Below are 134,428 nucleotides of genomic sequence, written 5' to 3'. Positions count from 1 at the left end.
TGACTAATTGTAGTGAGGTCAATATCCAAAATAAATAGACATAGTGACTTGGCTAGATAAAATGAGAAAGGCACTTTTGACTACTAAGGTCATGTGGAAGTGTAAAAGGTATATAAGAAGAAATCCAAAGTGTCACCCTTTTGATTTAAGTTGTTACAGAAGTCTTTCATTTGGGACAAATGCATACTTTTTTTTTAAATGAAAAGATTGAATGGAAAATTAAGGTGTAATTACCACTCAGTTGCTTCAAAAAATGTTTTGGATATGAACTGTGAACAAAAAAGAAAACCTTCTGATTTATGGTTCAGCACTGGCTGCAGTGGCTGGTTTTCCTCTTACACTGCGGAAAGACAGGTCTGTTCATTAGCAGACAACACAGGCTTTAATTTTCCAGTTCTCCCCTGAAGACACACATGTATACTGGGGAATATGATTCTGTATAGTTTAGTGACAGTCAGGATAGCTTGAATGATCTTATTGGGTACAGTAGCAGTTTTATTTTTAAAGCACTTACATGCAAAGCACCTTCATGTGCTTATTTTGATACTGACATCCCGGTGAAATACACATTTATTTCTTGTTGGAAGTAAAGCCCTAAAGGAATAGAATGAGGGAGTAACAGTGCAGCACAATCCAGACTTTGTCCAGCCTGGAGCGTTCTCCAGGGCGTTTGTATTTTCACTGAACGCTTAAGGATGCAATGCAGCCTTATTAATTTTTCTCAGATCTACACTCTGAAAACACAGCTATGAGTAGCTTCACTTTTTTACTTTAAAGTAACAAAGTCATGTTATTGAAGCACAAAAGGAAGGAATCATAAAAAAAATGTTGGAGAAGAGATAATTACTGGGACAGTCTTGGAAACTGGGAGTGCCATGGGATGCTGTGGGTCCCCTGTACCAGCTCCACCACTCAGCCGGGAACTCGGCTCTAACCTCACGCCCCGGGTCAGGATGATTACCTTAAAGCAAGTGCCAAAGCTTGCCTGAAGTTTAAAAGCAACCCCTGTATTTGGGTGTTGTCCTGAATTGGGCTGCAGTGATGTAAAATTCATCCCCAGTATGACAATCCTGGGAATCCAACCGTGGATGGCGCTGCAGCAGCTGCCAAAGCGATGTACGGCTGACTGCAATGGTCTCCATCCTCCCCACGTCGGCTGGAGCTGAGAGGTCTCCCAGCACCCCTCAAAGTCTGTCCCACCACTAGCAAGAGGCATCCAGAACAGATCAGAGGCAGCACACAAGGCACTCTCTTTCCAAGCCATTTTACAATCTCAACTGCAACCCACCCATGCTGCTGCTGTGTTTCACGCAGATCTCACTATTCCCAGAGCAGGCGAGTTTGCTTTTCTCAAAAGGCAAAAAAAAAAAAAACCCAGTGCAAACTTAAAAAAACCCTAAAATCTTGATTTCTCATCTCAGAGAACTGAAACAAGATCCAACAATAAAACAAATGAAGCAGCAAATGTTTGCAATCCCTCCCGGTGCCTCCGAAGGGAACAGATCGAGCTTTCAGTCTGCAACAAAGCCACACCAGCACCTTTCCTCAAGCCCCAAAACTTACTCTTCAGAGGAAAAATGCACCTTCAGATGTAATAGCCACAAATCAGGTTCGCATACTGATGCTTCTACATCACAGTGATCTTATTGGTGTCAACCAAGGTCAGCTGCTCAAGGCAATCTTCTTGTATAGGAGTCTGTAGCTTAATTTATTTTTGACAATACGTCAGTACATAAAAGCTATGAGGAAGGAGTGCAGGTGTTCCTTGAAGTTAAGCTAGTCTGAGTAGTAATTGCTAGAATTTGTATCTTTATATAGCATACCCAGGGTAGGAAATGATACATTTTTTCCCGTTCAGCACTGCTAAGTCACAAAATGATTAAAATCATTATTTTCCCTCCAGCCAAGGCGACTAACGCTTCCATGTTAACTTCGTACTCAGTTGTTCCACGAGCAGCGTGGCAGCAGCTCCGCTCGTCAGCGGTCCCGGGGGGCTCGTCAGCGGTCCCGGGGGGCTCGTCAGCCAGTCTGGCCACCACAGCAGAAATTTTACAGGCGTGAGAAAGCAGCCGCTTGGGAATGCCCAGGCTCCCACCTCCAGAGCCAGGCAGCACACCTTCACATCGCCACGCGTATTTTACCCTCAACAAGGTAAGTGTAAAACCAAAGCAAAGCAGAGGAAAAGTAACCACTTGAGTGCCGTCGCCAGGGTTTTCCACTCGCACCGCAAGCGGGCTGTGGTCTCTAACGAGGACAAGAGCTCAGCAGCACTAAGGAAAGGGTTAAGGCGTTTATAGAAGAGGCGAGCTGCTAGTTGCAGTGTTAGAAATATCACTGATGGGCGACTACCGAGCCTCCTCAGAAGAGGACCACTGACTCAGAGGGGTTCCCAAATAATTTCTCTGAACACCTCTTCATTGCTTAAGCGCTGCTCAGGGGCGGGGGTGCCGCTGCTGTTCTGCTGAGCAACGAAACCGGGCAGTAGCACAGCAACACATGACATTACCCTACCGCTTTCGTCCCAGAGAAACTACCGATTATTCTGAACTCTTCCGCAGCCACAGGGAAGGGCAGGAAGGATGAGAGCGGGTCCCATCGGTGTCACCTTTGCTTCTCGCCCCGCTGGAGCCCTTCCCTGGCAGCCTGCCCCTGCGACTCCCAGCCTGAAAGCGCCCACCCCGCTGCAGGCAGCGATGAAGTTACTGCCCGCAAACCCCGCGCACTCCGAGCGGTCGCCAACAGCAAGCAAGCGCCCCTTACCCGCGCCGCGGGGGACGAGGATCAACCCCGGGCTGATGCAGCCCCCGGGCTGGCGAGCACACCCGAAGCAGGCACCTACCTCGGGGAGGGGAAGGGAGGGAGGGGGCCGCGGGCGGGACCGAGCGGCCGCCTGGAGCGGGCAGCGGCAGCCTGCGGCGGGGAGGAGAGGAGCGGGGCCGGGCGGAGCCGGAGCAGCCCGGGAGGAGCCCGGGAGGAGCCCGGGAGGAGCCGGAGCAGCCCGGGAGGAGCCGGCCGCCCCGCGGGGTCCCGGCCAGCGCCCCCGCCCCGGGCGGGAGGAGCCTGCGGCAGCGCGGGAGAAGGCCCACGCGTGGGGCCGCTGCCCGACCACGCTGCCACGCCCCCGGGGGCCGCGGGGCGGTGAGGACGGGCCCCCCCGGTCCCGGCCCCGGCCCCGGCCCCGGCCCCGCGGCCGCGGTTCGCGCCGGTGCAGCTGGCAGCGGCTCCCGGCTGCAGAAGCGGCAGCGGCGCGGGGGCCTGGGAAGCGCTGCTCCGAGCGGCACCGCAGCTTCGCCGTGACAGTCCTGCGGCCAGGGGAGGGGCGGGCGTCTCTGATCAGCCTGCCGCGGCGGAAAACCCCCTGCCATTTCGAGCCGTGCTCCCGGACTGTTCCCTTTGCCCGGTCTGGGGCTTATTCCTTCTTTTTAACTCATGTGATGCCGCAGATTTTTATTCCTTCTGATAAGGGAAGGGTCAGGTGCTGAAACTCCCCCCCACCTACCCAGGTGCACCCTGTCTGAGGGCAAGGAGTTACCCTCGTTGGGAAGGGGCCAGCCCCACGGGGTGCTGAGCACCCTGCCTCCAGCCCAGCCCAGCCCCGCACTCCCTCGCTCTCATCACCGCCAGCCTGCCCACTTCGGGGGCACAGCTCACACCCTGGGGTAAAGCAAGGTCCCAGCTGAGCACGGCCCGAGTTATTTTGCTCTTAGCCTGAGGTATTTTGCTCTTTGTAAGGCCGAGTCCCAGTGGGCACGCTGCCTCCTCTGTCCAGACACATTCCTATTTGAAAGGATCCCGTAAAAAGGCAGACACCGCATTTCCCATCCCATTGTCCATATTCTTTGGACACTGGCTTTTCCTCTCTCATTCTTGAGTGTTTGGAGCAGGCTCCAAGCCTCCTGGGGCTCCTGGGGCTCCTAGGAAGAGCAGTCCTTGCCCCAGCACAGCTAGAAGTCAAAGTAATTACCCAATTTTAGCCCTATTCATGTATTACTTGGAGAAGAACCAACAAGCTGAAACACAGCTTGGGTTCCCCTAAAACTCCCTGAATTTTAGTCAAATGCACCAAATCAAATCGTCTGAAAAATAAACACGTGGGCTGCAGAAGAAGAAAGAGGCTGGATTCACTGCAGAGCTGGACCAGGGGACGCCCGTCCTCACCACCCAGCCTGGAGGTAAGAAGACTTAGCAGGGCTCTGGAGACGGGTCAGCTCTCCATCAGGAGCACCCCAGCTCCCGTCCCTGGGAGATGACCTGCACACCCCTACAACGAGGATGGGGATCCAGCAGTTATCACACAGAAAGAAAATAACAAAGTGGTTGAAATAAAAGCATCTCTGGTGGGTAGGATAACAAGTTCATGCTGCAGGGAATGTTTAGTGATTAATCTACAGCTCCAGCAATGGGAGAGGCCTGAGATTCCCTTCCCTGCCCAAGGTCAGACTTTACCTTTCAGAGCATCCACCTGCAGCCTTTTGCATGGTCAAATCAGCTTTTCCTGAACAGACTAAAATTTGCTGGATTCAGGATCCTTTCTATTTCGTCTTTCACACTGGCGACTCAAATGAAATTTGAAAACTTTTACCTTAAGTCATTAGAATTCTTTTCTAAACATTATTCTTAAGATTTTATTTTCAACAAAAGCTAGAACCTGGGACAAAACCAGTACAGTTAGTGGCATCAGAAGTGAAAATGTTACAAAAGTATTAATTCAGAGTTGTTCTCTGCAGAGCGGGTCATCTGGAGAGTTTCGGTATCTCTGTATGTTGACAGAAATAAAATATTAAAGCTGAATTCCAGAGCGGGCCAAGGAAACAGCAAATGAGAGCACAGACAGCAGCTCTCCTGCAACAGCTTCTGAGGAGCAGCCAGCCTCTGCCCCCAGCCCGGCAGCGGCGCGGGCTCCAGCCCAGCTGCGCCTGCCCGGCCACCGCTGGGAAACGGGGGAACGCCGCTCGGCTCGGTGCCGACTGACGGCTGGCGTGGGATTCATTCTCCATGGCAAACAGAGAGTCTCATCTCCTTCAGCTGGGGCTTTGTTTCATCTGCAATAAAAAGAGGGCACACTTGAAAAAAAAAAATAGTAAAACTTTTCTCCCAGTTTCCTTAAGAAAACTGGAGCTTTCCTACTCTGTCAACTCAGAAATAGGAGGCATGTCCCAAGTAGAGGAATTTTTTCACTGGGAATAGAAAAAGGGACTTTGTTCCAAAAGCAGACACCCATTCACTGAACTAATTCACTCACCTATGTAACGTGCTACCAATCTACTGCACAAAATAGGGGCATTGTGTACAGACGGATTAGGGAATAATGAACTGCAGTTCTCTTTTCTGCTACCCACGTACTTGCAGCCTTCCTTCACTTCTGCTGACACCCATTTGTCCAACTTCAAAATTTAGGGAAAGTGCTGAAAATTTCCTCTTATATGCAATACATGGCATCCAGAACTGTCGCAGGTGAATCCAGAGAACTATCTGCCTGAAAGGAAAATGAAGCTACTGCCTGCCCTATGTGTACCTATGAGCTACGTGTCCAAAATAGGCTTTAAAGCTTATATCAGAGCCATTTGCATAGATTTTCCTCAGGTTTCTTACGGCAAAACCAACACTTCCTAGCAGGTAGACCCAAGAGCAGCAAGACCAAGAGGAGATCAGGATTGAGGCACGCAGCAGCAGCAGATATATCCTGTCCCACCGCAGACTGCCACTGCACAGGACATCTCTGGGCAACAGATGAAGATGTGCTCCTGGTGCTGCACCAGAGCTGGGAAGAAGTGAAATTCCTAGATGTTCACTGCGGAGAAGAAGCAGCGGTGGGGCGTGCCTGCACCGAAACATGCCAAGCAGGAACTCGGGGAAGAGGAGTGGGCTCACCAAGGCACCCGTCATACGGAACGGCCACCTCCAGCTTCCCCGGTTGGTGACATGGGAACATCACTGCTGCCCAACGGTAGATCTCTGGTGCCTTCTAATGGAGAAGAGGCAAGGCTGATCCCTCTCCTCCGAGAGGCTCCTGCGACAAATCAAACCTCTGCACCTCCACTGGCATAGAAACCCTTCCCTCCCACCCCAGCCTCTGCGCGCAGGGCAAAGCCCCCAGGCTCTGCTGAGGTCTGAGGGAGCGAAGCACCAAATTGCTGCCACTGAATTAGTTTAAAAAAAAAGTTTTATTCTCTTTTACTCTTTTACGATTTTAACTATTCAGCCAACTATATTTTAGTTTCAAGTACCAAACTAATTTTTAGCAATGGCTTGCTTACAAAAATAGAGAAGTTTAGCTGTATTTACAGTACCTATTTCCCAGAACCTTAAGCCCTAAAAGAAGTGAAATTATACTGAGCAGCCATATCTCAGCTGTACCTTCTGGTGAACTTTAACATTATGGTTTGTCTTCTATGTGTCAGATTTTAATATCCATTGTGGCATCTCTTGTGGTTAAAGTGGGCTCACTTTCACTACTGAATTAGAGGTATTTCGTATGTTTTGCAGGTGGATGCTTGTTCAAAAGTATAGGTATCAATCTACATATTTAATCGAGCTTAAAACTGGTATGTTGAATATTTTAATCATCTACATCATTTAGTTTCCCCAGTGCTTTCAGCCCACAAAAACCTCCTGCAGGTGCCTGTACCCACTCAGTGCTGGAAGGGCGAGGTCTCCACCCAGAGAGAGCAATTCTGCCATGAGCCACAGAGGGTCACGGCGGACTGACGCTCTCCTTTCTAGGGCTAACACGGAGAGCAACAGCTTCTTGGTTCAGATACCTACACCCAGAGTCATCACTGGAAGGTGAAGTCCGCTTGTGGGGAATCACGAGTGGGCAGCCGATGGCTCACGCTTCCTAAATCCCCAGCGGCGGCAGCTCCTGGCGCCTGTTCCCTTCGCTGCTCACAGCGCTACGGGGAGGTGCGGACCACCCAGGGCTGCCCTCCAGCAGCGCTGTCTCTCCCACAAGCAGGGAATGAGGTTTCTCTGGATGGGCAAATCTGTCCCTGGTGTCAGTTGACCCACCTAACCCATCTGGAAGCAAGGACTCGTTTATTCCAGCTGAGGATCAAACCTCTGTTTATTAATAAACAGACTGCAAACCCTCCCGGGGGGCAGGGAGGAATGATATTATTGCTCTGAAGGGCCCTTAAAAGTCATGAGAGATGAGATTTGCTTAAGAAAAATCACGAGAGGAGACTCATTCTCCAAGGACACAGCTTCAAGTGTGACAGTGCACAAAAAAATTGTTGTCTTCAGCAGATCACGTGAAACAGTGCCAATATAATACATTAGCTTGAATAAAAGGCTTTGGAAAGCTCTAGGAAGAGATGGATAAGCTAAACAATCAAAAGCCCTGTTAGGGTTTGGAGGATTTTTTTAGTTTATATTTGACAGATATAATTGCTACCTTTATCCTCAAGAATCAAAATGGTCCATGCCTGGGAGGTACAAAGTCCAAATTCCTCCCTCAGCCAGGAGGACTTGGGTATGGGTATTTCCCGCCTATTCCGGGTCTCAGCTTTAACCAGAAAAGAAGCAAATATTAAACAATTTGGGAGATGGGGGAGTCAATGTAGCAGAAGTTTTGCTGCTGGCATCATGGTACCTAGGGTGTCAGCTGCATCCCCTGGGACTTCTCGTGTCTCTGGCCCTGGGTCAGGAATATGTCATTCAACCTCTATTCTTGTACCAGGACTGTGTTGCAAAGTGCTCCTTTACCTCGCTGGTGTGCCAGAGGAATCCAGAGCCCACGAAGGAAGGGACTTCCACACCGCCAGTTGCTACTGCCAAAAGTGGAAACCATTTGGCTTCTGTTCACCATGTGCACAGCTCACTGACAGCTCTTCTAAACCCTGTGCAAACGTCTCTTTCGGGCTTTTGGAGAGACAGCACAAAACAAGAAAGGAGACACTCAAGCATTCCCTCTGCCGTGGGAGGAACTGAACCAGCCCCTACTGACTGCAACACAGAGCTGGGGATACTGGTTAGACAGTATTCTGTGTACTTCTAATTTTCAGACAAATGTTTCCTTTAGGGTGAGAAAGCTGCACTTTCAAGGCAAGCAATGTGCAGCAGGGTCTTCCCTGGAAGAGTGCGGGGCCCATACACATGCTAGTCAGCTGTTCTCATTCACCTTCACAAAAGAAAACAATCTGTTCTTGTTAATTTTTTTTCATAGTCACTTTACAGTACAGCTTGATCTTTTTCATTCTTTCTGCAACCCCTTGTTCAGCTTCCTGACTTCATACACATGCAATGTAATTATTCCCCAGAATTTTTAGCAGGAAAGGCTCCTCACTGGTTTTTAGGAGCTGTACTTTGAAGCAGCACTAACATGTCTCCACTACCAGCTCCTCATGCACTATACACAACAGGGATTCTTCAAAAATGCTGTTAGAATAACGCTGTGGGACCACGTGGCATTTCATCAGTGCCTGCTGAAGAACCACTAAGACGTGCTTGGGCTTTTCTGCACGCAACACTTTACGCTGCACGTGTTCATATTGGAGTTCAGCTGAGTCAAATACCAAATAGCTGTTATGTACCAGAACAAAGCATACTTCTGGGAAAGCTCCTTAAACAGGCACAAGGCTTTATCCTCAGTGATACCCTCCATCTTGTAGCTGGTTTCTGTAATAACGGTCCAAGTAAACGGAGCTTGCTTTTTGACAGGCATCATACTGTGTCAGCCTCAAGCTGGTTTGCTCTGGATGGCTTCAGTCATCCTCTACCATTTCAGGGTAGGACTGACCCTCCTCCACTGTGCAGTACGCTTACAGCATGCTCAGACTGAAATACATTTAACCGATAGCAGAATTTGGCTGACAAGTACCAGGTTCTGTCCCTGGGCTGACTGCTTAACTGCAGGCCTGAAAGGCAAAGCAGGGCATTGTTGGGGTTAAACTGATCTCCTCCTGCGCAGTTTTAGCTTTTGACAGGCTGTTAACAAATGCAGTTAGAGCCCATTTAAAAACCTAAAACATCTGCTAAATCATCAGAGCACAGCCATGTTTTCCCCTTCGAGTTAAACTGCCTTTAAAAAATAAAAAAACAAACCAAAAAGAACCCTAAAAACCCAAGAAAAGCTCTGGCGAACACTTTTGAGCAAAAGACACTTATGCCAGTTAAAAGCTGCCGAAGGTGGAACTTGCACTTCTGTGGACACACAGCCCAAATCACTTCAGCGGTTAGGTCTCATTTACACTCGTTTAAGCAGGAGAGTATAACTGACAGCGGGACCGTTACCTGGTCCTCTGTGTAGGGGTGAAATTTCTCCCTGAAGGAGGACAGCAACTCAGGCATGCTTTTTCAAAACATCACTAAAATTAAAAATCCACTTTTGAAACCTTCTTTCACTGCACACTCAGAGGCACAGGAAAAGCAATCGGAACAGGCTGGATGCTAGCAAGCAGAATTTCAGCATCTCAGGTGTCCAAAATGTCATCACATGGATCAGTCCAACAAGGAAGGAAGCCATGGCTAAGGATTCATCTGGTTTTCCCAACTGACATACATCCCATTACATGTGCATGTTGTCATTTAAGTGCTTTCCTCCTGAGAAGAACGAGAGATTCAGGTCATGCTGGGTTTAATTCGTGGCTCACGTGCCCCCAGTACCAAATGTACAGGTGAGAGGAAACAAGCCACAGGTGGCTGCTGAGCTGGTCTACCCAAGACACCGTATTCCCCCTGTACACCATCCGGCCAGTCCTGCCCGTCGGTGAAGCAGCAGACCAATGAAGAACCAACGTTATCTCCTGCCTCTGAAGTATTTCCAGAGCTCTTCCTCACACCGGCACTCAATAACACCCGAGTTATAACTTTAAGCCACAAGATTTGCCTCTGGCTCACACGGTCAAGAACATCGTCCACCCGGACACAGTACATCTCTGGCCTTTCTCTCCTGAAGACAGCAGAATGAAGGATACAATCTACTCGCTCACAAGAGAATTGCTAGGATGCAGCTGTACACTTTCATGAGGGGATGTAACCTTGTGTCCAACAAATTACATGCCTTGCCTGTAGTTTGCTAAATTGCAACAATTATACCTCTACTAATGAAGTAACTGGCAGAGGAGGGAGAAAAAAGAGCATGGTCAACTCTATCATACTGAAGCATCCGTACACGAAGTCCATCAGTGCAGCGGAAAGCATTCCTGGGTTTCAGCCACTGAACACCACAAAACATCTAAAGCAATGCAGAATTGCTGATACCCTGGCAATATAATGGGTTCATTTTGCTTTAAAAAAGTACTGTAATTTTAAAATTGCCACTATCAAACAGATCCAGCTTAAAAAAAGAAAGGGGGGGACACACACACGACTTACCCAATTCACAGATTCCCGAGACGTTTGGCACAGCACAGACTACGGCACCTGCACCCACTCGTGATACGCGCTGTTAGGTGGCTTGTTCTGAAAACATCTTGGACATCCTTTTCATAATGCAAACCACAGTATCCAGGCGCCCGAATCAGAAGAGAATTTTAAAACACACCAATCCCTGCAAGATTTCTGTTAGAGCTCCAGTTTGGAAAACACGCTGAATAATAGCTTTTCGTGGCTGCAGTATGTGAAGTGCTGGGACTCTTCAGCTAGGGGTCACTAGAATTTAAGGCAGAACAGAGTGTCAGACTTTGAAGTTACTCCAGAGGGAGGACATGCTCTACAGAGAAGACTACTGGATAAAAGCTTTTCTATATTAATGGTAAGATTAACTGAAGCTCCACATTCCTTCTATAATACTGCTCCTGGTAAAGAGATTGCAAAATGGTAACGCCTTGCACAAATCCAGTGGCAATGCAGTGTCCCTGTCCCTGTCTCTCTATAACATATAGTCAAAGCACCAGGCTCTCTACGTTACGCGTTCCTCTTTTGCTAACGTGCCATTAGGGCACGCAGCAAGCTGCATTTTGCTTTGAAAAGGTCAACACTGAATCCCAAATACATATGAATATACCCAGATCTGAAGGACAAAAAATGTTTCATGGAGGGCTTATCAATATGTTATAGTTCAATAAATTAGTGTATGTTACAGGTTAAATTTATAAGGATAAAATGTGCATCTCCTGCTGCATGCGTTATTTCACAACATTAAAGAACGCTGCCAGCAGAAAAACAAAGTTCTAGAAACTCCCTTCCACTATAAGACACAAGAAGACAACCTAAGTAGTTTAAAATACAACCTGATAAATCTATAAACAGGATTATACAAGTGGGATGCACTGAAAGCATCTGGTTTTTGCTGACCCTCACATGACGAGAGCAGTACTTGCCAGGGAGAGAAACATCTGCTTAGTGCTCTTGATGGAGGGCAGCAGCTTGGGGCAGGAAGGACAGAGAGAGGAGCCAGTATCAAACGCATGCACCACACATCTTTGTCGACAGCCAGAACCTCAAAAAGAGCACAGCAACGTGTTTGCTGGTGCTGTCCCCTTCGTGCTCAAGCAACAGTCACGCAGACTCGCACCTCGATTTCTCCTATTTTAATTCACAGAGGAAAGAAAGCAAAAAAGTAACTCATGCGGATACTCGTGAGACATGCCCCGCAGTTCTCTCTCCATCCTTTGCAGAACAACTCGAAACTCCAAGGAGAATGTTTGCTGAACTTGCTTCTCAGCACCCATTTACGCACCGGTGTTATCCAGGTCCCCCCCCTTTCCTGCTCCACACTAACTGAAAGTACAAAGTCAGCACAAAGATTTTAGTCCCCAAGAGCAGATCATCTCTGTGGCTACTGGACACAAATTAGTTTTTCATAGCTGGAATTTATTTCATTAACCCGAGCTTTGCCAGCGGCAGCTTTTGGAGGATTCACTACATGGCAGTGGTCTGTACAAACACACAGTAAAATTCACCATGCTTTTCTGTTTGTCTGCAAGATTAAAAGATGACAACTCTAAAGGTTTCAGTTTTCCCAAAAATTTAACACAAGACTCCCTTTGTTATTTTCACATCTCATTCTTCTCAACCTATTGTCACCAATTCCCACTTCTGGAGTACAGGAATAGAAAGTACACTGAAGAGAAGTCTTGAGATGCAGACCTGAGGTTCCTGACGACCCTTCAGCAAACAGCTCCTCCCTACACAGCAGTCTCTATACTATGCTGGTAACTGCAATTTTAAACTAGTGAGATGAGGTATCAATACTTCTGCAAAGTCAGCTGCAAAATCCATGCAAAGAACAGGGGGCACCAGCTTCTATCAAACTAATTTTCCTTCCAGCTCAGTTATCTCTACATATTATTGCACTCACAGCTACAAATGCACTGAAGACATCTTAACAGCTGTAGATGAAGCAGAGACAGACAGACATGAGGAGCAGACTACAGTGGTTTATGGAGGCTGTTCCCCTCCAGTCCCACGTGAAAAGCTGTACTCTGTTTGGTGCCGGGGATCCTCACCAGCCCCTTCACGCTGCCCTGGCTTGTGCTCCCTGTACCGAGGGGTTTGCCTTAACGTCAGCCTTGCCTTCACATTTGGTTACGCTCCGCACATTCCCCTCCTCCAGCTCTACTTACACCTGGAATAAGGGGAGTCTATCTTCTGACATGGACAGATATGAAAGGAAATCCACCTCATTTCACTTACGTGTTTCTCTTCTTCTGCCACAATGAAGACCACCTAACCTTCATTTTCTTGATTTTTTAAAAACCTTTCCATAATATTTACACCGTGAAAAACAATTAGGGGAAAATCATAGTATGGAAATAAAAGTTTTAAGTAAAGTTTTCGGTAAGTTTCTGCAGAAATTAATGCTTTATGAATAGCTTTGTGCAGAAAAATAGTGAACATGTACTAGCGCTCCTCTGGGGAGCTGGAACGTTAACAATCACTCCAACAACTAATGAGCTCACTTTTACAGCAGTGAGAACAGATGCACATAGAAGTTAACTCTGTTTTATGGTCACACAATGTGTCAATAGGTGGGCTGGGAAGTAAGAAGTATTCCTACTCCCACTCCTTTTAACTAGTACATATAACTTCACGCACCGGGGAAATGTACATCACCCAGTCCCATCAATATTAATAGACTGTCATACGCAACTCAAATGGATGCTCTCCCACTGCTATACAGCATTCATGACTCATTTTCTTTCAGGACTGAATGCAAGGCAGTTAGCAGCAGACATCATAAAACTAATCAATATCCATGTGCAGCCTTTCCCCAGGCATATTTGATTTTTAAAAGAGTTCTTCAAATTCTTAGAATAAAAAGGCATTTAATTTGCATGCAGAGAAGAGAGAGACCAAGCTTGCAGGCAAGCTTTTTTTATACATCAATATCACAAGACATGCACTTTATCAGTGAAATCCTATCCTTATAGCAAGAACTGATGTTGTGAAAGAAACAAGTCCAAGAATTACAGGTGATGTCTACATGGTCCACAGAGAATTTGCAGAAGTGAAGTCAGCAATAAAACTTAAAAAACACAACAGCATTCTTTAAACCAGTCCTCTCCAACATATCAAATGGGGGCTCAGCTACTAAAGGCTTTTTTCCCAACCTAGTGTCTGTAATATTGCAGTTTTCATGCTCTAGGAGTCAGGAGGTAGCAAGGGCCAAGAAATCCTGCCTGCTGCCCTCAGCACTTCCAGTGCAAAGCAGGAATAAAGAGTCCCTGGTGTGAATGTGAGAGCTACAGTAGTGAGGACAGGAACAAATCCTGCCAAAGACTGTTGGGCGAAAAATTGACTGAAGAACATTTACGGCAGTGAAGATCCAAGGCAGAACCCTGCAAACTGCCCAGATGTTGAAGAGACTTGTCGCTCTTATCACAGCCTCAGTCTGACCTCCAACAAGCATCACAGAGCCTCCGGAAAATGTCAGTCTTTCTGTTGCCTGTATGCGGCTATTTCATCCTCACCCTCTCCCTTTCCCCCACAACAGCTTTCCTTTGAATTTATTTCCTTCCATACAAACTCCCCCTCTCTGATCACAGTCAGACATTAACTACAGCGAGCTGCTGACTCCACAGCACCACTCCTGGGCTCACGGGTGCCAGATGGGTGCAACCATTGCTGGCACAGCATCTGGCATGGGACTGAGGACTGCCATGCCCTCATGGGCTACCCAGGCACGACCAGGTCTCAGTGGTACTCTTCAGCAGGACAGAATACGTTTCTTTTTTTTTTTCCCCAAGACACTGCTGTGGATTCCAAGTAGTTCTTGGAAGTGATTAATAAGGCTTTGCTGGTGCATCTTTAACCAGCTCTCATTTCTAGGTCCACAGTGAAATTCCTAGCAAGCTTACACCCAGCCATAAAGGACTGCTTGAATGCAAACTAAGAAGATGCTGATTCTGTTATTTGGGGCACTTTTCATGTATCTGTCTGGACTCAACTATTAGAGAAGACAGGAGGCCATGCCACAGCAGTCAGAGATTAAAAATGGAAACCAGGAGTTCTGGATAATTTTTCTCAATGTCTTGGACATTGTGAGACAGTTACATTTCAGCTGCAAAAACAGTCTGCATAATCATGTGCTCATGATCTTATATATACCTTATATATAACTGGCTTTTCTTTTGTAGGTGCTTAGTCTTTTGAAGAGTTCAGATGTCCAACTTCACATTCCCACTGCCAAAAACACTTCATGAATGTGTTCAGCAGCAGCTGTTCCTGAGAAATGCTTTGAAAACATAGAGAAAATGTCATCAAACACATGGTTGTTTGCGGCTTCTTCAAAACAATCATATAAAATGAGGCAGATGTGTATATAAGCATAGAAATCTTTGCAAAATGCTCGTAACTGAACATCATTAAAAACGTTAGACATCTATCAAACACATAGACATTAAACTGACTTTAATAAAGCTGCAGTGTAAGGCATTTACAGGTTAGCAAATGTAAAAAATGAGGATCAAAGGCTCAAATTAATCTGGTGGTTACTCGGGAGGAGAAGTCAGGGTGAGGCAGCAGACTTAACTGAGAGCTTGGCGATTCCTGGAGCACACAGGCACATCCTCATACCCACTCACGCACAAAACCCTGTACCTTGGGCTGGAGCAACTAGGAACACAGCAAGTCTTCACTCAACAAAACCACGCGTAGTCTTTTAGACAAAGGTTATCAAATAATAACTATCAAAGTAACATGAGGGTCTAACTCTTACAGTGTCCCTGTAATGACAAAACAATAAATAATAAAAATGTTATAAACAAAAAGGAAATTACAACAGCATAAACCTTACCACAATGATTAGAATAAAAAGGTATTTGTTCACTGGTTTGCTTAGGTTAGGGAATCCCAGATCTTATTATTGTCAGGACCATATAAAGAAAATTTTACATATAAAAATATTCTTGTCCCAGATGGGCTTGATTGCCATATTTGCTTTCCAGTTTTTATAATTCACACTTCAAATCTCTAAGGAAAAAAACTGCTATTAACAGCTGTTGATTTGTATGAACTAACTTGCATAAATGTACTCCCTTTTATCCTTCAGGGAAAAGTCTGAGTCAACATGAGCCAGGGAAATCTATTCCCTTAGAAAAAGTCATCTTCTGGCAATCTGAAAAACTCGGTCGTTTGCGAAAGTCAGTCATTTCAGCATTACAGTTTTTTCCCTGATGGGTAAATCTAGTCATGGTGAAACCAGGTACACCACTGGAAAGGACTCCAGTGCTGTACTCTCCCTCTCCCTCAAGGCCACATCCAACATCCAGCTGCCAAAGCACCGCCGTGGCTAAGGAAGGGCCACCGTTCGCCCGGCCGGCTGCCGAGCACCGCGGCTCTCCGACTTCCCTTTCTCATGGACAACCCGGCCAGGATCAGCAACTCCCTTTGCCTATGCTAGCGCTCAGCTGTGCACAACACCTTCCAGTTAAGACCACAGCTAGCTGAAAGACCTATTTTTTGGCCAAAAAACCCTCTGCAGTTCTTAAATTGATTTTTCTTTCATGTTTCAATAAATGTGGAAACATCTGGCAGACCTACCTTCTGATTGAAAAAGCAGCATTTCTCCTGGGAAATGAGTCCACCCTCAAACTCCAGAATTTCTCTGTTGAGAATTTAAAAATTAATTACATATAAAATTTAAAAAAACCCAAACTTTACACTGGATGTTACCCAGCAAGAGAGTTAAACTCGTTGCATTAGCAACGCTTGAGAGTCTTGAATCTTTCCCTCGTTTCTATTACAGCACTTTTCCCTACTGGCAACATATTGGTGTTTACTTAGCTCTAACCTAGGCAGCGAGAATCCTGCCTGCCTGAAAGTGTGAGGAGTTGACCCTGAAGTACTCCCAATGTAATTCCTACCGTATAAATAGTGGCTAAAGACCAGAATTTTAATGGGTGCCTAGTGAAGCAGACAGGAACCCAAATGTTTTTGCCGATCTGTTCTTCCCTATGAAAAGCTCTGAGTGACTGAGCTAGCAGACCCTTATGCTCAGCATGACGGTATTATGCAGTACTTTTAATAAGAGTTGCATATCCGTGTATTAAACTTCAGGAATTTTTCTGACAACTGATAACAGTAGCCTACTGGTTTGGGATGAAAACTAGAAAGCCTAAAGGAAAGCACAAAGCACTGAGTTACCTCTGTCAGCCCTGTGCTCAGCCCCTGCTAGTGAGTCTCACGTGAGAGTTACAGAAATGCTTAATTACAGAGAGCGAATTATTAGTGACGGCTCTCAAACACAGATGCAGACCATCTTCCATAGTAACTCTCATGGAGCAAAACCACATTGAGGAGCCCAGCAGCAGGGCCTCCAGCAGCTGGATCCCACCTTGCACAGTAATGTTTTAAAGAAGAATGGGCTGCCATCATTTACAAATGCTTGAGTAGTTATTTTTGAGACTCCAGACAGACAGAACTGTTAACAGGGAGGTCAAAGGGAACAGCTTTCATCCAGAACATACGCATACAAAAGGTTAAGCGCTGTAGAGCACACCACGATCGGAGCAGGGACAAACTCCTCCTGAACAGCCCGCCTGGCAGGGGCTGGCAGCAGGGACTCTGGCACCAGGGTCCCCTGTTCTGGTAACACAGGGAAAAGCAGAGCTCAGTGAGGTACCTATACAGGCACTACTCTGCGTGTACACTATAGCCTGCGTACAAGGAGCTCACAGGCATGCGAGAGCTCGCAGCAGCCGTCCCCTCTCTTGCTTTGCTTCTTCGTGTCAGTTGGCACAACTCAGCGTCGCCTCGGAGCACACGGTGGGTACTCAGTGCTCTCACCCGCTCATCTGGCACTTAAGAGAAGAAACCTGGACTCTCCTTCAGGGCAATGCTGGCCAGCTGGGTGCCCGCTGCCAGCCGCCCCATGGCTCCATTGTCTTAACACAGTGTTGTGGTTTAACCCCAGCTGGCAGCTAAGCCCCACCCAGCCGCTCGCTCACTCCCCCCCGGTGGGATGGGGGAGAGAATTGGAAGAGTAAAAGTGAGAAAACTCCTGGGTTGAGATAAAGACAGTTTAATAGGTAAAGCAAAAGCCACGCACACAAGCAAAGCAAAACAAGGAATTCATTCGCTCCTTCCCATGGGCAGGCAGGTGTTCAGCCCTCCCCAGGAAAGCAGGGCTCCATCACGCGTAACGGTTACTTGGGAAGACAAACGCCATCACTCTGAACGTCCCCCCTTTCCTCCTTCTTCCCCCAGTTTATATACTGGGCATGACGCCATACAGTGTGGCATAGCCCTTTGGCCAGTCTGGGTCAGCCGTCCTGGCTGTGCCCCCTCCCAGCTTCTTGTGCACCGGGCAGAGCAGGGGAAGCTGAAAAGTCCTTGACTGGTGTAAGCACTGCTCAGCAGCAACCAAAACATCAGCGTGTTATCACCATTATTCTCATCCTAAATCCAAAGCACAGCACTATACCAGCTCCTAAGAAGAAAATTAACTCTATCCCTGCTGAAACCAGGACACACAGGAAAGATGAGACCAGCCCTCTGGGAGCACTCCGAAACACACCAGTGACACAGACTATTCAGGGGCTGTTACGAGCCCACCCTGGCGGCACGTAACTGGGGCAAGAAACACCGGAGCTGAACACGTGCTGTATTAACATTCGTGCCCCCACACCGCCGGGATGTCCCCAGAGAGCGCACATCTTCGTACTACACATTGTCCAGAGCCAGACACACACACCGCCACTCGTTCAGAACGGCTGAAGAGCCTGAGAAGAAATACGACAGCGCGGAGCAGCTGGCCCGGCCACCAGCTGCCCTGGGCAGCGGCCGCGGGAGGTGGTGGTGCCGCTGCAGCCGGAGCAGGGCCGTGCCGGGGCAGGAGCCGCCGGGCAGGCGAAGGGGAGCGGCGGGGCTGCGGGGCAGACCCCTCCTGCCAGCGTGGGGCCTGCCGGGCCCTGGGTCGGAGCCTGGTGGCGAGAGGAGGGTGGCAGGAGAGGAGCAGGCCCTGGGGAGCGCCCCATGAGGGTTTCACAGAGAGCCCAGAGCTGGGTTTCAGCAGGAAGCCATTCTCAGTGAAAAATGGGGGTTTTATGGGTTTTTTTGTTTTTTTCAAAAATCCTTCCCACCTGGAAATGCTGACATTTTCTTGAAAAACTGAAACACCTGATCCCTCATCTGGAGGGAAAGGCTGCCATGGCTGCCGCCGAGGGCAGCTGACCCAGGCCCGGGCCCGTGGGCTGGCTGGGGGTGAGGGCGGGGGCCGAGAGTCCTCCTCGATAACCCCCCTTCAGCGCACACTCCGACCTCTCACCCTCCCTCTCACTAGAAGAGGTGCAGGGTCCTCAGGGGCTGTAAATAGTCAGACGCATTTTTATCAGTAGAAATCTATTAAAATAAGGCTTACTAAACCCAAGCAGGACCATGTTTGTTAGATACTGCCTTTGTTTGTCATCTGAATTAAAACTGTGCCTGAAGAGTTCGTATTAGCAGCTGCTTCACAGCACAGCCCGGTGGGTTGACAGAAGGCCATTGATCTCACAGCAGCCCAGCCGTTCACCACAGCAAATACAATGTCAAAGGTGTCGCTTTCCAGGGCTCTTGAGATAGTTGAGAGTTACAAATCATTCCTCTAAAACCTCATTTTTACCTTTCAGGAAAAAAAGAAACCCTGCGCTGATACCGAGAAGCTTTTCTTAAACAAGAGCTGCAAACAACGCTGAATGGAGCTGGGCAAGCGGCCAGTAAGGAAACCACTGCAGGGGGTGTCCTGCTGTCTGTCCCTCCTTCTGTCCACATCTGCTCCTGTGAGCAGACAAGGTACTGGAAAACACACAAATCCCTGTTTTCAGAAGCTTGTTAGGTGTCATCAGACTCCCAGACTAGGAAGAAGAATTTTAAGTCACAAATCCTTTTTCCTTTGAGGAGTTTATCTGAGGGGAATTAGATAATAACACAGAAGAGCTGTGGGCATCATGATACTGCTCCTCTCAACCACCATGTTGTCTCCTTGCTTTTAAAATATTCTAGCAGAATTTATGAGACATTCAAGTTTACGCAATAATGTTACGACCTGTTTTTGTAGATGTCATTTTTTTTTGCATCTTCCTGTCATATTTTGTAGCTGTTCCCATTGTTCGGACATCTCAAGTTATGAATTTCACTAGACTTGATATTCTTTCATAATCTTATAAAACTGTCTCATACCCTCAGATTCCAGCTCTTTTCACACTCTTGGAACTACAATTTTCCCCTGTATTTGGTTTGACTCATCCAATAAAGCTCATTCTGGACTTTGTATCTATTACGTATTGAAGATTATTATATTACTTTTAATATATATGATGTATATTGACCTATATTAATATACAAAAACTTATCATGATAGAAATAAAACCAGACAGGAATCTCACAAAGACATTTGGGTAGGCCATGAGACAGTCCCGTTAACTCAGTTATACCTCCAGCTGCACATTCTCTCCCAATCCCATATTTTCCTTTTCTTTTGCAGGGAAGTAACAAGTCTGAGTCTCCCACAGCATGACTCTGTGTCTGAGTCCGGTATCACACTTGCTGACTGCGAAACACATTTTCTGTGCCACGTTTCACTGGTGTGTAAAAGAGGTAAGACGATATCTCCTGTCCTCATGGCTGCATTGTGCTGCTGTCTTCATGTTTGGAAATTGCTTTGAGATAAAATTTGGGCTAGGATAAAAGGAAGCAAGTTGTCCTTTGAGGCAGTGGATTTTTTGTGCTACAGTGAAAACTGCATTACAGAAAGGGAAATTCTGCTGAGCTGTCAAGAAAATGAGGAGCGGCAGTAGATAAAATCCCAATTTCTCTCAGAGTGGCTTAACAGAGCATTGCTACAGCAGCAAGCACAGTTGAGAGAGCTACAGCTTAATAATATGCCTTATAATAAAAATGCCTGTAGTAGTCTTTTAAAACAACTGCAGTGCACTTCTGATTCCAGGCAAATTTTTATTATAATACTATGATGTGCTGTAAAGCGGCTTCATTCTGCTTGGGTTCATTGCCAAGCAGTTCACAACTACGCTGACCACAAATGGGAAAGAAATTTGTTGTGGTAGTAAGAGTAGTTCTCTTTTCCTCTGTTTCACTCTCTCTTTAACAGTGCTGGAAATGACTGGGGGCATTAGTATTCTGATGAAGAGAGGCTGTGACAAAGACCGTGACTACAGGGCCTCCTGACTCTTCTGTGATGCTGCCAGTGATGTAGAGGGGCCTGACTCCAATTGCACCGTTTCCGAAATAGCCCTACCATGGTACGGAGAAAACAAACAGACGGGCAATTCATAAGGCGGGCATAATGTTTTCAGTTTTGCAGTGTTAGCTTTGCACTTTGCATGGAAGAATGATAACAGGTGAGCAAATATTTATCTTCATGCAGGGATTGCGGATATTTGTGTGCTAATTTGTATGTGCACGTGTGTGTTTGTTTAAAAAAGGACAAGCTATATACAAATGCGATGGTATCTTACCTTCTTTTTGCATGTGTTCCCTGGCAGGATTTGGAAACCTCATGCAGGATGTGCTGTGGTGCTTTAGTCAAGTAAAAGGAACTATAGATATTGGGGTGACAGAAGGTAAGTTTATTTTTCCTTTTGTTGCTGTGATCAAAAAGAACTTGTTTGTCATGTACATCTTGCCTAATCAGTGTGCGGGCGGTTGTTCGCATGTTGTTGGAAACCGCTGGCAAAGAGCTAAGTTACACTCTTTTCGTTTCTGCCTTCATTATGTACTCATGCATTTGAAAGAGATGAGTCTCTAAAATTAGCTATTGATCCAGAAAATTCATTTGAAGGCATTATGGCTTAATCATATCAATAGTCTTTGAAATAGATTTCCTTTTGGTTTTCAGCTGTTATTTACAGAATTTCTCAGGGAATTACGAGACAGCCTCTCCCACTATAACATCCTTCACTGGAATCAGTTGGATTCTGTTTCTGGGTAACCTAAGCATAACTTGGTGCTCATTCTTGTACCTGGAGTTAAAATAAATTGCAGCGCATACACTTCTACAGATGTGTATCTATGTGGGAGGGACTGATGCAGGCGGTTGGGGGATTTAGGAGCACAAGACATCCCCTTTCACACTCAGTAGCTTTCAGGGTGATTTGTGCTCATCAATCACTTAGGCACTTCTCTCTCTGCAAGCACATCTGTTCAGCATTTAGCCAACATGTGGCCTGCAAAAAGCTGAACAACTGGAAAGAAATAAATGCATTCAATTCTCCTTTAAAGTCGAATTTATTCATTCAGTTCTGTTCTTCCTATGATTGTTTCGGCTTAAACTTCTTACTGGGCATTTTCCTACATTTTCTTATTCTCATTTCACACTTTCATCTTCCTTTCTCTTATTGCATTGCTCATTAATCCATTAATTCCTTTCCCTTTCCATTTCACATTTTATTCCCTATATGTTCTTTAGCCCTCAAGGATAACTGAAACCTTAATCATATCCCTCTTCTCTTAACCCTCCCAGTATATGCAATGCTTTCGTGCTGTAGGGAGGCCAAACAAGCGGTGATGAAATCCTCCCTTCCCCTGTGCAGAGCAGGTTGGTTTGTGTTACTACAGTGACCTTTTACATTTGCATGAGAATTTCTGGCATGTTTTGTTTGGAGCACCAGAGGACACGAGCTGGGTTCTCTGGGATCACGCTGCAGATTGCCAGGTGCACGATGGACAGGCCGGTATCTGGAATACGGATTGTGAGGGTGCTGCCCATCAAGACTTAGTTGCACTGGCACAACTGTGCCAATGTTTTCTGCCTGAAACCAGTGCGTAGACCCTACCAGTAGCATTTCATCCCTCCAACTGAATGGTTTTGACATGAGAATAATGCTGGGGAAAGAGCTTGCTAGCAAGTGCAGCAATGCCTGGGAAAGTGGTGCTAAAAGTGCAACTGCTCACAGTTCCTTATGTGGATATTAAGATAATAAACGGAGGAACTGAGTTGGCCTATTAGATATATTTCTTCTATTTTGTTGTATTTCCTGAAGTGTGATGCTTTCTTTAAAAGCACAGTCTCAGAAGACTGAGAAGAGGACTGAGTCAGCCCGAGCCTCTGACAGCAGAGCCCTGACTTTTCCTCCTGGTGGGAACGCGATTCTGGCTGGAGTCCTCTCATCTGTTTCGCTTCAGTGGCAGTTCTGTTATGCTGCTTTTGCAGAAGAGGGTTTCACTCAGTCTGCAACCTCTAGTGACTACAGTGGGGCATAAAATTCAGGAGAATACTTAGCAATTTGTTAAATCTCTAGGGAAGAAAAATGCCATTGTGGTTAAAGCCACAACATTTTTTTACTGAGGTGTTTTTTTGCAAAAATGTTTACAAGGGGTTTAAGCTTTTACCGTAGAACCTGAAAATCATTTTAAATGGTCAGGAGTACTTGCTTGCTAATTCAGGATTAATAAAATGATAGGTTGCCTCTTCTTACTCATTAGCCTTTTCTTAATGTAACTGGTTGTCAACGGAAGGCTATAAGCTTTTTTTTTTTTACATTTGAGACTCAATGCTGGGGGAATCCAGAGGCATGATGACAGTAAGGGAGCCCTGCAATTTTTTCTTGGAGTAACCTGAACTCACAGAACAGTAAAGGCCAATCGATAACACTTGAAAGGCTATATTCAGTGAAACCGATAACGAAAAGGTGATCATGTTGGTCTGTTGAATCTGGTCAACCGGTGCAAATGGCCTCCCCGTGACTGAGCAGAAAGCTCGGGAGAGCATTTTAGGTATGGGATTGGGCTTTTGGTTGTTACGCTGGTTTTGTGTTTGCATGTGAATATGGGCGTGTGTGGATACAGATGTATATACACATGAATTACATGTCATAAATGTGTTTATATCACAGAGGCCTCACGTTCCTCAGAAGTTTATCCATAACTTGTTATTTTTATGCTAGTCTTTGTGGCACATTTTTTGACCTTCAGAACTCTTTGTAACATTCGAGCATCCTGAATTTACAAAATATAATTTCATTAGTTATTGGAATGCATGCAGTTGTGTATGGTCAGGTGAAAGGAGATGTTACTATTATGTTTACAATGTTCTGCATCTTTAAAGGTAGAAGAGCCTGCCTCCTTCAGCAGGATGGCTTGTCATTCGGACTTTCAAATGATACTTAAAATGTTGCTGAGAATAATTCTGTATGAATTTTCTGATAATATGCTTGCTCTTTTTCAAGCACATGTAAAGCTGCATAAACAGAGATACGCAAACTTTCTCATTTTGTTCTTTCCTTGTTCATTGCTTTCCTTAACTTGGAATACGGTATTGTAGTGTGTAGGACTTGTCCTGATGAAACCAGTGGTGTAATGGATCCTTTAATGCTAACACAACTGTGCGAATGAATGAGCTCTCTTATGCATAGATGGGAGGCCTGGGACATCTTTCAGCTGCTCAAACAAACACTGATTTCAATGTTAAATATGAAATAAATGACGTTGCTGATTGCCATTGTGGTGCCACAGTGCTTTGGACTATATTTCATTACTACTAACAGGAAACAAGTTTTAGAGATCTCGCCTTATTTTCATATATTGATAATTAGCAGTCTAGCGTAGGAAACAGATTTGTGCAAATTTAAGAGGTGGAATTTCCTCTAGTCTTCTTGAGCCTCAAGATTCACAGTGTAGAACTACCACAGCCGTGGGAAGCTGCCCCAGCGCTTGCTGAGGGCACGTCACAAGGGAGAGACGCAGTGCTGCAGGGGTTAGGAGGGCAAGGGCAGCCTTACAAAATTTGGGGCTGCTGTGCATGTGGGCTGTGTGCTGCAGACTAGGAACCCAGGCATTCAGCATTTAAATTTTGGTCATATTAAATTAATCAATCAGGTGTAAAGCATACATATAATAAAGTTATCAAATGGAGGAATATCACATAAATAATAATGGCTAAATTAAAATGGTCCTAATGAAGTCGGATGTTCTGCCTGGTGTCTGGAATATTTTGCAACTGGAATGTCACCAGATTCTGGCAAGCTCCATGACCAACAGCCATCTCCAGTGGGTCTGAGATTTTTGTCTGCTTGCACACGCCTGTGTTTGCCACATCATCCAAACGTATAACCAGTAACTCCAAATCAGATTTCAGTGTTGAATGATGGTCTGCAGGCTCACCAGGCTGGCTTAGAGCCTGGTTTCTGTTCTTGCATGTCGGTTTCCTTTTTGTGTTGCTTCCTAATTAAGCTCAAATATATATCCTGATTTTTGCATGTAAAGTGAAACTCAGTTTGTTAAAGGAACATAGAAACAGAGTATAAATATTTAAATAGATCCAAGCCACAATAAAGATAATTTGGTGGGCTTTTTTTTTTTTTTTTACATGATTTTAAAGAGGTAGAATTAATCTATTTCTTACGGAATGTTCACATCTATTTTTAAGTGGAAAAAATATTTTTTCTGTCATGTACACTGGAATTTATTACATCGATACACATGGTGGAAGAGAGGCACGGTATTTGCAGATTTCAGGCCTACAAGTAGGTCTCATATATGGCTTCTGTTTCAAGCTGACTCTGAGTTCTGGGTAAACCTGAAGCAAGCCACTGCACAGCTCTGTGTGGATAATATTTATTCCAGAGGCTCACATAACCTCTGACTCTCTGTGATCTATATCTACATCCATAAGGAGGTGATACAGACAGACACAGAAACTACAAGGATGCCATACAGTTAAAAAGGCGTAAATAGGAGGAATTACAGTCCTCCTCCTGAAGCCGTAGTGATGATCTTGTAAGCAGAACTGGGGCAAATCTCTTTCTGGGCTCTTAAGCGCAGGACCAAACAGGGCTGAGTCTGGACAGCTGAGGGACTTGGACCGGTCTTGGAGCAGTCAGTTTTCCTCTCCCTTCCCAGAATAGCACAGGCAGGTCAACACCTCACAGTGCAGTTCATCCCTTCAGTTCCAGTGGTAGAATAAACTTCCAGCTCTCTGCTACAGAGTGAGGTACGCAAGCCCAATGCTGTGATCGTGAGGATCTGGGTTGCAGCGGGATGTCGTTTGGCGTGGAAATCCACGCTGGAGAATGAGCAGGTTGGTCTGTGTGCAGTGGATGACCACGTCCGTGGTGCGGCGGCGTGGCTCTGAAGATGCCATCCTCAGGTAGCACAGCGTGGGCTGCCCTCTTCTCACGATGCGCACCTGCATGTGCAGAGCGTAAGCTGCGTGCCGAGGAAGGAAAGGTCGTAACTAGAGCAGTAATACAGTCTTTATTCCTTTGTAGAGGGGGAATGCTTTCCCCAGAGCTGTTCTCAGCTGGCCTCACTTAGGGGTGGCCCTAGCCTTCTCCAAAGGCATCCTGGCTCCAGAATATTAGTTCAAGTAGCTGCTTGGAAATTCACATTCTTTTCCAGGTTTTGTTGTACGCTCTTATGACAGTAGTAACTGAGCCGCTGTGATCATTAGAGATATGTAATTGCAGTTTTCACGTCTGTGATGTGGTTTAATTATGCATACCGCACCTAGCTTTCCTCTGTAATTTCAACTGGAGATGACATTCATCACTTTCTCAAGTAAACCTGAATGGAGTTTCTGGGTGCAGTTAAACAGCAGTGTTTGCTTCAGAGACAGTCGTTTACATTTCCAGGCTAGTCTATTAAATAATCTCATTGTGTGAGTCATACATGAGCACATAAAGTGACTTTCCATGAAGAGTACGTTACAAAATACTGTCTCTTTATTTCACATCTTATTTCCTGGGATGGACTTGAGATACACAATAGTACTTAATCCTCAGCCTTCACTTCTGCGTGATGCCACCCGAGTGAGCCCTCATCTCTAAGCAGGAAGGCTTTGCATTGCTTGCGGCCCAGACCTGGAGTTTTTATTCCACATTCAGAGAGGGTATTTTGAATAAAGGGAAAGATATTAAAGTGAAAGGGAAAGATATGAAAGTGAAATGAAAAGCTTCTCCCTTCACTGGCACAGGTGCTTTGCATCTCTTTGCTACAAATGCAATCGTGCTGTCATCTGCCAATGACAGCAAAATTAGAAAGACTGCAGCCAGATGATGAAACCAAACAGCAAAATGACCCAGTGCTCCACGGCAGGCAGCAACAGCAGGCAAGAACGGTGAGTGGTTTGGTCCTAAACCAAAAACTTGTCTGTAGAGTAATTAAACAGCAGAAAAACAGGGGGTGTGAGCATCGGCAGCTTATCACGTTATTTCCTTCCAACCTGCCCTCCTGATACTGATATTTTCCATCACGTGCACCTGAGCAGGCCATGGCAGAGAGAGTTTGGAGTGCACGTAGCTGTGAGAGATCTCTGCCTTAAAGAGTGGGTCGCAACTGAAGGAGCGTTAGAAATACTGATCTGTTCCACTTCTTGAATGCTGCAGGTTCAACTGGGTATTGGAGAGTCTGAATTAAGAGCACTGCCTTAGAAGAATCCGTCTTATAGCAAAATGTGTTTTCATTCTCTGGTTTGATTTGCATAGCGTGGTTTGTAGGTGCCTTTCTGGTGTCTTTCGGTTACCTCCTGGTCTGTAAATGCGTTCTGAACGCGCGGAGCCGTGCAGCCGCCCGGGCCCTCAGAGGCGGCACCGCTCCCGGGCAGCCGCGGCGGTGCCTCAGAGATCCCGGCCTGCGGACGCCGTCAGGCCGTGCTTTGGTTTCGCGCTGGGAGAGCGACACAGTTTAAAAACATAAATTACCTCAGGCTCTTACTTCGCCAACCCGGTGGCACCTCCCTCACGGCCGCTTCTGCGGGCAGGGGCAGCGCTGTCAGCGGGGCCGAGAGCGGGCCCGACGGCCGGGGGGCCCAGCCCGCATAAACCCCTGCCCAACGCCGCGGAGCCCGCCCGCCGCCGGGCCGCGGGTCTGCGCCTGCCTGCGAGGACAGGCGGCCGAGGCGAAGCGCTGCTCCGCTCCGCTCCGCTCCGGGGGTGTGTTCGCAGGCAGGACGGGCTTAGTCAGCAATCCCGGCCGCGCCTCAGCCGATGCAGCGGCGGGGCCGGCCGGGCCGGAGCGCTCCGCTCCGCTCCGCCGCCGGGCCGGCAGCATGGGGGCCGGCCGGCCGGCTCCCCCAGCCAGGCAGCCCCCGCAGCCAGCCCCCGCCGCCTCTGCCATGTAGGCTGCCTGGGCACCGGCACATCCTCATGGATTGAGGAGGGGTTGCGTTATTTTCTTCTTTATTTTTTTAGTATTTTTTTTTCAGCTTTGTATGGTTTTATTTCCTTTTTTTTTTTTTTTTTTTAATTACGGGTTTGGAAGATGAAATGCTTCTCGCGCTACCTGCCTTACATCTTCAGACCGCCGAGCGCCATCCTCTCCTGCAGCTGCCACACGGAAGGTACGCGCCGCGGGGGCGGGCGGGCAGAGCCCCTCGGCCGGGAGCCGCGGCCGGCGTTGGGCGGTTGTTTATCGCGGGAGAAGGCAGGAAAAAAGGCTCGGAGGGCGTCCGAAGGCTTGGCAGAAAATGACTTTGTTTATTCCTGTCAGTGCTTCTTGGTTTACTGTTAACTCTGCGCTAATTGTGCAAATGAGCAAGCAGCAGGACCGGCTTAAGGAAGACTTTCTAGTTATGGTGCTGCACAGGTTTATGTAGTTTGTAAATGTGGCCTTTAATTCATCTGTATATTCCCAAGAAAATGAACAAAAATCGTATCTAGCACTGCCTGCATTTGGTTCCCTGTGCCCTTTCTCTCATTCAGTAAAGCCTGTTTTCAGGTCTTGGCAAAACAGCTCTGCAGCTGTTTGGGATAAACGAAACGTTCTCAGCAGTGTTTGAACTTTGTATTTTCTGGGTAGGAATGCAAAGTATCAGGTCTGTGTTCACTGAGACTTCAGTGGGACTTCTCCCATAGGGAGTGCTTGTTCATGCTGATTTATAACCCTGTGTGATACGACTGCGTGCGCGTTTGCTGTGTGTGAACTATCAGACAGTTTTGTGAATCATCTGCAGTCGTCCAAACAGCTCCGTGGGATCAAAATTTCACGCTATTGCTACTCCCGTATGTGGAACCACAGCGATTTTCCTCGTGCGCCCTAAGCAGAGTTAGTTAATGAGGAAAAACACCCTTCCTGTCACCCGCCGTTCTACAGACTCGTTCGTCTAATTTGAGTCTGTCTGCATAGGCTGAATTACCAGCCTTATCTGTGAGCGATGGGAAAATCCAGAAAAACGCTGCAGGGATGTATGCTCACGGCTGTATTGGCTTCAGTCTCTGCCCACTGCGTGTATCTAGTGAAAAAGAAACGCTGTGGGGAGTACCTTGCCGCGGCCCCTGATGCCTTGACCAAGAACGTCGTAAGGCTGAAGATACGGGGTGGAAGGGTCAAGCAGGAAGGACTGGGCGGTGGATGATGACACTCCAGGCTAAATTTTTGTATCTACTTAGGTTGCTGTATTTTAGTCCAAGCAGGCAGTATGGACTTTTTAAAAATTTTCTCTGAAGTTCTAAGCAGATCAAATTATCCCAATAGATAACTCAGACTAACTCTGGAGTTCGTTCTTTGAAATTTCTCTAAAGATTTCTTTTGTTCTCATGTTGACTTTGTCCAAAGGCACAGCTCCTTAAGATATTCTGAATAAGTAACTCTTGGATTGTTCTACTGGAATAAGTAATTCAATGGAGAAGCAGACCTCGCCGTTTTAGGGAAGGTCATATGAGACTACTGAGAGAAAAATATGAATTAAAGAAAGAATGCCACACTGGTGTGCTATCTATTCTTCTCCATCGCAAACAATATATAAAGAATGAAAGTCGTACAGAACTGTTTCTCAGACCAATTATCAGGTGCATGTAATTAACTTGGGGTGAAACTGATGTCTGGAGAGTTTAAATGACTCTGTTCTAGGTTAAATCACTAGCAGAACTGAGAAGAGAACCCAGGTAAGAGCCTGACTCCTGCCTCAGTCCGCTAGGAGTGGCTAAATAGGCCAATGTAGCATACGAGAACCCTCAATATACAACGTACAGCAGGAGCACGATCTAGTGCTCGTACTTCCATGTTTTGGAGTGATGAAGGTGTGATTTGGTATCTGTGGTTCACTCCTGGTGGAGTGCAGACTTGCAAATGGACAGAACTATTCACGGGGTGAAGCTGTGATGCCTCAGGGACCAGATCCAGTCAGATGCTGCCTCTGGTCAGTCTTTCAGGCAGGCTTTACTCCGCAGACAGACAGAAGGCACAGGACAGCTGAGCCTGTCAAAGAGAAAAGGCTCCTCTCCTCCCCCAGCCTGGCAGAGGTGTCCCTCTTAACCAGAGGAGAAACTCCTTCGTGCCCCTGCACCACCCTCTGGACTCGCCCCTTCCTGGCAAGGTGTTCCTCCAAAGACCCTTCTGATCCCGGCGCCGTCCAGACCGAGACCTGAAATCCTGAAGTATTTTGTATTACCTCACTGTAAGAATTCTCTTCTTCATTCATCCCAAATTCCCAGAGTTGTAAACGAGAGATCTAGGCCAGCAGAGAGCCTGGAACAGAGAGCAAAGACTGCGCCGTAATAAACCTGAAATTCAAGTTCACTTCTTTATCTTCTTCTGGCACTGCCTATGAAATGGTTTTAGAAAGTTGCAGCTGAGCTCTCATTTATTTCCTCACAGACCGGTTTGTTGTTTGGCTCTGCTTTGCTGGGAAGTTACAGTCCTTGATTGGCAGTACCCATGGAAGTGATCCAGCGTCGTTATCATTACCGTGGAGGTGTGGGATTATGGTAATGAACGGGAAGGAGAGGGTGCATCTGGAGAGGGCTGGTGCAAGTGAAGTGCCTGAGGTGGTGGACGTGGTGCGGCTGAGCAGGCGACATGCGGGCTTCTCTTGTGTGACCTGCTGTTGCCATCACACTCCTGATGCTCGTTGTCATCCAGAAACACCAGTCCTCCTCATACCGAGGCGTGTGGCTTGGGATGCAGTATAGCACATGTATTTTGAGATCTTTTGAAAATATTAACTACTTGGGCCTTAATCGCACAGCTCAGTGACGGATGTTTGAATTCAGTCCCGCAATGCACACTTGTGTCCCATTGACCTTAAAGGTATGCCCGTAGCTTGGCTGAATAATAGCAGTTTGGCACAATTTGAGCCCACAGTACTATCCTTTGGACCCTGATTGCTACTGCTGAACTGTATTTGAATGAGGAATCTTGCTGTAGAAAAGCATTTCTTCATCTATTCCTTAAGATGCAAAACAGGTATTTGGGTCTGGCTTCTTCTCGCAGTGGTGTGTGCACTGAAAATTGATCTAAATATATCTTTTGATGTGGAATGTGCACTATGAGCTTTTGATCGTTTATTATTTGCTAAAAAAGGGTTAAATGACAGAGGGACTGGTGCCTTAACAGAAGTATGTATGCGTTAGTATCGGGTTTGCTGAGAACTGTGGCTAGGCTGCAGCAGCTGGCAGACTTGGGATGTACGTTTACAAAATAAAACACTTCAGAATGTATACATATATACTGATCAAAATAACTACCTAGTTTTTTAAATGCAAACTTCCTTTTATATCTGCAACATATTCAACTCAAGGATGTCAAAGATCATTTAAATCCTTAGCTAAGTAACCTTCAGAAAAAAAGCCTTTGAATTAAGAAAACAATATCCTTTCCTGCAGATGAGGAAGCGAGCACAAAGATGGGAAATGAGTTCTCTGAGGTCATGCAGTCGCCAAACTTCAAGTCATGCATGTGTTTTTCTTCCAGAATTTAAACAGAAGTGTATTTTTGTGCATGTTTCTGAGCAGGGTTTGAAATGTTGGCTGTTCTGCAGAAGTATTCATTCTTTTGGATACTTTAATTGATGCTCAGACATGTAGTAGTTATTTCCTATCCTTAAAATCTGTTATCATGCTTAGGAGATCTTTAACTGCATTATTAATTTGACAGGCCAACAACTCGAATACATTTTCAGAACCTCCAAATTTTTACCAATTTGGTTGACATTCAGTTAGGCTGAAGGTCTTGAATCATTTTGTATTTCACGCTGATAAGTGTAGCCGTTCATCGCTGCAGTTGTGGGATCCCGGTGCAATAGTGTGTTAGTTTGGTGCCAATACAAAACCGCAAACAATACAAATGTGTCTGCTTTCAGTTCGCTCACTATATATTGCAATTGATAGGGATTATTTAAATATTAATCTCTATTTAATATTAAATACTTTGTCCAGTATCTGAATTTACTGCTAAGGTCTAGATACAATTTTTTAATTGTAACAAAAATAATGATGCACATTTGATACTGCAGTGCTAAAAATCTGGACACTACAATGAAAACACATTTAGGATGTGTGTGTGTATATACACACACACCCCCTATATATATATATACACACACACACACACACACACTGTGTGTATATATATATATATACACACACACTGTGTGTGTATATATATATACACACACAAAATATATATATATATACACACACAAAAATATATATATATATAGTGAAGGACCAAAAGAAAGTGTCCCCTGAGTCTAAGTCACGTTAGGCCAAAGGTTTGGAGTTCAGCCGTTGCCGTGAGCAGCTCAAGCAGTACTGATAAAAGCAATAAATTCACTGTTTGTTCTGCACCAACACGTCTCGATATTTCTTGCTTTGAGGAGTCCACCAGGAGCTTGGTATTACTCCGCAGCTCATTCCCGCGCATTCTTTATTCCTGCAAATAATTTAGAATGACTAAACCAGTAGCTTATAGAAAGTTATGGTGGTAGTGCATTACGAGCAGTAGTAGGCCAAGCCCAAGGTTTGTAATCATGGGTGTGGAATTCTGATGCTGGCTGGTTTTCTTTCTCATGGGGGTAAAAACAGCCTCACATTGTACTGTGGATAGATTTCTGTTTGCTTGGGAAATAGAAAACAAAGAAATAAAAGAAAACTTCCTATGTCCAATGCACCCAAAACTGAGACAGCGCACAAGGGGTACGGCAGGTTTGTGTGTGCGATACGAATGGGGAGGAGCTGCTGCTGGTAACGAAGGGCTTTGAAACCCTGCCATGCTTCATCCTAGCTGCTGTCAGATGCAGATGTGAAAGGAGCAATACTGCTCAAATGTGACTCATGCTGGAGAACAGCAAGTGGTGGTGGGCAGCACGGGAAGGTCTGGAATCACAGCTGCAGAAATGGAAAACAACGGGCTGGTTGTAGAGTTACCACAGGCCGTGATCCGGGTCTGAGTCTTGTCAGTTCACATCTCAACTGTCTTCATCACGGTATCGTTGTGGCTGCACTCGCTGCCCTCCTGGCCATGCATCTGGCGCTTCTACCGGGAACCCAGGCTTTCCTGGGAGATGGTATTGTTGCTGTTTCACCTATTCCGATCTGCGCTCAGTGGGACTGCTGGCACAGCAGCCTGGGATTTCACACGTACCTCCAAAATCAAAGTATTGCGTCAAGGCTGGAAGACAACATGGGTAGATTTCCTGCTTTGGAAGGAATCAAAAAAAATTGCATTGAAAAGGCCCTTGGGAGTCATCTAGCGGGGATTAACTGTACTTATTGGTAGCATTGACACGGTACAGGGATTCTTATAAAAGATCTTCATCCATGCCAGATTTGGTCTGGAATCTTACTCCCATCCAGCTGGTCTCTAGGCTCTTCTAATTTAGCAATAAATTAATTAATAAATCGACTTGAGATTTTTGAATGGGTGGAGATATACAGGAGAAAACCATCATGCCGTATTGCTTCTGCCAAGGTTTAAGTGGCAATATTTAAGTGATTTTTAAATTATAATTATTACAGTTAGCATGGAAACATACAGTCAGAGAAGTGATGAGTGGCTGGAGGGCTGGTAAGAGCTAGGGAGGTCTCGGATCACCTTTCTGTTTGCAGCAGGCTCTAACAAAGCACATACTTAACAGGTTCTTGTCAAACGCCTCTCAGTCCTCAAAGGATGCCAAATTGCTATCTTTGCTGGTAATCAGTTCTAGCGCTGAGCTGTCTTTGCGGTTTCTGTGCATTTATCTCTAACAAAACTATCTGCAAGTTAAAATGATTCTCGGTCTCCACTATGTAGCCTGCAGAAGAATTGCTCAGCATCGGCTTTATCATGATGTTGTATCTGTTGTATCTAGCCTTGTTCAGTTAAATTCCCTGTCTGAGCCTGTCCTTACAAATGAAGCTTTCTGAACCTCTTATTACTCTTGTTGGGCCCTTTTATTTTCCTTAATGTGGGATAGCCAGGAAGGGAACTGGTACTGTAACTAAGAACATCATCCATCCTTACTAGGGAATGCATTTTGTGTATTTACTATATGGCAGCCTGCTGATCTCTTGGCGTCTGTATGACCTTTGGGCCAATGGTGCTGTTAACTTAAATTCAGTTTGTGCTCGTTAGTGCATCCGTGCCCTGCACTGCGATGAGTTTTCTACGCACAGTAGAGGAATTCTGGCTCAAGTCGTGAGTTTCTGTATTGCTGAAGATAGTCGGTCATGGCTGTGTCAGGTAACACCCTAGACCGTGAAAAATGAAGGTTTATTAAGGGTTAAGCTGTCAGCCTTCCTCATCTCCACCCTCCTGAAAACTTTGTTTTAAAGCCAAGCTGTCGTCATTTTCCCTGCTTGCTTTTCCTCTGGGGAGAATCTTCAATCCTCAGTACGCCTTTTAGTGTTACCATGCAGGGTAAGATTAATTAAAAAGCGTGCCCAGGACAAGGAATTCTCTCTGATGTGGCTGGGTTGGCTCCGTGGGTACGTACATCTGCTGCAGTTGCAGGTGGTCGGTGGAGCCCGTCCAGGTTTCCCGCTGGGAGTGGAGCTGAGCCCAGTGGTGCCCGCGCAGGCTGGGCTCCCGGGGACGCGCTCGGGGCTCCCAAAAGGGCTGGGCAGGTGGGAGCCGCGCAGCCTTCGTGCCGAGCCGGCGCGCTGGGACCCTCCTGTGTCGCCAGCAGAGCCGCCGGCAGGGAGGCAGGCTGTCCGCCTTCCAAGGGCCTCCATGGGCGCTCCGCGTGTCGTGCTGTCAGCGCTGCTGACCGTTGGCAGCTGCCCTGAGCTCCCACCTTCCCTGCTTTAGCCTCCCCGCCTGGCCTGGGCGGACAGCTGTTTGTCCTTCTGAACAGCTACCCTGGGGAGCTGTGCTGAGCGCAGAGCAGCCATACTGCTGAGCAGAGGAAAAGCAATGAAAAGGCAGTTTAATAAATAGATTTTAAAAAAATCAATGAGGTAAATATTACGTATTTGAAAATGAATGTTTCTTTCAAGGCCTCTGAAGAATGGCTGGCACCCGTGCCCGCGGGGGCTCTGCTAGAGCTGCAGCTGCAGCAGAGGCACAGGGCAGTGACTGTCTGTGGCGAGGGTGGGCACCAGCCCGCAGCGCAGCCCCGCTCCACCCTGCCGCCGGGTACAGAAAGCCCTTGTCCCTGATCCCTGTCATACCCCGAGAGAGGGCAGAGCCTGCCGGAGTTATCCCGAGGGGACGCCAGGACAACCCATGGCTGTCAGCCCGGTCCCAGCGTGGTGCCTGCTGCTGCTGCACCAGACGTGAATCCGCGGGGAGCTCGGTCAGCAGCAGTGAGCTCTCCTCCCACCAGCAGTTTAGGTCTGTCCTGCAGGGAGTTGAAACAGAAAGTGTATCTACATTTGATCTTCAGAAATTACACGTACTTCCAAATTACAGACTGCGCATGCAGAGAGCAAGGGAGGGCATGGACTAATTCTGATCTCTGCCGCTTGATAAGTCACAGCAACTCCTCTGTCTTCTGTTAAGTCGGTCCTATGTCTCCCTGGCCCCGGAGCATCTCAGATTTGGCTTCATTGCCTCTGTGGGCAGTGGGAGTCATGCAAAAAGCACAACTGCCCGTTACGAGCCTGTTGCTGAATGTGTTAGTGCTGTGATGCTGCTCAAGTCTGCCGGACTTGCCTGGAGGACGTGGCAAGTCCTTGCGTGTCCTCGCAAACCTCCTTGTACTCGCGTGTGCGTGGGCTCTGCTCCTCGTGCAAGTTTGCACAAACACATGCAAATACATTTTACAAATGTGGATCCTGTGCGCTCTATCTGGTATCAGTATTTTGACAACGGCTAAGCTAGCAAAGGTCATAGGGCGTTTGCTTTGGTATAGGAGGTCTGGAGCTAAGTTGGTTCATTTAATGTGATTACTCTAAGAAAGCTAATCTATTGCTTTAGGAATACCTTCACCTTTAGTTTATTGGTACTAAGTGCTCAGGCTGTCCAGTGCCTGATTTATAAATTTCTCAGTGGCAAGGTAAGCCACAAGCACCACTTGGGTAATTGGTGCTGTTAGTCAAATCACTTTTAGCTCAAAATTAAATACTGTTTTAGTGAAAAAATACACTGAATAACCTAACTTTAAGCAGACTGATTTCATTAATTCCTAAATAGCTCAATACTCACAAGATTTGGGATCCTTGAAAGACCATAAATGTGACTTTCCTTTAAAATAAAAGATTTTGAAGTTACAGTAATTCCCAGAGTATTGGTATGAATAGTTCCCTGGCTTAGAAAGGCTACGGAAGAGTGGAGCCATTCCTGTGTTTAAGTAGCCCCGAGGTAACTATCTTTTTGTCTGAAGCCGCCTACAGTTTTTTCCGTTTTTCCGCATTTCTCAGTTTGTGCCCAGGCTTTGCGCTAGCATTTTTGGAGGTGCCAGCGGAGGTGACACGAAGCCCGGGATGTTTAATCACTTATGTTTGAGCTAATTTTAAAGCTTAGCTCAAAGGTACCCTTAAGCTAGAGGGTTAGCTTTTTAGGGGTCTTTAACATGAAAGCTCAGCCAGAGGCACCTTAAAAGTAAGCTTTTTACCTTAGGGGCACCTCTAGGCTGAGCTTTTGCCCTTTGGAGTATTTTTGAGTGATGTAAAAAATAAAAACAATTATTTCCTCATACACTCCAGACAGCGGATTCCTCTATGGGTGACTACAGAAAGTATGTTCAGGTTTTCCCTCTTGTCGTATTTAGATCAGTGGAATAGGCCAATTAACAAAGTGAAGGAAAGTCTGCTTGGGAACTGTTTAAAGTGTGTCTTGAAGCTCCTGATGCCAGGCGTAAACCGCCAGTGGGATGGAGCAGCCGCAGGGACCAGCTGGCTGGCGGCTGACTCGCTCTGCTGGCTGTGCTCCGTCTCTGCACGATGCTTTGCAGAGCAAACCCTGGCTGGATATTGGAGAGCTCTCAGGATGGCAGGGCCCCACAGCCAAAATCCTTGCCCTGGGGTGAACCTAAAATAACCAATTTTCTGTTTGTTCTTTTTGCAAGACTTTAACTTTGTTATTCTGATTACACTTACCATCGGCCTGTCAGTTTTCTCCCCGCTGTGTTGACCACAAGTGGGTTTATTTTTCTGGTGAGTCATTCCTGTGGCTTCGACCCGAGTTAATCAGGCACCAGCAGCTGGGAGCATCACTGAAGTCCTGCATTACCCTGGAGTAAAACCCACATAAATTAAATTTGAAGCAGTGTTAATACTACAGAATGGTATGTGCATTAGAGGTACAGTAAGATTGTGTAAGTATGCAAATATGGTTTGGTGTAACTAATAGTCTATAATTACATGAAGAGAGGCCATTAGTTTAAGGCTGATGGAGGAGAACACCGAGTTAAGACTGAGCTTTCTACAATAATTGTATTTCCTGATTTAGCTGTTCTTTAATTTCTCAGTCTGAATGCCATATCAACCCTTGCTTTTTAGTGAAGAACATCAGACTTGCTCTAATCTCAGTTCTTACATTTATCAGAACTTGCACCGTGTGCAGGAATCCAACCGCCTCTTCTGTTCTTTCCGTAAGAGTAAATGAGGTTAATTTTGTGCAGCCATGAAGAAAAGGATTGTTGCTAGGGGAAGAAGAGGCAAATTCCTTATCCAAAATAGTAGGCATAACGTCAAAATGAAGGATGGTATGTGAAAACTGTTTCTCCTTCCAGTGAGCTTAAGGCCTTGTTTCTGCTACATCCATTTCTCTCTGTTCATTCCTGTGTACTTGGCGGAGGTAAATCCCACAGCCCTGCCCAGCTCCTCCCGTGGTGAGGTGGGAGATGTGCTGCAGCTGGAGAGAAAGGAGAGCCACAGGCCCACCTCTGGACTTCTTTAGTACAAGAAATGATAAACTTTGTCCTGACTGGGTATGATGGGGGAGCTCCGATAGCAGGCGTGCCACTCACGAAATGGCGAGATGCCCAGCTCTACAGCCTGACTCAGTTATTGGTATTGAGGCATTTTGGTGGTGCAGATGGGTCAGTCTTCTCCTTCAGGGATGATTGGTGCACCTGCATTTTTGTTGTGGTAGTTCAGGAGCTGGAAATATCTCTCCTTGCCTGCACTGATTGCATTTCCTTTGCATTTTTTCTTACTCTGTCCATTTCAAGGCCTTTTAGGAAAAAATGTTTTCATTATTCATATATGTATATATACACACACTTACAAGGGTTTATTTTGCTCTCTACTAGCTTCAGGAATTTATAAAAGAGGAAGAAGGCTGTTTCAGCTGTCACAGATACAGAGCTTTCTTCCTGCAATTACACTCTTTCAGTATAATTTTTTGCCACAGAATACAGCAAGATCCCTGTTTTTTGTCTGAATGGTGGTGCTCTCAGAGCACTTTCAGTGGGGAAAAAGTGTACAAGCCACTTTGAAAGATGTTAAGAACTCAGCTTGAAGTCTCTCTCCTTAATGAGATGCTAAATTTTGTCTTTTAAGGGGCAGAGAGTCGAAGATGAGAGGGAAGACTCGCTCTGGATGATTCCTCTGTGCTTTGTTATTTGGTCACACGCTAGAGCTCTTGGTGTCCCCAGGAGGGATGACTCTGGCTCTGGGGATCCGCAGCTCTTTCCCCATAGCAGAGAGGGAAGAAGCAGAGATCCCTCCCCAGCCCTTCTCACTGTCTCACCTGTGCAGTGAGGATTGCCCAGGCAGGAGGGGATCCCCTGGCCGGGGATGCAGACAGATGGATGCCCGCAGGTGATGGATGCCCGCAGGTGATGGATGCCCGACCAGAGGCTGCGGTGGGAGGAGGAGATCAGGAGGAGGAGATCAGGAAGAGGCCAGGAGGAGTGTGGCACCTCACAGCCCAAGGCAGGGGGTCACGCTCTGGCTTTCTAGCACTCGGTGGCAAGGCACTTGGAAAACCAGCGGCTGCTGCTGTCGTTCCTCAGCTTCTCCATGCGCTCTGAGAATCCCAGTTGCGGCGTACTGGTGCAGGGTCAACCTCTGCTGTGGGAGGTGAGCTCTCGGGGCACACTGGGGCTGATCTCGTGTCTTGCATTGCTAAATGGTACCTACCCCACCGTCCAAGGCACGTAGTGCTGTAGGCTCAGGAGACTGTAACAAAAAACAGACGTTGGAGAAAACTAAAAACTGCGTTTTGTGGTCTCAGCCCTGGAAGAGCCCAGAGATGGTCTGTGAGTTGGGGATGCTGCTTTGGCTGTGGCCAGTTTGGGCTGACTCAGAGGCAGCTGGCCAGCGGAGCGATGCCGGTCGTTGGGTTGGCAGCAGGGAGCCTCTTCCAGCCACGCCAGCAGCCCCCAGCCGCACCAGATCACCGTCCTGAGCTGCCCTGCAGCCGGTCCTTCCTTGTTCTTGTCTCAGCTCTGCTGCAGTCGGGATTCCTCCAGGACCCTGCAGATCCTTGCCATATCTTCTGTGTAAACATCTTTCCTGATTTCCCACAGATAATAACTGCACCTTGGCTGGGAGAGATCTTCTGCCCGCTTCCCTCGCGACGCGCTGATGTCGCTGAGCGCTGCCTGGGTTGGAGGAGCAGGTTTGCCGTTCCCTGGTGAGAGCGGTTCCCATCCCTGCGCGTCCACTGGGCTCTGAGCTGGGAGCTAATGGCAGGCCCTGCTGAAAGCCAGTGTAAACGAGGACAGGGGGCTAAGCTGTATGCGATGCTCTTATCAGTTAGGGGTGGAATTTTTCAATTCTAGCCAGTGGCATTTCTAAACCTCTTAATGCAAGATAAAAGTGCTTCGTATCTGTAAATAAGCTCTGATAGTATAAACATTTCTATATTGAGGCCATGATCCTTCACATGATCTTATGCTACTGTAAGTTTACAGCCATAAATGATAGGACTATGTGAAGTAGGTTTTTTTCAAAAAAAAAAAAAAAAAAAAAAAGCCTAGTAGCTCCTAAGCTCAGACAAGGCCCGAGTTGGAGATCAGCTTTTATTATTACAAAAGTATATGTATTTGCACTAATTTCCCAGGCTAAAACATGACCTCATTTGTATTCTCTCAAAGCTATTGGGTAGAGAGTGGGATTGAATTTGGTTTTAAATTCTCCTGGGCATGACATTGAGCTGCTATTTGAAAGGAATTAATCTTCATATCCTACTGGGACCCTTCTGAGCTATCTGAATAAACGCAGTTGAGGAGGTTGTTCAGGTTTTGCCTTTGGTTCCCTTTGGGTGGGCTGCGGGCGGTCCCACGGGACTCGTGTTGAGACCCTGGCTTGTCTTTGATCAGACTCTGGTGATTATCGACGCGAAATAAGGGTGCTGCGTGGTCTGGTGCGTGGGGCCATACATCTTGGGTGAAGTAAACTGGGACCAGTCTGTCCTTTTAAGTTTTGCTTTCTAGCAACCCCCTCCCCATGCGGGAAGGCCAAGGATGGGAAAAATCCCTGACCATGGAGTTCATTGTAGTAAGCAGGAGCGGAGGTTGAGCAGGAGATGATTCTGCTGAGTTCGGAGTTTTTAAAGTTTTAGTTAAAATGCAATTGAAACAGTGGATCTAGATTAGCACTGCCAGGCGAAGTGGTTGCATGCCGTTTACTTAAACAGCTCATTAAGGGTGTTGCATATGCTTTGTTCTGCGGCTTTGTTTCTAGGCTTTGAAGCTGCGTATTTTCTCTTAAAAAAAAAAAAAAAGAGGAGGAAGGAAAAAAAGAGCTATTGCTTGTTTGTTGGAGACAAATTTTTATATTTTTTTTTTCCCCCACATGAGTTGCTATTCCCTCTCTCATCTAAACCTTTCATCTCTGAGCAGTGCTGGTTCTGTTCAGGTTGTATTACCAAATAACAGGGCTGAGGGCTGGAGAAGCTGGGAAGAAGCAGAAGCTGCCCCAGATGCTGGTAAGGGGTAGCACCCCATTGCCCTCCTGGTGTCTCTTTGGACTAATGAAGGATTCTAGGAGAGCACGCAGCTCTCCTGCGAAATCTCTGAAGCACCGACGCATTATAAAGTCCGCTTGTTGTTTTGCAGCACAGGAAAACTTGCTAGGGAGATGTTATTAGCTGCAAATTGAAGAACTGTTCCAAGTCCTCTTCAAAAATGAAGCTGGAAAGACCTCAAGCTTGACGTTCTGCCCAGCAGCTCTGCTGAGTCTGTAGGAAGCCTTTGCTCAGGGAGAGGATGCGCACCTGCACAGAACCAGAAACGCATTTACAAAATCTCAGTAGGGGTGTGGGCTCTGCCGCACATCGGTCGCCCCCCCTGCGGCGAGGACAGGTCGGCTTTTCGGGCTTGCTCTGCTGGTGTCGCCGCTGGGGGTGTTCGCGGGGCGCACCTTCACCGGGAAACGGGGCGAAAGGCTCAGGTTTTGGGAAACCTCCCCCGGGCGCCGGAGAGCTCTGCGTCCCGCTCTGCCCCGGAGAGCCGAGAAGCGGGTGGCCCGCTGGCTACCCCAGATCCCTCCGCGTTTCTTCCTCTGTGCCCCCCGGCCGTGGCCCAGGGCGCGGTGCAGCCGGGCGGCCCCTGGCTGGGGGTGGCCGGTCGGGGGGGCGCAGGGCGGAGGCGCGGCTCCCGCCGCCGCTCCCGGGGCGGCTGCGCTGCCGCCGGCCGCCGGGCGGGGGCGGTGTCGGTGCCGCTATCGCTGCCGGTGCGCGCCCCGGGGCCGCGGGGGGCAGCGGCGGCCTCGCCGGGCGGGGTCCCCCCCCGGGGCAGGGTCCCCCCCTGGGCAGGGCCCCCCCCCGGGCAGGGTCCCCCCGGGGCGGGGGCCGCTCTGCGCCCCAGCGGGGAGCGCTGGGCGGTTCTGCGGGCACCGGCCGCTCCGACTCCTTCCTTTCGCCTCTCCCCCGCCGCACCGGAGTGCGGCTCCCCCCCGCCCCGAAACCGGCATCGGCGAGGGCTCCGAGCCCCCCGCCCTGGGGCCGGGGCCGTGCTGGGGCCCGCGCTCCTGCCTTGCGCCCGGGGGCTCCGGTCACTGCATCACCTCACCCCTGCACGACCGCAGGCAGCTGGAACAGCTTGCTTCTTCAGTAACAAAAAATGTTGCTGAGGGTTTTGTTTTTTTTTTTAATTGTGGACGTTCCATCCTGTCATCAGAGGATTTTGAAAATGATTTTTCTTCTCCCCCAGTTCGTGTTGGGAAATGATTTTTCTTCTCCCCATCCCGCTCTTCTGCTGATCAGCAATCCCAGTGCGACCGTCGGTCTCCAGGCTGCCTAGTGCTAAGGCTTCCTGCAATTTTGCATGTCAAACCAGCTCCAACAAAAGAAAGAGCCGAATTAAGAGCATATTTCCAAGGCTCTAGAGATATTTCCGTTATGTGACTATATTTCACTCACTACAGATGGGTTCAGCTGTAGCTTCCCAGTGTTCCCGTGTCATCTATATTTAGTTAGTGCTTAAATCAGCACAAAGGTACCTTCTGTCATCCCTCCCACTCTGAAGAGACCTGATTGAGGCTGCAGGGTTGCACAGCGAGCAACGCTTCAGAGTGGGAGAGAGGGAGAGCAGCTGGCTGGGAAGCCGAGCTTCAGAGCAGATCTCGCATTCTGCGGCTGGCTTGAAACGGAGTTATTTGAAGCACTTTTGGGGAAGGCAGGATGGTGAGTATGGTCAGGGTGACCTACCTGTAAGAAAAAACAGGGAAATTTGTCTCTATTTATCCTGCCCACCATGGACAGCTTCACCCCTGTGTGGGTGGGATTGCCAAATCCATTCTCCTGCCCGGGGCCCGTGGCGAGGGCACGCGTTGCCCCCAGCACCACGGGCTGCGTTCGGCACAAACCACAGGCACGGCTCAGTGACTCTCGTCAGACCTAGAGGCGTGTTTAGCTGCTGTCCTGGGTTGGCAGACCAGATGGTAAATACCCAGCGATAGCCTGCAGCTTCTCGATTTTTGTATGCTCTCTCCACTGAACCCACCCAGGAATGTCACAAATTACCGTGCTGGCAGAGGGCACGAAGGGCCACAAGTCCACATGTGTTGACTCAATGAAAAGCAATAGTCTGAGGTTTAACCTTTCTCTTCTCTGCAGGCTGCTTTGCTAAAGCAAGGTCACCAAAAAGTCTCAGAAATTCCTTAAACGTTTTGATATTGTGGTGAAGCTGTGCAGGTGTAATTGCTATACACAAGATCCTGTTCTTACTGCGAAAGCCTTATATTACACCAGTGACTATGTGACAGCAACCCAATAAATTGTGTTTGATACTATACTCTAAATGATTTTCTAATGTGGATTATAAAAGAAAAACAGGCTGTCATAGTCTGATCTTACTATATTTGGGAAATAAATGCTCTATCAGCTTTGTAAAGCCATATGGTGGATTTATTCACAATCAGCAGTTCCTTTCAAATGCAAGTTCATGGCATTTAGTAATACGTTTTCCAGTATACAGCTCAGCACTCTTTTTTTTCTTTTTCCTTTTCCAGCATATGATTTGAGAGCGGTCAGCTGGCTGCGGTTGTAGGCCACCCCTTGTCTGGGCAACGCATATTCAGCAATATAATTAATCACTTACATTAGTGAGGTCTTGCAAACTCCTGTGTACTTCATCATCAGTTTTTGTTCCTGCACAGATTCGTTTCCAGTGCTGCTGTCTGCTTTTTTTTTTTTCCTTTCTATGCAGTGTTGCACAACAGTGTGACTTTTTGGCTCAGTTTCCTCTGGAAATGGGGCTTGTAAGACCACGCTTGGAGCATGTGTCTGCATGGCCATCAGACCCGCTCTCCTCCATTACTTCTGGCGCTTGCTCCTACTCCCCCAGATCTGGCTGAGGGCTGGGGGCCTTGGAGGTGCCAGCTCTGTGGGAGCGTGGGCAGAGGGAGATCCTCTTCGTGCCCTTTGGAGGGCGGGTGGTCTCGCCCCGAGGTAGGGGGCTCTGCGTCAAGAGCCGGTGCCAGGGACGCTGGGCGCTGGAGCCCTGGCGCTGCCGAGCGGGTCTGTGCGCAGACAGGGCTGTGCTCAGCACCTGGCCGAGGTGCAGTCAGTTCTCGTCATGGACCTGGTGGGTTTAGGGGAGAGGGTGTGAGCGTGCGTGGCTGCGAGCAGCGGGATGCTGTGCTGGTCAGCGATGGATGGACCTGAGATGTGACTCCTGGGTCTCCTCCTCATCCAGCCTTCTCCCAGTGGAAGTAACTACTGACACCACAGGTGACTTCTGCCATGGGCTGCTCTGGTCTCCACAGGCTGGGTCCTTGTGAGTACCGAGAATCACGATTATCCCTGGGGAACGCCTGCGACCTCACTGGCTGAGCGGGGAGCAGAGGGTGCTCAGCTCCTGTTCCTTACAGGACTCGGTCCTTACCTGTGTGTTCCCTCAGGATCATTGCTGCATATCACAGCTCCGCAGATCCCAGCCGCCTTCTCTCGCTGCATTGTGGCTGATCTCAGCCACAAATCTTTCCCTTGTGCCTATTCCAGCTGCTCTGCCCACCTGTATAATGACGGCACTTAGCACCAAATAGCTTCAAAAAGGCCTTTTAAACATTAACTAATGAATCTGCACAACATCTTTATGAAGGAGCTATGCATTATTTAAGGAACTCGGGGAGAGAACAGAAAAGGGACTGCAAGTGGAGCCGAGTTCAGGACTTGATGCCTCTGATGTAGGTGTGCTTTGTACCTAAATGCTGAGCTGCTCTGTCACCCTATTTATTCCTTTTGTTGTCTTAGTCAGGAATGGAATATTTATTTTCATAATAATGCGTTATAAAACTCCATCTTTCTAAAGCATAAGCAAGGGGCTTATCAGTTCTTAATCTCTGCTCTCGCTAAGCAGAGAAAGCAAGTTCACTCCTTTGATTTGTAACTGGGTGAGACCCTTCCCTGGGCTCAAAAGCTCCTTACTCTGTCCCTTAACACACCTTCTGCCCCGAGGCATAGCACACTGCATTGCCATCGCAGCTGAAACGGGAGGCTGGCAGCGGTTCAGGGACCTGCGTTTTTAGGTATTTCTGTGAAGCGCAGATACCTGAAAACTTCCGTGACTGCTCATGCAAGCAAAACAGATCAGTCCCAGGGCTGTGTACGTGTGTTTACCCTCATGCAATCTTGCACCCTTTCATACGTGCGTTTCCCAGCGCTGGTAAGCTGCTTCTTGGACAGTGAAGCCTCAAGTGGACTTTGGAGCTCTTGACAAGTGTGTTCCCTACAATGGGATCCTGCAACAGCAAAAACGGGATCCCCAAGACCTGCCCAGGCCAACTTGCTGGGTCGTAGCCTCTGCTGTTGCTGGAGCTCGTGCGCCGTGTGTACCCTGCCATCTGGCATCTAGTGCTTGCTTCTGTGTTGGCAACATATGCACGAGCAGGAGGAGAGGGGGAGGAGGCTGAAGATGGCCCTTGCTGTGGAGCCCTCATTCCCTTGGGGAATCCGGTGTGTGACAATTAGCCAGACATCTCTCCGTGCTCTCTCTTGGGCTGGCGCCCCGTGCCCTGGTCTGAGAACTGCCACCCTGCGTGCATCCGAGCTGCTCCCGTGGTGCGTACCAAGGGCGACTCTCGTCCCTTAACCCAGAGTGACATGCAACCGCAGCGTACGGTTTGGGGAAGTTCAGCATGTGCTGGACGGCGTTGCAGCGATTAGTCTGCTGAGCGTAATAGTCACATTATACAGCTGGCTTGGAGCACAGCTGGAGCGATCATTCAGGTGACTGAAAAAGAAGCAGAGTAGATATGACCGAGGCCATCCTTGGCAAAGCATCGCTGTCTAGTGCAGATACTACAGTGGACGTTTTTTGTGCGGTGTCTGCCCATTAGAAACTTGATGAAAACCCACAAAACCCACCTCCCGGGAGTTACTATAAAAGAGCCACAAGATGAAAATAACATCTCATCTCCCACTGTGCTGGACTTGAACTGTTCATCTGGGGGAAGGAAACCTCTATCGCCCGTCCCTCTGCGAGTGTATTGGGACGTGTTCCCTGTGCGCACGAGGATGAAAGATCGGCTGTCTGAGAGAAGTGCGGTAAGGAGCTGGCAAGGGAGTGAAGAAGTGCTGGGCTTTGCGTGCTCCAGGAGAAGGTGTGATGGATGAGGGAATTCCTGTTAGTCAGGCTGTCCGTCCTTTAAGTGTTAAGAGACAGTCTTGGATTTCTGAGGAGTTTCTTGATTTTAAATACTTTTCTTCTTCTTTTGGCAAGTTGCAAATTCTCTCCTGAATTCTTCTAACAATTAATGAAATTGGTCTATTTTCTTCTTTCTTCTGCTTAGGGACCCCACTGCCTCGGTTACCTGGATACCTGGTCTGTAGGTCTGGGCTGCTGTGATTTAGCTGCTGAAGCATCTTACTTTTTGTATATAAGTAGAAACCAGTCAATACCACGATCCTATTAAACCAGTGACTCTCTGAGCAAGGTTTATACCGTAAGGTTTGAACTGCAGTTTGTTTTTATTGGGAGCTATGAGAACTGAAATGACTTTGGGCTGTCATTGAGCACTGATTAATGGCAGCGCACAGCGGCGATGTGAAATGCATCGACCCCAAAGGAGGTTTGGGCGTGCTGAGCACTGAGGATGCACCACAGGCAGTGCGGCTGCGCCGAGGACAGGCAGAGGTTGGGGGTGAGTGCCCACCTTCATGGCTTATGGCCGTGTTTCGTGCCTCCCTGCCCGAGGGGAGACGGCCGCTGTCAGCACCGGCACCGCATCTGCTGGCATCGGTTGTGATCTGGGTCACTGAGCCAGAGCGAGCGGAAAAGCGTGGTGCTCAATTTTGTTGAATGAACAGTACATTTCGTTTTCTCTTTCTGTAACATTTGTGAAGTAATTTAAAATAACGCAGGGTGCTTACGTGGCACTGCAAATGTGTGGGCCCTCCATTGCTTGTGAAGTGTGGTGAGCACAGGGGGACTTGGCCGTCCTGGGACGGTGGATGTTGGAGCTCGTCACAGAGGTGGACTGAGCGCTCTGTTACTGCTCATTTGTGTTCTAGGCATAAAGTCTCTAGATCTAAAAGGTCAAGGAACTTGATGGAGGTTATTTAAAAAAAAAAAAATCCATGGCAGAGTCAGGTATAGGATTTGCATTTCTTGATTTCTTGTCTTTATTAATCTTGTTTCCACTATAACTGGGGGGATATATTTTCTTTTTTGCAGAGAAAGCAATGTAATCATAGCAAGCAAGAAGTTGTGACTTTGGGCAAGTGAGAGACTGGTACTAAAATGCCCCTGGGGACGTGGGTGCTCAGCCCCTGCTCTGTTCGCTCTTCCCCATTAACTCCTATTGTAGGAAAACCTCTAAATTCTGTTTCTCCCTTATGCTTCATACAAATCACCTGGAAATTCCCTTAGTCTTAGCTCCCATGCTGGTAATAGCATGCATGCCTTGAAGTAATACCACACCTTAAAAATGAGCGGTGTCGTCACCCAAATACACAGGGGTCCCCACCATGGGCCTGGGCCGTGCCACATGTTGAACATCGAAGGTGGGGCCTTCGGGGCTGGGATCTCCTCTGGAAGAGGTTTGTAGGGATATTGGTCACCTCGTAGGGCAGCCGCATAAAACAAACCCGAAATAAAACGTTCAGTTCTTGCCTGTAAAACCATCTTTAACAGTCTCTTGCACTTGAGTTCACCTCTTGCTTGGAGACCAACAGGCTGCCGGCTCCTCAGGCTGTGAAATCACGAGGACCTTGGTGCTCCAGCGGCATTAGGAGTCTGGCTTTAAATGCCTGAACTGTCCATTGAAGAAAGATTTATTGCAAAGGGTATTCCTAGGGATTTCATCCCTTAGTCTGGGCTGGATCAGATCACAGCCGGCTCCAAATCTGGGGCCATTTTTGTCACCACCTTCCCCCGGCAGCTGTCAGAGCGCAGATCCCCGGGGCTGGAGCGGTGGCAGTGCCAGGGCAGGCACAGACCACGCGTGGGGCTGGGCAGGGTCTCGCCGCCGCAGCCGCCTGCGCGTGAGCCCCCAGGAGGGTGGCATATGCCCTACCTGTCTGCACGGCAGCGTTCCCCAGGCAGCGGGAAGGAGCAAGTCGAGAAGCACGTTGGTCCGAGAGAGATGTCCGTGTTCGTCGCAGGCAGAGCTCACCTTACAGTTCTCTTTCATTGGATGCTCCTCCTCAGAGCTGTGGGATATCTGTGCACAGGCACATCCACGCAAACAGGCAGACTCACATGTGCGGACCCCATCAATACAAGCTTGCACACTGGTGTTATTTCTCTTTAATCTGGTTTCTTAGTAACCCGCCTGAAGTGGAAATTTCACAACAAAACCAATGCATTCAAAAGCATGAGCTGATGAGAAGGCTTCCCTTTTATTTTTGCCTTGATTCTGCCTTTAAATTCAACATTCCTCAGCTGAAATGAAAGAGTAAGCAACTCACAAGCAGATGGCAACAAACCCGCCATGCTAACCCATGAAGAAAAACCATCAAGGTGCGTTTTTTGACCCGCTGCCACATGGTTAGATGTTACTCTGTTGAAAGAGGCTAATTGACTTGACTGTTTAACCTAATCGCAGCTTAGGCTTCTCTCCATCCACACTGTTAATCTGAAGTCTTAGGCGACAGAATAATTGGAGAAGAAAACAAATAATCCAATTGATTAAAAACAGGAGCAGCCTAAGAGCAAGAAGCAAAAGTGTTTGTCGCTTGGGGAAACAAGAGGCAGTCGTGTACCCTGGTATGGTTCTTGTCCCGACGGACACAGGCAGCACCATGGGCCATTGCTCCCCATGGCCGGGGCAGCCTGTGTCCCCAGGATGGGGCCCTGGAGATGCTCCAGGGGGGGCTCCGAGCCTGAGGGTCTGGAGGCCCTGCAGCTTGCAGGGGGAGAGGGTCAAGAGTCGCCGAGAGATGCTGATTTTCAGGAGAGATGCAGGATCGCCGTGACAATTCCTGGTGCACGAGCAGGTCCAGACCCGAGGATGCCTGGTGCAGAGCAAGGAGCGAGGCTTGGCCCTGCGTGGGGGTGAGCAGGGGCTGCCCGGACCCACCGCATGGCCCCCGGCGGGGTTCCCATGCCTTCCCTATCCTCCTCTTGCCGGGGAGGCAAACAGCTCCCCGTCTTCTTCTGGGGGTGCTGTATCCTGAACGTGAGCGCACACACAACTACATGGCAAACAAATTGCCTGCAGATGAGTCCATTTACAATCCTCCGCTGCTTGGCCTGCCCTCAAATCTTTATCTTCTCCTGTTTGTGCTGACTTTGTAATTTTTCAAGGGTAGTTGTCCTTGAGAGTAAAGGCATTGCAGGTTTGTTGTGCTTGACATCACTCTCCGTGTTGTCTAAACTTAAAAGCCGTAAAATTCACACTGATGAAATTTCCCATGTGTGAGACTGGGAAGACCAGGGAGAACGTTTTTGATAGAATGTCATGGCCATATCTTTCTGACACAGATCATCTGAGGGCAGGAGTGAGGGGAACATTGCTGTTATACCCTTGACATTTTGTTCCCATAAATTTGGAAAAATGGAGCACCAAAGCCTCTTTGCCATAGTCTGTTGGCAGAAGTTACCTATGATGGTGTGTGGGTAGCTCTCAAATAGACTCTGCAGTCAGCAGGAGTATGGATGACTCTCGTTCTGGTCAGATGTGGCAAGCTGGAGTGGAAGGGCTGAGAGAGATGAAGCGTGGGAATTGCTTGGGACAAGCCGGTGGGGACCAAGAGCTGCAGGTGCTCATGTCTGCGGCTCGTCTGGGGAGGAGCTGGGGGTGCAGTCTGTTATCCCAGGACATCCTTCTGCAGCAGTGCGGGTGTGTATTGCTGCAGAGTAGGGGGAGTGAGTTGCTAATACATGTGAACTCAGGATAATCACGTGAAATATACTATTCAAATGACTTTTTTTAATTAGCACAATTACTTGTTTTAGATGACTAATTACGGTAAGACTGCATACAAGTTGGCATCCAGTTTTGCATATATATTGCATGAAGAATGGGGTGTTCAGTGTTTCGTGCCTCTATGCTGAATGTCCAGAGAACATAGTGATGGATTGATGGTGCTCATGCTAATGAATCAATTACTCTCCATGCGCGACTGTTTCTTCCTTTAAATGTTCAGGAATCATTCAAAAACATGACAAGAATGAAATCAGTTTTGTTTATTAAATTGGATTAAAGTAACTGGATTCCCATATGGACAGGGGCAATTGGATTTAATGTTGCTTTGCATATTGTTCCAGTCTCATCTTGGTGGGGATAGTTGTCTGTTTTAGGAAGTAATTTTTTTTAAAGGACAATAAAATCTTAATGATCACATCATCATGTTTCAGTGTAGACTTTTATATATAATGTAATACTGACCTCATTGCTTAAATTGTTATTATATGTAATTCAGGAGAAGGCTTTGGGAAGGGCAGGTACGTGTGTGAGCACATGCACGTTTATGTTTGTGTGTAACCCATGTGCTAGACTGGGCTGCTGCTTGATTCATGATTTGGTCGGGGCTATTAGATTTCCTTCCCTCAGGCATTTTATAATCTGTTTAACATAACACAGTCATTTGTCTTGTTTGCTGACTACTTAACAGATGGATTTGTGGTTTTCGTAATTACTATATGAACGTTAATAAGACGTGATGTCTTTTATTAATTAACAGTTTTCCAGGTTTGTTTTTCCAAATGATATGAGGTAGATTATACGTAAATATTAGTGACATACAAATATTAGTTTTACAATGTTAGTGTTTTGAGAAGTTGTGCAAACTTTTAAGGCTCCCCATGGTGTCTTTTTTTTTTTCCCCCTCCCCTAAGCTATACTTCACAATTATTCTCTAGGAGCACAACTGGTTTTATGTTTTGTTAAAGGTTGGTCTCTTCTTAGTGTAAGGAGAGCATAGACCTGGCCGATGTCCTAAGCCTATTTAGTATTTAAGTATTTGTCCTAAGTATTTATCCTGCCTATGTGGTCTTCTTCCATCTCATTTGTATCCTTGTGCAATACTCGCATCCCATCTTTCCTCCTGGAGATTTCCAAAAGTGGAAATCAGTGTAAATGAGTACGAAGACTGTGTGCCACACAGGAGAGAGAACTCCCACCACTGGGGTGCAGCTGTTTCTGGGAGCTATTGCTGTACAACGGTTGAAGAGAAGAATGGAAAAACGAACTCTGTTGTCCTGGGAAATAGCGAGAGGCTGGCAGGGCACTGCAGGGCACCGCAGGTTCTTTTTCACTGGTGAGACCTCAGTCATGCCCAGCCCTCGTGCTGGGACTCTGAAAACAGGGGCGGGTATTTTTGCTTTGTGATGGAGCAGCCCCCTCTGTTACCCAGGCAGGGGCCAGCCGGGTACCAGGGCACACACAAGGGATGGGGACCCCAGCCAGTCCCAATATCATGTCTCCCCAAGCTGCCGTTTTTATTGGAGGCACCTGGAGGTTCTGTGGAGGAGGAGGCATAGCCCCAGGAGTGATCGGTCAAATTTGAATGCTGAATTTCAGGTGTTCACAGAGAATGAATGAAATGGGAATGACGTGGGAGGGAAGGGCTGTACCGAGGGCACTGCGTGCCCGCAGGGCTGGAGCTGCAGGCGCTCGCTCCATTTGCTGTCATTTGCCGCTCCCTGCTTGTGGCTCCGAGTCATGGAGAAGCAGCATTGCCGACTGAATTTAGGACCATGTGCGCGTAAGAAACGTTGAATGGGAAAAGCATGACACTCCTTGACCCTCCATTAATGCTTAGATGCTTCGAACACAAACGCAATTTAAGCTGAAAGGTTCCCTTCTAAAGGGCTTCGTTCTATAGGATGGTATAGTCATACTGTCATAAAATGAAGTATGCAAACGCAGGCGTGACGTGAGCGCGGTGCAGTGTCACCCCACTGGCGTGCAGCCCCGGGGCGCGCAGCCGCCTGCCTCCGAGCGCTCCCGTTCTGGTCTCTGGACTCACCCGGGTTTCGGCAGGAGGCTCACATGCACCCTCAGTGCCACGGCTGCCATCTCCTGCGGCAGCTCAGGCGTGCTTGTGGGACGTGTGGCCATACAATACCGGAGAGGCAGTGAATCAGAGCATGTTGTGATGACTTCTTGTGATTTTTCCCATGCCAAAATAGTTTTGTGCTTAAAATACGTTCTATGTTAACCAAAGCATGCGTGAGGCTGGGCTGGCTTTCCAGCACTCGGCTGAATTTCAGACTTAATTTATTGCGATGCGCTGCCAACAGACTGTATCCTTCTACCAAGGCAGCTGGGGAGGAAACACGGTTATCAGCGGGCAGGCCCTTCGCCTGCGTTGGTTGTCGCTTTGTGAAGTATTGCTAAAAATGTACAAACTCCTGTGAATGTTGAAACAGTCGGAAAGTCGATCACTACTTACAGGCTCTCTCGGTTGTCCGGCTTTCAGTATTGCAGCCAACAGCTGCTTTATTTTGCCTTACCCGGTTTTGCGTTATCCACCAGCCTGGTTTTGAGACCCCGTCCATCCTTCTGATGGTTGCGAAACTTCAACTAATCCGGATACAGGTCAAGATTGCTGCTCTGCCAGACACGCGGTTTTCTTTTCTTTGGGGAATTAATCCTGTCTGACTGATTAGCCTTTGTGCTTTCCATTTTACAAGGATGGCCAAGCTGCATCTGGGTGCTCTCCTCTCTGCTGCTGCTAGATGACATTTGAGGACAAGCAGAATGATTTTTATAAAGTAATAATCCCAGCGCCAAGTTCGCAGTGCTGTAAAACTTACTGTGCTTGTGTTACAAGATGTGGGCAGCCCTGGTTTAATTTATACCGTGATTTCATTACTTTTTGATGTAGTCCACGTTCAAATTAATTGAAGGCGGTGGAGTAATTGCAGTTTAGGATATACAATTCAAAATGACCTAGATGTGTTGGTGTCTCTTATTGGCATACATCCTTTCAAATAAAATCCACCTTTGGAGACATACAAAATTTTGCCTATTTAATTCTAATTTAACAAACTGATCCCAGTTTCTCCTTTTGTTGCTTCTTCTGATCATGCAGCTGATGGATAAGCAGTTTACAGACAATAGTCGTTTGATAGCTTTCCAGGTTTTTTGGTTTTGGGTTTTTTTTGTGTGTGATTGTCATCTTTGCTCCATGGGATTGATTTTTGCCTTTGGCTTGATGACTGAATATTTTTAAGCAGGAGAGATGAATGAGAAATGGGTTTTGGAAGCCAGTGCACGCACACGTACACGCCAGCGGCAGCCGGTCCCTGGCGCTGCTGTGAAGAGCCCAGCCTGCCTACGTTACGTTTCGTGAACAGCAGACGAAGAGGCGTGCGCACGGCTGAGGTGTGCAGCCAGCTGAAGATACGCAGGTGACCTTCAGTGCAATTTTGCAATATCTGTTCCACTCAAATGCACATGCAAGTTCACGTGTTCCCCTCCTATACGGTGACCTAACCTAATGTAAAACATTTTGGGAGTTGTATCTCTGTATGAAATAGTGGAATTAACACGGTGATTTTCTTCACCAACTGAAAATAAATCAACAGGGAAATCCAAGAAAAATATTGCCTTTATTTTTCCATTCTGTGCTCACTAGATTTAGTTATTCAGCCTTAGACTTCCTATAACGGTTATCCCATGAACAATGTTCCAGTGTCATCTTGCATTCTCTTTATCCCTTGTATCACATTTCGCTGCCGCAGACTGTAAGCACTTTGGGGCAAGGAGCCAGTATTTACGTATTACGCGGTGCCGTGTACATTGTCTGTGTGCTCTTATATGTAGTGCTCTAAGTCCCCAGGAGACCTTCTGCATTGGTGTCTCATGATGGTGTTTCAGACCTGGATACCCAACCAATGCCAGTCAGGTTTTGGCTTTCCACTGTCATGTGCGGTGGAGTTTGTTACTCCAGTTAAAAAGCAAAACCAAAGGAACAAACAAAACCCCAACACCAACACAAGATCTCCTTGGCAGCACTGCTTAGAGGAGCTGCTTTCAAGCAAAAACTTATTCCTTAGCATAGACTGTGCTCAACTGGTTCAGATGCACTGATGCTGTAACATGTGGCCTTAATCTTCAGAAACGGCAAATCCTATTTACTGTGTAAGTATTTAAGCTAATTATCTCTCTGATGTGAGGAACATGTGACAAACAGTTTGCACTGTATCCTTTAAAGGACATTGAAGTCTTGGACCCTCATGAAATATTCTGTGACTCATTCTATTTTTGGGGTATCGTATGTGTTCTGCAGTGTATTTAGCAACAATATAATTTAGTAATAATATAGAGAAAATGAGTATGTTACGGCTAGATTGTCCGTAGAGTAAAGGAAGAAATAATTCATAACAAGTTCTTCCTGGAAGCATCGTGTTTGCATTGCAGTTGCACAGTTACGGTATCTGTTGCATCATGGGAGTGATTTGGTAAACAGAAAGATGTTTTGGCTTTAGAAGAGCTGCATTTGAAATCAAACTCCTGTGCTGATAAATAAGAACAATATTGTTTCTCAGGTGAGACTGCTGTATGAAGGTCTAAACAGGCTTTGCAGTAGCTGCAGAGATGCGGGGAGATGAGAAGGCTCATGTTGATGGAGGAGCCATCAGCAGCCGCAGGGGATCGGCCCGGTGGCAGCAGGGCCCGTTCCCATGGCAGGGAGGGTGGCGTGGGCTGGCGGCAGCCGCAGTTGCACGCTGCCTCCGGCTGCGGTGATGCAGCCTGAGCCAGCCGAGCCGTCAGCGGGGATGCTCTGCCAGCACAGGAGGGAGAAGCCCGGCTGGCTCTTCGCAAGGCATTGATGTGTCCCCCGAGGCTTCCCGGGCGCGGTGGGGGCTTTGTGTGGTGCTGGGCCCTCAGCCTCCCGCACAAAAGGCTGTCCCATCGCCTTGCTTTTCAGCTCTGTTTAGCACTGGGGCAAGGATCCTGCGGTTAAAGTATGACCGCAGAGAGCGGGACACCTGATTCCCACAGACACTTACTTGGCTTCGGGAGCATTTCTTCAGGCTTTCATGGACATAGGTGAAATCAGAGCCAGGCCCCTTACCTCTGTACTGGTTTTGGTCAAAGTCAAAACACTGGTAAGGGGAAGGTTTGTGTACGGGGAACTGGATGGGTGCTGGTACCCCGACTGGCTCTGAGTACAGAACAGTGTCTGCCCGGATGGGCGATCACACTGAAAAAGTCACTTTCTTAGAGGTGGGTTCATCCCTGCCCTCACAAACCCCGGCTGGGGAACAAACGTGGGTACGTGCGTGCTGCTGAGCAGTGGGGTTGTTGAGGCCGCCGGCCGCGCGCTGGACTGGGAGCAGGTCGCTGCGTCTGAGGTGGCCGCGAATCCAGCTGGAGCCCCGAGAAGCCGTGGCGCTGATGGTGGGGTTACTGCGGTGCTTGGTGGCGTGGCCCCGCTCTGGGGAGAATGGCAGGGCGATGAACTGCAGAAAAATAAGTCAACTTGCTGAGGAATAGCCAGTAGATAATCCAGGTCTACTGCTTAAGAGACATAGAAATAAGACTCTTCTCTTTCTAATTTCAGTGTAGTCCATTGTTAGTTCTCCCTCATTTGTCATGTCACCTGTGCAATCCATAAGATAAGTATGTATTTTCTTGTATATATAAAGTACCAATAAACAGTATATCCAAGGTGCACAATGGGATAATACAAAGGAAATACCTGAAAATATGGCTGAGAAAAGTTATTTCTTATCTGCTGCATACATATTGCAGTCTGACCTTGGGGGAAGAGTTCCTACTGATTATTAGCCCTGATAATTGCAATGGTCATCAGTTATCACTGCTCTCAGAAGAACAGAGAACAAATTGTGAAACCTTGATCATTTAGCACAAAAACCTTTCTTCTTCCAAATGGTTCTGCTGCCATGGAAGATGCTAAGATTTGATGGTTGCACTTGATGACATGGAAGTGCCTGGCCCCGTTCGGCCGATTGAGAGCTCGGTGCTGACACAGCCTTTCCGTACCGCACGGGCGGTGTGTGCACAGTCACACACAGACGCACTCACACGTGCAAAATCTGACACTACCTGAGCAAAATCTGTGTAGTTTTGCACTGAAAAGATGTGTCCCGCTAGCTGAGTTGTAGCTCTTTGGGTATGTATGTACGAAGGGAGAGCAAAGTTTTGGCTCAGAAGAAAATGAGCAAGAAGCACTGGCAATGGGCACTGGATGGGGCTGCTCAAAAAAGGGCAAAAGCAGTACATAGGCAAAGGGAGGCTGTTTTCAGACCCTGGCATAAAATGCTTAGTAGGGAAAGAGTAAAAATGAAGAAGGGCGTGCTAAAATGCCATAGAAGCTGGTCAGTCTCATTGAAGATAGGAGAGAAAGCACTTGCAGAGCAGCTATTCCCTGAGCTGGGCTGGGTGTGTGGCACTGCTCGTTACTGGTGCGCTGTTAATCATGTACAGCTTGTACCAGTACCGGTAACAGCGCATAGCAGGGGTGAAGGCCAAGTAGATCAATTTATCATACGACCTTTGGGAGGCAGAAGTCTTCGCCTGCTTTGCATTCGATGAACTGATTCTTCCCTTTTCTGCCCCGAGGTCCTGACCCTTGTTCTCTGTTATTTGTGAAGGAGAGGGCTGCAACTCGCCCTCTGCGTGTGACCCGACTTCCCAATTTTCTTGATCTTGGTTTAATCCAGTAAATTATTGGTCTTCCTGAAGTCATGCTAATTAAAGTTCACATGATTGGGACTTCATCCCAGATATGGGTTACAGCTTCGCCGGCTTTCTTATGTGACTTATAGTGCAAAATGCGAGAAACAAACTGACTTAGTATAGCGAAATGATGATGAATCTAGCCAGTCGCAGGCTAGATGCCCCTGGCAGTCCCACGTTTGCACCTCTGGAGGGAAGCCTGGCTTGCAGCTCAGCTCTGGCTGAGAGGAGGGAGTCAGTAGCACCAGACCCCCGATTTCAGCAGGAGCCGGACCTCTGAACATCTGCTGTGGTCGCTTAGAGGTGCTGCTCCCTGCAGCAGCGGCCAGGGCTTCCCACCAGCCATGGCCATCCCAGGGGCACCTAGCCTGCGGTGCCGGGTGTGTTCAGCACTGGGGATCACGAGAAGCTCCGGGTTGCTGTCATGTGGCTCTTCCAGCTTGTGCAGCACAAGGGTCTCTGCCCTGGGACAGCCCCTTTCCCTTTGGGGTCATCCCGTAAACACGGGCCAGCCAGCCACCAACCCGATCAGCTGACACCAATTACCTGTGGGATAATAGGAGTGTAATTATCCCATTTTTGCTGCTTAATTAGCTTCTCAGATTTGAAGCGCTCTGTCTACTGCAATCTGCGAGCCGAAGGACTTGGAGCACTTTTATAAATGCATGGGGAACTGGACATGACGAGAGAAATTGTACAAGAGCTTTAAGCGCTCTCCCTCTCAGAATATTAATTTTATGACATGACCTTCACCCAGATCAAAAATGAGGTGCTGACTTTGGCGCTCGCTGCAGAGTGGTGTTGTGCTAGCACTGGTTCCCCTTCCCGCACAGAGCTGGGCTTTCGGTTAAGGCATGCTCTCTGAAGGTATGCAGACCTGGTTAGTGCAGATAGTGGTGGCCACCGATTGTGTTGTGTCCTTAGTTTGCTAAGTCTACTAGCACTCCTCGGGAGAAAACTTCTTTCCCTCGTAAGAAAACAACAACACGGAGTCAGCTGTGTTTACAGAGTGACAGTGGCCTTTCAAAAGCCAATACTGGTCTAAGGGATTGCATCACTTTATGAAGTAATGATTGGCACAACAAACATGAATTCTAATTAATTTACATATGCATTAAAGTGCCCTGTCGAGAAAGATGGTATTTCTCTTTCAAACATATGCAATTAAATATTTATCCCCGTCGCGATCCCCTCTAGGCACAGTTAGTGCCTCTTCCAAGCACCCCCGCTCCCACCACGTGCTGGGTTCCTTGGGGAGCGTCTGCAATGCTCCAAAGCGGCGTCAGCTCCGGTGCTCACCAAGAGCGGTGTAGAGAAATAGCCCATCTTGCTGTGCCCTCTGGTGTGTCCGTTTCTATAAAACATAGATCGTGGCATGCGGGGAAGCTGCACGGCAGCTCAGTCTTCCAAGAGCCATCTTCCTCCGCATGGCAACAGTGGTTGAAGATGCTGCAGGGTGGGAGCTCGTCCTTCTCCCCCGTCCCGACCCAGAGCAGGAGGATGTTCCACCCCGTGCGGCTGGGGCAGAGCAGAGGGGCCACAGGGACGGTGGCCCTGTCCCCTGACCTGGGCCAGCAGAGCTGTGTGCACGTGCTGTCACCAGACCTTCTCTGCAGAGGCTGACCTCCCGGCATCGTCCAGCAAGTCAGCGTGTCAGTGGCGGCACTGCGCTAACGATCAGTTAATCAATAGAAATCATTTTTACAAGTTTAAAAGAAATGTTGTTATCTAATTATGTATTTAACAGCTAAAAAAATGAGGCTAGCATTCTAACCCAGACCAATCATTAGGAAAACAGATCTAGCGGTCATGGATGTGAAGGTAAAATAAATGAGGTGAAGGAAGTTTTGTGCTGAGCATAAAATCGGTGGTTTGATTCAATTATTATTAATACACTGCTTAGGTCCCACGGAAACCTGTGCACAGGGGCTCTTAAACCTATTCTAACTGAAGCATAAATCAATGGAGTGGAAAATGTCCTGGCTCTTCAAGAGATGTCAAAGTATATAACATGGTAGAGACCTGGGGGTTTGGAAAACACTGACAGCTACAAGCTGACCTTTGGCGAATTTAATCTGCAAATGGATTCCTGCTTAGGACAGCTAATGCTTTTAGTTATTGTAAAGGCTCGTTCCTGGATTTTAAAAAGCTGAGAATAAATGGATTTCATGATGCAGCTCCTATGCACGTTGCATAACAACCAGGTGGCTTGTGGATGTATTTAAATGATACGGTGTATTGAAAACTTTGCAGGACTTATGAATACATAATTGTAATTCATGCACAATGGGGAGAATAATTTTTCTAGTTAATAAGGGAGAAAGGACTTGGCACTTGTTAAAATGGAAATACACTGAAGATGGAGCCTGCTGAAAAGAAAGGGAAGGAGGTTGCTGATTTGTGTTTATGTTTCTTAAATAATATTCATAAGCATTGCAGGGGCTTGTTATTCATGCCAGCCATTGCCTTTTGATTGAGGCTTGCCATCTGAGATCTGAAGGGAGGATGTGATACGGTAACATTTGCTTATTAAAAATCTGTCTTTATTTTTCTTTTCTGGAGTTGGGATTGTTTAAGCTAGATTGCTCCTGTGTCTTACACGGCGTACACAAGTGCACACCTGCAGGCAAACGCACATGGTAGGCAGAGGTAATCTGATTCCTGGGTGTAGCGTTTTGGTTTGGTTTTAACCTTTCTTTTCCTGTGGGAGGTCCATACCCTTCCATTCCCTTCGGAGACTGCAAGCACGGAGGTGTCGGTTGGCTTGCCCAGAGCCAGCAGCAGTTCTGAGTCCTGCTGTGCCGTGTTCGGGTCCAGTCCCCTGCGCTGTAGCGTGTACAAGGAGCTACCAGCAACACAGAAGTTATTTTTAAAGCATGATGTTGCTGCTGTGACTTTCTGGCCTGCAAGAGAGCGTCGGTAAATACATCTCTGTACTTTGCCATGAAACCATGGCCAGGTCTTGTACCTTGTCGCAATGAGTGAATTCAGACTAACCTGTGGATCTCGCTCACTGCAACTGAGAGCAGCCTCAGCCACAAATACAATGTGTTTGCTTAACATAAACGTGTGCCTGGTGATTATAGCAAGGAACTCACATTCCAGAATAATGCAGTGAAGGCTTTGGGCATGGAGACTCCAGGCTCATGCCTGTCTGATGAATGCTTCTGGCTTGTCACATCAGTAATCCCCGTGTTAATGAATGGCCTGTGATGTGATGAGGTTGACTGACAAATCCTTGAAGTTATATATGCGTATGAGTAACTGCCAGAGTTCGCCAAGGTGCAGTTTTACAATGCCTTACATCAACCTCCACGTGACAGCATGTCAGAAACCGTCCTGGGGAGGCAGGCAGCTGAGAGCCTGGGAATTCACCTTTCCTCACAAGGTCACGACACGGGGCAGAAAGAGCCTTCCCTCTCTCTTGCCTCTCGCCTGAGAGGATCCACACGCTCCTCCAAAAGGCGTGGGGCACTGCTGCGGTGCGGTGGTGGCGTGGAGTGCCTTGTCCACAAGACATGCGTACTGGATGTACTGGAGTCCTTGAGCTTGCTCCGAGATGCTATCTCCCGCGCTTCCCCTGAAATAAGCAGCTCCCATGGAGGCAGTGCAATCTCAGCAGAATAATAATGTAGGCTGTAAAATCTTGCACCTTGCCAATGAGATTTTAATTATGATACTACAGGTAGGAGAGGAAATCGAGCTGCAGCACACCACTGTATTTACAGTGTTATCCAGCATCTTTGTCCATTCCCTCTGCATCCCTTGTTTCCCCTCCAGTCCCAGTAACAATAACGCTCCCTGCTGATGTGGCACTGGGCTGTCAAGACAGCTCCTGTCGAGCTCCACGGTTCCTGTGGCTGACCCCAGCCCTGTGCCGCGCTGGGCTCAGAGGGCACTGGGCTCACTGTGCTGGCAGGTGGGCACGCAGCGCAGAGGGGCCATGGGGCCTGTGCCCGTGTGTGCCCGGCTCCCCTGCTGCACCCAGCCAGCACCCAGCACCGATGACGATCCTGGACAGAGCAAGGGCTCTGCTGCTACCAAGGGTGCTACCGAGGCGGGTCTGGGTGGCGGGGCAGGGGTGCGCTGTGGGGTGCAGGCCCGGGTCGGACCGCGGGCTGTGTCCGTGTGCCTGTTTCCCTTCAGCAGCCATCTGGGCGGAGGAGAGCGGAGGGCAGAGGGGACACTGCGGGTTGGTTGTGGCGCTGGCATGAGAGCATGGAGTCGTGCCTGTCCCCCCACGCTGCTGCCCAGGGCGCACATCGCTGCCTGGCTGGGGACGTCTTGTGTCCTGACACGGTGCTTGGGTTTTACCTTCAACTTCAGGTGCAAGAGCTAACAGAAGAGGAGCTGGGGAAACCTGTCCCCCATGAGTTTCTCCCCTGTGTCTGCCAGTGGCTCAGGCAGTGCCAAGGCTTATTTCTTCCTGGACTGTCTCAAGACACAAAACCCTCCCAAAGAGTAATTGTTTCCCTTTGGTGTGCACCAGATGACACATCGAGAATACAGCCTGTCCTTTCAGAGATGTGCCCTGAAAACGAGAGCCCTCCCTTCCCCCATAGCTCCTGTTCTCGTGCTCTTCCTCAGATGTCACCGATCCCCCCACCCGTGCTGACCTTCACAGCCATAAACCGAGCATCCCTACCCCCTTCCACAGCTGAGACGGGGCAAGCCTGGGCGAGGCACCCATGGGCACACACCTCCTTGTCACTGCTGGCATGGCTACCCCCATGGCCCTCGTAGCATCCCCTGTCCCCGGACAGCCGGCGTTTACATGCTGTGTCTCTTTTTCTGCCTGGTGTCAGACCCCGGCTGTGTTCTTGTGTTTGGGGTGGGCAGGTCAGGAAGCAGCACTCCTTCAGGCGGGAGCTTCCCTGGGGGCAGGTGCATCCCCAGGCGGGAGCATCCCTGGGCAGGGGCATCCCCCGGGGGCAGGAGCATCCCCAGGCAGAGCATCCCCAGGCAGAGCATCCCACGGGGGCAGGTGCGTCCACAGGCAGGAGCATCCTCGGGCATGGCCGTTCCCCGGGGGCAGGAGCATCCCCGGGCAGGACCGTCCCCAGGCAGGAGCGTCCCCGGGGCAGGGGCAGAGGCAGCGCCGCGCTCCGCCTGCCCGGGACGCGCCGTGCCCGACGGGGCGGGCGGAGCGCGGCGCCGTGCCGTGCCGTGCCGAGCCGTGCCTTGCCGTGCCGTGCCGTATGGGAGGAGCCAGCGGGCTCCACCGCCCCTGCGCCCCCCCACCGCCGCCGCATTTCGCGGCCGGCCGCCGCGGAGCAGGGCGCGGGGGGGGATGATGGATCCGCGGCTGCGGCTGCTGACGCCCCGCGCCCGCCAGCCCGCCGTCAATGGAGGAGGACGTTGAGACCCGCAAGATCAGCAGCAGTTTCCTGCGAGACCACAGCTATGCCACGGAAGGTGAGCGACCGCCGCGGGGGCGGTGGCGGCCGCAGCCCCTGCCCGCCCGCAGCAGGTGGGGGCCGCCCCGCGCCGGTCCCCGGCGTCCGCCCGCATCGCCCCGCATCTTCCCCCGCGGCTCCCGCCGCCCCCGGCCGCGCTGGCGGGGCCGCTGCCGGAGCCGGGGCCGCTGCCGGAGCCGGGGCCGGGCACCGCTCCCCGCCGGCCGGGCCGGGCCGGGCAGCCCCGCGGCGGCGCGGGGGTCCTGGAGGGTCGGTGCGGGTTGCGCCGTGCGGCTGACCCGCTCCGGTGACTCAGCAGCGCCGGACCCGCTGAATTCCCACCGCCCTCCCGCCGGGCTGTGCTCCCCCGAGCCGGGCTTGCGGGGGTCCGGTGCCCCGCAGGCTGGAGCCGCCGCGCACAGCCGGGCTGGTCCCTCGGCGGGCGCGGGGCCACCGGCTCGGTACCGGGCTCGTCGCTGCCGCGGCCGCTGCTGAGCCGGAGAACCGAGAGCCGCCGCCAGCAGCGCCCCGGGCGCGCAGCCCGGCCCCCCCGGGGCGCCCGGAGCCCCGCACCTCCCGCCCGGGGAGCCGAAGCGGGTCGGGGCCGAACCCCCCCAGCCCCGCCTGGCCCCTCCGGGGAGCCCCAGCGCCTTCGCCCGTCGCTGGGCTCCTCCGACGCCGGGGGCGGCCGGCGGGAGCGGGGAGAGCCCAGGCCGGTCCACCGCCCCTTCCCCGCCGGAGCGGAGGCAGCGGGATCGCTGCCCTGGCTGGGCCGAGCGCTGCTGGTGGCTGCTGGGCTGACTGGGAGCCGGAGGGATGCGGGCGGCCGCGATTTCAAAATATGCTTCATTAGCTTATGACTGCATTACTGGCTTCCGCAGGTAGCCTGTGACTGTAGCTGTGTTCGTGAGGTTAGGAAATAGTGCAAATACTAGTGCAATTCTTGTTACAGAAATTGAGTAGTTGTCTCAGGGCTATTTTTCCTGCAAGCCTCTGCAGGAAGAAATACGTATTCTGACTTGCGTGTTGCAGAGGCGAGGAGATGCCAAAACTGTTAGACATGCATAATGCCATAGCCCCGGCTAAGCTTATGGGTGCATTTTGAACACGATTTCCCGTAATGGCTCGGGGAGCGGAGGAGATGGTGTGGCCATGTTCAGTTCAGGCATCGGAAAGTGAGCTGCAGCCTGCACATGACGCTGCAGCCTGCCACAAAGAGGCAGGCTCCACCAGCGGAGGTGGTGAAGAAGGGATGGGGACAGAGCAGTGGCTGCCTCTGCTGTCCTTCCTGACAGCCGAAGAGCTGTTGACTTCACATCAGCTCCGTCACAACCTCCTTTTCCTCCCTTATTTCAGGAGGAAAAGGTAGCTGCTGTAAAGCAAAACCAAATCCCCCCCATCTGTCCAGGTAGCACTGACCCCTTGTGTGAAACTTCAGAAAACAGACTCCACACCAGAGAGTCTGAACAGGCTTATTAACAGCTTGATTAGTAGCTGAAGAGGCTTTCCCTTACTGTTTCATTCTCCTAAGTCTCTAGAGGAAGCCAATATAGGACCAGACTTTGGGAATTTTATGACTCCAGCACGTGGCTAAAGGAGGGTTTATCTAGCGGGAAAATCTTCGGCTTAATATAGTAATGGAAAGCTTTGGATACCTGGTGAGCCACAGAAAATGATCATTTGCAAGTTCGTGTTGCTTGTGTGTAGCTGAAACATAAGCGCTCGGCGTTGACAACCCCCAGAGGCAGGGGAGGTGACGCCCCGGTGCATCCCTGGCTCCGCTGCTCTCTTCAGCGTGTCGCATGGCACGCCGTGGGGCTGGGTGGCCGGTGGACACGTGGAGGCCATGCTGGCTTCTTCACAGCCAGTTTGCCAGCACAGGGGTGGAGGGACTCTGCTGGGAGGGATGGCACGAGGTGCTTCCCGGAGGGTGGTGCGGCCAGGGTGGGGCTGAGCTCCCGTACTTCCCAGTCGCCTGGCTGGCATCGCCTTGTGCTGTGGTCCATGGAAGGATGAATTTGCTGTTGCTGCATTGTAAAGGCAGCTGCAGCAGCCAGCAAATAAAAAATGGGAATGTAGCTGCCCTGTCGTGACCTGCTGAGAACTCGGTTTTCCTGGTCGGGAAGGATGGAGGGTTGAGATGAGCCTGCAGTGATTCCAGCCGGTGACACCGGGAGGTCTGGGGATTTTCCAGCCTGAGGTTTCAGTGACAAGATGCAGTCCGTCTCGTAACCTGTGGTGAATCTCCCCAAGCTGTAAGCTGGCTTTTGAGAAGAACCTTGTGTGTCGTACTAGAAAACTATAACAAACCTCTCCATAGAAATGAAATAGCCAGAAGCGTTTGTGCCGTAGGTAACCACTAAGCCAGGGTGATCCCCGTTGCCGCGGCGGGGCTGGAGGAGGTACATGAGTGTTTCATGGCTGCGTATCAGCTGGGAGTTTCTCTTCGCCTCGTGCTGTTTAGGACTTCTGATTCTCCATGCAGTTATTCTTCTAGAGAAAGGCTGAATGTACTTTGAAATGGTAGATTTTACTAGCGTGGAAAAAAATTAAGGAAGATAATTCAGTTTTATTTTTTCTACATGTGAAAGCAGCATATGCCTAAAACGATGTGGTTGGTAACCTGTCTTCGGTTTAAAAAAAAAAAAACCAAAAATCCTTCCAAAGCCTGTTCAGAAGGTGAAGGCTTGCTTTGGAAGTGAAGGTGTCTCTGGTGTGTCAACTGAGGGAAGAAACGGGGTTATGTAATGTGGTTTAGTGAAGTGGTGGTGTCACTTAAATAGGTCTGGTATTTTTATGCAAATGCAGGGTGAGGATGGTGTTTCAAAAGCACACACTTGAATGCCTTGTTCTCGTGTGGTGCTCAGAAGTACTGCTAATGAAGGAAATGCAGCCATTGTGCTAATTCGACTTCAGTTGCCAGGGAATATGAAGTTGCTGAGATGCAGTGCACATCCCCAGGGTGGTGGCGCAGAGTTCGCCCCGGCGCAAGGAGCCGGGTGAGCTGGTTCCAGGGGGATGCCAGCGAGCTTGTTCGCTGGCTCAGAGCTCACCGCGCTGCCCCAGAACGGCAGGTCTCACGTGAAAAATGTTCAGAAAATATGCTTGATTTGTTGTGCTGCATAAATCCATTTTCATTCGCAATTCTGCTGGGTGCTCGGTCAAAAGTAGGGCAAATTGAGACTATCTGAATACAAACAAACCGTTTGAGTAGCTTCCACTTTTAGAAGAGCTCGCTAGAGTTGTTGAAGGGCCCTTCACCCCCCACAAAGTTGGCCCATTTCCAGTAGCTTGCCCCAAAACGCCCATCTCCTGAAGTCTTCGAGCTGTGGGTGTGACCTTTTTTGTGTAGCGTTGCTGTCCACCTGGCAAGTCTCGGAGTCCTCTTGGTGGCTTAGGGTTGGGTAAATACCTCCAAACAAAGGAGGAATGGCGTGAACGTGCCTTTCCACGCTCCCCGCCCTGATGAGTGACAGTCATGACTGTGTCCGTGTGCTCAGCCGTGCACACAGGAGCAGTGGCCGTCATGGCTCAGCCCAGAGGGACAACGCCTAACAAACGAGGGTGTTTCATGTCCGTAGACACCGACTCCACTGCCGGGCAGGGTCTTCAAGAGAGGAGGGGTGCTGAGTGCTGTGTTAGCCCCAGGGAGGTGGGTCCCTCCTGGGGCAGGTGGGTATGGCGGCAGGGCTGGCTTGGGGCCGGGGCCAGGCTGGTGCTGGGCCAGGAGCATGGCTGCTGTGCATGTCCCCCCTTGGCAGGGATGGGTTTCTCCTCTCCAGCTCTGTCCCTATCCCCTTCCGATGCTGCAGGATGTCCAGGGCTCTGCACAGAGAGCCTGCAGAGCTTGGCTCCACAATGGCCATGCTTGGGTGACCGTTTTGCATGGAGACATATCCCTTCCCGCTGGTTTGGTACAACGGACAGGAAAATCTCACGGGGTGTGATGAGTGCCCTGCGCCCCAGGTGCCACAGAGCTGCTCCAGGGAGGGCTGCTCCCGCCCTGCGGCAGGCACCAGGAGGAGTCTCGGGGTGGGGTGTGCATTTTGGGGCGTGGACTTCAGCTGTAAATGTCATAGCACAAATGCCTCCAGGCCCAGCGATGGCTGTAGGTGATACAGGCGTGGGTGCTTCCCTGGCACCTACGGTTCCCACCAAAGCACTTCGAGGTGGAGATCTTGGAGGAGGACCCTTGGGAGGACCCTTGTCCTGCGGCCATGGCATGGGCCCACTGTGGGCCCAGCTGTGTCCCGGGGCCATCCTGGCCCCCCCCAGCAGTGCGTCCCCATCTTCTGCCGGCTCTGCCAAGGGAGCATCTCCCCCATGGGGCGTGGGGCTGGCCCTGCTGGGGCTCTGTGGTCTCGGGGACGCACCGGCTGCTGCTGGGCGGGAAGGCCATGGTGCCCTGCAGCAGCTCCCCGGCCACCACTCGGCTGCTCCCCACGTGCCCCTTTTCCTGGGGCAGTGGCTGATGCCCCATTGAGTCTTTAATCTCCTTGAGGAGCATTTCCCAAATGGAATAGATTTTGCCGATGAGAAATCTATCATTAAGCCTTCATTTCCTTTTCCTAGTTTAATCTGGTTACTTCCAGCTGTAACCCCCGTGCCTCTCTCAGGCATTCCCATCCCACCTTTATCCCTGCCCCACCGTCGTGCTGCAGGAAGGAGCTCTGATGCTGGCTCCCCTCTGCTCCAACACAGGGGACATGGCCATGCGAGTCCGCCCACCGGCACCTCGACAGGGCCTTTGGGTACCTGGGAGCTGTTGGATACGTAAGCAGCCTCCACATACGGCAGAGGACAAGTTGAGGCTCTTTTGTTCTGTTTTGGGGAGAGAGAAGCAATCCGTGTGATTAAAACCTGACCAGTTGGTCGCCAGTTTTCTCGGGTAGCTGGGTGTGTGTCCGCTGCCCGGAGGCTTTCCCATCCCTGCCTCTGCCTGCCCCAGGGGTCGGGGTTGGGCCCCGCGGCCCCGCTGCCCTTCCAGGCCTTCTGCTGGGAGCACGTTCCTGCCTTGTCCTTAACGCGGGCAGAGTTTCAGAAAAAGCCTGGGGCTGTACATAACGCACAGCTTAGGTGGTGCTGTGCTGGGTCCCTAAAAGCTTTTTCACTTTCCGGGTCAGTTTGCTATGAGCTCTCTGTGGCAGCAACAGTGACTTCTTTTAAAATCTATGTATAGTCCCCAGAGAAGCATGAAGTAAGGTGTTTTCCCCCAGCGCTGGGCTCAGGGTGAGAGCTGTTGGGTATTTTTGTTGTTGCGAATGATGTGCGTTGCTGTTTGGGGATCATCTGGATTGGGATTTAATTAATCCGGGAACCTCCTTGAAGTTGTTGTTTTATCACATAAGTACTTCGATTACGAAACACAGTCCCATCCTTTATGCTTTTTATTTATATACATGTACTATGTTTAGACCTCCCTTCTTCTCCCTGAGCCTGTGCTCCAGCTGGGTCGGAAGGACCCACGGACACGTCTCCTCCTGTCTAATCCGAGGATCACTGCGAGGAGAGCAGTGTAACTCAGCCGTTTGTAGTGCACTGCGTCAAAGCCGACTTGGGGATACTTTAATCCAGGGATTAATGAGAGAATAGATGTGCCTGGGGACTCTGTAATCTGGGGATTACTGAGAGGACCGGGAGCAGGTAACGATGCAGCTCCGACCCACCGCAGATGGGCGGTGAGAGCGCCTGCGCACTGGTGATGGCATCCGCGGGGCTCATACCTGTCTGCAGGGGATGGGGCTTGGCATCTCCCTCTCCCTGTCTCCGTGCAAGGACCAGGTCGGGACCTGCTCCTGCTCTGATGCGGGGGAAAGCCGGGTCACTCCCAGCAGGCACCAACAGCAATGTGCAGTGGGCTGGCCTTAAAACCCAGTGTTGCCCCAGTCCCTGTTGCTGTAGGGGTCCGTCTGCTCTGGGGACCAGCTGCAGCAGGTCAAAACCCAACACGAGTCCTTCCCCTTGAGCCCGGGGCCTGCACAGTGAGGCTCAGGGTGCTGGCACAGGACAGTCTGATCCTCAGGTTTCCAAATGGGATTGTGGGACTTGGTGACGTGGTGGTGGAGGCCCCAGGGGTAACACAACGGCTTTCGCCGTGCCCCTCCTGTCCTGTCCCTTCTGAACCTACCTCTTGCTTGCTCCTCAGCCAGGTCCTGCAGTGATGCCTGGTCTCTATAGACCGCTGGTGTCTAATCAGAGGGCTCGTTGGTCACTGGGGGTGATCTTTCTGGGTCAGAGCGACCTTGTTGTGCTTGTGCTGCCAGCTGCAAGGAGGCTGGCAGGTGATGGGAAGTGTTTTGCACTCCCACTCTGTCCTCCAGCCATTGGTGTGTGCGTGGGGCTGCGTGTCGTGGCAGGGATCTTCCTTGGGCCACGCGGGGCAGAGGCACAGGGAGCTCTGGTGGGGAAACTTCTGAAAGTCTGGCGGAGCAGCAGTCATGTGAAGGGGAGCAGACTCGGGAAGCTTTCCCAGGGGATAGTCAGCCCTTGTGATCTTTTAGCATCTGCAAGAAGAGACTGGACAATGTCATGAAAGCTGTCAAGGTTTATTAAAGACAGAGGGACCACCTTTGGCTCAGGAGGCCTCTGAGCTGAATGTTGTTAGAGGGTGGGAAAATATTAGTGGAAACATGTTATGTGGTTGCCCTGTTTGTGTGTGTCTCCTCTTGTCTGCTGGTGACGGGATACCGGGCTGGATGTGCTTTTGATTTGACCCAATATGGCCTTGCTGCTGGGCAAGGTTCTTGTGGTCACTTGTGTGAACAAGAGTCTGCAGGGCTCTGCCAAACCCCTAACGCCTCCTCCCCAAAGAGCTGGCGAGATCCTGTGCCTGGAAAGTCAGTAGGTGGTAGGGCTTAATGGCAAATGCTGTGGCGGACCAGGTAGTCATCAGCTACCCTAAACTCTGGGAGTTAGAGCAGAGGCGTACCCCTGCCACGGGGCTTGGTGGTTGTTGGCTGTGGGAATAAAGATTTGTGGAAGAGATCCTTTTGAGAGCGTAAGTCCCAGCTGCTGGGGTTGCTGGAAATGCCACCGGTGTGGGCTGGTGACTCCTGTAACCGCCGTGAGAGGTGTGTGCTGGCTCGCGCAGAGGTGAGACCCGCAGAGCCGCACACACGTAGCAGAGCTGAGGCGTGTTGACATGGCAGGATGCTGATCAGGCAGGTTAAAAATAGCAGCTGCTTCCTCCCTGCTCCTCCCGATCTCTGCTGTGTGGCTGCGACCGGGAGCTGGAAGCGCTTACGCCGATGTGCTGAGCAGGCACAAAGCTCCAGCTGCAGCCGGTGCAGAGCTCGGGTACCGCAGGCAGTGTGCCGGGCAGTGCCGCGCAGGCGCCCGCTGCCGCGGGGCTGGAGCAGGGATCCGGGGCGCCCAGTGACAGCGGAGCTGCTGCATGGCAGATCTGTCTGGAGGGTAAACACCAAAACACCCCACTGACTTCTTGTCTTGGCATCTCTGCGTAGTGCTGCAGTGGCTCCTGGATACCCGGCAGCCCTGTGCAGTGGCACCTGAGCTCCTCACGGCCCTCCCAAAGTCCCCGTGATTTCGGGGACTGGCAGCTGATGTGCCCTGGAGCTGGGGAGCCAGGGCAGAGCAAACCCAAGACTGGCCCAGGCATGCTGCGCCTGGCCCCAGCGCTCCTGGAAAAGGCGAGGTGCAACCATGGCCATTCTGCCCCAGCGCCTGGGCACCGCAGCCCAGATGTGGAGACACTTGACACGTTGTTCATGCGTTGTCAGAAATGCTGTGCACAGCTTGCATCCCTGCTGCCCTCCCCAATAAAGGCGTAATTGAGCCGTTAGAGTCAATGTCTCCATTCAGAGCAGTTTTTCCAGCACCAGTTGTTATTTTTCTCCTGATGCATTGTGAGGCTGATTTCATGAGGGGAAACATTTGAAGGGTCTTTGATTGAGCGGTTTTGTTCTCCTGTAGCAGCTGCAGTCACGGACGGAGCGGGGAATGGTACTGCACCTCTTGGACCGTGCCGCTGGCCTTTGAATCGCTGCAGAAGGGCAGGCACAAATTAACGGGATCTTGCTCAGTGTGGCAGTGAGCGAGGGGAGTCCTGGGCGCCGTTGTCGTCCGTGACATCCTTGTGTTGTTCCCGATCAGGTTTGCAGTTGCATCCAGCAGTTAATGGAGTTGGGATGATTTTTTGCTTTGCCCTTGACAATCGAATACGGCAGATGGCTCCTGACCTGAACGAGCTGCAGCCCCTCTGCCTGCTAGGCACAGCGTGGGCGAGCAGAGTAAGGTGACAGGCGGGTGAAGCAATCTGAGGTAGCACCCGTCATGATAGCTTTGCCTTTTTGTTGAGGCTTTTCTATAACCTGGGTGTTTTCCATGAGCAATGCAGACTTTATGCTTTCCCTGTGTCAAGTTCAAGCTTGTCTTAAACTCTTTGGTCCTCTGAATCTGTCCGGTGGCACGGTGTTGCCTGGGCAGGACTGGCCCATCTCAGACCCAGGTTGCTGTTGCGAGCGCTCGTGCTGGCTGGCGGAGGAGCGTGCTGCCTGTCACTGCTCGTGCTGGAGGATGCCCCTGGAAGTTGCCTGTGCCTCATCTCGGGGATGGAGGCTCTGCTGAATTCGTGAGAGGAGCCGCTTGGTCCCTGCCCAGAGCCCAGCCAGGCGCGTGTGAAGGAAACCCCAAAGCAGCCACCCCTCCTCGGTGTCATACCTGCTCTGGGTCAGCATGAGACCTCCCGAGAAGTGCTCGGCCCGGGGAGCTGAGCCCTCGAACAGGAATACAGCTGCCTGCTGAGGGGAGGCCCATGATACTTCTGGTGCCTTTTAGTGTGCAGGGAGCAGAGTGACAATTGCCAGGAGGGATGGACGGGGCTGCGACCCCCAGGCTGTTTCTGCATGGGAGATGACACTTGGGAGTGGGAAGCGTAGCCCTCCCTGGCACAGCAGGTCCCAGGACCAGGCAGGTGGCTGTGCGATTTGGGTGGTTTTTCTGTTTTATTTTGTTCTTCAGTCTTTTAACTGCAGCTTCAGCTCACTTTGTCTCAGGGTCAGCTTACAAAGGATGTTGTAGTGCTCTGAGGTGCAATATGTACCTTGGGAAGAAAGAAAAATGCCAAACCGGTTAGGAGCTTTTTATTGCAACCTCGTGGGGGGCTGCAGGAATCACAGGAGTCCAGGCAGCAGGGCTGGGGGAGAGAGCAGAGAGTTGTTTCCAGGCAGCTGGCGTATCCAGAAAGATCCTGCCTCCGTTGCAATGCTGTTTGTCTGCATTGCACAGAATTGTTCTGCAGCCTTTTTGTTTCCTTTTAAAAACTGTTTCCTCGCTTGCTCGTGTGCGGCGAGTCAGCTGTTCAACAGCGCGCGATGGACCGTCTCTCCTAATGCTGTGCTGAAGCAGATCCCGTGAATGGAAAGGTAACCGAAATAGAAACCAGAAACCAAAATAGACAACTAATCTCCCATTTCGATCTTCTCTGTCCTGCATTTCAGTTGATTCCCTAGTGCAGTCATAAAACACGACCATTATCTCAGCTTCCCGAGTATGCAAACAAATTGCTGTGATTTTCCTACCCTTGGATCAGTCCGTATCCATATTCTCTGAATAACAATAAAACGTTAATGGAGATAAAGACTGTTATCTCCCTCATGTCTATTTTGTCATTGGAATAACAACTTTAAATGTTAAGAGTGCTGAGATTTATAGATGCCAAGCCTGCTCAGCAAAAATAAATCATGTTCCATAGTGCACATTACCATTTATTGCTGCTATATTATCTGAAGCCAGAGTGGGTGTTAACCCTGTGATAACATCCTCAAAGGGGATTTTAAATAATTTTGTAGTTTAATTTAAAAATTCTGTTGGCTGCCTGGTTTGATCTGCAACTCATTTTAGTGCAGGGGTATCGGAGTGGAAACTGTCCAAAATGCTGATAACAAGATCCCCAAGAAGTATGGCAACGGGAGAAGCCCCAGATCCTGAAACAGCCACTGTTCAGCTGCGGCTTCAGTGAGCCCTGCCCCACTCATGTGGCTTCCCGAATATGCTCTTTTCCAAGGTTTTGTGGACTTTGGAAGGCCACTGGTTTTTTTTAAGCTTCATCTTGAGTTTTCATTCTTGATATAAAAGTCCTCCGTGACATACGCATTGATAGCAAGATTAACGTATTTCAGTTGTTCTTTAATGCACGACCTGAGCTGGTGTGGCTGCAGTCAGTGCCTCTTTGGGTAAAGCCCTGCCCTTGCCCAGCCCTGGCACTCTCCTCCCTCAGGGACGGAGCGATGCCCCGCCGCAGCAGCGCGCGGTGACAGCCAGCTTCGGACCGGCACTTCGTGCCCAGTGCCGGAGGGTGCTCCAGGGGGCTCTTGGTCAGCCCCCAGCTGCCTTACGGCGTTGGTGCTGCCTGCCTTGCCAGCTCGCAGAGCCGAGGGCCGCGTTCAGGATCCTGCCTGCGTGCTGCTGTGTCACCAGGCAGTCCTGAAATGAGCAGTGCAGCCTTGGTGGTGAGTCATTAGGCATTTCCTTGCCTTCCCTTTGTTAGCTCTGTGAGTAAAGAAAAAGCAATCTGACTCTGATGAAAGCAACCTGTCTGACAAACACAGGCATTTGACCAAACATTGAGTACTACCTATTGACAATTCATTTCTGCCGCCAGTCTCGTAGCAGCTGATGAGCAACATTAGCTGGGATGACAGATTGCTTCACTTGCAGGCTGAGTAAATTTTACCAAGTGAGAAGGGGAGGGAGGTCAGGGGAGTGCAGAGGAGCCAGTCCTTCCACCTTGCGTTGTTTACAGCGCACGCCGATGAATCTGTCTCGCCGCAGAGCTCAAACTGATGGGCGCCAGATGCCGCCCGGCGTCGGGAGGGGGAGGCTGTAGCTTGTTTAACACCTGGCTCCTACCCATTAAACTTGCTCAGATGCACGGTGCAGAACACTAAGTGCTTGTACTCCCGTGTTCATGGTGCAGCTCCCGCAAAAACCTACTGCCAGGAAGAGTGCCCATCTCTAAGCGCGGCATTTCAGGGGCATGGCAGCCCTACGGAAAATGCCTCGAGAGCTGCAGTGTGCAGGTATGGGGCTGTTCAGCCGGCGTGAGACTGCCTGCAAGAAAATGAGCTTTGCTTCCTTGGGGCCCCTGCTCTCTTGCTGCCTGATGTGGTGTCCTGAAAGTCGGGTGCGTGGCGTGACCCTCGGGCCAGGAGGGGAGCACCAGTCACGGCTCTCCCACCATACACCTGCCTCCAGATGGGGCACGTGTCTGCTGCTCCCAGTCTCGTGGGAAACCTCTGTAATGGCTGGTGGGGTACTCGGAGAGCCCAGCTCCCTCTTTACTTGGTTTTATCACCATCTTGCTTTCTGGGTGCTTAGGAGTCTGTTGAGAGGTCATGCTGCTGGTGTCCAGCTTTGGCTATTACTCTGGTTTAAAAGTTGTAATAAAACTGTGACGGAGCAGTGAACGACCCAGATGCCCCTTCAGCCCTTCACGTGTGTCCCCAGCTCCCTTGTGCGGGGCTCGGAGAATTTTTTTCTCTTTAGGCACTTCATTTTAAGGGAAGTGCTTAATGATGTTCTGTTGTAAAATACTGTTGTGGGTCCTAGGTGCAGATACCTGGGCTGTACAGCTCCTATGAGCTCTCCAAATGTCAGGATGAGAGCTCTGCGCTGAGAAAATGAGGCACCCTTGATGGCTCTCGTGACCGTTGTTCGTCTTTGTTCCGCTGAGACAACAGGGTTGTCCAGGGAAGGGGGAAGGTTGTCGCCCAGCCACCTGCAGCAGGAGATGGTCTTAAGCAGAGTGTTTTAGTGGGGTGCATAATTCGCATGAGATGTAACAAAAGGGAGCTAAACATTTCACACTTTTCATCTGAATTTTCTGAACACTTATAGGTAGATACATACAGAATTATTTCCTTTCTGAACCTGTGTGTATCAAGCAATTTCCACCTGTCTGGCAGGTAGAGGAAGCCTCTGTTAGGAGCGGATTATTTCATGACTCCCGACTCAGGACCCTCACACTTGCTGTTTCGGAGCAGGAGATGTGGTCTGCTGCTGGAGGTTAGATGTCAGCAGAGGTTGAAGCTGCTCCGACCTCTGCTGGCAAGCTGTCCGTGGAAACGTGCATCTGTGTGGGATCGGGGGAATGGTAGAGGGAGAATTAGAGAGGTGGTTTTTGAGAGCCGTCCCTCACAATCCCTAAATAAACTTGGCTTTGGTTGCAGTAGGCTGACAGACCCGTAATTATAATAACAGCATGAGCAGTGTTGCTTTGTAACTGGTTCCCCACTGAAAATTTCTGGCTAGCAGGAGTGGTATGCCAGATGTCTGCTTGTGATTGCCTCTGGTTGTGAAGATCAGTTCGGGGGTAACGCTCTCAGCTGGAGGATACAAATAATGCAGGTATCCGGGGGTGGCTTCGTTTGTTTGCCTGATTTCTTGGCAGAAGCCAGAGTCCCATTGCATAGGCCTATCAAAATCTTTGCAAGCATTTCTGCAGCAATTACCTTCTGCAGAAAGTTGTTATGTTAGAAGACGGTGGAGTGAATCTCCAAACAGTGACGTACTGCTGAATTTTGGCTAAATTGTGGAGAAGGTGTCCCTCCACCCTAGCCTTAGTTGTGATGTCTGGGCTTTGGGTTCGTGCAGCCACCAGACCAGCATGATTTCAGTCTACTGAGACGTGGCCCCGTGCGGAGCGTGGCTGGAGTCGTGCAGCAGTGGGGTCCTGACCGCCCCAGCAGTGCCTGTGAGTCCCAGGAATTTTGCTAGGCTGCAAAACGCACTGAACAACGCTCTGAGCCTGTGATTTTTGCATCTGCTGTGCTCTTTGTGTCCAAATAGAAAGCAGCCTGGGGGCTGGGCAGTGGGCGAGAGGCACAGTTGCTGTGAGGAGTCTCCGGACTGTTGCTAGCAAGCGTGTCAGGCTGCGTGTGAGTGAGAAAGCCAGAGGGAAGCCACCTCTCAGCCAGCCTGGCCCAGCGCTGGGTGGGCTGTCACACTGCTGGCACCCTGAAGGTATCTATGGGTTTGTCACATCCAGCAAAGTGCAGCTGGAAACCTGTCTCCCCCAGTACCAGCTAGGTCTGAGTTTCCCTGCAGCCAGAGCGTTTTGGTTATGGATCCTGTTTCATACCATTGTTTGACACCTTGATGTAATATTTTCATTAGAAGTCCCGCAAAATATAGCAGCTTGGTGTTACTGATGAAGCGCCTCCAGCTAATAACAGGTTATTAAGCTTTTTTCCAGCAATGGAAGTAATGAAGAAGCATCCTTTATTAGCCATTGGGCATAAAAATAAAGTCAAAGGTCAATACTTGTAGCACTAACTGGCTTAGTTCGCCCAAGATTGTGTTCACGATGCCACACAGAGATCAGCTTGTAGCCAGGGCTGTCCCCAGTGTCAGTAGAGCCAGATCCATTTCTCCCCACAGGTCTCGAGATGATCAGAGTTCAGTGTTCGCCATCAGTGCAGTGCCCATCGGGTGGCAATACTCCCTGCTGGGAGACCGGTATGGGGATCCAGCCAGGCACTCGGGAATCCGCATCGGGCTGTAACGTCCACGAAAGCCAGCACTCCTTCACTAGTAGGTCTCAGAGCACTTCATAAACAAGATGAGGCTTCTTGCTCATATTTTACAGATGTATTTACTGGTTCTTACCCATTAGTGCACTTCCAGGCTGGACACTGATCTTGGTGATGCTGCTTTGAAGCTAGAGCTGAAGTCTGTGGTGCTACCTTGTCTGTATGGGGCTCTTAGGAGGAGACAATGAAGTCTTGTCATGTTTGGACATTTGATCTAATGTAAGAATTTTCTAATTAGGATGTTTATGAGTTAATCACATGTGACACTTTGTTTGCTCCCTGCTGCAAGCCTGAGATGTGTGTGAGGATGTGGGGAAGTGGATCATCCTTTTTTTGGCTTTGTGTCATGCTAATGCATTATCTCCATGTGGTTGTCTCCTCCCCCCTCGTGTCCCTCAGCTGGAAGTAAGTGTGTACCAGTGGCTATTAATAGCTGAATCCTGCAACAGTCTGCTCTTGCAGATGGGATTCTCAGCTTCTGAAGCTTAAAACTCATTACAAATAAAGCAATATGTTGTGTGGTCCTTAATACAATTAGGCTTGCTATAAGTTAGGTTCCTGGGGCTAAACGCCACCCTCAGCTCCTGTGTGAAGGTTGCCCATTAGTGTCCCGGCCCGCAGATCCCGACCAGCACATCCCCTCGTCTCTCCCGTAGCTGACAACACGGATGCAGCCACAGTGCTTTGTCACCAGCACTGTCTGTTAAATACAGATGCGAGATTCTGGTCCCAACACCTCTGGCTGTGCAGTCCTGATGTCCCCTGTGGTTTATGGCACTGGGACGGGAGAATTGTTGCTCTACAGCTTGTCTGTGTTGTTCGAGGATGCTGGCTGTTGAAGGCTTTGACTTGTTGCCTTTCCTACCATCTCCTTGAACAGCTAAAACCAGTCAAAGTGCAAGTTGCCCTCTTTGCACGAGGGTTTTCTGTATGGCACGTAGAAGCCACCTCTTTCTGATAGAGGTATTTTACCTGTGGGAGGAAGCAGAAGGGCAGAGGAATATTCACAAGCATTTCTAGGACCCCGTTTCTCAAGGGACAAGCAGCTGTGAATCCAACAGCCCACACAGCGGTTGGTTGTCTCTTCACTTGCCACCTTGCGTACCCCTGTGCTTGACTGCACACACATACGCTTGTCATTACCACTAGTAAACCTTCACCTGCTTGCCAGGCTTGGCACTTACTAGGAGGAAAAAGGGAGAGAAAAGACAAACCACCTTGACCTGGGAGCAGTTGGGAGGGTGCGTGGGACGGATGGGCTGTGTTAAGCCTACTTAGGACAGGTTAGGTGAAGCAGGTACAACTCCTGTGGCAGGTTCCCGGGCAGGAGAGGGTCTCCGCGGTTGGGTGTGCAGCCGCAGGCAGCGCTGGGGGGCCTCACGAGGGCATGGTGGGACAGCAGTGCCACGTCCCTTTCAAATGCCGGTGGCTGGTAATGTGACAAATTCAAAGCTGTGGAGCATTTATCTTTGCTCTGCTTGCAGTCTTGGGAACTCTAGTTAATTTTATTCCCCAAATTGCAGTTTGCCTCATCTTTCCATAACCGTGTCAATCTGTTGCTAAAGTTACAAACCCGTGACATTATTCTATAGATCATTCATAGATCCGTTGCTTGAATTTCACACCTCCCTGAGCTGCTCAGGAGCCTGGAGGACATCCTCGCCCTGCTTGCACAAAGGCATCTCCATCACTGTTTCTTCTCAGGGGGCTCTGGCCCACCCGAGGCAGCGGTGAACGTCTCCTCAACTGACCTGACGGCAGGATTAGGCCACTTGCCTCCATGGCACCATCAAGTGGAGTGAACAATGATGTGACTCTGTCCTCAACATCTATGGCTAGGGTCTGTCCTCAACGTCTATGGCGAGGACCTGTCCTCACATCAACTGCCAGGCAGAATGCCAACCCTCCTCCTCCTCTGTTCGTTTGCAAAACAGAAAAAATGGTATTTCCCTGCCTGGCGTAGAACAAGTTCAAGGTTCCAGTACAACAGTCCTGAGTTGCAAAAGCAGGAGAGGTGGGAATCTCATGAACGTGTTATTAATGTTATTCTATGGAAACATGGAAAAATTTATGAAACCCATGGAAGTCCTTCCTGAAGGGGAGTCGGAAACTTTGCAAAGTAACTGATAATGCATATTTCAACAGAATTTCGCCTACTGGGCCTGTGAGCTTCGCAGAGTTTCTGTGGTGTAATATTCATTGCAAACAGAAATAGCTCAAAACACAAATGTGATCCGGGCAGAAGAAATAAAGTCAATTTGCAGTTTGGGCAGCTGTCCTGCAGGAGTTGATGTGTCTGATCCCAGACTGAGAACTGAGAATTTTGCTAAAATTTCTGCTCTGTTTTCTCAAATGGCAACCTGTATATTTTAGTACTTTCCCAACCAAAACAGCAAGCTTATCTTCTGCCATGTGTTAGAATAAAATATTCTGTAGATATGGGAACAATAGAAACCAAAATGAATTTCATTTTTAAATGAATCGCAGAGAGCTGGTTGAGCCCATTGCCTGCGTTTGATTTGGCAAAACCTCGCAGAGCTCGTGTGAAGTCTCCGTGTTTGTGCGAATCCTCGGGGTCTCAGGGGTGCTGGCCGCCTGGATGAGGCCGTGGTTTGGGTGCTCAGAGCTCGAGCATGGCGGGCTCTGTCCCACCACTGGCCCTCACCTCTCATCCACCGGTGCAAGCCCCTCTGCCTTTGCCATCGTGGCTGCACCTGCGGTGACCCTGTGGTGCCGGGTGCGCGGACGGCGTGGCACAGACCGGGGGAGCCTGGCAGCAGGGTCTGAACCGCAGGGGCACGGCGGGCTGGCTCCGTGTCCCTCAGCCCCCGCCTGACGGCCACGAGGAGAGGCAGCAGATGGGAGCGGGGATTACGCGGGCAGAGGAGGCGGGAGGTGCGATCGCGCCTCGCTGGCAGAGCTCACCATGCCCCCAGATTGTGGGGTCTCGGTGTCATGTGTGTGCTGGCCGGCGTGGTAGGGCGGTGGCAGCCGGGCTGGGCTCCAGCCCCACGGGAGTGTGGCGGTGCTGGCTGCGCCTTTCCTCCGGCCGAGAGCCCGGCTGTTCGTGGGGAGGCAGACGCCGGCCCCTGCGGCTAGAGCGTTGTTTAAAGCAAGCTCTCCAGGCTTGCTGAGGTCGGGCTTCGTCCTCCTGGTTTATGTCTCTGACTTTCTCTGAGGGGCCAAGTCCTGTCCCCGGCAGAAAGGTGGGGGCAGTTTCTGTTGCTGGGGGCTTCTGCACCAAACCTTACTCTTCCCCTTTTCCTTCACTCAAACCTGCCCTTTCCCGGCTCTCCAGCTCCTCGCGTGGCAGGCGCATCCAGCGATGGACCTGCCGATGACGGAGCAGCAGGAGAGCGGTGCAGGGTGAGACAGAGACCTCCTTCAGGGGCAGGAGGAGGGACTCTGCACAGAGCTGTATTGAGAGAGAGAAACTGCCAGAAATTGCTCCAAATTGTGCTCACGTCTGGTGTGCTTCCCCTTGCCAGGGACCCACGCAGCCCTGGGAACCAGCAAGGCTTTGGAGTTTTATTCTTAAAGGCCTTGTTTCTTTAATTAAGAGAGAGCTCTGCTTTCTCTTAAGAGAGAAACCTGCTGTTAAAACTGCAAGGTTGTTTTTTGATTCATTGTACCTCTCCTTGCACTTTTTGGAGGGAGGCGTCTCCTTAGGGATGCTCGTGTCCCCGTGCATGGGAGGTGTCCATCCCCATCGGGCCAGCGGTCCTGCCCTGTCTCTGTGCTTGCCGGAGGGGGGCAAAGCATCCTGCCCAAAGTCTTCGGGGTGTTTATATACCATGCCTTGGCCACAGGGAGCACTTACCGCGGTGAATGTGGCCAGTGCCAGTGTTGCTCTCCGAATAGGGGCACCGCAGCTGCCTGCTCTGCTTCGTGCCTTTTACATTTGCAAGGTAGTAATGCAGCTAGGCTGAAGAATACGTAGCTGTTCACTTCGCTGACTGGAAATGATCGTCATGACTCCAGACAGGAGACGTGCCCTGGTTTGAAGTACCACTGTACAGCTGAATTCCTGACTTTTGGGGCACTTTGTTCTCTATCTTTGGAGAGCTGCTGCCTCACCAAACCTCTTTCTTTCCTCGCAATCTGTTTCTGACAATGTGCGAAGTTATTGACGAGGTGATGAAATCTGGTGGACTAGGATTTGCCAGAAAAAGAAGGCTTTTTTTCTCTGCATATGCAGTCTCAGGCCTTCAAATGAAACCGTTGCCCCTGTATAACCCATGTGCCGATGTGCAGTGTATGAGGTTCAAAGTGGAGGCTGCGGGCAGTGAGCGCCGGGCTGGTGGCCTCGTGGCCCGTGGGTCCAGCGGTACCCTCTCGGTGCATGTGCAGGCCACGGAAGAGATGCAGGTGATAAGTAGCACAAGAAAAATACGCTGCTGTGATACCGTCCTTGTGATTTCTTCTCCATCAGGTGCTGGCTACTGCTCACCAAGCCCTTTCAGTTCTGCCTGGTTAAGATAAACATGCAGCAATTTTATCACTTGGAAAGAGGAGGTAATTTTCAGTGCTGTTTTAAAAAGTCAGTCTCGAAATGCATCTGTTTTGTATCAGCCTGGCATCCAGGAGCTTTGTGTCGTGGTAGGTGGCACGGGCAGGAGTCACGGCGGTGTTCAGGGATGGTAACGCAGACCCACCTGTGGGAGTTAACACTCACATGGGCTCCGCAAATGCTTTGCCATCCACTGATGGACTTGACTTCTTCAGTGAGGTTAGCGTGAGAGAATACGAATATGGTCAGATGCATTAAATGGGAAGATACTCCCAATGGAAGATGGTATTAGCTCGTCCTGATGAAGCTTTTCAGAATAGTTTGTTGGGGAAAAAAGCTGTCTTGCCAGAGTGCTTGGAAAGACTTTAATTCTGCAAAGTTAATGTTTGGTTTTAGGTGGCATTTATTCTTGGCTGTTCTGTTGCCTTCAGTTGTCCTTGCAGAGATGCCTTTCTGCCAGCCAGGGCTGAAACGCCCGGTCGCTCTGCGGGCACCTGGGGCTCTGGGTCCCCCAGCCCCGGCCAGCCCAGCCCGGTGAGGAGCTGCAGAGGCGGCTCCTTCTCCAGGCCCTTTCAATAGAAACAGAGGCTATGTTTTCCCCGGTACGGTTTAAATAGTCTCTCTGCATGACAGTACATTAAAATAGAAGCTTGTTTTAACCATTGCACTTGGTTACCTCCAGTGTGAGAATGCTAATAGACAGCTTGGCTAGATTTAGCTTTTGTTACGCTCTTGGCAGTGCTATTTGGAGGCTGCAAGGCTATTTTAGGTATATTTAATTACAGTTTTTTCTTGCTTAGCGAATAGCTGCTGGTACAATTATTAACCTGTAGTGAAAAATGTTAAAGCAGATGGGAAATATCCAAGGCATTCTTTTGTCCCATCCCCCTCCAAAAGATGGGGAAAACGATATTTGTATTTATCGGTGAGCATTGTTTTCTGGCTGGCAGGGTTTGCAAGCAGTTTACTGTGTGCGTTTCTTTTACTTTCCAACAGCCATTGATTTTTGCAGCATTGCAATTAGAAAACAAGAAGCCTATAAAATGATGTTATTCCTGTATTTTAAAATGGAGTTTCAGTCTCCTGCTGTCTTTTTATTGGTTCCCCCCTTTCCAGCCCTGCTGAATGTTGCTTGAGTCAGCATGTTGTAATTGGCCTGTGGAGATCCAGGTCTTGCTGGTATCACTTAAAACCCAAATAGCTTTGCCACAATTTCGCTCTTCTTGGGCTTCCCATGCAATAGGAAAGGCGCGCGCTCCAGAGCGGCTGGTACTGCAGCTGTATGGACTGGGAGCGCTTGGCTAATTACTTCCTGTAATTAAATTCTTCACTAGGAATAAAGTTAATCTTCTCAGAGCATATAAAACCTGACCCGCAGCCTGAGCAGGCAGAAACGCTGTTGTTTATAGGCACCTTTATCCAAGTGTAAAGGGTCTGTTCCCAAAACAGAAACAATCAGTATAATTAGATATTCCTTGTTCTGAGCCAAGGATATACAATAATAAACTGTAACTGATACGTCAGCTTTCTGCTAAAGATTTCGTAGATTTTCAAGGTCGGAAGGGACCGTTTTGCCTGTTTGCTTTGAACACTGGTAAGACACAGCTCTGCTGAAGCCCCGTGCATCTGACGGGGTCGTCAGCTCTGCCTGTCAGGGTGCTTGGGACTGGTTTTTTAATTTTTTTAGATTAACATTTTCTCAGTCCTGTGGTGCTCAATAAGTTTGGCAGAGAGAAATTGAGACTTTCCCCAACTCTTTTTCTCTGTGTTTGCATAAACACATTAATAAACTAATTGACCAAATCCTTGCTGGCTGGTGGAAGCATTAAGCTTGCTATGGGTAGCTGACTTGAACCATATGGTTTGGTCCCAAGGCTTCTTTGGGTTTTTAGAAGAGGTTCAAAAAGTGCCTATTTGCATCATCTTGAAATATTGACATTCCAAGCACAAATACTTTTGCATAATTTATTACTCTCACTGTAGCTTTGCTCATACTCCTAAGTTCAACTTCAAAGGACTGCATCCTCACTGGTAATTATTTATGTGCAGCAAAACAAAACAACTTTAAGTGCCATCCAAGCATTGCTGTGTTTCATTTGATGGAGAAACTCAAAGTTCTTTCGTAGTCATAAAATTTCTTGTTCATTTATTAAGAGCCAAAGTCAGAATAAAAATAACCTTTCCAGCAGCCATTAATATTTGCCTTTCCCGGAACTTAGACCGATCAAAACAAGTGCTTATGGAAAGCAAATACATGTTACCTGGATGATGCCAGGTACTCGCCATCAGCTGTTTAATTTGGACAATGAAGGTATATTTGTCAGTTCTGCTTTCATTTAGAGTGAGATCCACTTGCCAGTTCTCACGCACTGCCTCAGCACAGCAATGTTTCAGCTGCAAACAATGTCAGGCAGTGTTCGGGTATGACAGGATTGCTATTTGCTTCCCCGCATCTGTTTGCCATACAGCACTGGAAAGATACTGTTCACCTCTAGAGACTCATAGCTAAAAGGGTCAGCTTTTGCTTTGCTTTGTATTTGGGAGATGGCCTGTTGCTCTGGGATCTCGTTGCTCTTGCAGCTCATTAGCAAAGACAAAGCTGCTGCTGGGCCTGTTGGCTAGCGGGCAGCAGTGATGGGCTCCCACGGTGCGGGACAAGCCCTGGTGGCAGTGGAACCGGGAGCGGGCCCATTGAGCAAGCGGTGGGGTAGTAGAGAGATTGCCCTGTTATCTTTGCAGCAAATAGTATTATATCTAAAATCAGAAATGTTGGTGAAACGTGCAAAAATGCCCCAGTAAGCAGAGTGCTAAGGATCCTCTGAAAGTGGGACTTCACCAGACCTTCTTTACTTGTGAAATCTGGTTTGCCAGTTGTTAGATTCCCCTTGTCATGATCTTGGGTTTCCTGCTGATGGATTCTGCCCTAGCTAATGTACTATGATGGAGAGCAACGGGGACTTACTCTCATGATCTGCATCCCTCCCATCGTCGTGTGGATGCTAATGAAGGGTACCAGGGAGATGTCAACCATTACGATAGACAGAGTCTGAATAAATCCATGTGCATGGATCATTGAGCATCTTTGTTGTAAAACAAATGGCCTGTGGTCAGTTAATCATACAAAGAAACATCTCCCAGACCTCATGGCATTATTCATAAGTCCTAAATCCTCTTGCAGTTTCATAAACAGAACATCTGTTAAAATATGGAGAAATTACAGTCTGGAATGGTTGTTGGAAACGTGGCTGCCACAGATTGTGGGGGAAAAGCAATGAGAGATTTTTTTTTTTTTTGCAGAAGGCTCATCTCTCCACCATTTGAACCATCCTTTTCTCTTTAGTTTGCAGGTCGTCTTATGCTGAGTCTCCCTTTCTCGCCATGCCCGCACAGGCCTGCTCGGGTGCCGCAGGAGCCCCTGGGCCCCACAGAGCCCACGCAGCTGGGGCAGGGACCCCGTGGGGTCTGCGCTTGCTTGGGCACCCCCGCGATGGGCAGCGCGTGCCCTGGGCGGCTTATCCAGGGTGCCGTTGTACACGGCCGATGGCTGCGTGACCTTCAGTGCGACGTTGCTCCCCCAGCGTCACAGCTGATGGAGCGGGCTGCCTGCCACCGCGGCGTGAATGAGGGCTGGCAGCAGCCCAGGGCCCCGCGCAGTCTGGTACGTCTTGGCATTGCCCCTTCCATCTAAACGCAGCGGTCTTGGTACAGATGAACCGTCTTTGTTTCCTCTCCTCCTTTCTCCCCCACTGGAAGGGGAATAAGCATGCTGGAAGGTCGCCTGCTCTGATGGTAACTCCCAAAAGTCTGTCCTCTCTCTGCGTAAGTGCCGTCCCCGCTGCTCCCGAGGCAAATGCTGGTCAAGCAGGAGCGGCTGCTGCTGGTGGAGCAGTGGGAAGGGGCAGCTGCAGAGACCCTGCTCCCCAGGGCTGGGGCTGCTGGTGGGTTCCCCAACCAGCCGTAAGCCTCATACAAACCCCTTCCCTCCCCCTGCTCTTTCTGGACTAGAGGTGGGAGCCCCAGTTTGTGCCCGGGAGGCTCTCGCCCATGGCGAGCTGTGGAGCACCAGCCGCAGCGCGGCGCTGGCACCCGGGTGCTCTCCTGCTGCTGGGTGCGGGTGGGCTGGGGTGAGCAGGGAGAGGTGGGGGCCTGGCAGGAGGGCAGGCAGCCCTGCTAGAAAGGTGGGGCAAATTAGGCAGTGAAGGAGTGAATTTGCATGTGGAAGCAGCATAAAAGGAATCAGAGAGGGTGAAAGCCAATTAGCAGATCAAAGGCAGAGAAACCGAGCCCCAAAGAAAGGGTTTGGTAAAGCAGAGCACTCTGGAGAGGATTAAAAATAGGTGTTAATAAACCAGGGCTGGGCTGTTCAGCCACAAAGTGGAAAAGGAAAAGAAAATGCTTGAGGGTGACTGGAGAGCTTCCTCGTCCCAAGCCCCCTTGTCTCTGCAGTTCATGCCCGGCAGCGCTGGCAGCAGCACCCAGGGGTGCCCCGTGCCGAGGGCTCACCCCCACCCGGCTGCAGTGCACAAGCCGTAGCCCTTCCACCCTTCCAAAAAGGAGCTGCTTGGGGATGGCGCTTCCTCTGTTACCTGCGCCGCAGCTCTTCGCACCCTTAAAATTAAGCGACGTTTTGGAGACTCTCCACCGCCTGGCCCAATGGAAGGGCGATGCTGTGCAGGGGGGAGCACCGGGCAGGGGTGCCAGCAGCAGCGGGGGGAGCCCCAACTTTCCCAGAGCATCTCCCAGGTTTCACAGTGTTTTGTGGACCAACTTGCAGGTCTGGGGCCCAAGGTATCAGATGGATCTCCTCTCTGCCCGTGTGTGTGGCGGAAGCGCTCCCAGGGACTGACAGGCCAGTAATTACTAGTAGCAATTAATCCACGGGGAAAGCCTGGACAGTCAGTGTCGCAGTCCGTTTTGCTGTTGCAAAAACAAGGAGCTGTGCATTAGAGCAACCAGACACAGGCTGGTTTGGCACAGCCCTTAAACACTGAATCCCTTGTGAACTGGCAGAACGTGTACATCTTTTTTGGTAGAAAGTCACAGATTCACTGTGTTGTTGTCACCTAGATTTATCTAATTCTACATTAAACTGCTTTGAAGTAGCTCCCAGCCATGCAAAACTGGGTGCTCTGGGCCACGTTACAGCCTTGCTAAAAAAGGAGAGGCTGCCTTTCCATAGCAGCTCTCTGCTTGGTTCTCGGCCCTGAAAGTCAGTTCCTTCTCTTGAAGGCCCAGAATTGATGTCTGTTGCTTTTCCATCATGATTTAAAAAAAAAAAAATCTGACTGTGGCCATCCCAATTTACAGTTCGTGTTTCAAGAAAGTGGCTCTTAAGTCTTGCCAGCCCTCAGCACGTTCACTTGTTAAATTATGCATATGCTAATGAAGTGTGAAAATCAGCCAAATAACAACTCTCTGTAATCGCTTAATGTCCCCAGAGCATTGTGGCTTTTTTATTATTATTATTTTATGATTTGTGACCCATTCTGAGTCACGTTTCTGCAGGGCGTTCTTCCAACAACTGAGGTTAATTAGTATTTTCACTTTTTCCCCTTCTAAAAGAAGCCCAAACATGTGCTCACAACCCACAGTGCAGTTTGCGTTTTCCATTTTGAATTAAGTAATCCCCAGATTTTCATTAGAGTAGGGAGCAGCTTCCCAGCACAATTGCGAAAATCCACATCATTATTCTTGGCTTGCACCTGGGCGTATGGGAAGGGACCACGTCAGCCGTTGGGCGTCCTGCCGTCGCTTTTGCTGCGATGGCCATTTTGGGGGAGTGATGCTGCTCCTTGTGTCCTGTCCCCCCCCCCCCCTTGACCGTGTCCCCCGACCCCGGGATGAAGCACTGTCTCACCTTGTGTGCAAACAGCCGCAGCGGCAGCCTGCTGATCTGCCCGGAGCATTGCTCCAGAATATTAAAACATTTGTTGATTCCCCAGCTCTCCCATCACTGCCACAGTGGAGCCTACACAAACAATTACGTCTGATGCAGGCTGTACCAGGCAGGCGACAACCCAGTGCAAGGAGGATGTTGCATTGACAGCATGTCATCTGTCACTGGAAACTGCTGTTCCTCCTTCCTGGCATGAACCGATGTCGAGTGCTGTGTTTGGACGCTGCATCATCCTACCCGAGGTGGGCGTGTGCAAGCTTTCATGGTACCGATCCCTCTTTGTAGCAGAGATTCTCCCAAATTCATTAGCGTTACAGGGCACCACCAGACTTGAAAAGGCTTGACTGGGCTGGCAGCGATGCTCGGAGTCACCGGAGGTGGGTGACGCTGCGGTGTTTGGGTGGGGAGCTCTGAACTAAAGCTGGCTGTGACTCAGACTTAAAGCAGGGTTTAAATCTGTTCTACGTGCTACATGGCCTTACTCAAAAAATGTAATTCACTTGTTGGTGAACCTCAGCGGGCAGCAGCGTGAGGAGAGGGAAGCCCAGTGCCTTGTCTTCGGATAAGCGTTGGGCAGGCCACGGATGGAGTATAAAAGCAGCATTGCCTAACATCTGGTAACATCTGGTATCATCTGATAACCTGCTTTCTCATTGACAGCACAGGGAGGAGCAGAGGCAGGGTACCTAGCTCTTACCTCACAGAGATGTGGTGATGATTAACATTTGCAAAGCCTTGAAATCATTTCTAGAGGATGGTCTGTAAGAGAACATATTGTTTATCACTGCGGGTTTTCAGTGGAAATTGTTGGATGTTGTACAATTACGTCTGTTTGGTGTTGACCACAGGTGCTTGAGACACGCTCGATAACCCTTCTGCTGGATCGGAGCCATTTTTTTCACACTCGCCCCACTCCTGTTGTGTCAGTAACTGGCTTGTGTTCAAGATCTTTATACTTGTGCTGCCACGCCGTTTGCCTATGATACACATGTTGTGGAGTCACGCTCTTCACTAAGCAGAGCTTTGTTCAAACAAAGCGTGGACAATAGCAGAAAAATAGTTCTCCACCTTCTTTTGTGAGGAGGCCCTAACTCTTGGGAAATTACATAGTTGTAAAAAAAAAAAAAAAAAAGGCATATGTAAAGCCCCGTGTTTTCAATGGTGGTGCTGCAAAAGACTGTTTAAATCCAGGTGATTTTGTCTTGCAGCCTGCACCATAAATCAGAGATTGGTGTGTGCCTGTGACCGGCCAAGGTCTGAAACGTCCCTGAGCCGTAGGTCACCGTGGGGAACAGCAAGGGATGCACTCGTAATAGGCTCTGGCCTCCCTGAAAATTGATAATTAAATCTTATCTTCTGCACGCCTGAACGCCACCGGTGTGACCCTGCAGACCTGAGCAGCACGTCGGGCAGCAGTAACCGGTGCTTACCCAGGGGGGAGCCGCTGTGATCTGCCCCGACGCTGGGCTGCAGCAGTGGGGGTGAAGGGGGGTGGGTGAGGGAGGTGATGGTGGATGAGGCTGCTGCCCACGGCGGAGAGGCGCCCAGCAGCACTGCCGGCCCTGGCCCCATGGTGCAGCCCGTAAATGGTGGAGGAGGGGGGTTTCTGCCATGTAGTGGGGTCCCCACAGAGCAATTTGGGAGGGAGTCAGCCGAGAGTCGGGAGGGGCCCCCCACGCCTGGCATGGGGCTGATATATGATGTTTGGGGGGATTTCCCCCATCTTCTGGCTGGTGCCGACACCCCAGTCCCACCCATCCTGGCTCCTGCAGGCCACCGTGTCCCTCTGCCAAGGTGGTGCTCTCTCGCTGGGGCAGGATGGGCCCATTCCCTGGACTGGCTTCAGTCGGCTTCGGCCTCGGCTGGAGCTGTCGGCTCCGGTGCTTTCCTGTGATGGCCATGCCCTCAGCCCAGTGCCTCGTCCGTGGCCTCCTGGGAGCTGCTGAGCCGAGAGCCCCCGTTCCCCATGGACCCGCATGGCAAGACCAGGCAGGCAATCTGTTTAAGCAGAATTACTCATAGTTTGATAGAAAATTGGTGGACCTGAGCATGGGATGTTTTAGTAAAAGCTCATTGGTGTTGCTGTTTGATTGCACATGGATCTTCTGAAATAGCAGTCACCACGTCTAGACAAGCAATAGCTTTCTGCCACTGCTCAGCCCTATCATCTTGCAGGATCATTTTCTGTATTTGTCTCTGCATTTGTTGCTAGTTTTAGAGTAAACAAATCAGTTTCCATGCACTCTAATTTTGCCGTGTTACTGTGTTAACGATAAGACCTCACTAGGAACAACCAGGTTCAGCTGCGACTGTGCTTCCTGCACTGTGGCGGATGGACAATGTCAAGATTATCTCAGTCTAACAATTTTGTCCAAAATATTTTGTACTAATACTGCCTCGGGAAGCACTATGTTTAGCTTCAGTGATACAGCCACGACACCAGAAACGGAGCTCCCAGCAAAGACCTTTAATTCCCTGTCAGAATCAACTTAATTAAATCCCATCTGACTGGGAGAGGGTTTTCATTTGATCTAATGAATGTCTGTGCTTCCATTTGGAAGCGTATTACATCCCAGAGTTTATTCCCTGATAACAAGCAAGGTTTGTCTGCTTGTTTCCACTAAAGGTAGATTAAAATAAATCCAAATAAATTTTCCTTCCAAGAAGACACAATCCATGGTAGAATGATTAATTAAACATGAAAAGCAAGGGGACTGCAGTTGAATTTGCTGGCATGCAAACACGGCAACATGGCTACCCCAGGCTGGCGGTGGACAGACCAGTGGGCTGGGGTGCCGGCATGGCGAGATGCCTTGCAGCCTGTTTACTCTGGGTGGAGGAGTTGGTCTGAACTGGTCACCTGGAGAATGGACACAAGCACGTTCGTGTTGGGACATCCTCAAAGGCACATCGAGCCAATGGGTCGGTCGGGTGCTTTGGGGACAGTCTCCTGGGGTAGGAGCTCAGCCACCAAGGACGGTGGGAGTTCAGGTCCCCGCGCAGGGGCGATACCGTTCACGCAGCACCTACCCTGACCATAAACTGAGATCAGTTCTCGTGATGCACGTCAGCAGAAAGGCAGGGGAACTTTCTGAGGTCTCCAAACTGCTCCAAAGGATCTTTACTCTTTCAGCTCTCTGAAATCCTGGTCGCTTGCACACTTAACTCAGTAAAAATTAACAGACTGGTTTGTGCTAATGAAAAGGCTTTGCCAGAGAGTGATCAGCAGGTACCTCTTGTCTTGTATTATTGAAGGGTCCTTCAGTGTTCTGCTATATATATTTCTTGCAGATGATGGTGATGATTAGCAGCCTAGCTAGGATCCAACTGGGCATATCTTTAAGCTTAAAGATCTTAGTTCTCCCATGTTAAAGATTAATTCTTGTTATCACAACCTAGCAGATCCTAAAAATAGCATGACTATGACCTCTCCATTTCAGATATAGATTGAGTAGTGATTTATCACTCAGGGAAGTAAGCAAGGTTATTTCTTTTTTGGGCAGACAGGAGGAGGTATTCCAGCACTGTATTAGATCCTTGTCTAAGTCAGGAGAAGAGCAGTACAACCAGATGTGTGTGGGAAATTCCTGATCGGTTTCAAAAAGAAATATTTGTTATTTACACTTGCAATTTATAAACCAAGTATTTTTGACTCTCAGTTACTTACCAGCAAGAGACAGAATGCTTTCTGCCTCAGACAGATCACAGGCTGTTTCCAGGGTGAAGGCAGCACACACAACGCCGGGGCGCTTTCTGCTCCGCAGCCAGTGCACCTTCAGGTTTTGCCGTGCGGTGCTGGGGCCGGTGAGCACCACGAAGGCAGGTTCCTCGTTCAGTCGGCTGCTGCCTGCTTCGCGTTGAAATTGGGCAGCACTCTGCAGAGGCCGGTGCCTGGTACATTTTCTGAACCATTACATCAAATGATGCTGAATGCTGCTAAGTACAGAAACATATATACACGCACCGCGAACTGAGACCAGCAAAAAATGCCAAGTTCAAAAGATGGACTCATTTATAGCTATAATCTCCTCCTTCAGCTACTGCACAAATTACTTTTAAGCAATTCATTTCAGTGGCTCAGAACATCACTTAATGAACCTAACACTAAATTGAAAGAAAGTAAGTTTAATTAAAATACTGAATGGAAAATGTCTTGAGACAAGCTCTTCCAGGGGCAGATTAGAAGTGATGGCACAGACATCCAGCTTCCACTGGAAGAAGTGTTAAAGTAGGCAAAAAATCTAGTTCATGATGAGTTTCAAACCTAGCACACAAAACGCGTGTTGTGGACCGGCGCCGTGCAGGGGGTCTGTCAGGCTTTTCCTGGGTTAATGTGGGTTTTTGCACTGCTTTGTGAGATGTTTGTGCCCTCAGGAGCGTGGAGCCATGGTGGACGTCGTCCTTGAGCCCCATGCGGTGGCAGAGCCCGAGCAGCCCGATGCCGGCCGCCTCTCACGGGTGCCGCACCTTTGCACGCCTGCGGGAATGGGATGCATCCCGGGGGGAGGACCACGAGCAGCACCGGTCCCCGAAGGCACTGGGGAGGGTGATGGTGGGTGCCAGCAGGCCACACTGCCTCCTGGGGAGGGGACCACAGGCTGGACGATGAGCACGAGGACCTACAGGCGATGGGACTTGACTGGGACAGGTGCAGGAGAAACGCTCTCGGCAGAGCACTGTGGTGGCTGATGTCAAATTGAAATGCCCTGATTGCCTGGACATGGGGCAGCTCCTGTGGAGTAGGTACAGCCCTGTATTTTGGGTAGCATCACCCGGCACCGCTGGGCTGCAGCTGCTTGAGCCCAGCGTGAAAGAAATCCTTTTGTGATGTCTTCTGACTTGATATAGCCCCAGATGTTGGATTAAGCCATCTTTAGCTGATTAAATTCAAATCTATGCAGCAAATGCCAGGGACTGTCTGTACATAGCTTTAGTGTGTTTGCTTTCCCCTAAATATAGAATTGGGATATTAAGCACATTCTTTCAAATATCAGCACTCTCTGAAGGCTGTGGCTTCCATGTATGCTTTCTTTAAAGGTAGATTATGGCTGAGGAGGCTCAGCTGCTCCGTGCAGAAGGTGTTTATCTTCCCGTTGGCTGTGTTCCCCGTTTGCCTCCTCCCGTTCCCCAGTGCGCGCTGGGCCCACCCGCGCCTCACCGCTCATCCACTGGTGTTTCTCCCTCTGCGCTGCCTCCCCAGCTGCCCCTACACGCAGCCAGCCCGAGAGATGCTCGTTTTCAGGTGTCTTTAGGAAAACTCTGCAGCGGGTCCACCCTATTTACACAAGGTACCTCCTTGCGATAGACTATCCTTTTCCCGTTTTGTTGTTTGCTGTATTAGCTTTCTAAAGCATATTCTAAGCTGTGTCACCTGCATTACGGCTTTTCAGCTTTAGAGAGGGAGTATCCTGGGGCCGTACTCGATGTGGGCCGCGAGGGCTGCAATCTCCAGTTCGTAGCTGAAGCGCTGCTGAAAAGCAAGCGTGTGTGTCTGGCCAGCAGTGGTATTTTGGTGGGATGATGTCTGATCCCAGGAGCTTCAGAGGAGATGACAGTGAAGCATCTCACCTCAGAGCTGGAAAGTGAACAGTTGTGATATCTGTCCTGTAAATGCGTAACGCGGGGGTCTTGAGATCTGAAATGTGCCTGTGCATGCACTCGAGGGCTGCGCCGTGTCCGGCACCACACTGCCTGATGCCTGTGACAGTATTACAGAAACTGTCTGTAGAGCTTGAAGCTCTAGAAGAGCTGAGTGGCCAAAGGTCTTCAGACCTTATGGCCAGGGGAGCCCCGTTCTGGCAGACTTTGAGGGGAGCTGCAGGCAGGCAGAGTCCTCAGCTGGCAAGGGAGGACCCTGCGGGAGCCCTCACGTGAGCTGCCCCGCTCCTGGCTACAGGCTCTTGACTTTACTCAGGTTTCTAGAAAACTGGTAAGGAGGAGAAAACAGAAAAATTCTCTGATGAGGGAAATTCTGAGCCGAGTAGCCCAGGCGGTGGGTACGACTTAGGGGATTCAGGCACCTCATTCAGTAATCCCGTGCCTGGGGTTGCCTGCTGGTAAAATTGTTACTATGAGTCTCCATGTTTGTAGAGTATTTTGTGATCCTTCATGGAATAGGTCGCCATCAGTGGCGCTCGTTATCGAGCGCTCGGTATCAGCGTCCTGTTGTAAACTCCACTTGCAGGAGGAGATCTCCGTAGCAGTCGCTGCGGGTCGTACCGCCTGCGTTCAGCCTAGGTCCTTGTTCCAAACTGGGATAAAGAGACAGAGAATGACATCAGTGCAAAATGATAACAAATTTTGGTCATAAGCTGAAAACAGCTGCTATATATGAGAGGAAAGCTTGCTGCTTCCAAATTTTACTTGCTTAGCTGACATTTGGGTACTTCTAATTAAAATTTTAAAAAAATCAATAGGTTTTGCTGATAAGCTAACAGATGGCTTCAGCAAGATGACCAGAAAGACAGAATGCATGGCACACTGAGCGCTTTGGCAAAACATTCATCTTGGTGTCTGTACACCAACCCTTTTGCTGTAATAATGATTTAACAGCGGTACGCATGTATTAGGGATTCCTGGGCTTGCAAGGCAATGTCTTGAGAATACACGTATGTCCTGACAGTCAGAGCCGGTTGCTGGAGTGGTCAGCACAATGTGGATCTTGCTAGAAAAGCAGTCTTTGTATTCCTGCTGAGGATAAGGATCTTTTAAATACAAAAGCTAGTTATTGTTAGTATCTGTGAATTTGTGTTTCCTATGTCAGCTGTTCAGGTAGCGATGTCACTGGAAACTACAGCTTTTTGGAAGGTATTTGGAAACGAGGCCACTTTTTGGGCTGCTTATTCCTTTAAGCGCACGAATGAGAAGTGCCCAGACGGTCTTGTGGCAGACCTGGTAGAGAGCCCGAGGTTCGTAGAAATCCTTAGGGTTTTTAAAGGTGTTAGCGTGGCAAGGGTGAAGTGGAGGATTTGATCAATGCTCAGGTGCTTTTTACAAAGTCTAATTTATTTTAAGAGTATATTTTTGCAGGCGAACTTGGATTTTCTGTTACTATTCCTAAGCCCAAATCAGCCATATTGAGGAGGTTTTCTGCCTGGTATGCCTCTAAGTCTCTTGGCAAAAGGATGGCAATGTAAGTTTTGGAGCGAGCCAAGGCACAGAGTACAGTCGGATGAGTTGTCTGGGGCTGCTGCTGGCAGCATGAGCCTGCTCCGCAGCACACCGCAGGCAGCCGGCGCAGTGTCCAGCCGGGAGCGCAGGGGCTGGGGGGGAGAGGCACGGTCTGCAGGGAGGTGCTGGCACTGGGGAGCGGCAGTGGGTGCGGGCAGCCCGCCGTCAGACCCTGTCGCTTCCCAGGCACTGGTCCTCTGATCCCCTTTAACAGCAGAAATGTCGGCATGTAATGGAAGGCTGTACTTACGTGTGTGTGTGCATGCAAGAGGAATAATGTAGAAAAGAACAGCGAAGAAAACTAATACAGGAAATGATGGATTTTAGTAATTGCACAGCTCATGATAGGTTTCGTTTGCTTGGAAATTACCGCACTCTGTAGAACATGTTTTGTCATTATCTTAAGCATACTTACAGTGTGTCTGTCCCGCCATGATGAGGATTATTAAGGCGGCATCTTTAAATCTTTTCTATCACACATAGAGCTGTGTGCATGTTTGCTTTCCATGAGCAGGTGATGCAGCCTCCTCTCCTACTTACGCGTGTATTAACTTCGTATCTGGGAGGACGATGGTGCTAGCCTGGTGCCAGGCGGGCGGGCCCCAGAAACAGCTCTCGCTATTTCCAGGTGCCCGGAGGGGCCGCGGGCACTCGCGTGGGGCATGGCCCGTCCTGCTGCTTGGCCGGGGGGTCTCCGTGAGGGTGGGAGCCGGTCCCCGCAGCCGAGGCTGTGCCATCCTGGCCAGGGAGCACCCACTCAGCTGGCGGGGGCCTGATCCAGGTCTCCTGCAAAGCGAGGTGCTCTGGGACACCATAAAGCAGCTGTTAATTTTCCTCTCAAAGTGAGAAGGATTATTTGTGCTGGTAGAGAGATTCTCTGGGTCCCACGCTAATTGTCTTGATTAACATGCTGTTCCGCCATCACAGGTGTAATGTATAACAGCTCTATAAGGTTTTCCTAGCCTGACCAATTAAAAATTGTCATTAATCCAAGAGCTAATGAGTTGTGCATCTTAATACCGAAAAAGGAGTTTTGCATTGCACGTGTGCATCCATGACCAGTGAGAGTTCATAGGGCACATGCAGGCGTTTCGGGGCTGGCCAGGCTGCCCCTCCGCGGGCGCTGCCGGGGACGGGGGAGCCGGCGCAGTCTCACTCCCTGGCTCTGTCAGCCTCCTCATCTGCTTGCAGCGAGTGTGTCTGCTTAACGAAGGGACTTGCTTCTGGCTGGGAGAAGGAGGACGCAAGAGCCCAGCGCAGGTGGTTTCACTGTGTACACCAGCCTTCGCCTTGCCGCCTTCAGCCCTTGGCCTCTGCCTTTTCTCCTTCTTGCCCATAGCTACCATCTAAAACCACCCGCATTTTCTGAAGCAAGCTTTTCTGCCCTGAGAGCGATGACCACTGCACACCCTGCGGGACACGGCCCGTGGCTGCTGCAGCGCAACGTCCGCAGCCTGCTCCGGTGCAGCGCCAAAGCTGCGAGCGGCTCCTCGGCGGCCGGAGGGCCATGTCCTTCCCCACAGGACAGGTTTTTCCCTGGCCTTGTCAGGGTCTGGGTGTTCCTGCCCAGAGCATGGGAGGTCTTTCGTACCCCTGTGGCACGAGTATCCTGGTAGGCATAGGAGGTTTGGCCCAGGCTGTCACATAGACTGATCCCCCTACACCTCTCCATTTCATCTCCTCTCTTCCCTCTCCGCCGTGCTCCTTGCTCATCCCCGCACGGCTGGGAGGGCAAGGGACAGCTGAGCCCCAGGACGTACCTTCATCTTTCAGTCGTAGCTCTTCCCTCCTCTCCCCGTGCTTCTTGGGGAGCCGTCTGTTACCGCAAGGCAGAAGGTGCAATTTGTCACTCCTGGATGTGTGGCCGGGCAGGAGGGGCCGCAGCCTTACATCTCCTGGGTCTCATGTTTGGTAGGGAGGATGAGAGCGAGTGCGTTTCTGCTCCGCGCTGGGAGAGGTCCCAGAGCTCCCTTGAGATGGAGGCTCCAACCCTTTGCTTCGATGCATGTGCCTGTTATCAGCTGCAGTGGGACCCTCTGAAGTCAAGATGTGTCAGGGTGAAAAAGAAGTATCTCTGTCAAGCGCTGTACTAAGTTACGGTTCTGTCTGAAAGCTGTTGTTGGCTTTCTTTTCGATTTTATTATTCTGTTAACGAACCGACCCATCGGATTTCAAAGCTGCATGGTTTCTGCTGATTGCATTCAACTCTGGAGGAGCGTTTGATCGCGGCTGCCATGTGACGGGGACAGAGCGCTGCCCTGCGCATCCGGGCACCTGGGACCGCGAGAGCCGCTGCTCTCCGTGCGCCTTCATGCTGAATACTTCCATGACATTATTTCCTCCTGAACTCTCATTTCCAGCAGTTACAGTGAATTAAACCTTGTGAGGACGGTGGGAGAGAAGCAAATCCACATTCTTCCATTTAGGCACTCTGAAAGAGGCGCTGCAGTGGGGGATGCTGCGGAGATGCACTGGGGGAGCTACCAGATGGAAGTTGCTTTCGTCTAGGTTGGTAGCACTAAATTATTCTTTGCTGTAACAAGGGCAGGGAAGTTTTGAATGTGCCAGTATTTTTAGCACTTAAATCTAGGAGAGTTATTCCATTTTGGGGAAGAGTAGCAGCTGCTGCTAGCTCTGCAGCATCGCATCGTCCCGACGAGAAGCTGTGCCCAGGCGGCAGAGCTCGGCAGCACGTCCAGCCCTCCCCGAAGCTGCCGGGAGGTCTGACTGCGAGCTGTGACTCCAGCCTGACCCCTGCAGAAAACGGGACTTGTGATGGGGCAGAGGAGCAGGCCTGGGCTTTCCCCAGGGTTTGGAGGTGCTTTTTTCTGCAAAGCCTGGCTTCCCTCCTTTGCCACAGCCCTGGCCCGTCTGGGACAGAGGGCTCAGGCAGGCGCAGGTGCCGTGCCATGCCATGCCGTCCCGCGCTTTGCAGTGTCGGTGAGCAATGGTGATTCAGGGCGTTTTGCTGATGATACCAGCTCCTTACTGGGCTTAATGCAGTGGAATTGATTTCTGTTTGCCAGGCTATCATTCACCTCAGCAGGGAAAAATCAATGCAGATCAATCACATGTGATTTTGCATGCCATTAGATCCCAGTTTAACCTCTGCTGTCCTCTTCCCGCCTGCTCCCCCCCGCCGTGGACCACACAGTTTGGGGGAGGATTGATGGCCTGGGCTCAGCCCTGCGTGACCTGGCAATTCGCACTTTGCCCATTCGAGTGGGACTCGGGTGGTGCTTCCCTGTCCCCTTCCAGCTCCGAGGCCTTGCCTGGGCTTTCCTCTGTAGCACATCTTCTGTGTAGCCGAGGGGCCCTGAAGTCCTCCTCATTTGGGTTCCTCACTAACACTTGTTCACAGGCAGGGAAGAAAGCTGCATCCACGTCTTTGGGTGAGCTTTTTGCTCTCCCTTCTGGGGTGGAGACTGGGAGCTCTGGTTCTGCCGCAGGCTGCTGGCTGTGCTGGGGGGACATGGGGCTGGGTCCCGCTCCTGCGACTGGCACTGCCGGTGCTGCTCTTGGAGCTGCTGGGTTGCTCTGCTTCATTTCATGGGAAGTGTTTCCAAGGTGCCCTGGTCATCCCCAGAAGAGGTGAACCTGTAAAGCTTCCAAGTCCCTGAAGCAGCCAGGATGACTCCTCAGCTGCCTTCCTGATGCAGAGGTCCCCGTTGTGTGCGGATCAGTAAGGATTGTCCCCAGAAGCATTCTCCATTTGTCAGCCAGTCGGCACCCATGACAGAAAGGCATGGTTGGCCTGTTTGCATTTGGGACTGGTGTTTGGCTGGTAGGTTGGTTTGGATTTTTTCTTTTGTAAATCTGAACTTAGAAAAGTGAGAGCAGGTCATGGTTCCTTTTAAAATGCCTTGCAGTGTTCAAGCCTGCACGTTGGTATTTTCACAACTCTCCATCAAAACTCTGCAAGTCTGCATTTAAAGCTCCAACATGCAGCATGAATTCCTCATTGCTGACAGCGTGTGTGTTTCAGAGTTATTAAAAAAAAAACCCCTGCTCGCTCTCTTTTTTTTTAAGAGAGGCAGCCAGAAAGGGAAACCAAAAGGATCTCTTTTAAACAGTGAAATACAAGGAGTCCCACCATTTCCTGAGCAAGATAAGACCCGCAGGCTGTCACTGAGGTTCAGAGGCAGGAGTCCTCCTTGGGAGGCGGAGAATTGTGCTGCATCATTCAGTGGGAACTCGAAGGTTTGCGTCCTCCTCGAAACCCCTTTCTGAGCTCGGGGTCCACCTCCTGCCACGGAGCGGTGGGATGCAGAGATGGTGCTTTGCCCACACCAAGACCCCTGCAGAGGGCCCATGGGTGGGCTCATGGTCTGGCTCTCTCATTACCAGACATGGCTGTGTCTTTCATTTCCCTCCGTAAGCCCTTTAATTTTTCATGACCTCCTTGTGCTTTCTTCATCCACCTGAATGGTTTCAGATGTAGATTTTGTTCTCCAGTTAACAGGATCTGTCAGCATCCCATTTGCTTTCTCCATCGCAGCTGAGCAGCAGGCTGGGGGGATCACCATGCAACAGCTCGTTACGTTCCTGGTCAGGGACAGCATCCCCATCCGCTCGGCAAATCCCCCTCTGCTCTTACTCTGTTTGAGGGACTGAATTGGGGGGGTGAGGAGAGACGTGTTTGTGGTGAGTTATTATCCCACACTTATCAGCATTAAACTGGATTTGACAACTCATAGCCTGGGATTTGAATGATCTAAATCCTTCTTCATTTGGCAGCCTGGTTTGCTGTTATTTATGGTCCTTCCCAATTTATTATCGTCTGCAGAGTTGGAGGCTTTGTGTGCGGTGCCATCCGCCAAGTGATTTATACAAATAATAAAAAGAATGGGGCATCTGGAGCCGAGCTGCGGTCACGAGTCCCCTCTGCAGCCGTCCCGGGGCACACGGCGCCAGGACCCGGCTGGCAGGGCTGAGCAGGCAGGAGCACGCCAGCGAGCTGGGGACAGTCTGGTGTAGTTCAGAGGTCAGGAGCCACCTAAGAAAGGCAGAGCTCCCCCCTTGAGGAATTAGGGATGGAATTGGCCTGATGGTCTCATCTGCGCAACTCCTGGGCCTGTGTGTGGGTGCTGGGTCATGGGTCTGCCCACTACCCACCCCAAAAGAGACCTGTCCCACTGGGAAAGCAGCCAGAGCGGAAGGAGATGCAGGAATAAGCAACAAGGATCAGGTCCTTGTTACTCTTCCTTCCTGGACTCCCAGCTTTTGTGGATTGCCCTCAATTATAGAAAAAGTGCAGGTCTTGGGGACCACCGGGTCTGAGATCCAGAGCAGAGCTGTGAGGGCTGAAGCGTTCCCCTCTGCTCTGCCCCAGGTGTCGGGGCTGAGGGGAGCCTCTCGGTCACTCTGGGGTAGGGCTTGCCCCAAGAAAAGCTGATGTTTTCATCCTGGGGAAGGGCCAGTGTCGCGTTTTCAGTAGGTACATAAAAAAGTAAAGAGAGAGAAATGAGAGCAAAGCTCTGCATGGCTGGAAGGAGCCAGATTGCCACGGCTGGTTTAGAGGCAAATCCCTTCTGGGTTGCCCCTAAGTGTCCCTGTGGGATGGACCACGGCTGTGACCACTTCCAAGGAGTGAGGAGGCAGGGGTCAATTGCTTGGAACGGGAGCTGGTCAAAATTTGAGGGTTTTGTTGTATTTTTGTCAATGTTTTGGCAGGAAGAAGAGCAGTCCTAAAAATCATTGAAAATATTGCAGGTTTATTTTCTGCCTTTTTCTCTCCTGATTATTGCTATATAATGCTCTTCTCATGCATCTTCCATAGATAGAAGATGCATAGACTCATCCTCTTGACTTCAGTAGGGCTCCACCTGCTTGGTGTCTGTCCTACGAAGTAGCAGCAAGAGCACCTACTTGTCACTTGTTTTGGGGGAGTGAAAATCTAGGGTCGTTTTATGCGTGAGGGGCTGAGTAATGGTGACCGAGCACCAGGACTTGGAGAATGCACCGTCTTCTCCAATGCTGGTGCCTGGAGCAAATGAGCAGGCTGTATGAGACATCTATAGGAACAGACGAGCTTTAGGGTAAAACCATGCACAGGAGCGTGGAGCTGTCAGCTCTGGGTCTTGTTGGGTTGGAAACTGCTAATTTTGCAGCTGTATGACTGACTCATTTGTGGACCTCAGACACAAAGTTTGCTGTTTGTGATCTTCCCCCTGTAGCCAGTTTATCATAATCATGCTTACAGTAATGCTCTTCCTGCCTCTAAAGGGTTTTCTCTGGGGCTTGCAGAGAGCGAAGCTTTGCAGAAATATTTGTGCGTATGTCATGGTCCTGCCCTGCAGATGGAGGAGATGGTGCGCAGGAGGGCTGCGTGACTCTCGAGGGTGCAGAAGGCATGGGAGCGGAGGCAACCAGGGAAGACGCTGTCATGCAGTGACTCACGCGTCCCTTGCTTTAAGCTGACAGTGCTCCGGCATGCCTTCTGGCAGTTAGCATGAGGCCAGTGTCAGTGACGCGCTGCAAGCCCTTGAAATGAGCCTCTGCCGACATCCCTCCCGGCATCGGCAGTGGAGCCGGTCTGGGCAGCAGCTCGGTCCCGCAGGCAGCCATGGGAGTGCCCGTGCCGCCACGCCGGGCAGCACCTCGCAGCCGGTACTCGCCAGCCTGCCTGGCCGTGTCACCCAACACGTTCTGTAGTCATTGTAAGCACAGTGCAAGTACATTTCTGAAAAGCTAATTAAAATCTGTGGGTTGTCCAGTAAAGCTCTGGATGTTAAAGGTTGCTGTAACACACATACCTCAGCTGGAAAAGGGTATTCTTACCTGCAGATGGATTTTTTCCCTGGCTTTCCCTACTTTGAGCCTCTTTCTGGCTTGCTGCGCTGTGAAAGCAATGCAGAGCACTCCTTCACAGCCCTTTTAGCCTGTTGGATCAGTCCTGCAATGCGATCTGGCAACATGCAGTGGGCTGCACCGTCCCACCCTAGGTGAAGTTGTTCTGCCCTGCTGGAAACTGGTTGACTTTGGAAGAAAGGGCAAAAATTCAGCACTTCTGTGCAAGGCAGGCCCTGGAAAATGATGCCAGTCAGGGGAGGCATGGGCTGTCCCGGCTTGTGACGGGTGTGAGCCTTTGCCCTGTACGAGCCGCGCTGGCTGACGTGATGTGGGGGCACACAGCGGCGGGCAGAGCCCCGGGGGGGCTGGGTGACACCCCTCTGCCCTGCGGGTTTGAGCCCAGGGATGCCCCTGCCCCCAGGCTAATGGCCGTCCTGCTGTGCCCTGGACTTCACAGGCTGGACCATGGGTGTCATCCTATGCGAATCGGGAGCACGCACTCCTGGCACGTGTGGTGGCACATGTGTGGTGGGACACGCATGGTGTCCCCATGGCCTCCCCGCCAGGACAGGCGGTATCAGGGCCCTTCTGCGTGGAGCTGATGCTGGGGCAGGCGGGATGTGCCAGGAGCAGGGGCGAGGTGCCTGGGATGTTCCAGGAGCGGGGATGAGGTGCCTGGGATGCGCTGGGAGCAGGGATGGGGCACCCAGGCCCCTGCATTGGTGGGCGAGAGGAGAGGGGCAGCAGCGCGAGCAGCTCCCTGCTCCGGGTCAGGCACCTCCGGGGATGCAGGTCTCAGCACCACCTGCAGCTCCCCTGGTTTTGTCCTCTTTCTTTTTAATAACGGATTCGTTTTCCCATTCCTCACAGAGAGCATGCCTTCCCTCCACGCTGGGAGAGGGGGAGGGGGGTGTATGTGTGTATTATAAATTTCCTATTTTTCTGATAAAACTGTATTGCTACGGCGGAAATCAAATCCTGTCTTCGATATTTTTAGCCTGAAAGCGTGAAGGAGCACTGATGCTGAGGGAAGGGAGGACGGGTGGGTGCTGGTGGAGGGGAGGGTCTCCATGGAAACTGTTTTCTTTAAATTCCCGCATTCGGGGCACTGAGCGTGTAGGAGGTGATGAAGGAAATGAAAAAGCAAAAAAAGAGAGACCTTTTTTCCTTTCTGTTGTCACAAAACTGCTATAGGAACCTTAGGAGAAATGAGCATAAATTATTGATCGTTTCAACGTGAATACATGTGAATTTTAATTAATAATCACCCTGTCATGTCTCTCAAGTGCGGTGGGTGGGGATGAGCAGGCAGCAGCCCGTGACCGACCAGCCTGCGCTGGAGGGGCCCAAGTTTGTCAAGAGGCATCTTTGAAAAGGTTCTGATGCTGCACTGTGCTCCTGAATTGTAACCTCCTCCATTTTAGCCCTGGGGGATGTTTTCCTGCGCAATGCCAGACTGTTGTTACTACCCAGAGACGTTGGGGAGGAGAGCCAGAGGCCAGCCCATGGGTGCCTGGGGGTGATGCTCCTGTTGACGGTGGTGGGTTTTGGGTTGGGTTCAATACTTCTGCTCACAAGAGGTTTTTTTTAATTGATAGGTTGTTTTAAGGTATGAAAGTGTGTTGTTAGCCAGGCTCTGAAATCCTGATGGCGAGCATGAGCAAACCGTCAGTCCAGGAGGTCCGGGAGGTTCTGTGGACCTGCATCCCCCTTCCCTGCAGGCGCAGAATATACGGGTGATGGCGCCAGGGTGGCTGGAGGATCCTCATGGTGCCCGGCCCCGGTGTTTCAGATAGCTCTGCTGCCAAGGTGATGCATTAGGTAGCAGGTGCCGTCTGAAAAATGTCTCACTGCAGCACAGAAAGTTATTTTTAATTCATTGGAAAGTGAATGACCTAAAACCAGCAGCTTGTGATGGAGAAGATTAAATAGCGCAAAACAGAAACATTTTCAACCGAGTATTTTTAGAAGGAAAAAATACCGCTTAGTGTGAGGTGCACATTAACACGGCCTGGCCACGGCCTCTGCGGTTCCTCAGCTGCTGCTGCAGCTTCTGTTCCCAGTGCGTCCCTGGCGCGTTGTCTGTGTGACACCTCCGCTGAGGCCAGGCTCGGCCGACGACATCGCAGCGACGCTCACCGGGGTGGAGGTCACCCGCTACGGGAATGAAAACCTCTGCTTGAACTGGGGCTTAGCTCAAGCCGCTGAGCCAGATTTGCTTCCAAATACAAAGAATCTCAGTGCTTGAGCATGTTTGATTTTGGCTGTGGCATCTGTCTGCAGCTGTGGATGCAATTACCTGTGAGAATGGGAGATGGCTTTTGGCTTAACTTTTCAGGGATATGCTTTTTCTTACGTTTTTTAGACCTAACGTCCTTTCCTTGAAATTGCAAATTGGTTTCTGATTCTGCAGGATCCTTAAATGCTGTAGCAAGTGCAGCAGGTTCGCAGCAGCATGGGTGGGATTTGCCCTGTTGAGGTGTTCTTTGCCAGCCTTTAACGGGTGTTCAAAAATACCTGTCCTGCCCTTTGGGAGGCATTCGCTGAATATGGTGGTTGTAGGAAAGAGAACTACATCAGGGGGATGTTTTGTTCACTCACGCTTTGCTAATTTAATTTCTGAGGTTCTTCAGTGTGGGCGCTTTGCAAAGGTTTCCCTCATGCAAGGGACTTTGTGGGTCCTTGCTATTCTGGCCCAACGATCGAGCAAATCCAAGGTTAAAGAACTGGGTGGGTACAGGAGAGATTTGGTTTTCATAGTAGATGCTTGTTTAACAGCAGCATCAAAAACGTGTCGGTACTGTGGGAGCAGGTTGTTGATCTCCTTTTCTGTTCTGCCAAAACTGAGTAACCTAGCTGTGTATTATGGCTCAGTTCAGGAGCCGTGCATGGGAGGGAATCCCACGCCTTGCACACAGCGCGGGGAAGTCATGGGTGCACCAGACGGTGCCTGGTTGCCTCCAATCTGTGTTGGATGCAAAATGGTGATCTAGAGGTCAGAGGCTGTGCATCACGTTATCTGATGCATTAATGGATTGTAAACCTACTGGCAGAGAGGCGATCTGTTAAAAGAGGTTTTAAAGAGCGTGCAAGAACAGAGAAGCAACCCAGAAGTATGTGTAGATTACATTGCCTAAGGGAAACCAGAAAAAAAAAAACCCTGAAAACCTTCCACAACCTGTTTTCCCAGTTGCTAACTGGGAACGATATTTAAGCAATAGTTCAAACCCAGCCAAGAGAGGAAGAATGGATGATCTGAAGAAGTTCAAGATCCATTGAGTGACTTTAACCCCAAAAGACTGAAATCCCTAACAGACGCTGCCTGTGCCCAGCGCTGCAGTCAGCTCCGCCGCAGTTAGCCTGGCTCTTCACCTGTCTAAGCAAGAGCAGAGCTTGGCCCTTCTGCATGGCTTTTCAGCCTTTTTATTAATGTCAGTAGCAGATGGTTAAAACCTTTCTGGCAGACTCTGCTGCCCACAGCGGCAGTCTGAGGCAGAAGGGCTCCATGCGAGGGAATAAAGTGCTTTGCCTTAGAGCTTTCCAGCTCAGTGCCAGCCAGTCCAGCCCCCGGCACACACCCCGCTTTCCGCTGGCCCGGCAGGACGGGGGTGTTACTGTTAGCCCCTTGGGTTTTGCTTCTGCAGCGCCATATCCATCTGCGGTGAAGTTGTCTCCCTAAATCTATTCACAGCAACCAAGTGTTGTAAATGAATTAAGATGAACTTCAGAATGCATTCGCGTGTCAGTACAAATGTGCTTCATGCTGGAGAGGTGGGGCAATATGGGGAAGATGCACGAATATTAATAGGAGCAGCCTGGAGTTCATCACTCACCTGCCTGCAGCCATCTGGATTTTCACAGCTCAGCAGATGTGGTGGGCTCCGTGCACGCTATCAGGGACAGAGGAGATCCAGAGAGCGAGTGGGGAAGTCCCCTTGAAGACATAGAGCGGTGGGCAGCGTGAATAAATTGGGGATGGTCTTGTGTCTCCGGTTTCTCTGCGCTGGAGGGCTGGTTCCCCACTGGCATGGCTGAGAAGACACAACCCACCTACATGGGCAGCAGAAGAGGCGAAGCCTGGGTGAACTGAGGCTCAGCAGCCATCTGCCTGATTGGGCGTGCCTGAGGTCGGGGTGCTGCTGCAGGCAGCGGTGTGTGCCCATGAGCAGCGGTGCGGCGGTGGGCAGCGGTGTGCACCGGCGAGTAGCAGTATGCTGGTGAGCGGTGGTGTGTGCCGGTGAGCAGCGGTGTGTGCTGGTGAGTGCCCTGCGCCGCCGGGATGGGGTGGCTGCCTGGGGACTGCCTGCTGCAGGTGGCCGTTCTGACTCCCAAACCCACCTGGAGTCACTTGCTTGGCTGAGACACTGTCCTGGGGCGGAGGTGCGGTGTTTTGGGGGAGCCCGCGGCCGTGGAAGGGCCTCCGAGATGCCTTGTCTGGGAGATGTCATGGCACGGGGCGTGCGTTTGGTGGGTGCTATCTCGGCTGATGTCCTGGAAGCCAGGCCGTCAGAAGCATTCCCAGCAGCTGTGGAAGTCTCTGCCAGACTCTGAATTTGGGCTGATGGCCTTTTCTTCCTTGTCTTTTCTAATCTGCTGTGATAACTTTCTAGTATGTATCTGAGAGGGATAAAAATCATAGGAGGGAGAAGGGACAATTCAAGTCATGTGGTTCGGATGCTTTTTCTGCTGGCACATGACAGAGCTAATAAGCAAGAGAAATCATCGCGGTGCTCAGAGGGCTCCGAGGGTGCCAGTGCCCGCAGTCCAGGCGGCGCCGGTGACCTGCGTGCGCAGCCGGTGTTTGCAGCTGCAGCCAGCACAGGGGGTCTGCCCCTTCCCAGAGCTGCGGAGGCTGCAGCCGTGGGCTGTGCAACCCTGTTAGTACTGGTGGACTGCAGAAATGAGAGGGAAAAATGCAAATCCTGTCAGCCATCATGGCAGGAATGAGCTGGCTGTTATCATAGCTAAGCACCGTTCATTGCAAAATCAATCTTGCACCCAGCACTGGGTATCCGATGCTGCGTTCGTTCTTCCCCAGCTTCATGCTGGCGGAGAGCTGCACTCCAGGCAGTGGGTGAACACCAGTTGGGCAGTAATTGCTGTGGAATTAACCTCTGACATTCTTCTAAAAATAGGCCCAATAAATCCAATCATTAGCAGCTCTCCTGCTTGTTTTGCCTCAAGGGTAAACACTGCAGATTAAAGCGTTTACAAGTTACAGGTCCGTGAGTGTTTCCTCGCCTCTCCCTGTTACTGCAGCCAAGCACCAGTCCCTGCTCAGGGGTTTTGCCTCCTGGTGATGGCACTTTGGTTTGGGGGGCAGGGGAGCAGTGCGAGCATGGTGGCTTTTGGGGTGACGGAGGGCTGAAAGGTGTCACTTTAATTTACCTTGATACACGATGGAAGATTCAGCAACGGGCAGAGAAAACTGGCACGGGTGATGTGGTCACCTGGGCTGCTCTGCCTGGTGGGTTCGGGAGAAGAATACAAAGGTGTCCTCACCCGTCTGCTCCCTCTCCTCCAAGGGTGAAGGAGAACCACCTCCCCAAGTGTTGGAGGGGAGCAAGGAAGCCAAAGAGCCAGGTGGGAGCGAAGCCTGCCCCTTGCACGGCCACTGTTGGCATTGCCGGGGCGAGGACAGCGGGGCGCTGGGCAGCACAGAGCCCTGCCTGGGTCCCAGGAACTGACTGCATCACCCGAAGCGGTGGGGGCGGCTCCCCAGGGTTCGAGGGGAGCATGCCGTGCCATGCTGTGCCGTGCCGTGCTGTGCCATGCCGTGCTGTGCCATGCCGCCCAGCTCTGTGACCCCGCTGCCGGCAGCGGTCCCCAGGCTGCCTTCAGCACAGGCACAGCGTGGAGATGGAAATACCCCTGAATTCGGCTACTGGGGCACAGGCCAGGGGCAAGGGGGCAGGCGTGCCGAGCAGGTCTTGGGTCATGACAGCAAAGTTCTTAAATGCTGTGGCCATTGTATGATAGACAACAGAAAAACGGAGATTTATGGAGAACCCACAGGGGATGAAGTGCTGACAAGGCGTGTAGCCCGGAACGGTGCTTTCTAGATGTCTGTGAAAGCCAATCTGCGGTTACTTAAATTGTCTTTGTCTTCTTCTTTCCAGCTGACATCATCTCTACAGTAGAATTCAACCACACTGGAGAATTACTAGCAACAGGGGACAAGGGGGGCCGTGTTGTAATATTTCAACGTGAGCAGGAGGTAAGTGCCAGTGAATGCAAAATGCCCATTTTATCCTTTTAAGAGAAGCTTCCTGCTGTTTCCTAATCTGTATGTGTCACTCCTAACCTCAGGTCTCTCCTGGCAGACTCCAAACTGAAAAGCGACTATTAACATAAGCAGGACCAGATTTCATCTTATAAACCACCCTCCAAAACCGCGTTGCATTTCCTGCATCCTTTTGCTCTGGTTGCAACTCTGCAGCTGGGTGTAACTTGGATCAGGCCGGCGCGTTTGAGCGTGCCGCGGGTGTCCGTCTCATAGCTAACACCACCCCCAAAAACCCTCTCACACCGTCAAAATGTCTGGAAAGCATAGACGGATGAAACGGTCATGTTTCCCTTCTGAAACACTTTGCCCCAGGAGATTTTAACAAACTATTTTTGAGGTTGCAGTCTGTCCAGCCCTCTGCAGGAATGGCCAGTGCTCGGCCTTCGCCACGGGCGCCGTGCGGACCCCCGCTACCCAGGAGACACCCCGCCATTTCCGAAGCCGTCCCGGTTAGCTGGTCCGGCACGGCGCATGTGGAATCGCACAGTGTGAGCCGGAGGGAGCCATCCTCCCCTGTGGGTGTGTTTGCTGGAGGTGGAAGGGATGAGTCAGGCCTGGCCATGAAAAATGTCACGGTCCGATGACAGTTTTAAATTTTTCTCAAAGTTACAGCCTCAAAATTATTTCTATATATGCTGGAGAGAACCGATCGGTTAAAGGTTACACTCATAGATGCTTCATCAACCTTTCTAGCAGTATTTCATTTCTCATTTCTTTCTCATTTTATTATTCTATTGCTTTTCTTGAACTTTAAGCTCCCTAACATCACACTGGGTGTATTCCATTCACGTCCTACTTTGGAGCTGGACTGCGCTCCAGAGGACAAGTGGGGCTTCACCAGCCCAAACGCATCGTTTGCGTGCGGGAAGTTCATCTCCACGATGGTTTTCATTTAATTACCTCAGCCCCATTCAGAGCCTGGTGCTGGGTGGTTCACCACGTGGGATTTGCAGAGATGTGATACCTTATGAGCCTGAGCCACGGCACGCAGCGTCGGTTCCTGCAGAGATGGTCTGCTTTTCTTGGGTGCTTTATTCTTGCTTTTTATGTGTGCACCTGTGGGGCAAGCATTGCTTATCCTGTGCTGGTGGTGTGGTGCCAGCAGCTCCTCTGGGGCTGGTTTCAGCGCCCGGCAGGAGCTGGTGCTCGGTCCCAGCTGTTCACCAGGGATGGCCAGCGTGGAGGGCTCCGTTCCCGCGCCGTTCCTGCTCCATTCCCGCCGAACACACCAGCGTGCGGGAGCCGTCACGGCAGGAGAGGCCATGCCTTGGCTTTAAGACCTGCACTGCATCACTGTGACCAGGCACTTACCGTCACTTAAAAAACCTTAGAGAAGTAAAGAGTCAACAGAAAATGTTCTCTCGCTCTCTGTGCCTCAAACTCCTCTGTGTTCCCCTTCCTGCAGAGCAAAAACCAGCCCCATCGCAGGGGAGAGTACAATGTCTACAGCACCTTCCAGAGCCACGAGCCGGAGTTCGATTACCTGAAGAGTTTGGAGATAGAGGAGAAGATCAATAAGATACGATGGCTCCCGCAGCAAAACGCAGCCTATTTCCTGCTCTCCACCAACGGTACGTGGCCGCGGCCGCGGGCAGCCCGGACTGGCCGGGCAAGCACCATCACTGCCGTCCCTACCACCTCGGATCCCTGGGCCCCAACAGCCAGACAGGGCCTTCTCTAAAGTGTTTCTTGGGGAAAAATACATGTTAAAAAAATGTCGACTCCCTTCAGGGTAACATGGGTGTCATGGCGGAGCAGCAACCTGGCCAGACATGTCTGGCAGAGCTTGGTTCCCGTGCATGAGGTTTTGTCCTTATTTCACAGCATCCGTACTCTGCAAGGGAGGGAGTCTTTTCCTCCTGCTGACGCCTTTTTTTTTTTTTTTTTTTGATCTTGGGAACTCTTTTTTTTTTACTTTTTTTTTAAGGAAAAACTGCAGCTGATTTGTTTCAATTTGCAGCTGCGTTCAGCTCAGCAGTTCCATGTTGTGTTCAGATAAATATCAGGAGGATCCAGGAATATTACTTGGGATGAATGGAACCTTAAGATGGATGTGACTTAATTACTTCAGGGGAAAAGGAGGGGTCTAATTATCTTCCGTAACCAACTTACTTTGTATTATAGAATTGACTCTATTGATCATTGTAATAAAATTCAAAGACTTATTAAACTCATTTGGGGAGAGAATCATTGAAATGCAATGAAGATTAATTATAGAGCATAATGTTCTGTTAATTGAGTTTTTAAATAGTTTTTTGATTAACAGGGATATTATCTTTCCGTTTGGGATGGTGTTTCATATGCTAGCAGGTTATCAAAATGATTCTTTTAGAAATACTCCCGTGTTATGCTGTTTCTTTTTGTTCTTACTGTTAAACTAACATTATATATAGAAACTCCCTGAAGTAAAGCAGGTTAATAAAAACAAAATTAATGGCACTCTATTGGAATTGCCGTGTAAAGGAGAAAATGAAGATGGATGATATGGTTGTGTATGAAACCTGGTGGAAGTGATGATAAACTACTGATAGAGTCTCTGCCAGGAGAGAGGAAAGAAAACACCGTTATTCAGGATAAAACCACATGTTCCTGGGGCTCCTTCCCCTGGTGGCTTCATGGCACAGGGTGGGTGGGATGCCAGGAGGGGTCGGGGAGCTGCGGGGGTGGCATTCGGAGCTGCCTTCAGTCGGTGGTAAATACTGGGCTCTGGGCAGTTCCTGGGTGGGGAAGGTCAGGGTGACTTTTGGGTGAGTTACAGGCACCATTTCCCCTCCTTCGGGGAGCTTTCAGGGGCGGCTTACCTCCACACGTGCTTCGCTCCTTCACAGTGCTGTTGTACCAGCCAGCTTGCTGGAACCTCGAATTGCCCATTGCTCTGCTCCACTCATTGCGTGCTGGATTTCTGCACGAACTCCACTGGAAGCAAAATTATTTGCCTTGTGGCACCCTGTGCCTGATGAGCTTTAAAGCTGTGCAGAGCTCCCAGCCCTTGCTGCTGGCACGGACACTGCTGCAGCTGCCTCCCTGGCACCCCAACACCTGCAGGGTGACCCCCAGCTGGAGCCACCCTCGGGCATCGCCGTCCCTCCTTTCGTGTTTCCTAAGGGGCTGGAGGGGCCAGCGCGGGGCTGGGGCACGGAAGGCAGCGCCTCGGCAGTGGGGGTCAGCAGGGATGGCCGGGGGTGTTCGCAGCACGAGGGTCAAAGAGGAGGAGAAATAGAGCAGCTAGCGGGGACAGAATTAGGAGAGCTGCTGCATCCTTGGTATTTAACACATTTTCAATTACTAGAAGCTAAATTAATTTGGAAATTACTCTCAAAAAGTAACCGGTGGCCCCTGGATAACTGCCGTGTGAGCTAGGAGGAAAAAAATCTTATGTGGGAGTCTGCTCTCGGCTGGCTTTCCAGTGGGTGTGCAGGCGCGGGGAAGGCGGGGGTGTCCGTGTGTGTGCACGAGCACGCGACACGCGCATCAGCGGCGGGGAGGAGCAGAGCAGCCACGTGTGGTGCTGGCCCGTTGCTGGGACATCGGGTTCAGCCTCCCTGCGCTGCCCGAACTGCCCTGTCCTGGTGCCAGCACCTCATCACCTCCTCTGGGGGTAACTCAGCCCCGTCACTCGATATATCGAGCGTCAGCATTCAGGGCATGACCTCTGAGGCTCTGAGCCCTGGGAAATCACTTCTCCTATTATTTCCCCATTAATCCAATAGTTCTGTTCTGTTGTTCAACCATCTCATTACATCTGGAATAAAACACACCGGCAGTTGTCTGGCAGGAGCAGGAAAATTAGGGCTCTGGGGATAAAGTGCTGCGGTGACAGGTACGTCTCCTGTAACCACTTTCGGCAAGTTGCAGGTGGGGACGCAGCAGACTTTTCCCTGTTAAACCAACTGGCGTGGCCTTGGCGGGTCCGTCAGCGGGCGGCTGGGGGAGCAGCCAGCCATAACGCCCTCCTCTCTCCTTCCCCCCAGATAAGACTGTGAAGCTATGGAAGGTCAGCGAGCGGGACAAGAGACCGGAGGGATACAATCTCAAGGATGAGGATGGCCGTCTCCGAGACCCCTCCATGATCACCATGCTACGGGTGAGTGCAGGGAGACCAAGGCTGCCAAGGAGCCTTTCTCTTCAGGGTCTTGGATGAAAATTGCTGCCGGTGTTACCGGTAATGCCCTCGTGATGCAGCAGGTCAGTGTCGGAGGGCAGGGGGCTGCTCCTTTTCTCGGAGGCCGGTGCTTTGGCTGGTGTGCGGGCATGGGAGTGGAGGAGGGAGCTGCTGCCGGAGCGGTGCCTAGGCTGCACCGACTCTGGGCAGGCGTGCCGCAAAGCGCTGTGTTTCGTCTCATGGCGGGTGCCCCAGTGCCACGGTGCTGCTGCTGCAGCGCCCTCCGTGCCCGTCCCGGCGAGGAGGCAGTTAATGACCTCTCCCTTCTTAGTACATTTGCAATCGCAACTTCTGCTTCGGGAGCATAAGTACTTTCTCTAAATGAGTTTTCCTCCCAGCCTAAGGAGATTGAAACCGTCCTCCCAAATCAAATGTAAACACCTAAGGCTACGTTTTCCATTTACTGCAAGGGGGATGGATGCACAGACCCCATTAAAGCAGCCGCCCCTACACCCCGGGAGCATGTCTGTCCTGGGAGCGCACCTGGCCAGCAGTGCTGGCAAATTTGCTCTTCCCCCAGTGCTGCCCTGGGATAGCTGTTTATGATCTTTAATTTGCATATAAAGAGCCAGCCCCGGCCCGCGGCAGTGTATGCCCTGTTAATTCAATCAGAGCTCACCCTGTGCCCCGGGGAGCTCCGGCAGCTCTGGCAGTGGGTACAGGCAGCGGGTACAGGCAGCGGGTACAGGCAGCGCTTGGAGCCCCCGAGCACGTGGGCTCCAGCCTGGCACCTTCTGCGGGAGCAGGTCCCTTGGCCTCTCCCAGCAGTGAGCAGGGTGCCCCTCTGCAAATGGGGAGAAGCTGTGCTCCCCTCCGCTTGATATTAGAGCAGAGACAGACAATAACTCCTTTAACCCGTAGGCCTCGAAATGCCAAGTATGCAGTAATTTTGTCATGACATTAATCAGACCAGACTAGCTTGTAATTTATTAACATCCTGTCAGAATTTGCATTTTGAGTACTTGGGGGTTTTATATTTATATATATAAAAATGTTGCTGTGATTACCCTTGGCTCACTTTTATGGCTTCCAGTTCCACTGCAGATGAAGCCATTGAGAACCCCAGACAGGTAGTTAATTCTCGTCTCCGTACTGAGTTGCTCCTGGTGGCTGGCAGGCATTTTTCTTTACTGAGCAAGAAAACATTTTATTTCATGTATATATGTATCTGCTGTCATGTTTCAGGCGGCATTTCCAGCCTAATATGCCGTTACCTAGACAGCCTATTGGAGGAGTTTGCTCGGGATCTGGATGTCGGAGCTGGGGTTATCAACCCTCTGCAGGGCTGGGAGGCAGGTTTTAAAAAGACGACAGTGCTAAGGGCTGTTACTCCAGTTAGTGCTTCCTTCTCTGGCTAAATGCCCTGGAAAAGCCCTGGGCTTACCGAGAAAACACGGGTCACAGTTTCGCCTTGGTCTGCTGTCTCGGTGCCTGTGCCGAGCTCTGCTGCTGTCGGTGTCGGTGTCTGTCCTGTGCCCGGGGGCCTCCTGCACACGCTAACACACTGCTGGAAACCATGCAAAACAGCACCTGCAAGGGCAGCGTTGTCAAAGGAGCAATTTTTGAATATTGATTTATTTTTATTTCTAGCATATTCTTTAAGAACATTGAATTTCTTGGGGAAGTAAAGCAGCTCAAGAGTCCAGGATAAATGTGATGCGTATTTCTTTTTTTTTCCAACACAAACTGTATTAAAACTGCCAAAACATCAGTGTAACCTCTTAGGCAAAATACTTAATTATGGGAACACTGAGTTTTGACATTTTGAAATGAAACTTTTTAGCCTTTTGAAAACGCATTTTTATCTTTTGGGTTGACCTGGCTATCAGCTCTGTAGATGTCACGACATCCGTCTCACCTGCAGTGGCCAGCAGCTGGTCAGACCCGCGCTAGCAGGCATGGGGAGCGCAGAGTGACGTCTGCTGCAACCCCATCTGCCCAGGCCCGCTGGTGGGTTCCCCCTTGCCTGGGCGAGGGGAGGCCACGAGGAACACGGCGGGTGGCCCTGGGCGAGGGGAGGCCACGAGGAGCACGGCGGGTGGCCCTGGGCGAGGGGAGGCCACGAGGAGCACGGCGGGTGGCCCTGGCCGTGTGGCACTGCGTCGTCTCCTGCACGTGGTGCCGGCTCTGCCACCCTCCCCGTGGCACTGTTCGCCTTGGCTTTACAGTGCTGTATGTGCCCCGGGGCTTAACAGTCTTTTAGCTGTTCCTTCTCCTTCTCTTACCTGTGTTGCAGACACCGGGGTGGGAAGAACAAGCAGCCTGTGTGTGTTTGCTTGGGGGTGGGCGCAGGGTGGATGCAGGAGTGCCGAGCTGGTGGGTCAGGCTCCCATCCCAGACCTGCCTCTGCGCTCCCCTGGCTGCTCCCACTGCGCCGGCGGGAAGTGGCTGTCGATTGATTGGAGCCTGTGATGAGGGTAATGACACCTCGGCGGGGCGCACGGGCAATGTGGTTATGAAAATAAATAAATAATCGTCGTGCTTATCTTCGCTATTGATTGTTGGTGTGAGCTGATTGTGTTTGACCACATCCTGGCGCTTGAATTGGCAACGACAGGGCTGAAGCAGAGATGAAAATCAACCCAGGTGTTTTTGCAAGCACTCAACCTGAGGTTACACCATCCAGCCCGTCCATCACTGCTGGTGCCCGGCGGGGCATCCCCGAGGAGGGGCAGGGATGCAGAGATGCTGCCAGCGTGGCCGGTGCCGGGTCCAGCCCTGGGCAGTGCGGTGCCGGCGATTTCCCGAGGATGTGGGCCAGCCCCGCAGCGTACGGGGGCTGTGTTTGGGGTGGGGGCAGCCAGCCCATCCCACCGGGCACCCACCTGCCCCGTCCCTGCTCACCCCAGGAGCACCCCGCACTGCCGGGGTGGATGGAGGCGGCAGCAGTCACTGGAGCTTGTCAGGGAAGGAGGGAATTGTGATTTTTTTTTTTGCCTGTAGAAAGTCATACTGAAAAATCAGAGAACTGGAACACTATTTATTGGAGTCCACTGTCTGCCTCGAAACTTCAGCCTTCATTTTACTTTCAGTCCATTTATTCCCGGTAGCAGCTTGATGCCGTTTGGGTGGAGGAGTTTGCTACCTGGGTGTCTTCCCTTGCACTACGAGATAAGGCGCTGTGATTCCCTGCTCTCGGGCGAGCAGCCCCGCGGGAACGTACGGCTCCTGCTTTACGGCAACGGGAAGAGGTAAAACACGATGTAAGTGCTCGGTATTATAGTTATTAGTATCTGCCTGTGCAACGCCTGCTGTCCCTGAGGACGGAAGATTGAGGAATCTTCCGCCAGCCCTGGTTTGATCTAATGTTTTGATGATTTTACTTAGACAGATATTTACATAGCTGTAACCATTTTGCTGCAGCTTGGTGTACCTTTGACGTTTAATTGTCCTGTGATGCTCGTGCTTTGGAGTAAAGCCGCATCCATCCACAGTTTAATTTTCAACCGCAGACAAGCGAAAAAGGGTTTTAAAAGCACCTTGGTGCAATCATCTCTTACTCATTTGTCGGAATGGTTTAAATGTACTTGATGAGCATTGTTCTCTGAGGAATTTCTAACCCACATAGTGCAAAAGGAATATTTAACTCTGCTCAGACTGTAAAGTAAGGCTTTTGCTGTCATTAAAAGAGCTCTGCTTATTTGGATAGCCCCCAGTCTAATAGCTGCAGCCCTTCGGCCTCATTTAACAGCCTCCGTGAGCTCTGAGTGCCGCTCGGTGTACAGCCGTACCTATGCCGTGGGATGTGTGCAGGAAATAATTAACACAAATAATATCCAGGGCTTAAATCTTTTTAAATAGAGAACGTGTTTGCTTTGATCCCTCACAGCATGAGTCAGACGGCAGTGAAGCACTGGTGTGCAGCCTCCCACCGGTACCGTCCCCGCCACGGGAAGAGGAGGCTGCGGGCACCCAGGTGCTGTGTGTGGCAAGACGCTGTCTGTGCCTCTGATGGGCAAAATGAGGGGAATGAGCTGGGAGAGACAGCTCCTGGGCCTTCCTTTGCTATGGAGAGGGTCTGATCTTTACATTGTTTAAAGAGAAGAAGCAGCAGCAGGGTGTGCTGCCAGCACTGCCTTGGCACGTAACGCCTGAGCTCCAAGTACCACAGGGACGGCCTTCGGCCTCCCTGATGTGCCGGGTGGAGGCTGCTGCTGAAGGATGTTCTTGTGTCAGGCCACTGTGCGTTCTCAAGTCAGGCTGGGATTTCTTACTCCACTGAGTCCCCTGCTCCTGAGCTACACCTACAGCGGGGAGAGCAGCCGGGGCTGGCGGGGGCTCTGGTCCGGGGCTCTCAGGAGGGGCTGCTGCTGCCTCCCCTCCTCTGTCCCAGGGAAACCCTGGGAGCTCAGATACCATTTGGGAGCAACTTCCCCTGCCCTGGGCAGCTGGTCTCTGCCCCAAGCACTTTAAAATGTTGGTAAGTACGGAAGCACCCTGCAAACTGGCTGGATTGCACCTAATGAGCCCAGGGACCAGTTGCTCTGGGCAGCAGGGTCGTGCCTCACCCAGGTTATTAAGGACTCAGGAGGTTGCTGTGGTACAGAGGATGGTTTGCTGTGGTCTCCCCTGGACACCTCCCTGGGTGAGGAATGACCCTCCCAGGCCAAGTGCGAGGTGGGTGCGATGAGCAGGTGCATTGATGCGCCCGGTTCTTGGTGTTTGTAGCTGTCGCAAATCTCTCTGAGTAAGAGCTACCACTTCACTCTCTCAATTCCAGCAACATTCATCATAAATTCTGTTTTATATCTCCCGTTTTGCCAAAGCACTCAGATTTCTTGGCCCCTGGGTGCAGTTTCTTGGGGAGGCTGTGCTGTGTTCCCACTGCATCCAGTGCACCCGACGGGCAGCCCCAGAGCGGGGCTGTGTGACGGGAGAGGGAGGGGATGGGGGGTGCTTTGGAGAAGGGCTGCTGTGCTGCTGCATTTCTGCCCCAGCAAAGAGATTTGTCTGTCTTTTCCTTGTATACATTCTCCAAAGCATTATCATTTAAATGACAATGTAATGTGAAACATTTGGCATTTTTGGCTATAAAATGCACATGGCAGAACTAATCAATTTCAAATGATCGTCATCAAGCCATTGCCACAGAAATTAAAAAAAAAAAAAAGGATTTTCCCATTTTCATTAGTCACATTTCTCTAAAGCAGCTCAATGTGTAATACTTGCATGCTCGGCTGCGCTTTGCTAGCCTGGCCCCTCTGCCCGAGCCGGGCAGCACCGAGCTTACCGCCACGCCGTGCCATCTCTGGGAAGCCGGCGTGCTGGTCTGCAACATGCTGGGGACCTGTGGGGTTACTGGCTTGCAGGCGCTCGATTTTTGTCGCTCTGGAAGCAAGACCTTGTATGGAGAAGGAAGGGCTTGGCCGCTGAGGCACGGCCAGTCTGCAGGGTTCGGGCTCCGAAGTCACCGTGGAGGTACCAGTGGTTCCCGCAGGGACGGGCAGCGCCAGCGCCTCGCGCCGCGGCTGCGGGGTGCAGGAGGGCCTGGCTGGGCCTGGGGACGGGGCGCTCGTGGCACGGCCGCAGCGAGTCTGCAGAGCGGGGACTCCCCTCCGGCCGAGCCAGCGGCAGCACCCAGCCTGCCAGCGTGCACCGCCTGCACCTCTGCAGATACTGGAAAACAAATGGAGGTGCCCGTTTTGCTGCTGCTTTTCTCATTTTTTTGTTTTTCCCAGGTCATGAGTTGAATTCTTTCTTTTCTGGTGAAAACTCATTGTTCGTCCTTTTAATATTTGTAAACTCCCCTTGAAATGCCGATGACCAGAACTGACCTTTCAGATATTTTTGTTCATCTCTTTTTTCCACAGCAATTACACTGCTGGTATCTGTGTCTAGACATGCTGTAAAAACAAGGTGCTGGGCAGAATTATCAAACAGGTTTGGATTGCTTTGAATATGTGTTTGGTAACATGGCTGTGCTTCTACATACTTACCCTAGGAAAAGTAGGAAAATTGTAAACTGCTAGGTGGGATTTTACTGACGCTGGCTCTTTTTCAGTGGGAGAAATAAGTTAAAAAAATATCTTCTCAATCAATCGCGTCTTTAAGGAGAATGCAGTTCTAATGAGATTTGCATGAAGAGTTCAAGATTTTTAACTTCAGGTAAGAAAACCGTTCTGTTTGAGGTTTCTGCAAACTTATTTCAGAATTTAGGTACAGATGGTGAACGTAATCCTGGAGTGGAATAACTGAACTAGGACAAATTCTCAGTTACAAACAAAAAAAAATCCTATCATGCTATAAAAAACATACAAAGAACGGGAAATCTGGGATGATTTGGGCTGTATGTGGAACGACACTTGCAGTCAATGCTCAGCCTTGCCCTAAAAACCCTTCCTGAACTGGCCCTGGTTTTTTTTGGTGGGGGGAGGTATTTGTGTCGATGGCCCGAACAGTTGGCCCACGTGGACTAACTTCAGGCTTTGAACTCCTTGATGCCGATGGAGCAGAGCCCAGCAGACGCTCCTGCGACTCGGCCCCCGTTGCGGCAGGGACGCGCTGCCCACAAATGGCTCTCGTTGGCTTCTGCTGGGGCATCCAAGTGGGGACAGAAGGACGATAGCCCCGCTTCTGCCCTGCCGCAGAGCTGGGGGCCCCGGGAGGGGGCCCAGGGCAGGCGGTGCAGGGACCTGCCGCCTGCTCCTGCGGCCCTCGCCCACTCCCGTGGTGCGGCGCGGGCTTGGCGCGCAGCCAGGTACGGTGGCACACCTCCTCCGCCTCCAGCTCACTTCTGCAGCTGCGTGTGTGTGCTGAGTGCCTGCCGGTGCTGGTGCCGGCGCCCTGCGGTGTGACGTGGTCATTGAGAAGCTGGACACGATGCCGGCTGGCAGGTCTGCCGGGCAGCACACGCTCCAGCACCGCAGCGCTGGCTGCACCGTCCTCCCTGCAGAGCTGGTGTCCGTGGTCCTCCCCCTGCTCCTGGCCCCCCAGCTGGGACCCAGACCCTTTTGGGGCAGCCTTCACCTTTTGGACCTGCAGGCATGAAGGTAGATCTTCAGTTGGCAGCAAGTCTGTGCCTGCATTTCATTGAATGAAAAAAGGCTCAGTGACAGGCAACAGAAGAACCGGTGTTAGTGTGATGCTTAGCAGGGAGGGAGATGTCTAAGGAAAAGAGATGAAACCAGAAACTCTATCAGCTACATGGACTGGTAATGAGATAGCGGGTTTATCCTCCCAGAGGAAGGTACCTTCCACACTTCATGGGGAAAGTCCAATAAGACAAAATCCAGAAGAGCATGAAATTGTCGGTCTGCCATGAAAACAGCGTTTGATGCACATTGTGTCTGCAAAATACTAATCTGCAGGCAGCGTTGGCCAGCTATAGAATATGCCTTTTGTAGGTAAGAAATAAATGCTGAGGACCACATTCAGAAGGGCTCAGCTGCTGGAGCAGGTGAAGAACCTTGCCGGATTTATCCCCAAGCAGCTAGCTCTGCTCTCTGATTTGCCGGGAACTGGATTACGTTTTCCTTCTTGCAAACCCAAGGCTAGGGTTAATCTGGGCTTCGGCTATGACTAATCCCACTTGGCCAAATCCCACCAGCTCACCAGGGCAGCGCTTGTGCGGAGCAGGGGCGGCTGGGCTGGCGGGAGCGGGGCTACGTCTGGCCGGCCGCACTGGTACTGCCTCCGCTGCCGCTCAGCTTGTGCCGGAAAGGGCAGAGCTTGTCTGGCTGTAAATGTAAATGGAGAGAGGAAAGCTCAGCCCTGTCCACTGGTTTACAGCATTATGGTTAGATGTGAGCGCTGCCGTACACGCCAAGCGGGCCACAGTGGGAGCTGTCGCCGTTCCAGCCGCTGCGCTGCCGGGCTGACCTGCTGCCGGTCCCACTGCACGTAGCGGGTAATTGCAGAGCTTCGACTGCAGTTGGGGCTGAGTCTTGGTAACCCAAGATGAGGTGGGGACTGGATAGACACCTAAATGGATTATTTATTGATTATTTTTTTTAATGGCTACTACTCTGGGTCAGATTTGTATCTCAGCGTAAGTCCAGCACGGCTCCATTGTGCTAAGAGGATTTCCATGGAGGTAACTGAGAGGAAAGCCTCCTTCTCCATTACACAGAAGTGGGTGCGTGCTCCCAGTGCTGACAAGTCTGTGGTCGCCCTCTCCCCTGTCTGCCCCTGGCCAGGAGACTGCAGGGGCGGGTACAGGACCCGCAGCAGGGCAATGCTGGGGCGCGGGAGCAGCTTTCTGGGCCAGAGGCGGTATCGCTGCTTTGCTTGTTTGCACTGGGCTTTCCCTTCATGAGCCAGCCCTGTCAAATTCACACCCTTTAGGGATTTTCAGCCTCCAGCATGTCCTGTGAGAAGGATTCCCAGCAGCACTTTTGCCTTGTGAGTAGGTGGTTGAGTCCCATCTCACTGCAGGGCTGTGCTGGGGGCTTCATGCCACCAGTCTGACCCCCAGTGACGGGCAGCTCCAACCCGGCACACATTGGACTTGTGCTTGTGAGAGCTGATGTGACCACGTCATCCCGGAGCTGAGGCTTTCCCCTCTTTCCCCTGTATATTGACTTGAATTTTGAAAACACTGCATGCCATATACCACCTCTGGGCAGAGGACGAGGTTTTCCTGGGAAACACCGAATCTATGCACCTCTTCAGGCCATGTCCATCACAGAACTGTAAATGATGAGGAGAAGCTCTGCCACACGAAGCTTTTCCCCCAGGAAAAGGGAGCATGTGGTGACAGTCAACATGACAGACATTGAAAGGGGGAAACCTGATGGGAACGGGCGACAAAGTAGTGAAGCGGCAGCAATTACTGACATCGCGTTACCTGCGCCGTGGGCCTTCGCTCAGCAGCTGCAGGTGGCAGGAGGAAACACAGCACTGGTGGTGGGAAGGGGCCAGGGCACACCGGCTCCCTCCACCCCCAAACCACGGAGAAAATGAATTTTACAGCTCAAGGGAGGATTAGTGCCTTATTAACTCAGGAAAGGGGAAGCCTTCGCCAAACAAGGAGAGAGCAATTGAGTGTCATGTGCGCTTTGAATGCGTGGGACTGGCTCTTTTGCAGGGGGTGCCTGCTAAAGGCAGGAAGAAAAATTAAGACATATTTTGTTTTAAATGAAAAATGACTGGTATTCCCCCCCCTCTTCCTGAAAACAGAAAGTAATTTAATTTGTTAGTGGTTTATTTTATTTGACAGCCTTTCTATGTACTTGATGCGGTTTGTTACACTGAATTACCCTTTAATAATGGGTATATATAATACCAGAGCCTGCCCTGCAGGTTGGCTCCGTAATTGAAGAAGGGATGCACTGAGGAGGTCTCTGTGCTGTTGAGGATTGCCATGGCAATGCTGGTGGGAGCCGGGTGGTTTAGGCAGACACTGGCTTGGACTCTGTGTGCTTCAAAAAAAAAAAAAAATACCAGGGTTGAGTTGCTGTCACGGTGCCCCATTTGTTGGGTGCTTTCTTTTCACCGTCGCTGACCGCTGCCGCCCTGAGCCGCTCCCTGCCTGCCCAGCTGGGCTCAGCACGGTGTGGCTGCAGCGGCCGGAGCAGTCTGTGGGGTCTTCCCTCAGACCACCCTTTCTTTTCCTTTATTGTACGTTAAGCAGAAATGTGATGTGGGTGTCTGTCACCTGCTGGCACAGGTCCCTGGGGCGCTGGGAGTTGCCTTGCTGCAGACCAGGCAGCGTGTAGGAAAGATGCAGCCAAGAAGCAGCCAAGAACAGACCCGTGGTGGTGAGGAATGAGCAGCATGAGCAGAGAGAGGGAGACAGAAGGATCTTCTCTGCCTGTGATTCACGTGTCGGCAAGGACATGCATCAGTGCCGGCACTGGGGTCGAGCCATCGGCACAGACTCGCATCAGCCTCCCCCATGGTGGTGGTGTTTCCAGCCAGCTTCAGGGCAGACTTAAGCGGAGGAGAGATTAAACCCAGGCCAGGGCCCAGCCTGCGCTGGGCAGCTTCTCCCCTTGGCCGTCCTGAGACAGGGGTTTGCCTTCTGCTGCAAGATTTCTGCTGTCATGGGACGAGATCCCCAAGCCGATGCGTGCTCCCAGCGCATTCCTGGCTGCTCCTGCCTCAAAACGTCAGTGCTTTCAGGTTTAAATAATTATCATTGATACCCTTAAGCAAAAGCTTACAGCATGTGGTGAAAAGGGGCATGAACATTTGCCGTTTTCCATATTCCAGTGCAGATTCTTGCCACCATAGCAGATAAAAAATCCTGCCTTAACAAAATAAATACTTATGGATGACCAGGTTTGTTCCTCTCATGGGGTTTCACCTGGTGACAGACCAAGTTCCAGACACAAAAAACTCCCCAGAATTTGTCTCTGAAGTGACACGTGGAGAATTTTCTTGGCTGAAGAGTTTATCTTAGCTCTGTGGTTGTGAGTAGCTGCCATATAAGAATTGGGTAGGGAATTGTGCTGGGGCGCTGGAGGTTGCAGATGGCCACGCTGCTGTGGCTCAGACCCGGATTGCCCTGGTTGCTTCACACTGCAGTGCGCGCTGCTGGGCTCCGGACGGGGACGGGGATGGGGACGGGGACGGGGACTGGCCTGGGGTTTGACCGTGAGGTATGGTCAGGATGCACAGCATCCTCTCGCTGAGTGAAATCCTCTACCACATCCTTTGCTGTACTTACTTTTGTGCCCGGCGAGGCCTGGTGTAACCATTGAACCCTTTCCCTTTGCACAACTGTCATGTTTCCAACAGTCTGAATGACAGGCGGTTCCTGTAATCCCTGAGCAAAACGCGAGCCTCCGTCCCCAGATGGCTGAGCAGAGTCCTTCAGCGGCAAACGATGCATCATTGACTGTGTCAGGCTGAATTAGCAGGCAGGCTCGTCACATTAAGCTCAGGCTCTGAGCTGGCAGTCGCTGTGCTCTAGTGTCACTCGAGCTGGCTGTCACACTCCCGTCCCCACCTCTGTAGCCATGGGAAATCTCTTTGGGCAGCACACAGATAATATACACAGTAATGAAGTTGCTTGAGGGAATAGCTTACTGGCAAACAGGAGCACAGACTGACACCTTTCTAGTGTATTAAGTTGCCTTAAGAGCATTGTGTCTGAAGTTATTACTTACACTGCTCCTTGCATACACTGTTATCGCTGCATCTCTCCATCCTCTGATGTTTACAGGAGTTATGCTTATTAATCTAAAGGCAAACGTGTGTAGCTCTGTTTCTAGTCCCTCCATCTGTCCCTGCCCTGTGCATTCCCTTTCCCTGTCTCTTCTCATCTCTTACCTCCATCACTTCACTGTGAAGCAAATGCAAAAAAGTTAAAAGAAAAATCTGTGCTGACCTGGCTCTCTCAAGGAATATATTTCTGTTAGAAATGCTCCAGGAATTTCAGATTCCAGTTAACAGTGACAAAACAAGGCAGAAGTGGTTTTTATTTTTTTCTTTCAAAGAAGGAATGGTTGCTGCAGCAGAGATTCGAGCCTGGGTTACTGGGCTCTCATTGCAAACTAACCATGCTGGTGCCTCTTTCAAAAGTAAAAGGCTTTCACGTCTGCTTGTCCTTCTGTTCATACACTTAGAAAGGCGTTAGCTTTCCTTGGTGAGAGCGTGGAGAGTGGGATGGAGCGCTGCCAGCCAGAGCTGCACGGGTGCCCACCGTGGCCGTGGGCATGTCCCCCCCATGCCGGGCGCTGGCGTGGGTCGGGTGGGACAGCCGGACCCTGGCCCTGGGTGCTGACACTCTGCTTCCCGTCCCGCAGGTACCTGTGCTCCGGCCCATGGACCTGATGGTGGAGGCCACCCCCCGGAGGGTGTTTGCCAACGCGCATACCTACCACATCAACTCCATCTCCGTCAACAGCGACTACGAGACCTACATGTCGGCAGATGACCTAAGGATAAACCTGTGGAACTTTGAAATCACAAATCAAAGTTTTAGTATCCTTTGGTGCGTGCTGCCCTGCGGCCCCTGGGACGGTCCCAGCGCGGCCCAGAGCAGGAATAAGGGAGGTGCCTTGGCTGTCAAGTGGGGTGTAAAAGCCCTGGGAGCCCAGACACATGCAAATGTCTGTGGGAGAATGAGAAAGCTGGACAGGGAGACAGGTTCCTGGTGAAGGTGAGCGGCGGAGGGGGGACCTGTGAAGTCTGACTCTGTGGGAGGCAGCAGAGCCATGCCCGTGTCTGCTGTGATGGTGACTGAGCAGGTAGCGCAGCGTCTCGCCTGGCCCTGTCCCCCCACCCTGAGCATGGTTCCTTGGTACAGGAGCTTCACCCTCTGGCCAGGGCTTGCAGGGGCTCAGGAGTAGAAAATAGTGCAGTCCACCATGCATCCGACTACAGAACACCTGAAATCCTGTCCCCAGGTGTCATTACCAAGGCACTTCCCTGTCATCTCTGCCCGTGCTGCCGGGCTCAGCCGTGCTGCCGGCGGGACGCTAGGCTGTCTCCAGCGGGCACATTCGGCCGTCACGCCGAGCCGCTCCCTCCGTGGCGCCCGGCTCAGCTGGCATCGTTGCGACTGCTGCCTCCCGGTGTGGGTGACACATTTTTGAATTTTGCCTGCAGGGTTTGCGTGGGACAGGCAGGAGGGAGGAGGGTCCCTGGGTGATGGAGAAGACAGATGCCTCGGGGAAGACGGAGAGAGGAAATATTAATAGCGCAGCCTCCGTTATACCCTGCAGCAGGGTGACAGGCTGCCAGTCATAGTCGTACAAATGAGGTCGTGCCAGTCACCCTTGTAACAGCCGCATCAGAAATAATAACAATGGGGCACTAATCATCGGTGATATTAATATCGTGTTTCCTACTGAGAAATCCCCAGGGCATGTGGCAAATTTAGTCAGCTGGAGAGGATTTCAGCAGTCACAGGCGTGTGGCTGGTGGGAGCTCGGAGTGGGTACAGTTGAGCAGGGCTGCAGTGTGTGTTGCGTTTCGGGGAAGAAGGTTAGGAATAGTAAATTCGGGTAAAACCTCAGGGAGTTTAGATGGCCCAAGGGAGTTTGGCCAAGGCACAAGTGCAGCACCCAAAACACTTGCTAAGAACTGATGGAGAAACATCACCACTGTGAAACCACTCAGTGGCTGTGAACTGCGGCGGCTTCTTCTGTGGGAACGCTTGCTATTGTAGAACACCCCACATGGGTGAGAAATTCCTATCTTCTTCTGTATTTTTTTTTTAACTCCTGTCTTGCCAGGAACAGCAGGATCTTAATTTGCTTTCCAGGGGGTGAGGAAAGGTGCTGTTTTCTTTTCCCCCCTCTGCACAGTGGGTAAATCGTCCCATGCTGGGTGTCCGGGTTGCACTGTAAGATCTGAAGCTGCTTCCATGGGTGACAGCTGGCTTGGTGTCAGGCCAGGACAGACGCTTGTCAGCCGTCCCCTGCAGCACCGGGATGTTCTGTGGGGCTGTGCAGGTCCTTGTAGGTATCATCCATGGGGCCTGAGGACAGGGTTTGCAGCTTGATTTTCAACCCAGTATTTCACTGAGCCCAAGCACATGAAATGTTTTGGAAATTATGCGTCCCTGGGCTGTGGTGGTTTTCTGTTGGTCGTCGTGCTGTTTTTTGTTTCCTCCCCGTTGTTTTTGGTGTGGTTACTCACTGTGCCCCGATGCTGCAATAAAAGACGTTTACTCTGGCCCAGGGCAAATGGGCAGAGTCAGGTCTCGTGCCGTGCAGAGGGGCTCCAGGCCGTGGTACTGGAGCTGCAGTCCCCGGCTGAACAGAAAACGTGATGGACGTTGGCTTTCCCCTGCGCTGGTGCTGGCTGGTCCCAGCTTGGCGCTGCGGCTCTGCCCTAGGGTGGTGCTGCTCTCCTGGGAACACCTGGTTTGCACGGGGCGAGGGGAAGCCTGGGTGCCTGGAGACATCGGCAGCAGGGGCAGAGGGAGGAGACCCACAGGAGAAGCGGGGTCTGGGCCGGGCTATGTGGGGCTCCTTGACTCGCCCTGCCAGACATCGTGGACATCAAGCCAGCCAACATGGAGGAGCTGACGGAGGTGATCACAGCCGCCGAGTTCCACCCGCACCACTGCAACACCTTCGTCTACAGCAGCAGCAAAGGCACCATCCGGCTGTGCGACATGCGCACCTCCGCCCTCTGCGACCGCCACGCCAAGTGTGAGTACAGCCCCGGCCAGCGGGACAGCTGGGACAGGGTCCCCTTTGGGTTAAAAGAGTCCAAAAAAGGGAGTGCGGAGACCGACCTGGGCTCAGGTCTGCCCTGCCATCTTGCCCCATCCTCCCTCTGGGTGTGCTGGGCTGTGGTCCTGCCGGCCCCTGGGCCTTCCCATGGCCACCTGCCCTGAGTCCTGCCCATCCCCACAAGGAGCAGCTTCCCCTGGGGCCTGGCCCCACACCCTTTGGGGGAGCATGTTAAAAGCCCCACGGTGATATTTCGGCAGCAGCGGGTCCGAGGGGGCACTGGGATGTCAGTGCACAGCGACTGTGGAGCTGTCAATGCCAGAAGACAGGGAGTGCTGTGTTTCTTCAGGCTGTTTGTCCAAATAGCCCCATGTCCTGGTGTCAACTGTGGTTGATGCCGCAGGGGTCAGGATGTGCAGAAAAGCCCCCTCAAAATTGGGAGTAAGCTGGGCAGCTGGGGCGCTTGTCCTTGGTCCTCCCTGGGCTGATGCGGTGAGTGAGCCGCTGCTGAGGCAGCCAGCTAAGCTCCGTTCCTCCTCAGCCTGGTCGTCTCAGGAGGTCGTTACTGGAAATATTCTCCTTATCAGCAACGGCTCAGTAAAATACCGGCACAAACACCTACGGCATTTATGGGTGGGCTGGTAAATACCTGTCGCTGTTCTTTGTGCCCTGGCAGTTCCCAGCAGCTCTGTGCTGAGCGCAGCATTGTAAATACGACACAAAGATGGGACAGACCTAAAGGAGTTCGGTATCTGCCGTAAAGGCAGTGAAATATGGCTGCTGTGCTGTGTGACTGGACAGCTAAAGCCCTGTGTTTCCTGTTCTTATTTGAGTTTTCTTCAGAAAATGGCCAATATCTTGTGGGAAATTAAGGAGATTTTCAGTATTCAAAGTGTGATCATGTTACAAGAATAAGATGCACAAACTGGGTGCAATTTACTGGAGCCCCATGCTTATAATCTACATCCAGAGAGCACCTGGGTGTGTTTCAGATTTAGGTTTCCTAGAGGCGATGGGGAATTACACACCAGCTATTGCTTCTGGGCTTTTGAGCTGCGGTCGCAGTCCGATACCCGTTTTTAAACTGGAGTAAAGTGGATGGAGAGAAAAGCTTACATCGCTGGCTGGAGATTCAGATATATCGAACGGCAGTTTTCCCAAATCCTGAGCAAAACACACTAGTGTTGCATTTCTCGACCGTGTCTCACAGTCCTACAGTGACAGCTCCCAGCTGACAATCAGAATACAATTAAGGAGCAAACAAAATTCATTTTCCTGACACTTCAGCGGCAGAAGCCCTCCCCGGCATTTCCCTTTGTTTGGGTACTGCTGCGTCCTTGCAGCCCTCGGCGAGCACACCGGCCAGCGGTGAATCCCGGCTTGGTTTGACCTCTCCCGTGACATTTCCTTATTGATTTCCCTCCATCCCTCAGAAGCATCAGCCTCAGTCAATTGCAGTTCAGCAGATGTGTGAGTTGAAATTGAGACAGTTCATCAAAGTTCAAAATGAAAAGCAACATTGGCTTTTGGAGGCAAATCCTCCAACGGAGACATTTAATAACTGACAAAATTTAATAAAAATGCAGAAGATAGCGCTGCACATCCCAGTCATGTTTATTTAGATAGATGCAGTTTGCTGCTTGGGGCCGGCTTTTACTTATGTGCTTCTCTTATTAAATTTTGTTTGCCCATTTTATTTGAGGTTCCTGCGATCTGTGATGTTGTGCGCGTTACCTCCAGCTGCGTAGCTGGCCTAGGAGAGAGCAGCAGCTTCCATATAGAAATGCCTGCTCCGCAGGGATGTGAGGAGCTGTGTGCTGCAGCGCTAAGAGGGGCAGTGGTCCTGCGAGGGGATGCCTACCCCGGGCACACCACGCACAAAGAAATCACGTGCGTTGTCCGAAGCACTATGGGAAGCCAAAGGGGAGATCGGGATTCCTGGTGCAGCTGGGAACGCCGGCAAAAGTAAACCTGTTTGAAAAGCATATGGGAAAGTGAGGAAAAACCCTGTTGGGGCTTACTACAGTTATTTCCCCATAGCAAAAGGCATTGGGCTTTCCACTTTTTTTTTAAGGAGCCACCTGTGATTGTACCTCCCAAACTCCTGAAACAAAAGGCTCAAAGTACAGCCCGTTTCCCAAAGGGGGACCTTTGCCGCCTTGTCTTTTCACCCCTGACTGCGTTACAGCAACGCTACCAAACATTTATTCTTTGCTGAGAACAGTTTCAGCTTTGGTTAGAAACAAGCAGCCCACAAAGCTGCTTTGATAAGGTAACCGACAGCTTACAGATTTTACCCTCCGATATTGCAGATGATGGATTTCTAAAGCAAGCCCCCCTGCCTTGTATTTGGGCAGGCACTGCTGCCTTGGGGGGAAGACCCAGCCAGCCTCTGCCTCGCTGCTGCTTTCCAAGCACATGGTGGAAAGGCTGCCAGTCTCCTTGAGGAGCAGGATCACCCCAGGGCTGTGCAGCCCTTCTTGGCCACCTCAGGGTTTTCTTTGGTCTGCATCCCCATGGAGAGGGTGCTGATTGAGGCTGCTCGGGAAGGAGGGCTGGCAGAGGGAGCCGGTGCAGGGAGGGCAGCTCCTGCTCAGTGTCAGAGGAAAATAAATAGGTTTGTTGTGTAACAGAGAATTAGCGCTCAGAAATCCTTTCCGTGAGCTCAGCAGCCCAGATCTGCTTCTGCAGCAGGAGCAAAGCCACACAAAAGCCTTCAACCGGGAAGTAAAAATAGCTCCCCCAAGCCCCTGCCCTGCCCAGCCGCGAGCTTTGGTTCTCAAACCCGCTCCACTCCGCCGTGGGGGACTGGGTGGCACTGCCTGTGTGCTGTGACCGCAGTCCTGGCAGAGCCCCCGCTGCTCCCAGCGCCAGGACTGGGGAGGGTCCGGGCATCCCGCGGAGGAGCGGGCGGCTGTGGCCCTGCTGCCTGGTGGCCATGGGGACGGTGCTGGCAGGGCCTGGGGACAGCAGGGTCCAGCCACCCCACAGACAGCAGCTTGCCCTGTTCTGCCTCAGGGCTGCCAGGGCAAGTGTTGGTGCTCAGAGCACGCTGCCAAAAGCATTTCATTGATCTGTACCTCAGCCACGAGGAAGAGGAGCACGTTTTGTTGCCTCGCTACAGATAGGAAGAATGAGGCAGAAAAGCAAATCACTCAAGTTCACGGGGGAAATTGGCACCAGACTGGTAATTTCTGCTCCTTAGCCTGTGGTTGCAAGGCTTCTGCACCAGAGCGGATTGCAGAGTTGATTTTTCCGATACAAAGCAAAGCTCAGTTCTCTGCTTGTGCTCACTTAGCTTTTCCTCAGTGATGATTGTGATTAATTTTGTGCTTAGGTGAACCATCAGTGGAGTTTTGACTTTTTATTTGAAGCAAGAGAAGAAGCGGAGGGTTAATGTATTTGTCCGTGCAAGTGCTGCTCCACTGTGCTTCCAGGTTTCCACGGGGGCCCTGTTTATTACCAGATTAACTGGAGCCTCAGCTGAAATCCAGAGGGGTTAGATGCCTTGCCCAGGGCTTACGCACTAAGTGGCTCCATCACTTTCAGTGCACAGGCCATATGGGCCACCCACACGTGAGCGGCGTGCAGCCCCCTCGCCGCCTGACCCGAGGGTGGGCACCGTGCGGGGGGTGCGTAGGAGCCCGCGGCGCAGGCGGCAGCGCAGGGGCCAGCAGAGACGGCGACGTGGCTTTGCCCATGCTGGCGCGCTGTCAGAGGAGGTTCATCTCGTACAGGTTAATACAGACCCGTGCTGAAACACAGCGGCCGGTTAAACCTACAGCGTGCTTGCTGGTGGCCAGTCCCAGTAACACCCCAAAAGCTCAGCAGGGAATAACTATCGTGTAGGACTCGCTGGCTCAAGCAGAGCTCGGATTGATTGATCCAAAGTCCTTTTATCTGGCAAGTCGCTTAATGCAGCTGGTCATCTGGTGCAACCTGGAACTTGGGATGCACAAAAGAGGAGGAGAGGAGGAGGAGGAGGAAAGGGAGGGGGGCTGGGCTCTGCTAGCTGTGTCTTTCCAAAGAGAGGGAAGTAGAGGGGTAAAATAGCCGCATCTGGACTAAATTAACTTCTCTGACCTACACATGTGGGTTTGGGGAGATGCTCCCAGTGCTTCTGCTGTCCGCAGTGTGCTGCAGAGGGCTTTTCCCACAGCAGCTGCCTGCCCTGACTTGAGATGCCTGCATCCCGCCGGGTGATGGTCTGGCCTTGCCGGTAGGTGACCCTGCTGCTTGGCTAGCGGGTGTTCTCTAAATGCCTGGAGAGGCTTGGCCTCACCCCTGGAAATCACCTTTGCCAGCTCAGAGGAGAGGCTCTGAGCCACGTATCCCGGGCCACCGCATGCCATTGGAGAGTGCCAGCTCTGCAAAGCCAAACCAGGCTCCAGCAAAGCACATTCACTCCTGTGTTCCTGCTCACAGTGTGTTCCCTTTACCTATTTTTTCAGCTAAGCCTTTTATAGAGGAAAAAGGTTATATAAGTAGAGAACAGAGATCTGCTTCCCCATTAGAAAACTCACATCTTTGTGTAGACAAAGCCAGTCCTGCGCAGCACTGGGAATCTGCGGGGTGAGCTGAGCTGAGCTGAGCTCTCATTGTCCCAGGTTTTGGCTGGAGCAGAGCTGAGCTGGTAGTGTTGCCCCCAGAAACTAATCATCTCCTCCCTCCAGCCCCTCGCAGGAGCTAATGATGTCCTGCTGCACGGAATAATAGGTCTGGCAAGACCTCAAGCTAAGAATTAACTAGTTGGTTGAGCAAAATCTCCAGGGGGGTGAAGAACAAGCCTCTTGTGCCACCCTGAGCTCATTTAGCAAAGCAGGAAACCTCTTTGCCTTTGCAACACTCTCCTGTCTTCATCCGAAATCAAAACCTGGTGAATCAATTGCTTCTAACAGGGCGGGTGTTGGGGCTGAGCTGAGGGGTGACGCTGAGCCCAGAGAGGGACCCGAGTGACAGCCCCAGCCCCAGCCTGGGCTTGGTGACAGTGCACTGCTGCTTTGCTGTGCTTTTGGTTTTCCAGTCTGTGTTGCTAATGGTCATGATTAAAGTTTAAATGAGGGGAAAGAAAACACAGTACTTGAATTGGTGTTAAATTTATTGATGAATGAAAAAAAAACATTTGCTTTGAAGCTGCCCTGACAGAGGGTTGCTCTGGCCGAGGGATGCTCCAGCGCAGGGCGAGTGCGGAGGCATCAGCTCGGGGAGGTCTCCAGAAGTGTTGTTTGAACGATTGCTCTCTGCGTTGGTAGGTCTGGTTTTTGCTTCCTGGTATCAGAGCCCAAATACAGCGGGCAGCAAGAGCGGTGCAGGGAAAACGCAGTTAACCCGCACCAGACTTCACCTCTTAGCTGCTCTGAATTTTAAAAAATTGACAGCTCGTCTGCACCGGGCTGCGTACGGGACTGGATCCTGCGCTGGCCTCTGTTGTGCACGGCTGGATCCTGCACTAGGCTTGGTGCGTGGCCGAGTCCTGCCTTCTCACCCTGTGCACAGGTTCCTCGGCACAGAGGAGGTGACGCACGGGACCCCCTTGCTCTCCCGCTGGGCTGGGGCTGATGCTTCAGCCCTGCCCCAGCCCCTTCCTGGGCATCGCTGCAGCCCGTGCTCCTCTTTGGTGCCAGCTCCCATGCGGGCATGAGGGGACGGAAGAGCCCTCGCTCCGCTGCCGCTCGGGCAGGACCTGGAGGGTGGGGAATCGCCGGAGGAGGGAGCAGCAGGGCGTTGGCGGGGAGCGGAGCAGATGTGACGCCGTGCCAGCGGGAAGGCTCCCTTCAGCGTGCCGGAGGATGCGGTACCTGGCGTCAGAGAGCAGTTCCCAGCCGTCTTCGCACCTCAGACATCTCACCCTTGCTGAGTTGTCTCGGTGCTGCCTCAGCTCTTGGGTTCATTCTCTGAGGCCTTTCCTGTTTGATAGTTGATCTGCAATTTAACATTTTCTACTTCTACAGTATCAGCAACAATTTCCTCTTGCCCCTGTACTATAAACTGAACACCTCCAGCCTTGACATAAGCTCACACACACGCATCCGTGACGGAAACGATGCAGCCATTAAAACAAGCCTCATGAAGCCAGCCGACCTGGTGTGAGCAAACCTGTGATGATTACAGCGAAGACAAGTCATGGCATTCAGATGCTCTCCACAGACTGCCTCAGATCTTTATTTTCTCTTGTTGCTGTCGCTTTTCTTATTTGAAAAACCTGACGTGTCATCAGATTTCCTGCTGGTGATTAAAGGACCCAGAGCTGGGTCCTGCTGTGGGCAATGCCATTTCTGATTTGTAGCGAGATCGTTTATACTGGCACTTCAGGCATTTTTTCTGCCATACTCAGGAATTCAGACGTCGGTACCACAGGGCTCAGCGAGGGGATGATAAACCTGAGCAAACACCGTGCTTGGTGCGGCGTTGTGCTGCTGGCACATCCCCTGCTCTGGCCACCGGTGGGTCGGAGCCAACAGCCGCCACGGCGGAGGGTTCGTAGCAGAGCCTCAGTGTGGGGACAAGGGTCAGACAAATGTGGCTGGCAACTGGGTTTTTCTCCAGTAGAGAAGTGAAGTGGTGTGAGCTTCTCCCTGTTACCCAGCGGTGTCCTTTAATGCTGTGCTGGAGAGCTGTCTGTAGAGGTGGGAAGAGGATGTCCCCGCATCGGCAGCATCTCTCTTGATGCATCTCTGTGATGGTTTTTTAAAGCCATATGTGCCCAGCTGAGGTTACTTTGAAATCAAATTTGTAAATACATTTAATTTGGAATTTCACTGGTCTCCTTCAAGCTGTTCAAACTGTGATTTATTCGAAGACTGATCAGATTAAATCTGTAGGTTGCAGTGGCTATAAAATATTTACATTGACTTTCAGTTACGCTGCACATCGATTTCTAGAGAGCAGAAGTGACATGCAAGGCTCTAAATCTTCTGGGCTTCTGTGGTGCTGTTGATAGATTGGTCTCCAATGATCCTTCTTGCTTATTGCACACATTAAAAACAAAGGAGCTTCAACTGTGCCAAGTAAAGTCCTTAAAATGCGGGCATTTGTCAGGTCTAGGCCAAACCCAGAAGTGGGGAGTGTCCGCCCAGCCCATTGCGGTGACATCCCATGGGGATGCGGGTGCCTCTGCTTGGCGAAGCAGGGCAGGTGGCTCCGGGGCCGGAGGGCGTTTGGGCGGTGGTGGTGGCTGCCCCGGAACGCCAGCTTGGTGCCGTCTGTAGGTCTCCACAGCCAAACTGGAGCCTCCTTTACCGTGCGGCAGCACGGCTCTGGGGATGCCCGCTCCCCTCCCAGGAGCATCGTATGGTGCTAGGGCAGGGCAGCAGGTCCCTGGCCTGGGGACAGGGAGCTCCCGCCTCGGCTGATGCCGGGGCTTGTCCTTTCCTCTTCTGCAGTTTTCGAAGAGCCTGAAGACCCAAGTAACCGGTCATTTTTTTCCGAGATCATCTCCTCAATCTCCGATGTCAAATTCAGCCACAGTGGGAGGTATATCATGACCCGGGACTACCTCACCGTCAAAGTGTGGGACCTGAACATGGAGAACCGGCCCATCGAGACCTACCAGGTGAGTGTGGCACGGCCGGGCACCTGCAGCGGTCGGGCACCCTCAGTGCTCCTGCCCGAGCTGCACTCCCAGGCTGGCAGCAGGGAGGACGGGTACAAACCTGATGGATGGGAGCATCTTGCCATTAAATCATGGAAAGCAAATGAACTGTTAAATGTGGGCGCGAGTGGCCTGGTGAATTGTAAGCCACGTCTCCAGGTTGGGTGTGAGTTAGGAGGGGAAGCTCAGGTGCCGGCAGCCAGGAGGGACGTGCCCGGTGCTGCCCGAGCCATACGTGAAGTGGTACTGGTGCTGGTGCTTAGAGTGGACTGTGGTTAAGGGCCTGCGATAACGGGCTGTGCCCAACGCTGCCTGGCTCGGCTGCAGAGAGCATGGGGCTGGGCCACGTCCTTCAGCCCCCGCCGAGTGCTGGGCTGGCATTTGCTGGCCGCTGGGCTGTGCCAGTCGGTGCGGGGGCCTCACACCCCATCCATCCCTGCCGGCAGGTTCACGACTACCTGAGGAGCAAGCTCTGCTCGCTCTACGAGAACGACTGCATCTTCGACAAGTTCGAGTGCGTCTGGAACGGGTCTGACAGGTGAGCGGTTCGACGGTGCAGCTCCATCCTGGCACCCAGCCCTGTGGTGCCGAGTTCAGCCCAGAGGGTGCACGCTTTGGGATGGCCCGGTGGCTCCCACGTCCCCATGCGGTCCCTTCCCCGGCCTTCAGCTGGGTGCAGAGTCCCCACCGTCCCGTACCCAAGCGCTGCTGAGGGTGTCTGATGGGGTCCCAGCTCTCTCCCGGTCGGGTCCAGTTCCTGTCTCCATTTCACCCACACCCGGAGGAGGGTGGTGATGTGTTTGGCTCCAGATTGCCAGAATCTGTGGCTGACAGCTATCCATGCATCAATCACACCGAACCAGGTGGCAGAAAGCATGCAAGACCAGTTGACCTGGTAGGCTTGCCACACTTTTTTCTCTGAAGCATCAGAGTGGGTTAACGAGGCACACCTGGGCCTGAAGCCCAAATTCCAAATCTAATCCAGATCTCATTATGCCTCTGGATATTCAGTCTGCCTCTAGTCACGAGGCAGTTTGCCTCTAAAAAGGTGAGAAAACCATTCGGTTCAAGTCAGCTAAATCTTTGCCATAAAGACTCTCCATCCGCGTTGTTATCCTGAAAGGAATTGCCTCCCCTATGCGCGCTCCCTGGGTTAAGGAGGAGAAGGACATGGGGACATGGCTTCACTGGCCGAGCCTGAGCCCTGTGGCACAGGACGGGGCATGAGCTCCCTGCTGGTGCCCCCGGGTCCTGCGGGGTCTATGCCGGGCAGGTCTGGGATATGGCAGTCGGGTGGGCGGCGGGGACCGGGGCTGCGCACGGTGACCCGTCCTTCCTCCCCTCCTTGCAGCGTCATCATGACCGGCTCCTACAACAACTTCTTCCGCATGTTCGACCGCAACACCAAGCGCGACGTGACGCTGGAGGCCTCGCGGGAGAACAGCAAACCCCGCGCCATCCTCAAGCCCCGCAAGGTCTGCGTGGGCGGCAAGCGGAGGAAAGACGAAATTAGCGTGGACAGTCTGGACTTTAGCAAAAAGATCTTGCATACAGCTTGGCACCCCTCCGAGAATATCATTGCCGTGGCAGCAACAAATAACCTGTATATATTCCAGGACAAGGTTAACTAGGAGGACAAGTTGTTCTTTAGGAATCTCATGTACTGAATACTAGTAAACACAAGATTTCAAATGTTTCTTTTCTTTCTTTCTTTTTTTTTTTCCTTTTCCTTCCTACTCCTTTGTTCAGTTATTGCTCTGCAGATAGCGGTTGTGCAGAGGCGAGCACTCCTGCACCCCCGGCGCCTGGGGCAGCGGGGGGCACACCCAGCAGACACCCGATTTCTCTTCATTTACGCGTCGAGAGCTACGACGTAACGTGGGGCGGTCGGGGCGGTGTTAGGCTTTTGCTGTCCCGGTGTCCCCAGGCGGCACCGGGCTGGCTGTAGCTGCCGACGTACGAGCGCGGTGATGGCGTAGTGCGGGCTGTCGGCAGTCGGCTGGGGAGGAGAAGGGGAGCGGGGTGTGCGGCGTGTGCGGGGCCACACGCTGTGTGCCCCGGGGAGTTTTAGTTACAGCAGTCTGCTCCGGTTGTCTTAAACTTGATCCTAGAAATATTCCACCTGTTAGGTTGCAAGATCAGAACGTCGTCCCCTTTGTCATTTTTCACATCTGTCTTTTTATTATTATTATTTTGTGGTTTTACCGACAAGAGACAGCAAAACCAAACGTACAATGGAAAAGTTCAGATTTGCAATGGACAAGCTTAAAGGGGGGGATCTGCTGCGCACCGAGACGTGTCCGCTCTAGCCAGGCTGCTACCTCCCCCCACCCCACAGAAACTCTCCTGAGGATTTGGCTTTGTAGATACTGTGGTGCCTTTTTTGGTATATGAAATACCTTTATAAATGATGCTTCCAAACTGCATTGATTGCAAACCAAATTGAACCTGGGCTTTTCTTCTGCATTTCTTGTCTTTTGCTTTGGTCATTTTTACTTGTTCTCTTGTAAGCTCTTGCATGTTGTGACCGTCTCTCTCTCTCTCTTTCTTTTAAAATTTATTTATTTATTTATTTGATTTTTTTAAAAGATGAAGTATAAGTTGCTAATTTATGACCTTCTAAAAAAGAATCCAACCATATATTGCTGTTAGCACCTGACTGCTTCAGAGAGAGGCTGTCTGTGGTCCTACATTATAATAATAATAATAATAATAATAATAATAATAATGATAATAATAATAAAAACAATAACTCTTCCTCTTTGCATGGCAAGGCTGCCCCTTTCTACTCTAAAGCTTGTTCAGGTCCCTCTTTTACTTGAGCAACTGTTGAATAAAAAAAAAGAATTACTGAATTTTCAGCCAATCTGAAAACTGCTCCTGCAACAAAAAGCAAATGAATAAATAAAGTCAATTAAAAAATCCAACACTGTCACTTTAGAAGTGGCCCCGTAAGGGTGACCCTGCTGCGCATCCGTTCTGCGGGGGCGGCGGGCATCCCACCAGCGCCTGCATCCTTGCAGGGCCCTTCGCACGACTCTAAGGGCAAAGCGCGAG

General features: G+C 50.8%; 1 protein-coding gene across 1 annotated transcript; it reads left to right on the top strand.

Moving 5' to 3' along the window:
- Nucleotides 1–27,567: 27,567 nt before the first annotated feature.
- On the top strand, nucleotides 27,568–133,039 carry PPP2R2B (protein phosphatase 2 regulatory subunit Bbeta). Its single transcript, XM_082323943.1, has 9 exons — nucleotides 27,568–27,655; nucleotides 105,380–105,477; nucleotides 106,952–107,117; nucleotides 109,518–109,630; nucleotides 121,399–121,576; nucleotides 123,592–123,756; nucleotides 131,163–131,332; nucleotides 131,818–131,909; nucleotides 132,723–133,039. Exons 1-9 carry the CDS (start codon nucleotides 27,577–27,579, stop codon nucleotides 133,000–133,002), a joined length of 1,341 nt encoding a protein of 446 aa, XP_082180069.1. The 5' UTR covers nucleotides 27,568–27,576; the 3' UTR covers nucleotides 133,003–133,039.
- Nucleotides 133,040–134,428: the final 1,389 nt, after the last annotated feature.

Source organism: Platalea leucorodia, assembly GCF_965183815.1.
Source record: "Platalea leucorodia genome assembly, chromosome: 11".
Lineage (NCBI taxonomy): Eukaryota > Metazoa > Chordata > Aves > Pelecaniformes > Threskiornithidae > Platalea > Platalea leucorodia.
Note: the sequence above shows the minus strand (reverse complement) of the source record. Positions and strands in the feature narration are given on the sequence as shown.

What these genes read in the sequence shown, in the direction of transcription:
- PPP2R2B (XM_082323943.1), top strand. Translation starts at nt 27,577, where the DNA reads ATGAAATGCTTCTCGCGCTACCTGCCTTACATCTTCAGACCGCCGAGC. An exon ending in CTGCAGCTGCCACACGGAAG is followed by an intron (nt 27,656 to 105,379) that starts GTACGCGCCGCG and finishes TCTTCTTTCCAG; the next exon opens with CTGACATCATCTCTACAGTA. An exon ending in CTGCGACCGCCACGCCAAGT is followed by an intron (nt 123,757 to 131,162) that starts GTGAGTACAGCC and finishes CCTCTTCTGCAG; the next exon opens with TTTTCGAAGAGCCTGAAGAC.